Source organism: Balaenoptera acutorostrata, chromosome X, assembly GCF_949987535.1.
Source record: "Balaenoptera acutorostrata chromosome X, mBalAcu1.1, whole genome shotgun sequence".
Taxonomy (NCBI): domain Eukaryota; kingdom Metazoa; phylum Chordata; class Mammalia; order Artiodactyla; family Balaenopteridae; genus Balaenoptera; species Balaenoptera acutorostrata.
Window position 1 is genome coordinate 129,322,074 of NC_080085.1, and position 114,565 is coordinate 129,436,638.

The 114,565-nt window shown below is 43.6% G+C and overlaps 1 protein-coding gene across 4 annotated transcripts; it reads left to right on the forward strand.

The window, feature by feature from the left end:
• The first annotated feature begins 12,348 nt into the window (after positions 1 to 12,348).
• Positions 12,349 to 109,442, forward strand: MTM1 (myotubularin 1). 4 transcript variants are annotated; one of them, XM_057538816.1, is made up of 15 exons: positions 12,349 to 12,406; positions 35,013 to 35,085; positions 37,601 to 37,673; positions 39,360 to 39,454; positions 54,066 to 54,176; positions 58,393 to 58,494; positions 78,221 to 78,304; positions 80,616 to 80,765; positions 85,551 to 85,739; positions 89,508 to 89,693; positions 93,125 to 93,331; positions 94,445 to 94,537; positions 95,151 to 95,264; positions 99,935 to 100,111; positions 107,745 to 109,442. In XM_057538816.1, the coding sequence occupies exons 2-15, from the start codon at positions 35,023 to 35,025 to the stop codon at positions 107,910 to 107,912; spliced, it is 1,812 nt and encodes a 603-aa protein (XP_057394799.1). In that variant the 5' UTR covers positions 12,349 to 12,406; positions 35,013 to 35,022; the 3' UTR covers positions 107,913 to 109,442. The 4 variants fall into 4 exon arrangements, with proteins under 4 accessions (XP_057394799.1, XP_057394800.1, XP_057394798.1 ...); XM_057538815.1 differs by lacking the exon at positions 12,349 to 12,406 and adding an exon at positions 26,472 to 26,593 and having other exon boundaries at positions 107,748 to 109,442; XM_007178958.2 differs by lacking the exon at positions 12,349 to 12,406 and adding an exon at positions 26,475 to 26,593.
• Positions 109,443 to 114,565: the final 5,123 nt, after the last annotated feature.

A 114,565-nucleotide genomic window follows, 5' to 3' on the forward strand; every position in this document is an offset into this window, starting at 1 on the left:
AACTAGCTACATCTGCAAAGACCCTATTTCCAAATAAGGTCACATTCTGAGGTTCTGGCTGGACATGAATGGGGGGGCGGGCGGATACTATTCAACCCACTACACACTCCTAACTGAAATTTGTGCCAAAGTAAGCATTTCAGATTTAATCTTTATTAGCTATTATTTATGAGACTATTGTTAATTGACAAAAATGTGCTTCAAAGTGGTTTCCATCATCACCAAATTCCCCTCTAACGGTGTTACCTCAGAAACACACCCTGACCACTGCTGTATGCCGGTCCCCAGAACAGTACCAGGTATATAGTAGGTGCTCAATAAACATTTGCCAGATGAATAAATACAATGAAATCCATTTAATGGCCCAAAGGACTTGCCCTTCGGGTGAGAGAAGGCGGTCATGGGCACAAAGTCCCAGGTTTTCCCAGCTATTAACAAAAGAGTACAGGGCATTTTTTCAGACAGATCTGACAAGTGTAAAAGCAGTCCAAGCTGAGCCCTTCCGGTCTGCCCTGCCCACCCTCTGGGCAGTCCCCGGGGTACTTCCTGGGGCACCAGGAGCCATGTGGAAACCCTGGTTGTAAGTCAGGAATCAAAGGCAAATGAGATTTTCCAGTGCTGGTTGTACATCACACACAGCACCAAGGCATTGACAACCACCCCTAAAGTTCACCCCGTAAAATGACACAGCTTTTTATTCTACTCCCCCCAAAGCATTCACTGAGAGTCAGCCTACACGGTGTACTTTAACAGATTAACAATTGTTATCTTGCAAGGCAGGTGGTGAAAATGGTTTTCGAGTGAGGAACTACCCTTTCTATTAAAGGGATCCCATTGTTTTCAGGATGCATATTTTGCTTTCTTTGATTTCCCAAAGGGAAGTGCAATACGAAGAAAAGATATTTTTGTAAATGTGAGGAGGAAAAAAAAAGCCCCCGAAGCGCTGTCCATCTCTAATTGGACTAAATTGAAGGGCTGGGCTGCCAGGGTGACTGTTTTGAAACAGATCGTGCTACATGCCAGCCTACCAAATGGTAGTAATCCCCCATGACCTTCAGGATGGTCTAGACTCTTTAGCTTGTCATTCTTTCACAGCTGTCTCCATCTTCTGCCTCACTGTTAAGGACTGAATTGTGTCCCCCCCAAAGTATGCTGAAGTCCTAACCCTTAGTACCTGTGAATGTGACCGTCTTTGGAAATAGGGTCTTTACAAAGGTAACAAGTTAAGGTGAGGTCTTCAGAGTGGGCCCTCGTCCAATGACTGGTGTCCTCATAAAAAAGGGACATCTGAACAGAAAGGCCAGCTTGATCTCAGGCTTCTGGCCTCCAGAACCGAGAGGATACATTTCTGTTGCTTAAGCAGCTCGGTTTGTTGTACTTTGTTCCCAAAGCCCTAATGCACTCACCTTCCGCGGATCCCTCCCCCACCCTCAAAGCTCACACTCCAACTGCTCTGTTCCCTACACGCTCCCAGCAGCCTCGCCACTTCCATCGTGTGCTTTGGCTCGGAGGAATCACGCATCCGGGTTTCCAGGAACAGTCCCGGCTTATGGCCGTCGTCGCAGCATAATGGTGAACAGTGCCCCTTTTCAAAGGCATCCTGATTTGGACGCTGTACCTGTGGTCCCACTAACGTTTGTCTGTGCTAACTCCAGCTTGAGTGATCCTCCTCTCCTTTTCTACCTGGTAAACTTCTACTCGTTGGTCAAAGCCCATTTTGAATATCACTGCTTCTGTGAAACATACCCAGCCTCAGCCAGGTTCTCATCAATCTGTCCTCTGGGTCCCCAGGGCAGTTGATACAGTTCCAGCTCACAACGCTTGTCACTACGTCATGTCAGCTCAAATCAGCTCTTCTCAGGATGACTCCCTAATGTCCTGACTGGCCCAGAGCCCTGGCCATTGCTTTCATGGTACCATGGGCTCCACTCCCTTCGTGGTCTGTAGCTCGGGCTGTAATGAGCTATTTGGTGAGTCTTATCGTGATGGTAATCCAGTACTTGCTCCCGCCCACTGGTGGCAGGCACCAGGTCTGTGTCCTGGCACACAATTTGAATGAAGAAACATCACAAGCGATTGTTTAAGTTCTTGTCCTCCCTGTAAAGCTGTCACCTCTTGCCGATCTTGGCTGTGTCTTCATCCTCTCTCTCCCCTTTAGCACCTGCTACTGTGTCTAGAACATCCAAGGGCTCGATGCCTGTTTACTGAGATTGTGTTTTATTTAAGAACGTAACTCAGTGGCTGAACAATACTAAGAGTCAAAAGGGATATTGTATGTTCTTCCCTCCCTGCGGGAATACCATGTGATGTTGGGGCCTTCCTGGACAATAAATGCAACTGGGGCAATCGTGGGTCTCGGAGTGACTGTTCTACTGGGATGGAGAAGTGATACAGTGACAGTAAGTAGTCTGCTGTCCAGCAATAGTTGCAGGGCGGGGGAAGGTGTGCGAAATGGCCCATTTCAGCCCCTGATCCAGATGATTTCAGGCAAGAGCCATTGTAGAAACACAGGACTAGTGACTCCTCATGTGTATTTTAGTCCTTGAGAGTTTATAAAACGTTTTCACTTAAATGAACTACGTTGAATCTCACACCTCTATAAACTAACGAGGGCAGGGAAAGGAGAAGCGGAAGCGGCCTTTATTTCAAAGGGTCAAATAGCATGTCTTCAGAGTCTTGCCGTTTAAAGAGAGCTGGGCTGTCCAGGAGGGAGCTTGAGTTTATAGTTGAAAACTGGGGTTTTGGTCCCAGCTCTGCCACCTATCTACACAGTTACCTTGAGCTACCTGTAGCCTCTCTGAGCCTTGGTTTCTTCATCTGTAAAAGAGGTATGATCACCTTATTAATTTGTCCTTGAGTGCTGTTGTGTGGACCAGAGAAGAAGAGGGGTTGAGAGGGCCTGGGGAACTTGAAAGTACTGGGTATATTAAGAGCCATCCAAGGTGGCCTTCCTAATGAACCCAGAGAGAAAAGAGAAAGAAAGAAGTATGGTACTGGCATTAGGCTAGACATATGGATCAATGGACTAGAATTAAGGGTCTAGAAAGAAACACATACACATATGGTCATTGATTTTCAACAAGGGTGCCAAGACCATTCAGTGGGAAAGAATAATCTTTTCAACCAGTGGTGCTGAAACCACTGGATATCCACATGCACAAGTGTGAACTTGGACCCCTACCTCACATCAAACACAAAAATTAACTCAGAGTGGCTCATAGACCTACACGTGAGAACTAAAACTAAAACTCTTCTAAGAAAACAGTGGTAAATCTTCATGACATTGGATTTGACAATGATTTCTTAGATATGGAACCAAAAGCATAAGTGACAAAAGAAAAAAAAAAAAGACAAATTAGACTTCATCAAAATGAAAATCATTTGTGTTTCAACAGAAACCATCCAGAAAGTGAAAATACAACTCACAGAATGGGAGAAAATTTTGCAAATCATATATCTGATAACAGACTTGTACCCAGAATATATAAAGAATTCTTGCAACTCAACAATAGAAAAGTAAGTAACTCCATTTTTTTAAATGGGCAAAAGATCTAAATAGACATTTCTCCATAAATGATGTTCAAATGGCCAGTGAGCTAATGAAAATACGGTAAATATCATTAGTCACCAGGAAATGCAAATCAAAACCACCATGTGGTACCATTTCATACCCACTAGGATGTCTAGAATAAAAAAGATGGACAATGACAAGCATTGGTGAGGATGTGGAGGCACTGGAACGCAGATGCATTGCTGGTGAGGATGTAAAATGGTGCAGCCACTTTGGGAACCAGTCTGGGAGTTCTTCTAAATGTTAAACATGAGAGTCACCATATGACCCAGCAATTCCAATCCTAGGTGTATATCCAAGAGAAATGAAAACGTAGGTCCACACAAAAAATTGTGCCCGAGTATTTATAGCAGCGTTATTCATAAGAGACAAAAAGTGGAAACAACCCAGATGTTCACCGATGGATGAATGGATAAGCAAAATGTGGTAGGTATAGACATACATTGGAATATTATTTAGCCATAAAAAGAAATGAAGGGACTTCCCTGGTGGCACAGTGGTTAAGAATCCGCCTGCCAGTGCAGGGGACACGGGTTTGAACCCTGGTCTGGGAAGATCCCACATGCCGTGGAACAACGAAGCCCGTGCGCCACAACTACTGAAGCCCGTGTGCCTAGAGCCTGTGCTCTGCAACAAGAGAAGCCACCGTAATGAGAAGCCCACGCACCACAACGAAGAGTAGCCCCCGCTCGCCGCTACTAGAGAAAGCCCATGCACAGCAACGAAGACCCAACGCAACCTAAATAAATAAATAAATAAATAAAATTTAAAAAAAGGAATGAAGTACATACCTGAAACTAATATAATATTGTAAATCAACTATACTTCAATTAAAAAAAGAACTGAAATACTGATTTATGTTACAACATGGATGAACCTTAAAAACATTATACTAGGCCAAAGAAGCCAGACACAAAGGGTCACACATTGTATGATTTCATTTCTATGAAATGTCCAGAACAGGCAGATCCATAGAGAAAGAAAATTCATTGGTGGTTTCCAGGGGGTAGTGGGGAGGGAGAAATGCGGAGTGACTGCTCACGGATATGGGGATTCTTTTGGGGGTGATGAAATATTCTGGACTTAGTGGTGGTGGTTAGAGAGCTCCGTGACTATACTAAAAACCATTGGATTGTACCTTTTATGTGGGTGAATTTTATCGTGTAGAAATTATATCTCGATAAAACTGTTAACAGAGTGCATGCGCCACGTTCTGTGTTGGGGGCAGGGGCAAGGATTTAGGTGGGGGAGCTTAGCCCAAGCAGGTTCCCACTGTAGCACTGAGGCCTGGGCTCTGCCGGTGCTCCCTTGGCAGTCTGAAAAGTTGCCAGCGCTCTCATTCCCCAGCATTTCGGCTTTGTTCCCACAAGCCCCATGGTGTGAGGAAGGGCAGGTGGGTGGTCTGCAGCTGTCACTAGAAACACTGGTATTTTACTCCCTAGAGGCCCCACAGGGGCAGCGGTAGGGCTGAGATGGCTGAGGCTCTGTCCTGCTCACAAATAGCTGCCCCTGGAGGCCCCCACTTGAGGACTCATAGGGTTAACAAGCTCCTTTGGGGGGTGCACATGCCCCCCCCATTGGTTGAGGACTTCTTTGAAGTGATCCCTGGAAGCTCTAACTGGGAATGAAGCACCTCGCTCAGACTCTCTCTGGGGCACTTTCCCAAAGAACTCCCCCCAGCTCCCCACCCCTGATAGGTGTGACCCTTAGGAGGCCGCTTCTAGGGCAATTCCATTGCATCCTGCTCCTCTGCACACCCCAGCCTTCTCCCTGGTGTTTTTCCTCCGGAGTGGAGAGGAAGGGTCTAGAAGACATTCTGGGAAAGGATCTCCCTCCACAACTCCCATGAGTTTTTGGCAGTGACACAAAGAAGAGGTGGTAGTATTTATTTTGGAAAGAACCTGTGTTCTTGCTTCCCTCATCCTTCTAGTTGCCTGGGACTGGGGCTCTTGGTTAATTCTGGCTCCCTGTGGGAGGCTTTGTTTCTGAAGCAGGACACGGGACCTCCAGTCCTGGGTGGAAGCTGACCTTGGCAGTGTACAATCACATCTGAAATGGACCATGAAGGACCTTGTCAACGAGTCTAGGTTTTTGGTCCCCTTAGCTCAGACTACTGTGGAGGCTTAATTAATCTTTTTAAAAAATAGTGGTGTAATACTTACAAGCATCAAATTTACCATTCAACCATTTTTAAGTGTACAGTTCAGTAATGTTAAGTACATTCACATTGCTGTGCAATTGTGAAGGGTTCTAACTTCATCCTGAAAAACTGAAACCCTGTACCCATTAAGCAATAACTCCCCGTCCCTCTCCCCCCAGCTCCTGGTAATCACCATTTAACTCTCTGTTGCTATGAACTGGATTACTCTAGGTATCTCACATAACTGTAACTGGAATCATACAATACTTGTCCTTTCGGGCCTGACTTATTTCACTTAGCATAATGTTTTCAAGGTCCATCCGTGTTGTAGCAAGTGTCAGAATTTCCTCCCTTTTTAAGGTTGAATAATATTCCATTGTGTGGGTAGCCCACATTTTGCTTGTCCATTCATCCATGGATGGGCACTTGAGTTGCTTCCACCTTCTGGCTATTGTGAATATTGTTGCTATGAACATGGGTATACAAAAATCTCTTTGTAACTCAGCTTTCAATTCTTTTGGGTAGATACCCAGAATGGAATTGCTGCATCATATAGCAATTCTATGTTTAACTTTTCAAGGAGCCACCGTACACTTTTCCATAGTGGCTGCACCACTTTACATTCCTACTGACAGTGCCCAAGGTTTCCATCCCTCCACATCCTCGCCAACACTGGTTACTGTCTGGGGTTTTGTTTGTTTGTTTGTTTTTGATAGTAGCCTAATGGGTGTGATGTGGTATCCCATTGTGGTTTTGATTTGCATTTCCCTAATGATTAGCAATGTCAAGCATGTTTTCCCTTGCCTTTGGCCTTTTGTATATCTTCTTTGGAGAAATGTCAATTCAAGTCCTTTGCCCATTTTTTAAGTGGGTTATTTGATTTTTTCTTGTTGAGTTGTAGGAGTCCTTTATGCATTCAGGATATTAATCCTTCACCAGATATGCAATTTGCAAAACTTTCTCCCATACCATAGGTTACCTTTTCACTCTGTTGATTGTGTCCTTTGATGCACAGAAGTTTTCAATTTTGATATAGTCTAATTTATCTATTTTTACTTTTGTTGCCTGTGCTTTTGGTGTCATATCTAAGAAATCCATGTCAAGATTTCCCTCTGTTTTCTTCTAAGAGTTTTATAGTTTTAACTCTAACATTTAAGCCTTTGATCCATTTTGAGTTAATTTTTGTGTATGGTGTAAGATAAGGGTCCAACTTCATTATTTTGCCTGTGGATATCCAGTTTTCCCTGCACCATTTATTGAAAAGGTTGTCCTTTCCCCACTGAATGGTCTTGGCAACCTTGTTAATAATAATTTAACCCTATATGTGAGGATTTGTTTCTGGGCTTTCTGTTCTATCCCTTGGTCTGTATGTCTCTCTTTATGCCAGTACTACACTGTTTTGATTACTGTAGCTTTGTAGTATGCTTTAAAATCAGGAACTGTGAGCCCTCCAACTTTGTTCTACTTTTTCAAGATTGTTTTGGCTATTCGGGGGTCCCTTGAAATTCCATATGAATTTTAGGATGGATTTTTCTACTTCTGCAAAAATAAAATGTCATTGGGATTTCAACAGAGATTGCATTAAATCTGTATATCACTTTGGGTACTACTGATATCTTAATAATATTAGATCTTTGAATCCATGAACACAGATGTCTTTCCATTTATTTGCCTTTAATTTTTTCAGCAATGTTTTGTAGTTTTCCGTGTACAAGTCTCTCACCTCCTTGTTTAAGTTTATTCCTAAGTATTTTATTCTTTTTGATTAATTAATCTTAAATAACAAAATTTGATTCAGGTTCAGCAAATATTTGCTGAGATTCATGTTTTTCCCCTTTCATTTCTCCCTTTCTCATACATTCTTGTTCAGTTTCAATCTTGGGTCTCCAAATCTCTCAGTGTTTGAAAATAGCATACTATTTACCTCAACATGAATCAGGCCAGCCCCTTTAAATAAAAAGATAAAGCTCTTTTTAAAAATCTGTTCTGAATAAAACACACTCGAATGTATCATGAAATAGTTCCTCATGGGGCTTACTTCCTCAAAAAAATTTTAGTGTAAGAAACTGAGATTTTTAAATAAAACTCATAATTGGGGGCAGAGGGAGGGTATCTTGTGAGTTGGCCTTTCTTCTGAGTGGCTTCGTTTTGATGTGTGATCTGACTGGGGCCTGGGGCAATTTTCTCACCAGGCTGCTTGTGGATTAAACCTCAAAGCCGTCCCTGAACACCCTCTATTTGCCTAGTGGTGATGAGGGAGACAAATGGAGGTGGCCCTTGGAAATACTGTGTCATAACAATAATCCCTGCATGTCTGGTCCCTGTGTCTAAGAGGCCCTGAGACAAAAAAAATCTGGGTTTCTCTCAGTGTGTAAGTGTTTTCATGTCCCATTCCTTGGCTCAGACTTCCACCCAGCACCTGGGAAAATAGACCCTGCTGACCAGCGGGGCCCCTCCGAGGAGGCCCTGACTCAACACTGAGTTTCGCAGGGAACTGGAAGGGAAACGGCAGCAACAGCACCCTGGTCTACAGATGAACACAGGGTCCAGGTGGACCCCCACAGTATCCTGGAGTCCCTCCGTGTGCGCCACAGGTCACTGGCAATTCCCAGAGAGAAGGAGGGGGTAACTTCTTGTCCCTGGGGCCCACAAGTGTCATGCTCCATCCAGGTAAGCACTCCTCATCCCACCCCTACGGGGCTGGGCCACCATCTTCTCCTGGCGGTGGCTCTTCCCTAGCCCCACCCAAGCTTTTGCCTTACAGCACACCCTTGGTATGTGTAGGGCAAGCATCACCACCCTCTACCCTTCAAGGCCCTGGGCCTCTTAAAAACAACCAACCAACCAACCAACCAACCAACCAAACAGAAACATATGAACAATTGTGGGCAGCCTCAGGAACCTTCACTGAGGCTACTTCCTCCCGCCCTTTAAAACTCAACTTTACTGAAGTATAATTTCTCTACAACAAAATGCACCTATTTCATGTTTAGAGTTTAATGAGTTTGGGGCATTGGTATACAGTCATGTAATCACCATCACAATCAAAGCACAGAACGTTTCCATCACCCCCCAAACTCCCTTCTTTGTCCCTTGGCAGTCAATTACCTTCCCATACCTCTGGCCCCACAAATCTGCTTTCTGTCAGTATAGTTTTGCCTTTCCCCCAATGTAATATACGTGGAATCATACAGTATATAACATTTTGTATATTATGTATTCTCCTTAGCATAACATTTTTGAGATTCATTCCTGTTGTAGCACGTTTCAGTGGTTCTTTCTTTTTATTGCTGAGTAGTATTCCATTGTGTGGACCTATCCCCATTTAGCCATTCATCAGCTGATGGGAATCTGAGATGTTTACCTTTTTGACTATTATTTTTAAAAGGCTACTATGAATATTTGAATACAAGTCTTTTTAGGAACATAAGTTTCCTTGTGTCTTAGATAAGTACCTAGGAGTGGTATTGCTTGGTCGTGTGTACATTTAACTTTATAATTCACTGCCAAACTCTTTTCCAAAGTGGCTGCACCATTCTGCTGAGGCTACTTTTTAAATAAAGGGCGGGGTGGGGAGGAGGCAGCAGAAGGACTTTGCGGTTCTTTTAGAAGCAGAAGTTAGTCCTAGGCATTCATGTGTTTATTCTGCACAACAAGCTTATGAAGTAGATATTAATATCCCCATTTCACAGATGAGGAAATCCAGGTTCCGAGAGATGTACTTGCCCAAAGTCACACACCCAACAGATGGAAGAGCTAGCACGAGCCCAGGGGCCTTCGTGCCAATGCCCAGGGGCCTGTTCCCGCCCTCTCCCACCTCTCTTCCCATCAGCCACCTGGCAGCTTGGGCACACTGCTGCCTTGACACTCTACCGCACACTCACCCCTATCCCTGCTGTGCTAGGACACAGCAACCCTGGGAAGTGGCCTTCGACTCCTTTTTACAGAGGAAGCAGCTAATGATCAGAGAGGTGAAGGTTAACAGCTTGTCTATAGAATTGCTGGGACTAACAGGGGTTAGTCCCAAGGCTAACAGCTTGTCTATAGAATTGCTGGGACTGGCATCCAGGTTTCCTGATTCCAAGCACTTTCTGCCAGAGCCCAGTGGCCTGTAGCTACATCGAAAAGTTTTCATTTCTGACCACTTCCGTCTTCAGCTTTCTCCTTTATAAGGACGCCCTTCCCTTTCCTCCAACTTCCTCCACTTCAGGCCCAACGTAGGGAACCTGGTAGAACAAGGTGATCGCAGCCCCCAGCCTGCATCAAGCCGAGGCGGGGTGGGGACTGCGGGGGTCAGAGTATCATCACCAGGGCCCTTGGGGTGAGTATGCTGAGGGAGAGAAGTAGGAAACAGGCCATTTCCTCTCTCAGGCCTGCTTCTCTCCCAGGAGGCTGAGGGTGGGAGAAGGGGCATACCTAGCCAGGCCAATGGTTGTAGGCCCCTCCTGGTTCTGCCTGCTTTACTTCCCCCAATTTGGGGGAACAGGATGGAGCCCAGAACCTAGGAGGCACCTCTAGTCTGTGCCTTAGCAAAAGCAGGCGGCCATTGGTGGGGATGGGTGCAGGACGCCCTACCAGAAAGCTTATCGGAGAAGCAGCCTCTGTCAAGTCTACTGCTGTTCCCTCTCTGTTGTGCAGAAGTCCCTGACTGGGAGGCCTGCCATCTCTCCACAGGTCCCTGCATTTGAAGTGTGTGTGCACGTGTGAAACACAAGGAACCCTGAAGAACCCCCAACACACACACAGACACTCACACATATACTTTGAACTGTGAGCTGCAGCCCCAGCCTGAGGGAGAGCAGGACTTGGTCAAGACTACCGCCAGCTCGCCAAGGGCAAGGTGGGAACTCCTCTGCAGGGTTCAGCCTTTACAGTTTTCCAAGTGCTTTCATTTTTCTTCCCTACGTGATCCCGTGATCCCGCAACAACGCTGTGAGGCAGGCAGGCAGGGGTCTCGCCCTCCATTTCACAGGCCAGAAGACTGGTCTTCTCTCTCGGCCCTTTCTGCTTGGGCTGCCTCCTTCTGGAGCTGGGCTGGGCCGGGGCTGGACCCAGTTTGGAGGTGGTAGAGAAATCTTCTTCAGTAACCATCTCCTTAGGACGAGGAGTGTCCTTGCTCTGTGCCCTGCCCCTCACCCCCCACTCCCATTGAGCAAAGGGCTTCAGCCTCATCCTTGAACGCAGTGCCTACGGTAGGCAAGGCCTCCCACCCAGCGGCCGCCCTCCCTCCATCCAACCACAGGTCCCTCTCTCCCTCTGCTCCAAGACTCACAGGTTCGGGAATTCGGTTACTGACGCAATGCATGCAGTCAAGAAGCTTTTACTGAGCACTCTTTGAAATCAGGTACAAAAGTGAATGTGCTTCAAAGAAGTTCCCAGTCTGGGGAGGGGAGCTGACAGGGCAGAAGGGTAAGCACTTCTCATCAGTGCTATGAGAAGGGCTCTGGGGGAGGGGGGAGCTTCTAATTCTGCCTGGCCCAGAGCAAGTGCTATTCTGCTGCCTTTCTAGGAGTCTGGTCAATCCAGGAGAAAGGAAGAACAAGCGTAAGGGGCTGGAGGGAGGAAAGAACAGTGGTGCATCCAGAGAACAGAAAGAAGTTCCCTGTGATTAGACCAGAACTTAGAGTGAAGAGAGAGGGAAGAGGCACATTGGGAGAAGTGGCTGAAGAGTAGGTGGGGCTCGCGTCTGAAGGGCCTTGTTACTCAGATGAGAAATCTTGACTCTTCACTAGCGTTAATATGTGTGTGTATATATATAAAATGATATATGGTTATTTACACACACAGACACACATATAGTGGTATCGTGTTTTTAGATGCTGAAGTACTAAGAGTAGAAGAGGCAAAAAACGGCATGTTAAAGTAATCCTATTTACCGTCATTTACCTGAGCTGCTTATGTATAACTATAATGTAGCACAAGGACTATTACAGATATTCTATGAGTATTTTTTTCTAATTACACACTGAATTATCTTCCTGAAATTGTCTTTTTTTCCCCCTTTCTTTTTACTGGGTTAATGGTCGCCTGTCCCAAACCTCAAAAAAGTAGAAGGAACTTTGTCCTGAAATGTTTCCTTTCACTAAGTCTCAAGAGAGTTCTTGTAAAGGTGCTGACGCAGCATGAAGGACACCAGAGTCAGTGAAATTTTTTTCCCTTACAGTATCTCAACTTCACGCAGCCAACCCTATGAGCCCCCAAATAGCTCAATTTAGCGACAGCCGCTAAAGTTTTATCTAGAGAAGTTTTCCCTCTGGGTTTGCCCCTTATAGGAGAAAAACAGTGAGACGCAAAGAATAATTCTCGGACTACACTTCCCAGCGGCCTCCGCTCGGCGCCTAGTCCAACTTCTCTTAACAGGGGTGGCCCCTAGCATCTTGGTCCCGCCCATTCCCGGCACCGTATTTAGAACTACAACTCCTAGCTGTCTCCACGCGCCAGGCCCCTGAAACAGGGTTTCCCAGCAGCCTCCAGGGCGAAGAGCCCCGCCCCTCGGAGCTGCTCCCCAGGCTTGGCCGGCGCCCTCTACCCGCCCCGCCCCCGGCACGTGACGCACCGCCACCAACCGGCGCGCGGAGGAGGGCGGCGGGCGGTGGCCGAGGGCGGGGAGGCCGCAGGGGGCGGGCCCTGGAGGGGGCGGAGCGGGGCCCGGGAGCCGAGCAGCCTGGCAACGGCGGTGGCGCCGGGACCCCGAGGTGGGTGCGCGGTCGCGGCTGGCCTGGCTCCGAGCCGGGCGCTGCGGGGACCCGTGGTGGTGGGGGGGCCGGGAGGAGGAAGTTGGGACTCCCGGGGCCGGCAAGTCCCACGGGGCCTCGCAGCACCCGCGGGGGTGGGCGGGGGGAGGGGGGTTAGCCCGAGTGCCTTCGCTGTCCCGGCCGGCTAGGGCTGAGGCCGGGGAGCAGCAGGCAGGTGCCTCCGGCTTCCCTCGTTCTCCCCGCCCAAGGTCCCGGGCCGGTGGCGGGCGAAGGTAGGGACAGGAATCGGGCCGGGAGGCTGGGGGAGTGGGGGCGTCGCGGCCGCTGCCCGGACTTTCCTTTCCAGTCCCGGGGCGGCGAGCGGGCCGAGCGGCCGCCCTGCCTCCCCGGCGACGCGCCGCGGCTGGTCCTCACCCTGGCCCTCCGGGCGGGGCGGGTGCCTGCCGCATCCCCCGTGGGTCCTGCGGAGGGGCCGTAGCCCGGCACTGTCCGCGAAGACTCGATCGGCGCTCCCGGCCAGTGTTTTTGTGCCGTGCACGGGAGGTTTATCTGCTTTTGCAACAGTTGAGGGAAGATCTGAGGAGGGAACGCTTAGTTCCCTGATACGCAGTCGGAAGTATGCACAGGCACGAGCAAGCGCCCTTTGCCGGGTTGCCTCCCTTAACTGTCTTGCTGCGCTCAGGAAGTGAAAACTAATTTTAGTTTTTGCCTAAGCAAATATGAAATCAATCTGCTGCAAAAACTATATCACGGGCTTTATAGACTTATGCAAAGTATGAAGCGAAGTGGATTGAGACTGGTTTTTAAACAGACATAGTAGACCTTCACAAGAATGGAATCAGGCCGTATTAGAATTGACTGGGACCTTTACGTTTATATAGTTCACTTGTTTCCCCGATAGGGAAGCTAAGGCCCAGAGAGGTTAACTAATGTGACAACTTAATGGCAACTTAAAGGCAAAGCTAATATCACAAGTCAGGTTTCTGGGGGCATCTCAGCATCTGTGTAGCCTGGGTAGTTTTTATCACAGCTCAGTTTTGTTCCTTGTAAAGTATCCACCGTAGAGTCTAGAGACCGAGCCAGCGATTTTGTTGTAGTCCAAACCATGTTTGAATTACCTTCAAACCAGTTTACCAGCCAGATAAGACTCTTAGGCTTGTTCATTTATAGACAGCTTTCCGTTTCATCCAACATATATATTGGGCATGATCACTTGTTCACCAGATTTGACTCTGAATGACTTTTGGCTGTTTCACAAAACCCAGTATACCCTTGAGAGATTCCACAGCACGGAGGAGGTTCAAACCAGAGGTCCTGCCACTGCGTAGCAGCTTCCCGAGGTACTTGAAAGTGGAGAGCATCCGTAGGGGCTTTTAGAGTCTAGTATGGTTATTTAACGATTGGCCTCTTTACCTTAAAATTCTAACTTGTATTTATTAAGTTGTCAGTGGGGTCATTCATTAAACGCAGAATGCCCATGCTGTGCCCGCAGTGTCCTGAGTGCTGGGAAGACAGCAGACGGCACCACTGACGAGGTCCCTGCCTTACAGAGCTTCTGTGTGGGGAAGTGGACAATAAAAAAATAAACAGTGATAGATTTTCCGGCGGAGATGAGCTCTATGAGGAAGAATAGAGCTCTGAAACTCTGACATGACCATCCAGCAGGCCAGCATGATTGAGAGGGGGTTGGGTATCACTTAGCATCGCTAGTCTTAGATGGTCAGCGGCGGCTCCATTAAAGCAAATCGCCAAATCCAAAAGTAAATCTGTCTGAATCCGGGAGATCCTACGGGGTCATCATTTCTCCCGCCATTGCCTCTTGGATGATCAGTTTGTCACAGCCTCATTTTTACTTGCGTTTTCCCCTACCATGCGAACAGTAAGTGGTTTCAAACACCCAGGGAGGCGCTCTTCAAATCCCTCGCCATCTCAGTAGCTGCCTCACTCCAGCTACAGAAGGCCCTGCTGACTGAGGTCAGGGTTGGGTGTTGATCCCATGCCAGTGTCTGCTGGCTGTGAGCTACCTGACACGAGGATTTCTCTTCCCGCACACTGGTTTGTACTGGGAACCTGTCATGTGAAGGGATCCTCATTCCTTGTGTTGTGTGCTTTGTAAAGAAACTAGTTCAATTTGAAATTAGCTCTAGAGTCAAGAAGCACCCAACTTTCCCAGAAGAGTGCCAATGAAATGGCATTAGTGATAACTTACCATAGAATTTCATCTGCTTAGTACCTTTTCAGTTCTCTCCTGTTCTGTATGTTCAGTGGCTTCAAAGCAAATGTTTTCATTTTTATAGGTTCCAAAAAATCATTAAAGTTACTCAAAAAATACGCCAACATTCTTTGTTCCAAAATGAAAGGAGGATTAACAGAATGTAGTTACTTTAAAAACCACTGAAAGAACATGGGGTTCTTGCCCTTATTGGGGGCTCCAAAATAAGGAGAAAAGCGGAGCCTCTTCAAGGCTTAGGTCACATTTTGAACTGGTGGCCAACGATTTCAAAAGGCCAGAGTTTCTCTTATTTCCAAAGTTTTTTCAATTTTATCAAAGAATAAGTGGTTGTTTTCATTACTTGCTAGTAATTTCCCTTCCCTGTTTCTGACCTCTTTGAAGTTCTGCTTTCTTTATTTTCTAGTTTCTCTGTTCATTATTCCTTTTTGGCAGATGGGGGGACCGGGGCTGTCGTTCACCTTTAAGGTGTTTACTCAGGATTTGAATTCTATCTAACTTTGGGCGAGTTCCTTACTTCTGTGCCTCAGCTTCCTTATCTGTAAAATGAAGATACTAACAACAGTACCTTCCTCCCAGGGTTGTTGGCCAGCCTGCGTGATAAGGTATGTTAGGTGCTTACAATAGCATCTTACACATAGTAGGCACTCAAGAAATGTTAACTGTTACTGACTTGAGCTACATGGAACTCCTTTCTTTTAAAGAAAAAAAAATGATTCTAACCATGTTCCAATAAACTTTTGGAAATCCAGTAAGCATGATTTTCTAGACATTTCCTTGCATTTCATTGTTGACCCGAGCTTTGAGTTTCAGGTGACATTGGCAGCAGCTCACACAGTTCTTGCACGGCTAAGTTCTCTTTACTGTTTGGACTCAGAAATTACTCGAGCCCATATTTTGTTTGTTGCTACAGACAGGACTAGAGCAAGAGAGGCTTTCTTCCAGTTCCTCTCCCTCGAGAGCCAGAGAGGACCAGGAGATCCAGTTGCCATCCTGTAGTCAGAGGATGGTTTCTCATGTTAAACGTTTACAACAGATTTATCCACAGGACCACCAGGAGAGTTGCATCCTTTTCTTTTTAAGAATGTAGCAGGCATCTCTTCAGAAAATTGGCATCGTGCACTAGTGCTTTCTGTTTCTACCCGAGGAACAAAGAGTGGTAAAGGAGCCTTGTGTCTGTGGGAGGTGGTAGAAAGCCCCCTTCTTAACTCCGTGACACTGGACGAGTCATTTCGCCTCACTGCTGGTGGTTCCTGCATTTGTAAGACAGAGCTGAGACAGCCTGCACCACCAAGCTCCCAGAGCTCTTCAGAGGATCCAGTGTGCATCAGCGTCCTTTGCAGACTGTACGGCGTTATTATTATCGCATCTGTGCGTTATATAAGCCGTCGCTATTTGGAGAACTGGTGTGAGAGGGCAGCATCCTTCCTGTTCTTGGCCCATCTCCCCCCCCTCCCGGAGCTGTAGGTGTGGCCTCTCTGACCGCGCCCCCCCCAGCTGGTGTCAGCATTGAAATATGCAACTGTTTTGTTGCCTCTCTCAGACCTGAAGCCATTGGTACACCTTGTGAGCTTCCATTTTGTTTATTCCTAAAATGATAGTACTGTGTAGCCAACAATCCCAGGGCGATAACGAGGCGATCTCTGCACCAGGGAATATTGCCTGCCTTTCCTGTCTCAGAATGGAAGCCTTTCCTTTTTTAAATCAACACTTTACCTTAGCTCCACAACGCAGCTTGAGGCCCTGCCGAGTTCCTCCACTCCTGGGGTCGGAATGGGAAGAAATCCAGGGACTTGATTGCTCTCCAGGTCCACAGCACCTTCCCTGTTCGAACAGGATGGGTGCCGAGTACTCTTCTTGTTACTTGAATTTGTTTCTCAGGATCTTGAAATGACTCCATAAGTAGCTCTGAAATTTCATGTATGTTTAGTGTTGCTCTTCCTTGACTCTCTCGTGATACGTAGCACCTGCGTATTTCAGCAGTAATTTTTTTCATCTTCCAAGCTTGTAATAAAGAGGGCTGAGGTTGAAGACTTTTTTTCTGGGCAGGTGAAACCTAACATGGCCCTGTACACGCAGTGGACATTTACTAAATGTTCTTTGACTTGAACTGGACAAGGGGGCATAGCTTAGAATTGTTGGGATGTGTTCATTTCAACAAATTCTGTTATCTATCTAGAGATCAGAGTACCCGATGAGCACAAGATGAAAGGGAGCTCATGCTTAGTCTTTCTTTCCATGGTCAATTAGCAAATGAATAAGAAAGCGCTGAGTCCAGTGGGGCGAGAGGTCCCACACGTTGCTTTCCTACCTTTTTCTTCCCAGCTTCTGGATTTTTAGACTATTGTCACCAGTAGTTTGAGTTTAGGTTTGTTTTTTGCTTTGCTTGTTGGTATGTTTGGGGGTGGGAAGGGGTAAGGGAAGTTGAAGGTAATAATTGAAAGTAAAAATAGAAGTAACTTGTTTGTAACTCATTCAGCTCTTACTCCCTTGCCTACAGACCTCGGCAACACGGTGATGCCCTTTCTTTACCTTGTGATAATTGTTATAGGTGATGCCCTTTCTTTACCTTGTGATAATTGTTATATATTGCTATCTTGTCCTTGGGCATTTTGTGAGAAGCAGGCGCTGTGTGTTTCCTCTTCCAATGGAACGGGCTGCTCCGCCAGGGTGTCCTGCTTTCACCTTCACAGGAGCTCTTGAGGCGGAGGTGGGTCATAAAAGGGAGTCTTAGCATCAGGTGGTGTTGCTTGAAATGCCCTTGTATGACCCTCAAGTTCCTTTATGGCCCTGGGACGACTTAGGCGGGGACTGAGCCGTCAGGGTTCATTCCAGCGGGCCTGGAATCAGCCCGAGCTGTTTTACTGGAAGAGGAAATGTACCTGCGCAGCAGTGACGACCTGTCAGTACTATCCGTGCGTCACAGTGAGAAGGAAGATTGCACTCGGTTTCAGTGAGACCCCAGGAGGGTGCCGCCGTTGACACTGGTTGTGTGGCAGGCAGGATAGAAGAACCCCCAGTCAGGATTCCATTTTGAGCTTCCTGGTCCTGAGATGTTCTTGCACACGTCGGTGCTCCCGGATCTGTCAGAGAGAGTGGGAGTCCCTGCCGCCCTCCCAGCTGGAGGACAGTCGGAGCTGGCCCTCACCTCTCTGTAGCCCTTGCTGCGAGACATAATAACTGATTTTTTAAAGTTGAGGCTGAGTGTAACCCTGCTGCCATTTCCTTTCTTCACTATTATCAGCTCTGAAATGACATGATCCTTTCTCCAGAGCTTTCCATCATGTCTGTGCCACAAAACAGTTTTTCCTTGTTGATAAAATTGTTCTGATGCCCGTGCTCCTGGGAGCTTAGGAGAAATACAGAATCTTAGGCCCCCGTAGACCTACACAACCAGAATCTGCAGGCTAACAAGACCGCCAGGTGATCTGTATGTAAATTAAAGTTTGAGAAAGTTGGTCTAAGTAGCAGTTCACATCCCGGCTTCCAGATCCTTTGGGACCACGCTGTTCATTAGAAAAATAATTCAAGCCACGTGTGTAATCCCGTTTTCCTAGTAGCCGCATTAAAAAAGACAGATGAAATCAATTTTTATAATATATATTATTCAACCCAGTATGTCCAAAATATTATCATTTCAACATGTAATCAGTATGATAATTAGTGAGATGTTCCCCTCCCCTTATTTGCACTAAGTTGTCGAAATCCAGCAGGTATTTTACATCTACAGCACGCCTCAGTTTGGACTAGCCATATTTCAGGCTCCACATACTAGCAGCTCCAAGTGTTGGACATTATAGCTTTGAGAGATACATTTTGGCCTTGATTTGATGATGATGTCATGAGATTTGCTGTCAATGCTCGAAGAGCAGTTAGAGCCTCTGCTGCCTGGGTAATAACTTGAATTAACGTTCGGTGTAATCGGTGCGGAGCCCTTTGCCCGGTGCTACCGCGTACATCTCATTTGAATCCTCACAACTTTGTTTCAGAGAGTTCTTCTCTGGGTTTCAGCTTGGTAACCTGTATTGAGAAATCGCCATCGGTAGACGTGTGGAATGCAAGCTTCTTTCTCGGGGGCATCTTCAAAGGACTCAAGGGACGCCTCTCCTCTGGCTCAGGGCGGAAATGGAAGCTTCCTTGCGCGCTGCGGACCTGCAGACCCGTGGTTGGCCACGCTGGCTGCTCATTAGAATCACCTGGGGAGCCTTAACGACCTGCTGCCCCAGCCCCACCCAGACATTCAGATTTATTTGATGGGGTGGGAGGGAAGAGATCAGACATCTGCATTTTAAAGAAGTGCTCTGGGTGATTCTGGCGTGCCGCCCAGCTCGAGAGCAGCTGTCCGCAGCTTTGCTGCGCCGAGAACCACCCGGACTTGGGGTTGAAGTGCAGATCCTGACTCAGGGGGACGGGGACGGGCGGAGAGCCCTCCTCCCGCAGGCGACGCGGATGCTGGAGCCGCGGCCCGAGCTCTGACTCCGAGGAGCCTGCGCTCCAGAATCACCTGAGGGCGGTTCCCAAACTCCACGTTCCCTGGCAGCTAGCCTGGAGTTTCTGATTCAGGAGGTTTGGGGTGGGGCCCAGGATCTGTACTTGAGAAAGCACGATGTTTTCCATATTTCACCACAAAGTATTATGTTGACTTTAGGGTTTGCGTAGGCGCATTTCTAGTGCACTTTTTTGGGGGGCGGGGTGGTGCAAATGGATGTTGAGTTTTATCAACCCCCGTTTCTGCCTTTATGGAGATTTGTCCCTCACCCTTTAAACCTGTTAATGCGATGGGCTATTTTAAGGGATTTTCTGATATAACTTGGTAGCGTTAACCAGGTTTGCATTGCTGGCATGGACGCGTTTCTTACTGCTGGGTTTGTTTGGTAATATTTTCTTCAGGATCTTTACATCTGTATTTGTGAGTGAGATTGGGCTTTAATTTTACTTTCCTCTACTGTCTTTGTCTAGCTTAGTATCGTTTTGCTAGCCTTATACAGTGAGTGAGAGCATTCCCTTTTTCTGGTCTCTGGAAGATTGTATAAAACTGGAGTTATTTGTTCCTTGAATATTTAGTAGAACTTGCCCCAGAGCCAGCTGTGCCTGGTGCTTTTGGTGTGGGAAGGTTTTAAACTACCAGTTAATATCTGCCATATCTGTACTTACATCTGTCTTTTCATTCTTAAATCTTCATATTGTTTGTTTGTGCCTTCTCTCTTTTTTTCTTGATGAGTCTTACTGAAGGTTTGTCTAGTTGTGGTTATGCACTATGAGGTTTGTCACTATGTAGAAAGGAATGAGCAGAATTGTATTCTCCAGCGTCTTTTTGATTAACTTTAATGAAACGATATGATTTGAAAGTCAAATTTTTACCAAGGTATATTCTGAAAAGCTTTACTTTCACTCCTGTCTCCTGCTAGGCATGCGGTTTCTCCCAGTCACTCCAATCAATATTATTAGTTTTTAATTCATTCTTCTGTGTTTCTTCTTTTGCACATTTGAGCTAGTGCACACATGCGTGCACCACACACACACACTCTCACACTTACTGCATTTCCTCCCTTTTCTTACACCAAAAAAGCATACTACATACACTATTCAGCCTCTTGCTTTCTTTTTTTAAAATAAATTTATTTATTTTATTTTATTTATTTATTTTTGGCTGCATTGGATCTTCATTGCTGCGCACGGGCTTTCTCAAGTTGCAGGGAGCAGGGGGCCCCTCTTCGTTGCGGTGCGCAGGCTTCTCATTGAGGTGGCTTCTCTTGTTGTGGAGCATGGGCTCTAGGCGTGCGGGCTTCAGTAGTTGTGGCCCGTGGGCTCAGTAGTTGTGGCCCATGGGCTCAGTAGTTGTGGCCTGCGGGCTCTAGGGCGCAGGCTCAGTAGTTATGGCGCACGGGCTTAGTTGCTCTGTGGCATGTGGGAGCTTCCCGGACCAGGGCTCGAACCTGTGTCCCCTGCCTTGGCAGGTGGATTCTTAACCACTGTACCGCCAGGGAAGTCCCAGCCTCTTGCTTTCTTCACTTAAAATATACCCTTGAAATCTTTTTCTCTTCATTCTCTCTTCTTTCTTTGGATTTATTTTGCTGCTTGGATGTTTCAAAACACAGTATTTTTATTATTATTTAGTTCTAATATATTCTGATTTCCATTGTGATTATTTCATTCACAGTGGAGTTGTTTAGAAGTTTATTTTTAAATTTACAAATATGTTTTCTAGGTATTTTAAAAACTGATTTCTAAGTTAACTGCATGATGGTCAGAGAATGTAGTCTGAATACTAGTAGTTCTTTGAAGTGATTTGACAGTAGGTTTATATAGATAGTATTCTGTGGTTGGCTTCTTTCATTTAGTGTAAAGCTTTTTATATTCATCCATGTTTTGTCATTCATCGTGTATCAGCAGTTGGTGACTTTCTTTTGCTAAGTACTGTTCCATAGTTTGGCTGTAACAATATGTCCATGCACTAGCTGATGAACTTTTGAGTTAATTCAGTTTTTTGGCCATTATGAATAAAGCTGCTATGAACATTTGCTTACAAGTCTTTGTGTGGACTCATATTTTCATTTGTCTTGTGTGAATACTTAGGTGTGGCATTGCTGGGCCATATGCTTAGTGTATGTTTAACTTTACAAGAAACTGTCACGCTATTCTCCAGTGTCTGTGCCATTTTGCGTTCCCATCCCACTGGCAAAATAAAGTATGAGAGTTCTGTTTGGGCCACATTCTCACTAACACTTGTTATTGGTTGTCCTGTTAAATTGTAGCCATTCCAGTGGGTGTGTAATAGTAGTTCATTGTGGTTTGAATTTGCATGTTCCTAATGACTAATGATGGTGAGTATGTCTTCTTGTGCTTATTGAGCATTTGTATATCTTCTTTGATAAAGTGTCCGCTCAGATCTTTTGCCTGTTTCTTATTGGATTGTCTGTCAGTTCTTTATATATTGATATTTTGGATACAGGCCTTTATTAGATAGGTAATTTGCAAGTACTTTCTCCTGAACTGTGATTTACTGTTTCATTTTCTAAACTGTGCCTTTGAAAGAGCAAAGGTTTTTAATTTTGATGAAGTCCAGTTTATTGGTGTTTTTCTCTTATGGTTTATGCTTTTTGTGCTCTAAAAAAAACTTTGCCTAAGGTCACAAAGATTTCCCCGTGTGTCTCCCTCTAGACTTTTGCAGTTTTAGCTCTTTGTTTAGACCTATTTTGGCAGATAGACCCTAGGGTGGCACCCCTGATTTCTGCCCCCCACCCCCATGTTCATACCCTGTGTAATCCCTTCCCTTGAGTATACAGCTTTCTGAGACCTTGAGCAGAGGATCCCGGTAAGGCATGCCCAGACTCCTGACCCACGACCCACACAAACTGTGAGATAATTAACATGTGTTGTTTACAGCTACTAAGTTTGTTATACAACAGTATAAAACTAATACTTATGTGCTTCATTTCAAGTTAATTTTGCATATTGTGTGAAATAAGGGTCAAGATTCACTTATTTCCATATGGACATCAAATTGTTCCAGCATCATTTGTGGAGAAGACTGTTCTTTTCCCACTGTAACCGTGTTACCTTTGTTGGAAGTCAATTAACCATTGCTAGGACCTCCAAAAGATGGGCCTAGTTCTGCACTCTGTTCTGTTCCATTGATCTATATGTCTAATCTTATGATGCCAGAACCACACAGTCTTGATTACTGAGGCATTATAGTAAGTTTGGAAATTAGGTAGTGGAAGTACTCCAACTTTGTTCTTTTTTATTCCCCCCCCCCCACCCCTGCAAGATTATTTTGGCTATTCTTGGTCCTTTGCTTTTCCATATAAATTTCAGAATCATCTTGTCAATTTCTATGACAAAGCCTATTGGGATTTGATAGAGATTGCATTGAATCTGTGGATCAATATTGACATCATAACAATGTTGAGTGTTCTGATCCTTGAGCATGATATATTTCTCCATGTATTTAGGTCTTCTTTAATTTTTCTCTGCAGTGTTTTACAGTTTTCAGTGTATGGATCTTGTACACATTTTTGTTAAATGTATCCCTAAATATTTCATTTTTAAATTATGCAGATGATATTTTTATACTTCAGTGTTCCTTTGTCCATTTCTAATGATACAAATACAATTTTTTATGTTGATATTGTATATCATGCTGACTTTCTAAATTTATTTACTAGTTCTAGTAGTTTTTCTCCAGTATTCTTACGATTTTTTACACAAGTGACCATGTTGTCTGCAAATACAATTTTAAGTCTTCCTTTCAATATGTTATGTCTTTTATTTCTTTTTCTTGTCTTGTTAAAGTTGCTAGGCTCTCTAAAATATATCAAATGCAAACAATAAGCATTTATTAATTAATAATAATCCTTGCCTTATTCCCACACTTGGTGGGAAAGCATTGCATCTTTCACCATTAAGTAGATGTTATAGGTTTTCCATAGGTTACCTTATCTATTCCTAGTTTGCTGAGATTTTTTTTAAAAATCATTATTAGATGTTGAATTATGTTTGTAGAATCTATGTCTCAGATATAATCTTCAGGAAGATAATATACCTCATGAATAGCCCTGTTGACTCTACATATCACCACATTCGTACTATTATCAACCACCACTACCCAGCTTTTCCTCCTAGTGTCGATAACAGAATTTCCATCTGGAGCTTGGGAATTCTTTTATTTTTCTATGGAGAGCATATACAGTCATCCCTCAGTATCCATGGGGGATTGGTTCCAGGACCCGTTGTGGATACCAAAATCCATGGATGCTCAAGTGCCATAGTCAGCCCTCTGTATCTGTGAGTTCTGCATCCGTAGATACGGAGGGCCGACTGTATTGCTCCTTCAAAAGCCATGGCAATTCTGTGTCGGATTCATGTGTCATTGTTATGGTACTGGAATTTCTTCATCTTCTTTCTTTGCCATTCTTTTGACACTGGTTTTGGTTCCTCTTCATGTCCTTGCCTTTTTTTCTTAGATTATTTCTTCCACATCTATGAAAACTTCCTCCCTGCTAATATTGCCAAGTTCTTGAAGTGTGTGCGTGTGTGTGTGTGTCCGTAGCAGGGATGGGTGGCCACTTGTATTTGTGGCTGGAATAATAGGTAACTGCGCCAAGTAGGAAGATAACCGTTGTCCATACTCTGGGTCACTGCAAGTCTCTCTTTCTGAAACTCCAAGGCTTCTAGTGAAGCCAGTCTTTGGAGATTCCCTTTAGACACTCCTTTAACTACTATGGCGAAGTGCCCATTGCACAGACTACGAGTCCTACTGCTGATCTCTGTTAACCTTCAAGGTCAACCTGCTCTTGTAAATTAGGACTAATTAAGAAGTATCAAGCCCAGCATTTTTAACAATTGGGAGATCTTAGGCAACATTCAAAAACCTCACCTGCTGCTTTTTCTTCTAGCCCATGTAGAGAAGGGACAGGTAGATCCAAATCAAAATTTTCCAGCCCAGTTTTTGGAACTCTTCTTTGGAATTGCCTTCAGAGACCATGACCATGACAACTTTTACAAAATATCCTCAATGGAGTCAAATCTCTGAGTAAAGACTTGGCATTTGGCTTCAGCCCCAAATCATTTTGAGGCCCATCTATTAAATAAAGAGAGTGGGCACTCATGGGAAGCATTCTTTTTTGTTTAAAAATTGAGATATGGTAAAAGTCATGAGATGGTGTCTTATCTAGCTTTAAGCTCTAAAAGCATTTTCCAAAGAATTGGAAGAATACTTTGCATGGTGACAGTGTCCCTGGAATAAGTACACACCATCAAAAGGGATGACTTTGTAGAATAACTCATCTAGCTACGTGTGCTCTGATAGACATTTTTAACCCTCATTAAATTTTGTCCTTCTTTTTAATACAGTTTGACAAGACTCTTCCACAATACAAAGTACTACTGCAGTCAAACAAGAAGGAATATACTGGCTCAGGGCCTCACAGACATGGATTTGGAGGGGAAAGTCACTATTTGGTTAATCATATTTAAAATGAAGTCTAGTGTTCTTTTTTGTGACCAGATTTTATTACATAGAGATGGAATTCCAAAAAAAATTTTTTTATTCAGCTGTGTAAGCAGGAGGCATAACGTTTTCATTTTTTAATTTGATCATCAATTAGAGAATTCAGAGCAACAGACATCTGTTAGTGGGTATAGTGGGTAAGAGAACCAGACTGCCTGGGTTTGAATTACAGTTTCGAAAGTTCTTAGCAGACATGTTTAACCTTCCTATTCTCAGGGTTGTGTGTTTTCATATGAAGGAGTATTAGTAGTTGCCTTATGAGGTTGTTGGCAGTATTGAAGGAGTTCATCTGTGCTTAGAACAATGCCTAGCACGTAGCAGAAAATCAGTAAATGGAAGCCAATTTGCTTTAATTGTCTATTTAACTTACACCTGTTCGTTGTCTTTATTGCTGTTTAACTTGTCTTATATTTATTCAGCTCCCCAACTCCGTTGCTAGCTCCTTGAAGACCTATCTCAATTTTTTTTAGAATTTCTCACCATGCTCCAGAGTAGTTGCCTAGTATGCATTTGTTGACTGATATTGGACCTCTTTGGAAACAGGATTAAATAATTGTATATGCCGAGTAAGGAGTATCTCAGAAATGATTAGCCTGGTGTCATTTCATTATTTCTTCTAGGAAGCTATATTAATATTTCAGTGCTGGTTAACTTAATAGGTGTTCAGTGAACGTTTATATATGGATTGACAAGCTAAATTGTTCTGGTAACCGTATGTCGACCATTTTGTAGATTGTTAATTTCTGAAGCTAACCTCTTGCTTGCTCTGCTTTGGTTTGTGTCCCCATAGAAGATATGTTGGTAGGCGTAGCCCCCCGTAACTCAGAATGTCACCTTATTTGGAAATGGGGTCACTGCAGATATAACTAGTTGAGGTCATACTGGAGTAGGGTGGATCCTTAATCCAGTATGGCTGGTGTCCTTATAAGAAAGGAGAGCACCACGTGAAGACACAGAGACACACAGGGACAACACCATGTGACAACAGAGGCAGAGGTTTGGAGTGATGCAGCTGCAAGCCAAGGAATGCCAGCAACCAGCAGAAGCTAGGGGGAGGCAAGGAAGTTTCCTCCCCGAGAGCCTTCACACTAGCATGGCCCTGCCAACGTCCTGATTGCAAACTTGTAGGCTCCAGAACTGTGAGGGAAGAAATTTCTGTTGTAAGCCATCCAGTTTGTGGTACTTTGTTTCAGCAGCCCCAAGAAACTCAGACTCCCATCCATTATTTTGCCCTTTTCCCCTTTGCTGCTTGAATTAGAGTGTTGACAACCCTGGGATTTCATTTCCTCTCAAATGGTTGATTTGCCTCCATTTTCATCCATTATCCATCTTCTCCATATATTTTGAAATTAAAAAAAAAATGTTTCCTGCAAGGTCAGACAAAGGTGTTGGAAAACCTGGCACACAGATGCCATCGCAGTTCTGACACGTGTGCCAGAAGCTGTTCGGAACGTAATAGCGGAGCCTGGAGCCAGTTCACGTGACCGCTGAGAAGAGAGTGGAAAGCAGCGTGTGGAACGGTGGACCGCTCTGCAGCAGGGAAGAGGAGCAGAGCCCAGCGCCTCACATCCACATCCGTGGCTCTCACAACAGTGTCGTGTGAGAAGAGCAAGGGCCTGCAGAACATGTAACCATTCCACCTACGTATAAAAGTTCAAAACCACGCACACTCAACGTATTATTTGGGGATATATCCATATGTAGAAAATGATACAGGTATGCAAGGGAGTTATCAACGCAAAGATCAGCTGTAGGGAGGGAGGCTGGAGCACCTTTAATGCCCAAGGACTGTCTCCAAGATCATGCAGGTTTCTGAGGGTGGAAGTGTATTCACTGACTCATCAACTGAGGGCCCGGGCCGCTCCGCACGGCATCGCAGTGGGAACCAGCCCTTGGCCTTAGGAAGCTCTGATCCAACAGAGAGACGTAAAATGTCAATGGAGAGGTAAGTGCAGTACAGCATGAGAAGTGAAATGTTAGAAATTTCTGCAACATACAGAGAAATGAAGCATGTGCGTTGTGTGTGCGCGTGTGTACATGGGCAGAAGCCTCCTGTGTCTTGAAGCAGTTACCTAAGGACCGAGTGCCAACACAGCTCCTGCTTCTCCTCCCAGTGAATGTGTCTGGAGGAATTGGGCTGAATGGCAGGTTGTCATCTCCAGCCTTCTCTCCTCTCTTTGTTTTTCTAGAAACTGCGCATCTGCTCTTCAGTTTCTTTCCAATCCTTCCCCTCCAGCGCTAATTCCAGTTGGAGGTTTCATTGTTAATAATGCCCAGTCTGGGAAGGTCTGTGGGAAGTTCGATGTTCTGAACCAGCACCTTCGTCACTATTATAGCTGTGGCTCTTATGTGTTTACTCTTACCTTCAACAATTACCGTTTTCACTTCTGTGTAAGAAGGTACTTTTCACTTGTAAATTGAAAATACACTTTTGGGGAATAGTTTCTCCCCGGGGGAAAATAGTTGTGTCATGGAGCAGATCAGCTGGGTTCATGAGTTTGGGAATTGGCAGGTGGATGGGGAACTTGATCTTGTTCCTATTTTAAAACTTTGTTTACCGGCAGGTATTTGGCGGTTACAAAATCCATTGGTGAATTTAATGATCTGTTTAAGTGTATATAAAATTACTAGGTAGCCTTTTTACATTAAAAAAAGTTAACCTGATGGTAGCTGGCTTTTCTAATAGTTGCTTTAGCATACCAATTTTAAGTTATGAAGCATTTCTAAAGTTACCCTGTTCCATGGCCACAGCGCATGCCGCTGGAGCCAATCAGCTGTCTTGAAGATGTGGCATTTGTCATGAGGAGACCAAGGACTAGGCTGGATGGATCAGCTCAAATCCATCACTAACCACTGGAAAAAGTGATTCAAAATGCATTCTTCACTGAATCTGAATTATAGTGTTTTTAGCCAAAAGGTCTTGGCAACATTTAAAGAAGTGGAAGTAAGTGTATTGTGATCTTTAAAATGAATAGTAAATATCAAAATGATACAAAGAGTGAGTTTCTAAATGAAATACTGTTTAACATTTTATAATTTCCAAAGAAGAGTCATCAAAACAATGTCCCTTGAGCCCTGAGATTTGATTTGGCTGAGTTAAATCAAGAGGCTCTAACACATGTGTTGGAGGTATCTTTTTGGACGATAAGCCACTTACATTGACAGGGACTACTCTTTTGGAATAACTACAGTTAGATCTACTCTGAGACCTCTAGTGTATTTCTATATCCTTGAGTCAGAATAGAAGGCAAAGAGGCACGATCTCCATGTTAGGGATCCCATGGAAAGTTTCCCTGGGCTAGGAGTTGAGTGTTGTCTTTTTTTTTTTTTTTTTTAATGGAAGTAGGCATGCTTTGAGAATAACCTGCTTTAAGGCTGTCCAGAGCTTTGCCAAGATTAGGTGGATTATCTTAGAAAATGTGTGCAGAATGGTTAGGCAGTGTTAGATATTGTATATTTTATGGAAAATCCGGCCTAGTGTGTCAGCGCCACTTTGAGGAATGACTTCAAAGCATCTCTTGTAAGAGGAAGGGACCTGGTATTTGAGTGCCTCTGTTTTGCCCTCTGCCGTGCCAGCATTTTACACGTTACTTATCACCGCCCCATGAAGTAGGTAGTATCATGCCCATTTCACAGACAAAACTGCAGTCTGTCCAAGGTCGAATGACTGTTATTAACCAAGTGACAAAATTGGGATTTGAAAGCCAAACTGGTCCGAATACAGATTCCCTTCCTCTTTTCAGCTGTGTCACACAATTTTGCAGCTGGTCATAGTGCATTTTTACAAGGTATAAGCTACGAATGGTGGGGTTAATGGCTTACATATTAGTTTAAAAGTCTGTCATACAGAGTGAAGTAAGTCAGAAAGAGAAAAACAAATACCGTATGCTAACACATATATGTGGAATCTAAAAAAAAAAATGGTTCTGAAGAACCTAGGGGCAGGAAAGGAATAAAGACGCAGACGTAGAGAATGGACTTGAGGACACAGGGAGGGGGAAGGGTAAGCTGGGACAAAGTGAGAGAGTGGCATGGACATATATACACTACCAAATGTAAAATAGATAGCTAGTGGGAAGCAGCCGCATAGCACAGGGAGACCAGCTCGGTGCCTTGTGACCACCTAGAGGGGTGGGATAGGGAGGGTGGGAGGGAGGGAGACGCAAGAGGGAAGAGATATGGGGATATATGTATACGTATAGCTGATTCACTTTATTATACAGCAGAAACTAACAACAATGTAAAGCAATTATACTCCAATAAAGATGTTAAAAAAAAAGTGCACACAGACTGCTGGTAGAAGTACTAATAAAACAATATAAAAGATTTTAAAAAAGGACATTATTATTTACTTTGGCTGAAGAAATTTCACTTGGAAATAACTTTATTTTCATAGTTTAAGGCAGAGGGTGGCAGCCCGTTTTTGTAAATAAAGTCGTGCTGGAATACAGCCACACCCCTGTATTTCCGTATTGCCTGTAGCTGCCACAAGGCCTAAAATAGTTACTCTCTGGCCCTTCACAGAAAAAGTTTGCAACCCTTGTTCAAAGCAAAATGTATAAAGATGAAATAAACTCCTACTTTTGCAGTTCATTGTTTGTCTTCATGTGGGATGAGCAAGTATAGAGGTTGAATTGATTGTTCCTGGTCTCTAAATGGCTGGGGCGTGAACATTTCTCTTTGGTGCGGGGTGGTTTGGTTGAGCGCATCTTAACACATCTTTTTCATTTCTTGCCTCCGAGGTGGCCTACGGTCAGAGCAACTTTAATGCAAAAGTCAGCACAAGTTAGTCTTGTAAATCCTGTGTTTCTGGGCATTCAGGTGCAGAACAGAACTCTCTTTGCGAGTGGTTCTCACTGGGGGCGAAACTCCCCCTAGAGGCCAAATTGGAAACGGGGGTGTTTTTGTTTTTAGTGTAATTTGTATTGAAAAATACGTTATTATAAACCACTGTCCTTTTATTATATTTCTCCTTTATCCTGGAGCTCAGGCATTATATTGATGATTTTTAAAATTGTGGTTGGTTTGATAATATCCCTGACTTTCACTGCAGGCTAGCCAAAGGGGCTTTGCACAACTTTGTTTTATAACAAGGGGAGCATTGGGTCTGGGAGTACTGAGCAGCTCTGCCCTGAGTATTTGGCATTTTTTTCAAAACAGACTTCCAAATAAAGAAAGCTCCCTTCGAAAGACTTGGAATTCTGGACTCAGTTGCTGCTTGTGCAGGACTTCTTGCTCGCTGGCAGCCTTTTGAAGTTGGTTTGCAGACTGGGTAGGTTCCCACAGCTCTCAAGGGAGCCTCCAGAGAGAGAGCACCTGTAAACTTAATTTAAACAGCAACACAGAGTAAGAAAGCACAGCGCGTAAAATCCAAAGAGGAAGGCCTGTGTGCCTTTCGTCACTGTTTGTACACGGAAAGTGCGGGAAAACCCCTAATCAAGGGCCATCGATTGCAAATCGATGACCATGGCAACTGAGCTCCCCTTGGAGTTTAGATTTTGCTTGCAAAGGCCCAATGAGGTGGAGTTCAAATTTATTTTCTAATTCTACAGCTTTTAGATGTTTCCAGTAAGGGTAAAAATGGTCCTTATTTATTTGAGAGCGTTTATAGTTACGTCTGCCGCAGGTGTTTTGTGAAATCCTATTTTTCATATGCAGTGGAGAGGGGATCAGTTTCTTAGTCTGGAAGAAGGGCTTGGGGGAAGAGGTCTTTGTACCTTAATTTGAAATATCTATTCCATTGTAAAGTCTGTAGTGCAGGATGGTAGGTTCTTTTTGGTGCAAGTTCCTTATGGTGCTTCAAGGTGCCAGAAGTTAATGCCATCCTGCTGCGCAGAGCCATGGTGCTTTGAGCGTCTTGATTAGCCAGGGATTGGTTTTACCCTTTTTTTAAGCTTGCATAAATTTCTGGCTTAAGTGAAATACCGGGCAAACAACAGTTAAGTTTTTTGGCCGAGTCTTTATTAAAGCCCAGTTCATTCATTCATTTAATGAATACCTATTAAGTACCTACTGGGTGCCAGGCACTGTACCAGGTGCTGTAACTTGCAGCATTAAGTAAAACAGACCAGAATCCTCATCTGCTGGGGGCTCGTATTCTGGTAGGGGCTTGTATTCTGGTGGGAGCTTGTATTCTGGTGTGTGGGGTGGACAGTAGCAACAGGTTATCTGAAAGGTGGTAAGTGGTAGGGAAAGGAGACAGAGGGAGAGAGAGGGGCAGAGAGAGAAAGAGAGGAGGGAGACAGAAGACAGAGGGAGAGGGGGAAGAGAGGTGAAGGGACAGAGAGGGAGGGACAGAGAGGGAGATACCGTGAGACCATTGAGGTTAGTTGGCTTGAATTTAAAGAGAGACACAATTGAGGCCATGTTGTGACTTTAAAATTTGATTTTTTAAATAATGCCACCTTTATGTAGCTTTATTTGAAGGGGTTGGGGGGGTGTCTCAGAGATTGCTTGCCTAGATGAGTTTTCCTAACTATGTTTCTTACTCTAAAACTCCTTCTCTACTGAGACTGGGACCAGTCTCATCCAACCTGGTTTCTTGAAAAATAGAGGTCACTTGGACGCACTTTTCCCTGGGTGGAAAGGATACTGCCGTGTTAGGAGACGTCAGCTAGAGCTGGTCCTGCCACTGACTCACGCTGGGGTCTTGTCCTACCCTCTCTAGGCTTTCCTGTCATCTTCTCTGTAATAGGAGAAGACTGGGCTTAAATCATCACAAAAGTTTTTTTCAGGATCAAAAAAGGTAGAAGTCTACCTTTGGTTAGATTCCTGAAATTAGCATATATATAGGGAATTAAGTTTCAATTTTCACTTTAAAGCCAAGGTAGCCCAAATTCAATGTTTTTTAAAATTAGAAGGATTGAAGCTTGATCTTTAGGGGTTTGGGGCAAAATACACTATAACCAAAAGGGTAGCTGACTTTTGTAAACTTTACTATAGCTTCTAATTATTATTGAACCCCATTTAGACCAACAGAGATATTTTATAGATGAAGATATGGATATTAGAGACAGCTCAGGGCCTGCACTCACCCGTCTAGTACATTTTCCACAGCTCTGCACTGCTTCCCAGGGTCCAAATGAGACGTATTTCCATGTACTTTTTTTTTTAATATAAATTTATTTACTTATTTATTTATTTATTTATTTATTTATTTATGGCTGCGTTGGGTCTTTGTTGCTGCGCGCGGGCTTTCTCTAGTTGTGGCGAGCGGGGGCTACTCTATTGTGGTGTGCAGATTTCTCATTGCGGTGGCTTCTCTTGTTGCAGAGCATGGGCTCTAGGTGTGTGGGCTTCAGTAGTTGTGGCACACGGGCTCAGTAGTTGTGGCTCGTGGGCTCTTGAAGCACAGACGTCAGTAGCTGTGGCGCACGGGCTTAGTTGCTCCGCAGTATGTGGGATCTTCCCGGACCAGGGATCGAACCCCTGTCCCCTTGCATTGGCAGGCGGATTCTTAACCACTGTGCCACCAAGGAAGTCCCTCCATGTACTTTTTCAAGAGAAGCTTTATAGCTAGATCACCACTGGCCACGCACTATCCCTGTGGTAGTTAACTTTCTTCCTAGTATTTCTAGGGTCAGACCTAATTTGTAGAAGAATTGGTTGTGGCGTCAGCATTCAGTTATTATCCTTTCATTGTTGAAAAGGACGCTAATAATTTGTTAGCAAATATATCATGTACTGTTCTAAGCCCTTCATGTGTATTACTTCATTTTGCCCAACTGTGCTGTAGTAAGATAGAGATAATAGCAACTGAAGCCCAGAGAAGTGAAATAATCTACCCAAGGTCAAATAGTGAATTGCACAGTCGGGATTTGAATGGAGTCGGCTCAGTACCTGTGCTGTTCAGTGTCAGGCTGCTCCAGCTCCTGTACATTTCAAGGGTCTGTTGCAACCTTTCAACAAAGAGAGGCTCACTGATGACATTTGAAAGCAAACCTCATCATGGAACTAACCCATGTTACCCAGACCCTTGGATTTCTCAGCTTTGTACTCAATCCAGCTTTTAATAGTAGCGTTTTCTAGGGTAACTCTAAAAATGAGGGCTTTAGACATAAAGACTGCATATTATTTGATTCTGTTTATATGAAATGTCCAGAATGGTCAAATCTATAGAGATAGAAAGCAAATATGTGATAGGGGCTGGGGGAATGGGGAGTGATAAGTGACTACTAATGGGTATGGGGTTTTTCGGGGGAAGTGATGAAAATGTTCTAAAACCGATTGTGGTGATGGTTGTGCAATTCTGCATATACTTAAAACTGTTCAATTGTTCACTTGAAAGGGGTGTGTTATATAGTATATAGCTCAATCAGATAGTTAAAAATAAGGGGAAAAGGAGGACTTCCTCTGTTATATTTAGTTCATGTTATTTATTTTTTAAAAATATTTATTTATTTGGCCGTGCCAGGTCTTAGTTGCAGTGTGCGGGATCTTTAATTGCAGCATGTGAACTCTTAGTTGTGGCATGCGGGCTCTAGTTCCCTGACCAGGGATTGAACCCAGGCCGCCTGTATTGGGAGCACGGAGTCCTAGCCACTGGACCACCAGGGAAGTCCCTATTTAGTTCATTTTAAATTGAAGTTTTTAAATGAGGATTGATGAAAACAGGAAGACTCATCTTTCTTTTATGGTTTATAAACAGGACCGTGAAGACCGAGTTGATTACGTAACCCAGCATTTGAAATGTCTTACGTTGACCTGACAGTAATAATTTAACATGTGTTTGAAGACATTGACTTATATGATAAAAACATTTTAAATATTATAGCATCTGATTACTAAAAGTAATTTTATATCCGTTCCTGATGAAAATCCCCCAAATATGTAATATTGTTTAGTCAGTAGAATAATTTCAGGACAGAAACATCTGACTTGCTCTATCCAGTCCATCTCATCCGTTCTGCTGTCTCAGAGAATAATGGGTTATTTTGACTGGATTTGAATTTATGATTAGAGAGGTTTTGCAAGGCTATATTGTCTGAACTATTTTGTCTGCATTTAATTCATTCTAGAGTTATTCATTAATCTTTTTTAAAAAGTTATTTCTAGTTTTAGGTCGTGCTACCTCTTAATAGTTACAGGTCTTTTAAGTTTAGTATTCCTTTCTATAAAGAAGTATTTTATTTTGCCCTAAGTGTTCATGTTGAAGCGTCTGCAGTAGTTTCCTAGTGCCGGTGTTCTGGGATTTGGTGAACTGATACACAAGCTCAGAGCATCATCATGTTTCACAGTAGTGTGTGTTTTGCACATAATCAGTCATTCGTTCATCAAGTAGTTATGAGTGTCATCGTGTGCCAGGAGATTGCCGTGACCCAAATGGACCCCCAGCCTTGCCCTTGGAGAGCTGAGCTCTGGTGGAGGAAGCCTGGCGGTGCTAATCTTGTAAGATTGTTCTCACCTGGCCATCTTGCTGCCTCTTTGTCCTGATGGGTACCCTCATCTGCATCTTTTGTCACCTCTCAGGCCTTACTTAAGGACATTGAGCAGCAGTGCACAGCTATCAAATCACTAGGTTTTGTGCCAAGGGGTGGTAATGTTCTCCATGCCAGATTTTGTTAGTGAGTGGTTGGTCTTTTAATGAGCCTGGCAAAAAAGATCCTATAAATATCCACAATCACCTTGCTGAATTGGATATGGTTTAACCACCAGTGACTTCATATGTATCTCTCTGTGTCATTAACTTTGATAAATAAACTAACCAAAGCACTACTTAGTTTCCTGTTGTTGCTATCATCTTCAAAAGTCTAAATAAACCCCTGGGTTACCAAGGTATTGTATGTATTCTGAATATGCTGGTTTCATTTATGTCTGAATTGTGATGAATATGCCTTATTTAAATGAAGTATATACTTTCCCTAGAAAATGCTGATTAAATCAAATCTTACTAATTTGATTTCCATCAAATCCATGCCACTTTAACTTGCCTTAATTTAGAGAAAACAGAATTATTAAAGGGGAAAGAAGTGTGAGTTCAGCAGTCTCCCCTTTTTATCACTCTGCCTGGCTGCCTCTTAACTGTCTTTAAAAATTAAGAAATGTGGAAATTTGAAGCGTGTTGCACAATTAGTAAACATTAAGTTTTCTCCCATGACAGTCTGAAGGCTAGGAATAAAAATTCCGGGAACATGTGTGGTGTCTTCTGCTGAGCTCCCCCTTCTCTGTTCCTCCACGGTTCCCTGCACCTTCATCGGAGCTCTTTCCCATGAGCTGTGTTGTGGTTGATCCTTCGTGTGTCTCATTCCCACCGGAGACTACGAGGGAAATAGGGCCTGTCAAGCGTACTCCTGTTTGTTCTCAATTGCAATATGTTTGAAATTGCATACAATTCCGTTGATATTGAATGTTGTCTTTCTTGGTAGAGTTTCCAGTATGGCCTCTGCACCGACTTCTAAATATAATTCACACTCCTTGGAGAATGAGTCTATTAAGAGGGTAAGTTGAGTTTTCAGATTTATCTGTACCTCTTTCTCTCATTTCTTCTTTCGTATTTGAATATTAGGTGCTCATTCTGGGTTTCTTGAATTATTAATTTCATTATTTATTCACATAATGTAAATTCTGTGATACATGTGGTTTTATTAACCCACCTTGTTCAGTAAAAGACTGATTACCTTATGTGTGTTCAGTGAGGTTTGTTTGTAAATCCTTTCACATAACTTCATTTTTGAGAACCTCTGACTTGTGAACTACTTCCAGTGTTTCATTTAAGATACTAGGCAATCTCTTGCCCCTGAAAGCTTTCTGAAGGAGAGATTGGAAGCCAGGGCCCGCTGAACAGGCTGTTAACACCTTCCTAAATATTGGTGTTATTTTCTAATTATGAGGATAAAAGAGTTATAGGACCAAAACAAATACAACATTAACAGAAAATGGTTCCAGGTGTCAAGGAGAAATTGCGTAATTAGAGGGAGATATTGGAACAACTATTGGAAAGAAGGAATTTTAAATAAGCTTTGTTCATGGCCCTTTAAGCCTTTTGATACAGATTACCGACTATCCACCAGAGAGGTTCATTTACACATCCACAAGCAGTGTAGAGAGATACCCAAGCAATCAGAAGGGAGCCAACTAGTGTCTTTTAATTTGTATTTCCTTGAGTACTAACAAGGGTACCTTTTTTTTGTTTGTTTTTTTTTTAAAGGTGTGTTTCTTGTCCATTTGTAATTCTTTTGTGAAGTGGCTGTCTGTGTCCTTTGCCTATTTGTGTTTGGGGGTGTTTGGGGGATCCTTTTCTGTTGATTTATAAGCGTTCTTTATAAATTATGACGATCAACTCTTTATAATATATATTATTCTTTATAATACATATAATAACATATAAGACTTTTTCCTAGTTAGCCTTTTATTTATGGTGTTTGGATTTTGAAATACACATCATCAGTCTTTTCTTACATTTTCTGCTTTTGGTGTCGTGTTTGTAAGGACCTTTTCATCCCCAAATTATAAAAGTCTTATTGTATTTTAGTATTATTATGGTACAAGGATCAGTTCTAAACACAAGAGTAACTTCAAGAAGGTAATTGTAAGTCCTTGTGTAACGTTACTCTACTGTGAAAGTACATCTTCTGTTAATCCCATGTTTTCCTGTGTTAATCAGACATTTGTTTCCCTTATGTTGTGGCTGAATTACGCTTTCTTCTCCTGACCCAGAGCTGTGGTATTTAAAGGCTGTATGAATATTAAATTTGCTCGTTATACTTGTTTTTAGTTTGAGGCAGTGTTAAAGGAGGATGATAATTTCTTTCCAGTCTTATCGTTTATATAAAACGTGTGGTTTTTGCTCCTCATTGAAGAAGCCATTCCTGGCTGGGAACAGTTTGCCTTACCCTCCGATTTATGAAATGCTTAGCTTACAAGCACTAAAACATATTGAAAATTAGCTAGGAATTTTCATTTTGTACCTGAATAAAAAGACTAAAACCATTAAAAATCCAGCAGAGCCCCCCCTCTTTGACAGCTTATCCCTCACCTAAATACACAAGCCGCATTTCTCTTGTTTCAGAATACTTTACATTTGCATAGCCCTTGGTAATTCTCAGAAGTGTGCTTGTGCAGTTTGTTTCACTTAATATTCACGAAACTCCTTTGAGGCAAGGATTACTAGCTTCGTACATGAAATAATTGCAGCGTGACTTTGGAAAACAACTAGAAAAAAATGAATGAAAAACAGCAGTGAAAAAACCTTTTGCCCAAACAGACATCCAAGTCACGTGGCAAATGAGCCTCTCAGAGCTCACCTTCACTTCTAGTGGCTAATACTTTGCCTGCCTGGCAGAGCGGCTGCGGTGATTGAATGAGGACCATGCATGGGGATACCTGTAAAGCCAGGAGGCCTAGAGACGTAGTAAAGTCACATGAAGAATTTGTGTGTAGATAGTTCCCAAGGCCCCTGTTGGCTCAAAAGTTCAATGACAGGCCACCCCGTCCTCTTATCTTGTCACCTACATGAAGAAAGATCTTAATAAAATAGGAAACCCAGTGTGTAGTGACTGTTATTTCCTGGTGTCGTGAGAAGATGCTGTAATTACTGTTGCTCAGTTAAGGCCCCATTGAAATCAAGTTTTCATTCCTTCTCTCAACAAAATAGGACTAAATATTTAATATGAAAAAAAAAAGCTGCCACAGTATATGTGTATCTATAGAATACACTTAATATTTACTTTTTATCACTTTCCTGAACACTGTTAACTGTAAAGTGCTTGAAGGGGTGTTTAATTAATATCATTGAAAAGCGTGCTAATGTTATTTACAGACTGAAAGTTAACACAGCTAATGAATGTTGAATGCTAAGTTGTATTTTTTAGTCGTTTTGATTTTCTGTGCCAATTTTCTATAATGGTCACTATTTCTCTAATTTTTTTCTTTGAAAACGATATTTCTGTTTGGTTGCTTAAAATCCTGTGCAAACGTAATGTCATTACTCCTGATGGCGCCATTTTGTTTCCAGACTTCTAGGGATGGAGTTAATCGGGATATCGGTGAGGCTCTTCCTCGACTTCCAGGAGAAACCCGCATCACTGGTAAGGAGCCTGTGAAGTTAGGATTTTTGTACATTGATGAGAGGTCCGGCAGGACCAAGTGGCTTCAATCCCACTGACTCTTTAGAAGTTACATTTCTTGATCAAAGAGTTCTCTCAAGAGCTTCATGCTCTCCAGGATAGTGATATTTTTCTTCTCTGTACCAAAGACAGAATTATTTTGGAAAAAAAATGTGGATTATCTCTCGAAAGTCTCTTATTGGAGCTATAAGCTCTCATGGTTTGAGGTGATAAGAACAAAATGGTATTAAGGTTTTCCAGTCTATGATGTATGCTTTAAAATGCCTCAACTTGGAGGCTTAAAGTCCAAGTATTCTCTTCTTTGAAATATAGGAGACCACAGTGGTTTAAAATACCTTTCATTTGCCAGATAGCCGAAGTTAGTTATGTTGATGTAACATTCTGATTGTTGACTTACTTTCTTCATTATAAATTCATATTACGAGGAAGGTATCTACTTTGGAAAGACTAGATCGTTCTGGCTTAAGAATCCAGAAGCACCTGACAGCTTCTAAGCGAAGTGCTCATGTTGTGGGCATTCACATTTTTTATTAGAGTCGACGCCCCCCTCTCAGATTCCCATTTGGTGATGATACAGTTACCATTGTTTCAGAGAACCTTTCGTTTTATTGACTAAGATCTCGGTTGTTTAGCTTAAATGGCCGAAAGCATGGTGCTAATCAGATTAAGGTCATAGACGTGGTACCTGTGTGAATGAGTTAGCCATGCACCATGAGAAACTATTCCATGTCCACGGACTTGCACACGTGATCCTAGTCTTGAAAAGGAAACTGATGGCGTGTGTCCATCCCAATTTCTGGATAAGAACAAAGAGGATAGCTTACTTTTGATGGTCTTCATATATAAAGTTTTGGTGCTCTGTATCAGTGCCAGAACCTTCACTGAGGTAGTAACTGACTGAATGAGCATGAAGTAGCCTTACTGGGTATTCTTCATTTAGCACCTGAGGAGAAAGGGATTTCAAAATTACTATGAATAAATAAATAGATAAATAAACAAATAAACAAATGCCATTAACACATTCAAGGACATCCTTGAAAGATAAGACAAAGATATATTTTATTATAACAACTCAACTCTCCTGATTTAGTTTCTCCTTTTGTTTGATTCTACCAAAGATGTACTAATTTCTTGGCCATCTGTTTCATCTTACTTAATATGTGAAATGAATCTAGCTCCACTCTTCTCTGGCCTATTAAAAGAGAAAGAATAGACTATCTAAACATTTCTACTGCTGACGTTCATTTATTAAAAACATCATGATGTTTTGTGTGATTAGAGGTTTGGCAGACCTCAAAGCCGATCTGGTGGTGAGTCCGTGAGACTGTCCTACATGAATTGCCATCCTCTGGTTGAAGTCTGCAGTTCACGAGTTACCTTGACAACCACCTGAGGGTAGCAGCGTCAGTACCCTCTTTCACTTCTGCTCTCCAGCTGTTATCACCTTGTCCCTAGGTAGTGGCAGCCCCATTCGACCTAGCATGGTAATGTAGAAGCATTGCCAGTGCTTGCTTTAGGCCTTTTCAGTGACCTTTTTTCCAAATTGTAGTTATTCTTAGCCAAATAGTTTATATTAAATTAGTGCCATTTGTTGTGTATCTTGGTATATATTTCCATTATTTTAGGGTACTTTTTTTATCTTAATAGACAAAGAAGTTATTTACATATGTCCTTTCAATGGCCCCATTAAGGGAAGAGTTTACATCACAAATTATCGTCTTTATTTAAGAAGTTTGGAAATGGTAAGTAGAATCTAAGACCATAAAGATGACCCTAACTGTTAAAGATAATGCTAAACTGTTTCTCTTCTACCTTGCAAGATTGACTGTGGATCAGATTAACATGGGGGTATATTTGCTTCTCAACTCTTAATTTTTGGCTTATGCAAAGCTCATTTCACACTAACACCTGTATATGTAGGAATAGAGTGAATTAAAATAAGTTTTGTCCTTGATGATCTGGGGAGGGGAGTTTTGTAACTGTACCCATTTGCTAGTTTGGAGAAGTTAGTTAGGTGTAGAACAGTGGTTCTTTACCAGAAGCACCGATGAGAACCACTTGCGGCGCTTAGCAGCCACTACAGATGCCATGATGTACTGCATCCGAATGTTCAGGCTTGTGGTCCAGGCACAGCGGTCATTTTTTAAAACACCACAGATGAGGATGCTGATCTGTGTGAATCTGATGTGAATCCCTTGTTAAGGCCCACTGCTCTAGAACTTTCCAAGTGTTCAATTACAGAACACCAGGTAGCAGTTTAGAACTAGGATGACTATGGTGTGGCTTAGTGCTACTCTACCTTTTCATTCCACGGCCATAAGATGTTTGCCATGGTATTTCAAGGAATGTTCCATTGATGGAACAATGTGATGGAGACGAGATGCTCCAGAAGGGAAAGAATGAATGAACAGCTGCTGAGGCTGTCCCAGAAGGGCCTGTGGTGGATGTGGTGGGTTGCTGTTGCCCAGGCCAGCCTGAAGGGGCAGCTGTATTTTGATGGGCTGGACCGAGGAGGGATAAATAGGTCCGGGGCACGTGGAAGAGGAGCCCAACATCAGCTTAAACGCAGGAGATGTTGAGAGTGTTGGGGGAATCTAGCTTTTGTTTTACTGCTTTTGCCTCAGAATTTCTTCAGGACAGTTCTAATCTAGATTAGTTTGCACCTTTTGATTTTTAAAAAATTATGTTCATCTTTGTGTCCAAATTCTGAAAAATGCTGTTTATTACTTTTATTGCCTTAGCTGTGGGAGCCCACTTCTGTAGTGTTCCTAGACCCCCATGGTCCTGAGATGGGGCATTTTATTTATGTGACTCTCTTCAGGCTTCTAAGCAAGACTGGAGCTGAACAAATGTTTTAGTTTTCCAGAATGTGAAAGAAGATTCTGGAAATTAACAGAACAGTGAGCTGGATGTCAACCATTGGCAACAGTTGGCAACAATTGTAGAATTTATCATTTGAACAGATGATTACGTACCCAGGAAAGAAAGAAACCCGTTGGGAGTATTATTGACAGACTGTGTAACTGGTATCAAGCCTTTAACTTGGAAGGGGGTTAAAGGGAAGGGGAAGGGGTTTGAAGTAGTCTTAATCGGCTAAGATACTGGAGTGAAACTGCTAATGTAAAATTTAGTGTAGATAACATTTACTTCATAAAAACCAGTTGTATTGGTGAAGGATGGAAGAGGTCTGTCTTTACAGGGGCTCAAGCTTATTTGATCCAGTAGTTGGATGGGATTGGTTAAAAAGTTAACATACCTGTAGGCTGAACTAACAAAAGTATAATATAACATTATATAATATTATATTATACTATACTGTACTGTACAATATAATATGGCCAGCCAAAGTGAGACTCATTCTGTACAGCTTCCAAGTGTCAAATTGGGACACACTGAGAGATTTTATGCTAATATATGCGAGAATCGTCAAAAATCGAATTAGAGCAAGTTGTTGACCAGCCACACATGCCCGGTTCCATTTCGTGCTGTCACTGGTGATGAACTGGGGAAATTATTTAAACTGCGGTGCCGTGACAAGATTGTGTCTGTTCTGTGATCTCAACTGTGGAAACCAAACAAAAACTATCTGTTGAAAAGAGACCAGAAAGAAGTACACCAAAAGGTTTAGTACTTGCGATAGTTGGACGGTGGAATTATGTATGCTTTTGTTTTCCTCCTCCCACTTGGCGTGAGCATACATTACTTTTGTAATTGGGCGAGCACTTGGCCAGCTTTATTTATTTCGTTTTCATACGGCACTCCAGAGGCCAGGGATTAGCGCGGAGTGGGTGAATAAAATGCCCATTTGACACTGACTGCTAATCTTTTTCTTCTTCCACCAAGTGTTACATAAATATTTTGACCGAGTGGCCACATCGTTTAGTCCAAGTTTAAAAACAAGCAGCTAATGGCAGAAAACATCATATAAAGCAAGCCCTTTGGGTGGTTATGCAGAAGCCTCAAAACATAGTCACTATAGTGTATCTCAAAGTCCTAAATAAGAACATTAATTGTGGATTCTGCTGCAAAATGTGAATGTCTCTCATGTGTTTGACAAAGAGCCGCCATCTCACTGGCCTTTTGAAGCGGACACCTGTGTGGTTCAGGTATGTAAACACTGCAGTGGGAGCACGGCCTGCCTCGGGAGTCAGCTGTCCTGTTTCGTCAGGTGTCAAGGGCAGGTTGCCTGCCCCCGATGTCCCGGGCAGTAGACGCACCGTGGTCTTTGGACTGTCACGTGGCCTTCTTCCCCTGGGCGTCCTTTGGGGTCTCCCCCCTCCACTCTGAGCAGCATACTTCGCAGTCTGAAAACTCTTGTTGGATCCGCATTGCCCGCAGCGTAAAATCCACTTTCCTTCGTGTGGCAGAAAAATCCTTCTGACTTCCCTTGCCTCGACTCACACCGCTTCTCCCTGTGCTGTTGTCCAGCTGCACAAAGCCCCGGCCCTCTTCCCAGAACCTGAGGCCCTTCTGGGCTGTTTTCACTGTGCCTGGATGCCCTCTCGTCCCTCAGAACCCACCTCAAAAATCACGTCCTCCCTGGAGGCTTCGCCAGCTTCCGCCGAAGGCCTCACTCCTTCTCTGTGTTCGTGTCCCCATGTTCACACTTACCGCTGGGAAACCTCCCCTGCCCACGGGCTCTAAAGGTCCCAAACCCCTCCCCCTCCTCCTCTCCCCCTTTCATGTTTATTTGTTTCTCCTGAGCACTTGCCACTGCCTCCTATTTTGTATATTTCACTGCTTTGCCTCGTTCCCGTCTGTCCGAGGCCGGGGATGCTTTGTGTCTGGTCGCCGCCAAGCCGTGAGGCCGAGGATGGAGCGTGGCGCCTGGCAGGGAAGGAATTCAGCCGTATTTATTTGTCACGCTCTCTGGCCTTCACTAGTGGCGAGACCTGGTGGTCCCGAACACCACCGTTGCGTTTGGCGTTGAGAAATCCCATAGCCGCCTTTTGACCTTGAGGGGTTTGGCTTGCGTTCGATCTCGTGACTCCAGTGGGGCTATTTAGGCCTTTAATACTCTGTCATCTGTGGACTCCCCGGTGGCAAGACCGCTTCCAGTTTCCCTCGCAGGAATACTTCGGGCTCAGGCGCTGTGGTGGGTGAGGAAGACAGATTAACCCTTTTGTTCATTCACGCGGCCGTATCCTTATCCCAGAGACACTCACTGAGCACCCGGGTGAGTCTGCCACGGTGCCGGGTGCGTGACACGGAGACGAGCAGGTGTGGTGTCGTGTGGCAGAGCCCACAGCGGGTGCATCGTGCCATGAGGTTACAAGGGAGAGGCGGGTTAGCTATATGCTGAGTCACAGAATGCCTTGTAGACGAGGTGATGTTCGAACCAAGTCTCGAAGAAGGGGGACCATTTCCCGGACAGGAGGGAGAGAGGGAGGAGGCTCTATAGGGCGCTTTTGCACGTTGCGGGTCCGGTGCTATGGAGGGGCCTGTGTACTGCGGCAGGGGCGGAGGCATGTGCTGGAACGGGAGTGTGGAGGGGAAGCGAGCAGACGAAGCTGGAAGCCTAGCCAGCCTCTAGCATGTCATCAGTCACCATTCAGCAGTGTGCGTGTCACGTGGGGAACGACACATGCGTTTCAGGAAGGGAAGTCGGGTCGCAGCGTGTGTGACAGATTGGGGGAGGGGGAGACTGGAGGCGGGGAGACCATCCAGGAAGTTATCTCTGTTTTCCAGGCGAGCAGGTCCTAATCAAGCCCACGTTGCAGTAGAAAGGAGGGAACAGCCGTGAGCCAGGCAGGAGGATCTGGGTGGCATTTGGACTTGGGAGTCGGCAGTGATCACCCCTGTGGTTCTGGGCTTGAGTGGTTGCAGCCGCTCCCATTCGTGGGAATAGACATCACAGGAGAAGGAGTGGGTTGGAGCTGAGCCCCCGGGGGACAAGTCTGAATGTGCAGACTTACAGCTGCGTGAGTGCGAAGTGGAAATGGCTCAGGAGCCATTGGAAACACGAGTCTGAAGCTGCTGAAGTGATGAGCGTACGGGTGTCCGTAACAGCCGGGTCTAGCCACAGGGTTACCTGGGGGGACCAAACGGCCAACAGAGATGCGGCTGCGGAGGGAGCCTCGGGGGGCCCGGCTCTCTGGGGCGGGGAGGGGAAGAAGCCGCAGTCAGAGCAGAGGGCAGGCTTGTAAGACAAGGCTTTGGTGGAAGTGGGGAGAAGAGCGAAATCTCTAGAAGGAAGGCAGTGGACAAGGGAGTGAAATGTTGCAAGGGTCAGTGAGATAAAGAAGGAACAGAGGCCCCGGAGGGTGGCTATGGGGAGGTCGCTGGGAGCCCCGGCGAGAACAGAGGCTGTGGAGACGGTCCCTCTCTTGCTCCTGCTTCCACTCCCCCTTCCACTCCCTGGTGGAAGCTTCTCCAGCTCCCGGGCCCTCAGCACACTTCTCTCTATTCATTCTCCCCACGGCTTCCTCCACTTCCCGGCTGCACTCGCTTCTCTCCAGTTAGCGTTGTGTGTCAGCAAAGCTCCTTAGAGCCTGCCGAGCTCTTGCCCACGCACTCAGCCCATCTGACGGCAGCTGCCGGGCAAAGCAGCCGCCGCCCGGCCCCTTCCCTAGTCCCCCCAGCCCGGTCCTGGTTTTCTAGCACCGACCTTTCTTCGGGCCCCAGCTTCTCCTTTCTCACTACCGGCTGGGGATCCCTTGACTTTCCACCTGGCATCCCAGGTGCACGGCCGAGCCAAAACTCTCCTGCTTTTTCTCCCTGCCACTTCCTTCTTTGGGTGTTCTTGCTTCTCTAGATGGTGCTACTCTTCTTCTAGTCACCGTGGAGTCACCTCCTCCCCCCTCCTCCGTTCTCCTCTGCAGTCTTCATTGTCCCATCCCTGCCGGCGTCTTCTCCCCACTGCGTTCTCTCTGGCTCCCACAGACATTCTTACAGACATTCTCCCTGCCCCCCACTTGGAAACTCTCAGTGGCTCCTTTCCTCCCTCATTTCAGATTCCTCAGTGTTCTTGGTCCTCTGCAGCTCAGCCCTGAGTCGCCTCCCCACCTCTCTCCTCTATGCACCCCGCATGCTGGCACAGGTGGCCTACTCACTGTTCCCTACACCGGCCCTCCGCTTCTCTGCCCTGGCTGTTTTCTCCACTAGAACTCATACATATTCATCCCCACCCATCTCTGCCATTCACACCCCCACTTTTTTAAAAATTATTTTGAAATATTTAACATTGATAGTTTGTAAAGAATAACATAAACACCTGTGGATCTACCCCCCAAGCTGAAGAAATCCTTTCCCCCCTCCCCATCAGTGGTAGATACCATCTGAAAGTTCCTAGGTCTCACTCCCGGTCATTCCACAAACCCCTCTTTAAAAATAGGCTGGAGTTCCGGAGATGCACATATGAGCAGATGATAACCCTTAGCACTGCCGGTGGAATGAGCAGCGTGTCGTGTGTACACTTTTCATTATCTGACAGTCGGAAACAGTACGTTCTTCCTGGATTAAATTCAAGGAGAAATTTGTCATTAGGGTTTCCTCTAAGAGATAGGACCGTAGTGCTTTCATTCTTTAGGCAGAGTATTACCTAAAGATTCTTGAATACCATTCAAGACCCTCTTTAAGGACAGAACACATGTTAACTTTTACTGGGTAAAGGTATTTCTGGGAGTGACTAGCATGATGGGGTCTGTTGACTTTGCTTTTTGATGATTTACCAGCGCGGAGACAGGACTTGGAGAATCAAGGTGGATGGATGGCCCTCGTTTCTGCCTCTCAAATATCTGGTTCCGAAATGAGCATTGGGCAGGTGCGAGGTACTGTACCACCCAAGAGCTGGCATCTGACACGAGTGGCAGACCTGTATTGCCTTCCACTTTATCACAAGCATGAACAAAAAGGGTTCCTATAGTATTTTTCTTTTCAAAAAAATACGTTGGAAACTTTTCAACATTGTCCTTTTTTAGTTCCTTCCGTCTAATGGAGTTAGCACCTTTTTTCATTTTAAAAGAGGTGAAATAATGCTAAAAAGACTATAATAATAAAACATCCTAGAGTGTCTGTAAGTAGGAGTGTCAGTGGGAACGTAGGATCCGTACTCTAGGTTTTCTTTTAAATTTCAGTCTTAAATCGTCTCTTTATTTTGCTGCTGCAAAATGACTGAGATCTTCAGGTTAAAACAGTCCCTGCTGATACCCCAGGTCCCCTTGCCCCTTGTTGCCATCCATTCCCAATTTGCCAGTCACCAAGCTCGAGAGGCTGTGCGCTACTGAGCCCTCCTGTTGAAAGTCACACAGTGGATTTAAGTGATGATTTAGCTCCACTACAAGTTCGGGCTTTCAGACCTCAGAAAGGGGCTCGTGGCTGCTTTGGCAATTCTCTCCATCTCAGATCGACTTCTCATCACATTCCCCACCACGCCAGTGACAGACCCCTCTGAGCTCCTTTGCAGACCTCATCTCTTGCTTTGTTGCAAAGTTAAAAGTCATCCTCGCTGAGCTCCCATAAATTCCTTTCCTCCTCCTCTGCCATCTCAGAGGAAGGAACTAGATGTCTTCTTTTACAAAGTGAGCCTTTCTGCTTCGAGTCCCTCTGGAGCCCTAGTGCCCCACCGGTTACTCTGTGTCTTACGTGTGTCGTTTTCATTGGCTCCCCAGCCCGCAGACCTGCTCAAGTCTCTTTAAAACACCTTCTTGCATCCCTGCTACCCTGATACTACAATACCATCCTCTTTCTTCCCCTTCCTTGCTAGACTTTTTTTTTTTTTAATTTATTTATTATTTACGTTTTGTCTGTGTTGGGACTTTGTTGCTGCGCGCGGGCTTTCTCTAGTTGCGGCGAGCGGGGGCTACTCTTCGTTGCGGTGCGCAGGCTTCTCATTGTGGTAGCTTGTCTTGTTGCGGAGCACGAGCTCTAGGTGCGCGGGCTTCACTGGCTGTGGCACGTGGGCTCAGTAGTTGTGGCTCACGGGCTCTAGAGCGCAGGCTCGGTAGTTGTGGTGCACGGGCTTAGTTGCTCCGCAGCATATGGGATCTTCCCGTACCAGGGCTGTCACCCGTGTCCCCTGCACTGGCAGGCGGTTCTTAACCACTGCGCCACCAGGGAAGCCCTCAGCCTCTTTTTTTTTTTTCCTCTAAGAGTGGAATGTGATGTTGTGGAAAAAAAGCGTGAGTTTTGATATATATATTACCTATGTGGTCTTTCACAAGTTACTTATTCTCTCTCAGACTCAGTTCCTCATCTATAAAACAGACATACAGTATCTACTTTTTCGGATTGCTTTAAGGCTAAGAGGAGCTGAATATAAAATGCCAAGTTTACATAAATGTTGTATTATTATTCAACCAAAAATCTACCATTCATTAGGTATACATATATACAAGCTAAATATGGAATGGAAATAACATTAAATTATGTTCACAAAAAAATAGAAGAAGGCCTGAAACAAAATGGGAGAAAAACAGATAAGGAAAAAAGTGGGAAAGAAAATATTATTCAAAAAAAAAGTGAGGCACTGGAAGGGCAGTGGTGCCTCTGAGAGAAGAAATGGAGATACTAAGGGGCTCATGGAAAGAGGTGGGAAAGAGACAAAGAATATGAAGGTTATCCTCTCCCTATTCCATCTCCATTTCCCCCAGACCACTACATTACACTTCTGAGGACACAAAGGTTTCATGCTTTGAGCAAAAAAAAATTTTTTTAACTAAAAATACTCTAAAACACTGTATTCACAGATTGATTTTCATGAGTCTTTCTGTAAACTATGAGCTTCAGAAATCTGACCTATCACACATGGTAACATTAAAAAATGAGTCCACACACGCTGCTTCTGCTTCCGGACTGTTAACTCCGTCACCTCTCATGGCCTGGCTCATGCGCCCTGTTAAAGCTCCTCTCTGGCTGCTCAGTTCTGTAGACCTTGGTAGACTCTCAGCTCTTTTACCTTCTCTGCAGTGATCAGTCGGTATTGCTGCTTACTGCCACTTTCTTTGTCCTTTTCTCCATGCGTCCTTTTGCCTTTATTGCAGTTCATTTCTCCTTCCCACCCCCTAAATGTCTATCTCCCCTGTCCTTACCCTCTTCTTTCTCACTTGTCAGTTGCTTTCCAACTCTATAGCGCCAGACCCGACCTTTCATTCTTTATTCACTATTTGAGAGCCTGCTGTGTGCCAAGCACCATGCCAGGCACTGGGATAGAGTGGCACGCACAACAGACACGGTGTCGCCCTCATGAAGCTTTAGGTTCCGGTGGGACTGACAGACATGAATCAGATAATCACACCAGGGTGTAACAACAGGCTATGCTAAGTGTTGCCTGGGAGCGGCACAGGAGGGCAGTCGTTTGAGGAGCCTGGGAAATTGTCCTGAGAAAATGATGCTTGACTCATGGTCTGAAGAATGAATAGCAGTTCCCTAGATGCTTGGCGTGGACTGGGTCGGAGACAGTAAGCTGAGAGAGCAGCACAGGAGAGGAGCTGGGACCAGAGGGAGCATGAAAAAGTGATGGTGTGGCTGGGTTGGGGGTTGGGAGAACAGCAAGGGCTGAGCAGGAGAGTTGGGTAGTGGCCAGATGACCTAGGCCTTGTAGACCCCGTTAAGGATTTAGGTTTTTAGAGTTGAGCAATGAAAAGCTTTGGAAATGGTTTAAGCAGAGGGATGGTAGCATCAGATTTACTTCTGTAGAAGATGACCTGGGCTGCTGTGCGGTGGGCAGATTGTAAGGGAGCAGAAGTAGATGCAAAGAGACCCCTGTGTCTATTCCAGTGGCCCAGAGAAGTTGCTGGTAGAATTGGAGAGAGGCGGACAGATTCAAGATGGATTTAAGAAGTAAACATGGAGATTGGATTAAGCCTAGTGGAAAAGGGAATGTCAAGGATGACTTGTAGGTTTCCAGCTTTTGTCACTGGACGGATGGAGTGCTAGCCACTGAGATAGGAAGATACAGTTTGGAGAGAGAAACATCATGTGCTTAGTTCTGGGCATTTTGAGTTTGAGGGGCCTTTGGGATCTTCCACTTCTGCATTTCCAGCTGCCTCCTGGATATCTGTACTTGATTATCAGTCAAACGCAGGGTGTTTATTTTAATTTTTTTTCACTTTATTATTTTTTTTTTCTATTTTTTTAAAACATCTTTATTGGAGTATAATTGCTTTACCATGGTGTGTTAGTTTCTGCTTTATAACAAAGTGAATCAGTTATACATATACATATGTTCCCATATCTCTTCCCTCTTGCGTCTCCCTCCCACCCTCCCCATCCCACCACTCTAGGTCATCACAAAGCACCGAGCTGATCTCCCTGTGCTATGCGGCTGCGTCCCACTAGCTACCTATTTTACGTTTGGTAGTGTATATATGTCCATGCCACTCTCTCACTTCGTCCCAGCTTACCCTTCCCCCTCCCCGTGTCCTCAAGTCTGTTCTCTAGTAGGTCTGTGTCTTTATTCCCGTCCTGCCCCTACATTCTTCATGACCATTTTTTTTTTAATTCGGGTCCCACCCCTTTCTATTTATTTATTTATTTATTTTGGCTGTGTTGGGTCTTCGTTTCTGTGCGAGGGCTTTCTCCAGTTGCGGCAAGCGGAGGCCACTCTTCATCGTGGTGCGCGGGCCTCTCACTATCGCGGCCTCTCTTGTTGCGGAGCACAGGCTCCAGACGCGCAGGCTCAGTAGTTGTGGCTCACGGGTCTAGTTGCTCCGCGGCATGTGGGATCCTCCCAGACCAGGGCTCGAACCCGTGTCCCCTGCATTGGCAGGCAGATTCTCAACCACTGCGCCACCAGGGAAGCCTCTTTTTTTTTTTTTTTTTTTTTTTTTTTAGATTCCAAACCCAGTGTGTCTAAAATTCACAATGTTAATCTTTCTCCAAAACCCCCTCCTATGCCCTTCATGTCTCTTGGTGGGACCACCGTTGTCCCAGACACTTGGGTCTGCCTCTGTGATTCTTCCCTATGGCTCACCTCCTTCTTTTGCTTTCCACCGCGGACACTCTCCACTTTCAGATCCTCCTGGTGATCCTCTCACTTGCACTGAAACATTAGCTTCCAGGACTGCAGGGAATGGGTGGACCCTCCCTGTGCTGGTGCGGAGCGCTCAGCGCTGCCGGATGCATGTGCATACGGCAGCATTACGTCATTGCAGTCCTCTGCCCAGGACACGTTTCCCAGATCCCAGTCACCCTGATTCAAGCCCTGGGGTACTCCCCAGGGGATTCCCTTGCCACCTGATCTTAAACCTGGCCCATTTGGTTTTGTTTTTGTTTTTTTAAAATAAAATTCCCATGCTTTCCCACACGTGTAGCCACTGTCACTGTTACCTGTTTTTGGAAGGCCAGTCTCCAGCTGCTGTTATTCCACCCTTTAAGGATCATCTTTAACATTGCCATCACAGCAGAACCATCCTGTGACCCCATCAGTAAGAAATCGTCCTGCCCTCTGACCTCCCGTTCCACTTCATCTGGAGTTTTTTAAATGGCTCTTGGCACTTACAACCTAGCATTGTGGCTATTTGGGTACATGTGTCTCATTTCCCAGACTGGGCCTTGAGCTCTGTGAGGGCAGCACCTACATCTTATTTCTCTCCGTGGTCCCTAGCATCCAGTAGTTTCTGTTACTCAGTATGCACTCGAGAGAGAAGGCAAATGATTGCATCTTTTAAGCTGTTACATTTATTTCTCAGCTATTTTAGATACGTACAGGTACAGAGGAATAGATTTTGAGTTAGAATGGACCTTTGGGAATCCTTAAATATTTAATGATACTTAGATAGTGATGACTCAGGTTTCTAGAGAGTAAAGCTAATTTTCCTATTCCTGGATCTTCCAGTTGGGCTTGCTGGGTTATCTGATCTTGAACCTGTCATTCGGGGAGAACGTGGCAGGTTAGCCTCATTAGACTCTGGGTGCCTTTGGTCAGGAGCCGGCTGGTTCTCCTCGGTGTCCCATTTTCTGGTATGTGTTGGGTCAGGGTAATCAGAGCTATAGGAATTTTCTCGCTGCAGGGACGAAGAACAGTAAGGTCTCACTCACTTCTAATCCTTCTGCTTTTTAAATTTGCATTCTTGCTTCCATCTTGATATTAGGATATCAGACTTTCATTTATTGTCTACTCTGTATTTTTAGGTACAAGTTTGATATTTAGGAGTACAGTTGAATTGACACTCGTAAATTTCAATATAATCTAAGCATAGTAGCAGACTGCTTGATAGTATTTTATTATTATTATTATTTTTATTTATTTTTGGCTGCATTGGGTCTTCGTTGCTGCACGCGGGCTTTCTCTAGCTGTGGCGAGCGGGGGCTGCTCTTCGTTGCAGTATGCGGGCTTCTTATTGTGGTGGCTTCTCTTGTTGCAGAGCGCGGGCTCTAGGTGTGCGGGCCTCAGTAGTTGCGGCATGCAGGCTCAGCAGTTGTGGCTCGTGGGCTCTAGAGCGCAGGCTCAGTAGTTGTGGTGCACGGGCTTAGTTGCTCCGCGGCATGTGGGATCCTCCTGGACCAGGACTCGAACCCGTGTCCCCTGCATTGGCAGGCAGATTCTTAACCACTGTGCCACCAGGGAAGCCTGATAGTATTTTTTTTAATATCTTTTTTTTTTTTTTAATTTTGTCTGCACTGGGTCTTGATTGTGGCCTGCGGGCTTCTCTAGTTGTGGCACGTGGGCTCTAGAGCACGCGAGCTCAGTAGTTGCAGCACGCAGGCTTAGTTGCCCTGCAGCATGTGGGATCTTACCCAGGGATCGAACCAGGGATCAAACCTGCATCTCCTGCGTTGGAAGGTGGATTCTTAACCATTGGACCACCAGGGAAGTCCCTTGATAGTATGTTTTTAATAACTAGATTATATTGAGAAGTAAATACATTATAATATTCAGCTACATATGTAGATGGTTACTGAGTAGTGTCTTTAATCTCTAAGCATTTGGAATTCAGTCATGGAGTGAGGGGTCTCACCGCACGGCGCCAGCTAAAAGATGCCTCCTCATAGGTACAAACAGAAAGCCCTGCAACTACTTGCTACAGCGTACTGATCCACTATACTTGCAGAGCACAGTTATGTCTTTCACATACTAAGATAGTCTTTGCTATAATAATAATAATAATAATAACTTGCATTGTTATCTAGCTACCATGTACTGGGCACCATGCCAGTTACTTTAAGTCCATTATCTCTAATCATGCCTATTTTACAGGTAAATGTGGCTGAGAGGTACAGTAGCTTGCCAAAGTCATCCAGTTAATAAATGTCAGAACTCAGATTGGAAGCAATTTTGTCCAACTTTAGAGTTTGTGCTCTTTTCTCTTCACCACGATAGCCATACTCTCACACTTTTTAAACTTTATTTTGAAATAATTATGTACTCTCAAGAACTTGGAAAAATAGTTCAGAGAGTTCCTGGGTACCCATCACCCCGCTTCTCTAATAACTGCACTGCTTTGTCAAAACCAGGACATCGAATGGCACAGTATAGTTAACTAAGACTCTGTACTTGACTTTCACCAGTTTTTGCATGCACTCATTTTTGGCGTGTTTTTGCATACAGTTCAGTGACATCTGCTGCCATGTGTGAATTCATGTCACCACCACCACCAGTCAAAATATGTGACTCTTCTCTTGCTACAGAACTCCCTTTGTAGCCTTTATGCCCCCTTTATAGCCACGCCCTCCTTCCGTTCAGCCCCGGCAGCCACTTCTGTGTTCTCCAGCTCTAAAACTTTGTCATTTCAAGAATGATATAAACGGAACCATACAGCACCTTTTGAGATTGGCTTTATCCGCTCAGCATGATGCCCTTAAGATTCTTCCGGGTCGTTGCGGGTATCCATAGTTCATTCATTTTTGTGGCTGAGCAGTATCCCATGGCATGGATACACCACAGTCTTATACTTTTTAAATTTCTAGAACACCCATGAGCTATATTTATATTTTGTGAAGAGATGCTTAGTTTGTTGTATTGTGTTTTAAAGAGAAGCATTTAAACTAAAAGAATAAATTAACTTTATTTGTATTCCCCCCAGAGGACATCTTTTAAAGAACAAAAACTCAGTAAGCAGCTTTTAAAATATTTGTTAGCAAAGTCATCTAACAGAGCATTAAAGAAGATATTGGCTTAAAAAATGTGTGTAGCCCTTTCTATCTCTGTCCATATGAATATATATTTTACATTATTGTCGTCACAGTGTATTTTGTATGCTGCTTTTTTGCACTTAAACTTATTTTTCCATGTACCATAATTATTTTAGTAGCTGCGTGCTTATTGCATCAAGTTGACTGACTAATTTTCTTCGCCCCAATGACCACCTCTGGCTCTATCGAGCATCTTCACGCATGTAGCTTTTCCTCCTGTTGCTCCACAGCTGTAAGATAAGGTCTTAGGAGTGCAATTATGGAGTCAAAGGGTAGGACCATTTTTATGGTTCTTTTGATATGTGTTCCCAGACCTTGGCTTGAATCTCAACCCTTCCCTGTAGTTACTAAGCCAGTTACCGAAGCTTTTTAAAGCTTTGGTTGCAACATCAGGAAATGGGAATACTTCACCTGTGTCCAGAATGGTTGTGAGGACGATACACGCAAAGGCCTTTTGTGGTACCCAGCACAGATGATGTATTCCGAACACAGCAGCCGCTGTTATCTTGGTGTGACGATCTCGGTACGACTTTACTGACGTTATTCCGTCCTTCGTGCCAGCAGCCCTCTGGACCCCTTGCGTCCAGCGTGGGGTAAGGAGCTATGGAGAAGCATTGTATGCCCTCAGGCCTTCTCCTTTGGGAAGAGCACCCATGCCTAAGATAGGCACCGCTTCCCGATGTTTGGCTTCCAGTGGGGGAATACAGATGTGGAAGTTCACGGCAGTGAGACTTGAAGCAGGTGGTGTAACACCAGTCCGAACTGAGTGCTGCAGAACTGCAGAGGAGGGAGTGGTCAACTCTGTCTGATCTAATGGGAAGCGGGGCGTCGTTGGAGAATGTTAGTAGTTGGGAAAGTCAGATCATCCTAGGCAAAGGGAACACCGTGCACAGAGCCCCTAGGCCTGAGTGTAGACAAAATGTTTGGAGAATGGTGAAGGCATCTACTTAGTTGTAGCATAGAACGTTGTGGGACAGCAGCCCACAGAGACAGGTTGGGAGCAGCGTCCCGGGGCCTTCGAGTTGTGTACCTAGGAGTTCAGGCTTTATTCTGCAGGCAGTGCAGAATGGCACACGTTTGGGGATGGATTTTGGTTGCATAACTGACTGTTATCATGCTTGATTTTTCATGTGTGATCGCTGTCATGTTTTTACTCATAAAAGGTGGTAAAAGGGCCAAGGTAAAAATGCCCCGAAAGCACATGGGTTTTTAAAAAATATGTGTTTGATGTTTTAATTGTACTGACAGAAATATTGACTTGTGTCTTTTTGTCCATTACAGGATTCTGCTCTAATACTTGATGTTCCTCTGGGTGTGATCTCAAGAATTGAAAAAATGGGAGGCGCCACAAGTAGAGGAGAGAATTCCTATGGGCTAGATATTACTTGTAAAGTAAGAGATTCAGTACTTTCTTACGGGAAAATAGGCACGTTAGCGTTGAATGATAAGTAAAAAGTGAATGTGGGTTTAAAAGAAAAATCAAAGACCCTTGTTTATCTGAGGCCCTGGTGTGGTTCTCCCTTCATGATCAAGCGTTCCAGAACCTCCTGGGGAAAGAGTTCCTATGAAAGGGACCTGCTGTCGTCCTTAAGTGTGAGAACCCGAGCCAGTCGATTGGTTTGCTTGACTGACTAGGAAGAAAAGTTCATAAATCACATTTCACACTTTTTTGTTTTTGCACAAGTCTGCTCCTGGTGTTCCTTCGTGTGATGTGTTTCCAGCCAGACACCTTCACATCGTAACAGGAAGGAGAAATACAGGAGATTTTTCCCTCTGTGAAGAGTCTGTGTTCTTACCTCTCACAGCCCCTCCCACTTTTGCTTAGATGGTGTTCAGAGATGGTGGCCTCCTGTTATGTTTCAGCATGGGAAACAGCAGAGATTTAGTGATAGTAACGTTCAGCCAGTTATAATAGTAATTGTTCACTGAGCATCTCTGTTGGTCCAAACAGGTACTAGGGGCTTTGCATTAAATCCTCAGGGCAGTCCTCTGAGACGGACAGTGGTGTCCCCATTGTATAGATGGGGAGCCTGAGGCTAAGAAGAGTTCGGTAACTTAGCTAAGATTACCCAACAGATGGCAAAGTTGGAATCCAAATCCGGTGAGATAATCATTTTGCAAACGACAGAATAAACCTTCTTGCAAGAAAACTTCCTTCTCAGATATTCTGTATCGGAAGATTACAGTGCCCAGTCCTAGAAAGAGCTAGAAGGGGTTTGGAGGTCATCTGTCCCAGTGGTTCCCACAGCTAAATATGCATGAAGGGAACCTGGGAAGCCCTCTTTGGGTTGACAAAGGTAAAGCTTTGGGTTCTACCCCAAATCCCCAGATAATCTCTGAAGGCTGGGTCCCAGAGGCTGGGACTCTTTCAAGTATCTGACCATCAATCTAGTGCAGGGGTCAGCAGACTTTTCCTGCCAAGGGCCAGAAAGCAAATATTTTAGGCTTTGTGGGCCAGCAAGATCTCTGTCATATGTTCTTCTTTGCGTTTTGTTTTTTCTCAACCCTTTTAAAATATAAAAAACAATCTTAGCTTGAAGACCACACCAAGACTGACCTGGGCTGAAACTTGCTGACCCCTGGCCAATCCGAGTCCTTCATTCTGTGGATGGGAAATGAGGCATTTGCTCAACGGGCTTCCTTGCCTATGGGTCCCCGAGGAGCTGATGCAGGAGTCAGAATCCCACCCCAAGTCTCCTTTTCCTGGTCTTGTGCACTGTAATTTCTTAAAGCCCATCTCCTGTACTTTTGTTTGGATTATGAAGATGATACTTTTTTTGTCTCCAGTTTGTACAAGGTCAAGACTAGTACACTCTATCAGAAAGCAAAGGATTTTGTCACGATGAGACTTGAAATTCTCCTTCACTCCCCATCTTGGCTTGTTTTTGTTGTTTTTGGTTGAATCCAAGCTCCCTTAATGCCTTATCTATAATCCCAGCTACTGTCTACCCTTTTGGGCCTAGAAATGTGGGGATTTACTTTTAAGGAAGGTTTTGCATTTTGCATAAAAGAACCCATGGGAGGAGAGTGTTATATTACAGCACTCCAGGGAAAAGGAGGTTCTGATGATTTCAAAGTGACTTTCATTCTAAGCAAGTGGAAAAAAATCCTATTTGTTGCCTTATCAATGGGAAAAACTTGTATTTAAATGTTAATCCCCCCAAATTAATAACACAAAGCACACTCTTACCCTTTGACTGTTTACTCTAAGAACAAAGGTCTTGGGAACAGCTGGGCAGGCATAATTCTCAAATGTTGCATATGTATGTTTCTTGGAATTAATGTCAAGCCCAAAGACAACGAATGGCCTAGAACAGTGTTATAGCACAACCTTTTAACTCAGTTATCTCCCTGGAAACACGGATGTTGAGAGTCGAATTCCGTTTTCTCAGGAACAGACCTGAAGGTGACAGAAAGGGAATCTGCTGCAGTGGGACGGAGACTCGCCTCCTGTCTCCCGTAGGTCCCCTTTCATCTGCAGGCAGTAACCGCAGTACAACTGTGCTGCTCCACCGAAACAAGAACGTAGAACCCCTACAAATTTGACTCCACCAGGTCCGTACATGGGGATTTCTGCTTGCCAGTGGCAACTTGCACATGATGGATAGAAGTCCCAGTGGTTGTCATCTAGCAACCGAGGAGAAGGTAGCTCCGAATATATGAATTCTTACCCGCCAGGCCCCATGCCATCCCCTGCTGACAACTCAGAGCTTAAAAAAAAAAGGCAGAGCCAAACCATCCCACCCGGGCTGTTGCAACAGGGGTGTGTTTACTCATTTGTTATCACGAGGCTTGGCTCAGCGCCCAGTGCCCCAATTGCTAAACGCCAGGGGTCTGACTGCAAGATTCTTCTACCAAGAGGCTCTTTCCCAGGTGTCCTTCCCTGATGGGTCAGGCTCTAGGAGACCAGGTGCAACTTACGGCTCCGTATATGCTCATATTTCTGTTACAGATTTGGTGATCTGCCACCTGTGAGTCATTTGCCTTTTCCACTGCGTTTTTCTTGTTGGCAAGACAAGGTAGTGATTCTTTCTGTCCTTTGATTACATCTGAATCAGATGGCCACACGAAGTCGCTTCAGTCACTTGTACTTTGGCACATCGAAAATAGTGGTTTGAATCACTGATGGACCAGGATAAATATTTATCTAGAAATGGTCTAGTTTCTGGTTGAGTGGTTAAGAGCATGATGTTACAGAGTTATCATCGGAACCAAGGCTGGTCGGAAGAAAATCCTTCGTACGTCTGTGAGCCTTGGGGATACTCAGCTAGCTGGTGCTGTACTCGGGGTTCGTTGCAAACCCCTTGAAAGCACGTCATCTGATTGAAATGATTTTTTTTCCTTCTACTTGACTAGTGCTTTGCATCATGAGACAACAACTGGTATCCCAGTGTTCTTGGAATATGTCGTGAATCAGTTTTTGGATGTTATTAAGTTACGTGCTTTTAAAAAAGAAAGCATGGAATCCTGGCGCTGGCGAGGCCCAGTAGATGCCATCTGTATGCAGAGAGACCGGTTTTGGGTCGTTGATGAGGGGTCTGAGAGCCTGTTGCCTTACACTCCCTTCACTCCCCTTTGCATTTTGGGATGTGTATGGCAAGGCCTTTGCTGCTCCTACATGTTGAAGACTTAGGAAGCTTCAAGAATGCTGTTGAGATAACAAATGAAAAAGCACTTGGAAAAATATGAAGATGGTGACATCCGAGAGGGCAGGGGCTGGATCTGTCTCACTCCTGAGGTGTTGAAAGTGCAATGCAGAAGGTAACAGCCATCACTCAGCCACAGCACCATGAGTGATTTAAGAGACAACCTCAAAAACTGCCAGCTTTGAAAATAAGTTAGAATGTTATATCTTTTGTTGTGTAATACAAATTGATATTTAAGGGAGATTATTTTATTTGAATTCAGTTTAAAAGAAGGTTTTCCTGCTTCTTAAAGAGATATGTATTGGAAACTATCCTTAAAATTTGGTTTTGAGCATTAATTCTTAGTTCCTAGAAGCATAGTCACTCCTCCTATGGGGCACCTTAATGTGGTCTTTATAGAAGTCTGTGAAAGTAAAATTGTTTAGTAAAAAATGTATTATATTACTTGTATTAGAGCTTAAAATGCCAGTCATTTCCTAACTTTTAAAAGGGAGACTTTAAAGTTAAAAGCATGAGGGGAGAGGGAGGGAGAGAGCTTCTGTATTTTAATGACATGTTTGACAATTTTGAAATGATATTTTATGGCAGATACACATTTGAAAAGTCCTAAGAATAAAATACCGTTTTATAATTAAAATACCTCGGAAACCAGTCAGAGTAGACAGACACAGACGTGATGCTCAAGGCAAGGTTTGATTTTCTTTTTATCAAGTGAACTTTAGCTCTGTCTTCTCTTTAACACGAGTTGTCTTGTCTTGACAATCATGACTACGATGGGAATATTTTCAGGTGTTCTTAAACCGGATGTTTCAAAATATTGTACAAAACAAAGTAATTTTCTTAGTAGTCTAGATTTATTGCCCATTCAGGTAAGTCGATCTTCTACCTGAATAGAAGGTTTTTTGCTAACAAATGTGACTCGATTTGCAGACTGAACTGGCACGTTTCTCCTCTGCCCCCAGGACATGAGAAACCTGAGGTTCGCGCTGAAACAGGAGGGCCACAGCAGAAGAGATATGTTTGAGATCCTCACGAGATATGCCTTCCCCCTGGCCCACAGTCTGGTAAATTCCAGGGTTCTCCTCGGTGGCATCAGAGGGTTTCTGGGTGTCCCCTCCTTCCTCTCTGTGCTGCACTCGCCAGTGTGATGTGTGTACGAGGCTGTTTATTACAGAAGGTTGACCCGTTCCCCGAGGGAGCGGGCCTCTCCTCTGCCAGTCTGTGTGGGGCGGCTCAGCCCAGGTGACTCCTGCCAGCCCCGAGCCTGCCCTCCACCTGGGCCAGCCCTCTTCCAAAGGCAGAAGATGGCGAGGTGACCACAAGCATGTCAGTGTAGCACTGTGACGTCACATCCCAGAGCTCGTCGCCCCCTACTTGGGAACCAAGAGTGAGCCTAAGTGCCATTTAAGCCAATGTGCTTCTCAAATGCAGATTCGTGGCTTAGGTGCTGCAGGCCATCACTGGACAGGGGAGGTTTATTTATTTATTTTTAAGGGATGACACTTTAAATGTCATTTGATAGCATTTACTATATATTTGGCAGGACAGACTTATTATGCATTTAATTACTTACAACCTATGACTTAGTCCATAGCAAGTTTTGGGCTGTGTATACCTAGAACTTTTCCTTCCTATTTAGTAGACTGAGTAATCTCACTTTGTTTTACCATGGGGCTGAAATAAAGCTTTCCACGTGTCTTGCTCTTCAAACCATCTTTCTTCATATTCTGCCTTGATCTTGCCGCCTTTTTTTCTGTCCTCTTACCCGTCCTTCTCCTCTGCTTGACTTTGTTTTTTTGGTTTTTTTTGAAATGTAAATTTCAAAAGATTTATTGATTTTACTTTTGATAGTGTTCTTAGCATTTTCCCCAAATTGTTGTTTTAAAATTTTATTGAAGTATAGTTGGTTCATAGTGCTGTGTTAATTTCTGCCGTACAACGAAGTGACTCAACTATACATATATATATATTCTTTTTCGTATTCTTTTCCATTATGGTTTATCACAGACTCTCTGCTTGACTTTAAACAAATGTGGAAGCAGACATCTGCTAAGGGGAGAGCAGGGGAATAATTCTTTAAAGATAATTCTTTAAATAAATAAATAAATAAACGTATGCCGTTATTTTAAGTATGGAGTAAATATGCCTCCAGCTAGACTGAAGGTGATGAAAGAGATCATTAAATAGAAGAGCTGCTTTGTAATGGAGCTCTTCTTCCTATGCCTGTCTTTTATTTATCTATCTATCTATCTATCTGTTTATTTATTTATTTATTTTGGGGCAATGAGGGCCTGAATTTTTTTCTAGCAAGACAAGGCTTCTCTCTTCCCAAATTTCATCAGCAGTTGTTTCCGTCAAAGGAAATTCATGGTTGATGGAAAGGACGATTACACAAAGACCGTGGTGGTCTAGAAGGATCTGGAGTACTAGTCATGGGTCATGTGTTGATTGTAGATTCAAATGTGATGCTTCCAGGAAATGCAATGATATCATAGAGTTGAATACATTCTTAGCCTTTTCTCAGTTTTTGATTAAATATGTGATTTAAAAGATATTTCAATATTAAAAATTTTAAACTATTAGGATAAAAAGAGTTTAATGGGAACACATCCTCAGAGTTACCATGAAAGTGAGAATGTGCATCTAATCCACGAAAATTCAATGAGGGAATGGGTTATGTCTTGGGTTTTGCATATCTGGCCTTAAATGATCAGAGATTTAAAGATGATTCACAGATCAGGGTTTGTTTATTTATTTATTTATTTTTGGCTGCGTTGGGTCTTCGTTGCTGTGCGTGGGCTTTCTGTAGTTGCAGCGAGCGGGGGCTACTCTTCGTTGCAGTGCACGGGCTTCTCATTGCGGTGGCTTCTCTTGTTGTGGAGCACGGGCTCTAGGCCTGTAGGCTTCAGTAGTTGTGGCTCGCGGGCTCTAGAGCACAGGCTCAGTAGTTGCGGTGCACGGGCTTAGGTACTCCATGGCATGTGGGATCCTCCCGGACCAGGGCTCGAACCCGTGTCCCCTGCATTGGCAGGCAGATTCTTTTTTTATTTTATTTATTTATTTATTTATGGCTGTGTTGGGTCTTCGTTTCTGTGCGAGGGCTTTCTCTAGTTGTGGCAAGTGGGGGCCACTCTTCATCGCGGTGCGCGGGCCTCTCATTATCGCGGCCCCTCTTGTTGCGGAGCACAGGCTCCAGACGCGCAGGTTGCTTCGCGGCATGTGGGATCTTCCCAGACCAGGGCTCGAACCCGTGTCCCCTGCATTGGCAGGCAGATTCTCAACCACTGCGCCACCAGGGAAACCCCGGCAGGCAGATTCTTAACCACTGCGCACCAACGAAGCCCCACGTAGCAGGTTTCTTCAAACCTCCTTTGAGCTGAGGCCCCAGTCTGTCTCCTACACAATCTTGCTCCATCAGTCATCCCCTTTCTCTGGTATCTTCTGTCTCCTTGAGAGTTTACTCCCCTAAAAAGAGGTCAAGTGTTGGACCAGCTTTCCTCTAAACTACTGTCCCATCTCTCACTTCAATCCAAACTTCTGGAAAGAATATTCTAGGCTGTCCACATCTCCGGTTCACTCATTCCTCCAGCCCATTCTAGTATCCAGTTTTATCGCAAGTACCTTCTTGGAACTCAGACCTCTTACTGGCCAAATCTAGTGACTCACTTCAGTCTTCATTCGGTTTGATCTCCCCCCAGCATTCAATAATTTTGACCACCCTCTTCTTGAAAGTCTTGGTTTCTGTGTTTCTGTACCATTTTGACTGTTCCTTCCCAGTCTCCACTGCCTCTGTCTTTTCCTTAAAGGTAGACATCTTGGTGGTGGTTCCCTGTCAGCCCTCTTCTCATGTTACTCACTTTGACTTGATGATTTCATTTAATCCATAGCTTAAGCTGTCATTGCTGTATGGGTGATCTCTAAATCTAGCCCTGACATTTGGATGATCCTCAGTTGCTCAGATTCGAGAACTTGAAGTCGATTCCCCACCCCAATGAGGCATAAAATTTATTTATTTTATTGAAGTATAGTTGATTTACAATGTTATATTAGTTTCAGGTGTACAACATAGTGATTCAGTATTTTTACAGATTATACTCCATTTAAAGTTATTATTATAAAATATTGGTTATATTCCCTGTGCTGTACATTACAACCTTGTGTCTTATGTACGAAGTCAACTTTCTCATTCCCCTGCCTTACTTCTCCTATAGCCGCATCAGTTCCAAATCCCATAGGTTTTGCTTATTAGTAACTCTCAAATATTTCTTCCCATTTCTACCTGTGCTTCCCAACTCACTTCCCTTCATTCAGTTTCCTTCCCTTCCAACTTATGCTACACAATGCTGTTGTCTTTTTTTTTTTTTTTTTTTTTTAGGTATGATCATATCACTCTATGTCCCACTCTCCACACACAAAAAATTCTCAGTGACTTCCCATGGCTTATACCCTAGACTCCAACCACACAGGCCCACCCTGTGCTTCTCTGGTATGCATAGAACTTTCTCAACTCAGGGAAACTTTGGTTTCCCTGTCCCCTTTACCTGCGGTCCCCTCATCTCTTTAGAGCCTATCCTCCACCATCTTGCTCAGTCCTAGGTCCTTTCCCATGCCATGTGCGTTCCCTGGTGGGAGTTCATCTTACCTCTCAACCTGTTAGACTTTGCAGGTCCCTCTACTAGAGCACTTATCTCCCTCAGTCTGCCTTATGTCATAATTATGTAGTAATTACCCATCCCCCTCCTATACTGTAAGCTTATCAAGGCAGGGATCAGGCTTTATCTCTCTAACCTCAGCATAATGACTTCTGCATGGCAGTTGTATAATGACGGCTTTTTTATTGAACACAGGTTTAGTAGAAAGTGAAGAAAAAATCCATTCTATGGAAACAGATGGGCTGGATTTCTGGATATTGTGGATCTAGTACCAGAGCATAGGATTCTGGGTTGCTGTCATTGGAGTGGTCCACAGAGGGTTTGATTTCTCAAGTCTATGGTGCTTTGCCTTATTTTTCGTGTCTGTGCTAGGAATCCCTACTTTTTTCTTTAGGAAGTCAGTAAAGTGAAAAACTGGAGAAAAAAATGGGAACTGAATTGCTCATACAAAGTTTTGGAAAATTACATTCTCAAAGTTTTAACCAGTAAAAGTCATCTTAAAAAAAAAAACAAAACTAGTCACCAAAACAATACAAGATAGAGATAAAAACAGATCAGCTATTGACATGGCTCTTGGAATATTAGCCCCTGTTATTCCATTCAATGTATGCAGCTATTTCATCAGTTAGGTTCATTTCAGAGTAGTGTGTTGGGTGGTGTTGGGGAGCCATGAAGGCAGATGAGAAGTCGTAGTAGGATGAATGATACCTGCTCCCATTTGGGGATGTGACAGAAGTGATATGACAGATGTGTATGGTTCCGATATAGGGCGGTTGATATTCAGTGCTGTAAGAGAAAGGCCGAGGAAGCCTTCTGGGGAGTCCCAGGGGGAAGGGAACAGGTCCAGCCTAGATCGGAAGAGCTTGCATGGAATCGATAATATTTGTGTTGGGCCTTGGAAGGATGGTCATCGTTGCCAGTGGGCAAGGATGGCGGAGGAGGTGGCATTTCAGGCAGAGATAAGACCCTGACCCTCAGCATAAGGGAGAGACAGCTGGAAGTGTTGAGAGCTTACGAGGGTCGCCAGGGATGTTTGGCTGGAGTGTGGCGGGGAGGAGGAAAGCTGGGCGCATCTGGTGGACAGCCCTGCCGGAGTCAGGCGCTTGTACCCTGGGAAGTAGCAGAGACTTACTGAAGGTTTTGAAGTAAGTGATGGGACTGAATACAACGTCACGAAGAACAGATAGGAGAGGAGAGCTCATGAAGCTGGGAGGGGAGTCAGAGGGAGGGCCAGGCGAGATGGTGGTGGTGATGCGGGCGGAGACCACACGCTTGGGCGGTAGTTTGATCCCGGAGAACAGGGAGAAGGCTGAATCATCCTTCCTTCTGAGGTCTGCGGCCCGAGTGATGACAGAGCAGGGAAGTGAGAAAAGGATTTCGTTTGGGGAAGCAGGTGGAAGAGGGGGCGAGGAGGGAGGAATGGGGAGTTCTGTTTTGTTTTCAGGGCAGTTGGCATCTTTTGACAGAATTTCCGGCAGCAATTGCGGGCCTGCCCCTCAGAAGAGAGTTCAGAGGTGTAGATCTAGAATCGTGGTTCTCAATCTGTTTGGAGTCATGGATTCCTTTGGTGATACGGTGTAAATTAGGGTGTCTCATCCCCTGAAAGATGTGCTATGTACAAAACTTGACATACAATTTGAGGGGACTCGCAGCCCCTCGGAAGCTCACCTGTGGGTCCCAGGTGAGGAGCCCTGGTGTGTAACAGAGGAGCCAGCAAGGTGAATGAGGATGGTTAGAGAGGTGAGGGGAGAGCCTGCAGGGTGGGATCTGCAGAGGCCGAAGGCAGACAGAGGCCTGAGAAGGTAGTGATGGGTGTGTGAGGCTGCGGGGACAGAGAAGAGGCTCAGGAAGAGTCCTTTACATTCGATGATTACGAGTTCCTTGGGGGCTGGACGCGCTAGCTGTGGACTGCTTGAAGCTGGGACCTTCTTTCCTCATCTTGTTCCCCAGCGCCGAGTTCAGTGCCTGGCATACACTTATTGAGCTTTTTTGAATCACAGAGGATGGTCTGGGTAGAGGGGACCAGAGCCAGTTGGTAGAGGTTTAAAGAGAGAGTAGGTGGTATTTAAAAACAAAAATAGTGGTAGCGGCCAGGTTGAGGGAAGACGTGTTTCCCTGAGAATCGGAAAAAGGTGAATGAAGATTTGTGGGCAAGAGAGAGAAGGGTTCCTTTCCTGAGAGGGATCCTGGGGAAGGCAGAGGGGGATGGGATTAAGGCCAATTTGTAGGGCAGTTTGGGAAAGGAGAAGGGACAATTATTCCTCTGAGACAGGAGGGGAAGAAAAGTTTCCAAACTGCCACTGTGGGGAATGCGAGAGTGCGCCAGAAAGGGATTTCCTGGAAGCGTAATCTAAGCCTGATTGCATTCAACGATACAGAGGGCCCCTGCTTGAAAAATATCACTTCGTTAGTATTATTGAAACTGTTAGAGCAGCTGCAGATTATCTCAGTGATTGTTACTGGCATTGGAAGCCAGAAGTAAACTTGCTGTTGCCTCCTGAAATGGTGTCTGGAGACCAAGAGAGCTGGGTTCTAAATCCAGCCATGGGGTGAGCGGTGTGTGAGTGAGCTTTTTTCTTTCGCACCAGCCCCGGCTCTCTTGTCTCCTTCCCCATTAGTATTTTCACCACTCAGTGTGTTCAGTTGGAGACTTAAACTTTGAACTGAACTTGAATTAAACTTAGCCACACACAGTGGACCCCAAACCATTACCTTGATTGTTTCTATATTATGTCAATCCATTAAGACTTGAAAATTATTTAGATTACATTTTCTATTTCCACCAAAGCATTTATTTTCTTGTTTTATTTTTGCTTTGCTTTTCAAACAGTAGAAATTGTATGCCATTTTCTCAACTGCATTGTAACTCAATACTAAGTAAATGCTACATTTTTATGATAAGAAATGTGGCAATGCCTCTGATATGATGGTAATTTTTTTTTAAAAGCAGGAACAAAAATTGTGTACATATGAACAGAGCCTGATAGTGCTACAGAAAAATAAAGAGTTTAATTGTTGGAGTGGTATGTTCAATGCCAAAGTTCCTCTTTCATTGATTTCCTTTACTGTTTTTGCTCAGTTTTTACTCAGATGGGATAGTCAGAGATAATTCAAATTTTAGATGGGAGTTTTTTTTTTAAACTCTGAATCCCATTGTATTATTGAGTCATGAAATCAGTTGACTAGGTTGTAACCAGCATTTTTTAATGAAATAGAAAACATTAAGAGCATAACACATAATATAGGTAAGTATGGTTTCATGAAAGATTTCTTTCGGTTATCCGTGTGTGTGTGTGTGTGTGTCTGGGTCATGGTGTAAAGTGTATGGCGTTCTGTTAATCATAGTCTAGAAAGTTTGATGAACAGTCTTTTAGATAATGGTAGAATATGTAGAATAAAATACATTTTAAGTTAATTTAGGCACCAATACAGTCACTTAAATCTATCTTTACAGCTATAGGCCTGCGTGGATTTTCTTGACTTTTGTTTAAGTGAAGGGCTTGAGTGTATGACTAAACTCATGGCCTGTAGACTCACATAAGGGAAACGTAGCGCTTGAAGAAACGGAGCTGGAGACCTGGCTGCCAGGCTCCCGGCGGCCCAGACCCTGCTCGGCGACTTTGAAAATCATGTAATATTTCTGTGCTTCAGCATTCTCATTTGTAATGGGGATAATAACACTCTCTGCTTCACAGGGGTTTTGTGAGGATTAAACGGAAGGTGCTCACAAAAGTGCGTGGCACGCAGTAAGTGCCCAATAAATGTCAGCGCTTCTGTTCTTAGCGCCCCATTTTTCCCAGCAGGTGCAGAGAGTAAGGATGATTACCACAACCCAGTCTTCCCAAGAATGTGAGTAAAGTAATTGTGATCATATGTGGGACACTTTGAGCCCTTTAAAAGAAAGATGCTCTACAGATAATGGTCCGTATTCTTATTAACAAACCATTGCCTGTAGGTTGCTAAAGGATTAGTCGAAAGTCTTCAGTTTCAGAGCATTAAACCCAGAAAGCATCTTAAGTAGAAATGGGGAATACGGGCAGCGATGCTATGTAACACACAGAATTCTTCAGGAATTGTTTTCCCTTTCTTTTCTTTCCACCGGTGACTCTGCGTGCGGGGTAACGTAGCTCTCTCGGGAGTCAGCTCTTCCGCATTGCAGTGTTTCCTACTTTTTGTTATTCTGTGAGCTAATCGGCAGTCATAGAATTTCAAAGTTTTCTGGTATTTGTTTGTTTTGATAAATTTGACCATCCTATGGGCGGTGGAGATGGACACAGGAGAGAAGACCCGCTGGCTCTAATCTCGAGAGAAGCCACAGGCTCGCAAGGCCTTTCTGTGGCGACCGGCGAGCAGGGCCCTTCCCTTCTTCCCGGGCTTCACTGAACCCCGTCACGCCCTGCCGTGCTGCATAAGCAGTGCCGTTTCCCCTTGTGCCCTCTCTGGCTCTACTCCCATGGCGCTTGCCTACAGAAATAATTCCATAAAGGTTACTACACTGGGCTATGGGGCTGTACATCTTTTCTGACCATTTGAATGAGGCGTATAAATGACCCTACGAAGAGAAAATGAACAGCATAGGGTACTTTTTCCTGTGCCTTCGTTTTTCAGTTCAGAAGGCGGGGACATTTTTATAAATTGCTTTGAGATTGTAAACCAGACTGAAATGGAGCAGACTCTTATCTTCTAGGCCGATTACAGAATTAATAGCTAAAAGCAAAAAGCTCATTTTCAGCTGGGAATTGAACGAGAAGCCACACTTCTCTGCCTGGACGCGGCCTGAGACTGAAGTGTGGTTTCGTTCTCCATTTCCTTTTTTTTTCTTGAATAAACGGTAAACTTGGCTAATTGAGGGTCTAATCATGCTTTTAAATCTCCTCCCTTCGTGCCTCCTCCAAGACTTGGCCCTCGGTTCTTTTTGTGTGGCTCTCTCTCCGCTGCCCTCTCCGCGCGGCCTCGGGATGTGCCCGACCGTCCTCCCCGCACCCATCTCCAGGGACCGTGGTCCCGGCTGGACCACCCCTCGCGCTGCCTTCCATGCCCACAAGCACAGCGCTCACGGCCTGCCCGCACGTCCTACCTTATTGCCCCACTGCCCGCCCTGCTACTTGGGAGGACTTGGCCTCTTCCACTGCACCAGCATTCAAAGGTTTTTAAAAAATATTGAGTAGCTGCAAGAGAATGTTTATAAAACGCCCATCAAACGCCCAGAGTCAGGGTCTTCAGAGCAGCCCTTTGTCTCGGGGCTGCTATGTCTTCTACTTCCTTTACCCCCTCTCTCTTCAGCCGGGCCTGGCCTGCTGCCGTCTTATCTGCTGGCTCGCGGGGCCTAGTTTCTTGGGCTATTTTGTGATGATTTTGCATGTGGACTCATTCCTTGGACCTTTATCTATGTATGGGAAGACTCCGAGGCTGGGATTGAAGGCAGTTTTACGTTTTCTTCTGCCAGGCATTTGGGGGGTACTCCCAACCTGGGACAGTCACAGATTAACTTCTCTGCTTGATGTTTTTCGGACCATCCAAGCTTTATGAGTTTTGGCTGCCTTGTGCTGCAGGCTCCGTTACTCAGCACGGATCGTCTAGACAGGTAAGTTCCCTCGGAGTCTCAGGTGCTTGTTTCCTGTTCGTCCTCACCCTGAGGGCGCAGTGTTATTGAAGGAAGTTTCTAGTTTGACACCCATCTTGGCATCTTGGGGCAGGCCCGGGGTGTTACGTCCTCTCTCCTAGAGCCCAAGAGGCCACGAAAACTGGTCCTGCCCTGGGGGGAAAGCCGGCGTGCTCCTCTTGCTCTCTGCTCTGTTCGCAGTTTGGCTTGGGCTTCTGAGTATTTCTTCTTCCCTAGTTGACTCATAAATGCATTTTTAAAAAGGGTTTCTGTTTTATCCAGAAGTTTTAGATGTTGTCGGCAGAAGTCTCAATTAGAGGAACTAGACCATCATCCTGCCGGCCACCTACCTGTCCTGTTGCTTCTGAGGTCTTGATCTCCTGGGCTTCCTTTTCTTTTCTAGTTCCTCGGCTTCTTTCTGTCATCTAAATATGGGTTTTCTAGAGAAGTCCATCCTCCTCCTCCTCCTTGCTCCGTGCCATCCCCTCAGCTGTATTTCTCTCACTTTGACCAGCATTGCCTTCTTAGTAGCTTCATGTTTCCCATTAGCTGCTCCATAACTTCAACTGATGCCTAAACCTTTGTTTAAAATTAATCTCTCATCTTTCCCTCAAGCCTCCTTTGAGCTCCCAGTTTCTCTAGTGCTGTCAGTTCTTTCTCCACCTCTTCCTCCTCCTCCAAAATCAAGGTCATTGTGAGATTTCCCTTTTCCATAACATTTACTGAATCCAGGGGATTCTTCCTCGCTAGCCCAACTTAGTTCAGGTTTCCATCTCTTCTTTTCTGAACTGTGGGGATGGTGCTTTTGCTGGTTTTCCTACTTCTGTTCTGTTTCCGATCCAACCCACTTCTACACGTGCCTCCTGTCAGGTCGCTGTCCCTGGGATGCAGCTCAGCTTATCCCATCCCTTCGCCTCTGAAACTTCAGCCATTCCTCCCTCCCTGTCAGTGTAAATGGAGACCTCTGTCTCCTCCACTGTGGGGCTGCATCTCTCCATGGTCTCCTGGTTTTCTACCTGTCTATGCTCTGGCTGCCAGACCGAGGTGTTTGCTGATGGCCACGTGTTTTCTGAGTTTGGCTCCCATTTGTGACTTTTTTGCCATCGTCGTCGTTACCCTGTCCAAAGTTGTCTTACCCTTCCAAGGGAGCTCACATGCCATCACCACTCCTCCAGGCCCATCTGTCCAGAAGTAACCCTGGCATCCCCTGGCGCCCCATGGCACTTTATCTGTACCTCTCATGGCACTTACCGTTCTCCTCTTTACATGAGCAGTAGTTGCGCTCTCCTCATCTCTTTCCTTCGGAGGATTTCTAACTCCTTAAAGACAGTGGTGGTGTCCTATCTTTTTCTCTACTTAATACCTTGTTCGTAAGTGGGCCCTCAGTAAATGTTTGTTAAGTGAATCTACTAATGGCAGTAGAGTGAATGAATAGGAGCTAGCAGCAACCAAGTGACCAGTAAGAATATTCTGCTGTTTAGAAACTAGGGCAGTTATGCAGCAAGCATTTATTGGGTTGGCCAAAAAGTTCATCCGGTTTTTTCCAAAAAGCCTTTCCATCTTACGGAAAAAGCTGGACGAACTTTTTGGCCAACCCAATACTTTAAACTTTTCAAAAATGGCTAATGTATGCCCGTGATTGAAAAGTCAGGAAGGGTAAAAGGACTGAATGTTTGTGTCCCCCCCAAAATCATGTGCTGAAGCTCTAACCCTCAGTGCAATGGTATTTGGAGGTGGGGCCTTTGGGAGGTGATTAGCTTTAGATGTGGTCATGGGGGTGGAGCCCCACGATGGGATTAGTGCCCTTAAAAGAAGAGGAAGGCACCAGAAATCGCACTCTCCACCACGTGAGGTACAGCACGAAGGCCGTCTAGGAAGCGGATCTCACCAGAACCAGACCATGCTGGCTCCTTGACCTCAGACTTCTCAGCCTCCAGAACTGTGAGAAATAGTTTATTGTTCTAAGCCACACAGTCTGTGGTATCTTGTTATATTGTAGTAGGCCCAACAGTAAAAATAGTAAAAATAACTCCCTCCCAGCACCCTTCAGCCATGCCATTCCCCTCCTCACAGGCAACTAGTGATATTTAGGCATATGCAGGCAAGTTGTTATTTATATTCCTTCCTCCTTGGACCCTAATGGAGCATGCTACATATGCTCTTCCATACCTTGCTTTTTAAATTTACCAACACATATTGCCTACCAAATGGGCTTCTTCACTCTGTGAATGACTGCACAATATTCTGTTGACTGTATCATACTTTATTTAATCCTCTGTTGATGGATATTGACATCATTTCCAATCATTTGCTATTACACAAACTACTGCAATGGATAACCTAGCATAAACATCATTTTGTACGTGTTCATGTATGTTGTACGATAAATTCTTAGAAGTGGAATTACTGATATTGCCAAGTTCCCCTTTACGGAAGAGGTACTGGCTTTCACTCCCACATGCAGTGTGTCAGAGTGCCTGTTTCCAGACATCCTCTCCAACTGTCTCAGTTTCCTATAGCTGCTGTAACAAATTATCACAAACGTAGTGACTTCTAAAAACATGAGTCTGTCATCTTACAGTTCTGGAGTTCAGAAATCCAAAATGGGTCTCACGGGCTAAAATCAGGGTCTCAGCGTGGCTGTGTTCCTTCTGGAGGCTCTTGATTTTGGCCCATGAGACCCATTTTTCAGCTTTTAGAAGCCACCGCGTTCCTTGGCTCATGACCTCTCCCTCCGTCTTCAGAGCCTATCTTAAAGTCAGCCGATTAGAAATCTTAATTCCACCTGCAACCTAATTCCTCTTTGCTGTGTAGGATAACATAACACAGGTCCCAGGGATTAGGACATGGACATCTTTGGGGGACCGTTATTCTGCCTACCACACCAATCCAGTATACTTTCTAATTTTTTGATCTTTGCTAATCTAATAGGTGAAAATGTAGATTCCTAGTTTTATTTTGTATTTATCCTATTTGAGTGAAATTGATTATCTTTTGGTTTGAGCTATTTGTATTTCTGTTTCTTCATTCTCTTTGTCTTCTGCCCATTTTCTTTTGGGATTTTGGTCTTTTTTGTTGTTGTTAGTTGTAGGAACTCTTTATGAGTTGTAAATATTTTTCCCATTTATCTTTTGACTTTTCTTATGGTGGCTTTTGCTGTGGAGAATTTTAAAAATACTTATTTGGTAGAATTTATCGATTTTGTGTGTGTGTGTGTGTGTGCGTGCGTGTGTGTGTGTGAGAGAGAGATGGGGGTCCCTAAGCCCACTCCCAAGTTCAGATTCCTTAGGAGAATTCACAGGCTCAACATATAGTCATACTCACAAGTATGATTTAATACAGCAAAGGGATACAGAGCAAAAGCAGCAAAAGGAAAAGGTGCGTGGGGCGATGTCGGGGGGAAACCAGGACACACTTAAATCCTATAGTAGCAAGTTGTGACAACCCATGGGAAATGTTACCAACCAGGGGGCTGGTCACGTGGACACCCTCTGCCTAGCACATACCAAACTTCCAGAGTCCCAGAAGGAAGGCAGGGGTTCGACTTAAAGCACGTTGTTGGTATAAACATTTTAGGTGCCGTAAACTTAAACTCTTATCAGTTAAGGAGTGGTGGGCACTCTCCCAAAATCCAGGTTCCCCGATGCCAGCCAGGGGCCAACCATGCCACAGGCCTCTGTAAGGACAGCAGTCTCAGACCTGCTAGGTTAACTCTTTTCTGCACACTTCTCTTTTATAGCTTCTGGGTTTTACATCCCAGGTAGGAAGGTCTTCCCCACTCAGAGTTATAAAAAAATTATCCCATGTTCCTCTAATACTTTAATTTCCTTTTAAACATGTAAATGTTTGAGCAGTTTGGAGTTTATCTGGGGTTGCCTTGTAAGATAAGGATCCAACCCTTTCTCCCCCTTTTATTGCAACATCATTTGAAGACCAATCCACTGGTTTGAAATACCACCTTTACCACACACCAAATTCCTCTCTGTATTTGGTTTTATTTCTGAATGTTTCATTTCACGCATCAATCACTCTTCATGCACCAGTAACAGTCTTGTGACTATCAAGGCTTTGTAAGATGTAATGTCTGGTAGGGCAAGCCCCTTTTTGTTCCTTCTCTTTTTCATTCCTTTCATCCCTAGTCTTGGTCAGCAGACATTTAGATGATGCCTACATTACAGCCGCGCCCTGGGGCTGGAGCTGATACCACTCCCTGTCCCCAGGGAGCACAGTTTTCCTGGGTGATGTGGACGAACAAATGCATACGATACAGATACAGATACACAGGGTGTCAGGAGAGGGGAAAGTCAGGGGGTTGGTGTCGAGGAGGGCTTCCTAGAGGGGGCCAATCCTGAAAGATGAGCGTGCTGGGACAGTATGTGCAGGTGTCCAGGGGCTGGACACAGGCTGACCCCACATGCGGATTAGAGTCCGGGAGTCGGTGTCCGTGTGAGGGTGGCAGGGAGAGATGGCACTGGAGGGCAAGGCGGGGCCAAAGCTTGCAGAGCCTAACGTGCCCCACCAAGAAGCTTCGTTTTTTATTTGAAGGTGAGGGGAGCTGTTAAAGGGGTTTAGGCAGGAAAGTGACATGATTAGATTTCTGTTTCAAAAAGATTCCTTTGTTGATTGACTGGTTATAGTTATGAGGGGGGATGGGATGATAAAGAGGGAAGAACCCAGCCTGGATAAACAGGTCGATGGTGGGACCAGTGGTCAAGATGGGGAACATAGGAGGGGAGTGAGGCAGAGAGGGCAAGTTCCATTTTGGCTATGCGGAGTTGCAGGTGTCTGTGGGACAACCAGGTATGGGTATCTGGGGGGCCGGTGGCTACGAAGACCTGGAGCTCTGGCCTGGGGAGAGGTTTATTTGGTAGACTGGCTGTGATCATTGGCATTTTCATCGATGCGACCAAAATTGCCGGGAGAGAGAATTACAGTGAGAATCGGGGTGCAGTGGATGAACCCTGAGAAATGTCAGCCTTAAATGATTATGATTGTGGCCAAGTAGTAAAGAATGTCCTTTTTCTAAAATGCTTTCAAATGACATTTCAAATGTCCTTTTGTAGTCCTTTCCTGAAAAAATGAATATGTACATTTATATATGAAGGTAAGGGTGACTCAAGAATATTAAAGCCATTTTCTCCAGGGAAAGTGGTAGAAATAGGACTAGGAGAATTCTTTATGCAAACAAAAATAGCAATGGTAATTCATGTGCAAGTTGCTTTTTGACCTATGAGACTTTTGTCAGATTTTTGGATGAAATTACTTTTGATGCAGTTGTATGAATTAACTATGTCAAGTCGTGTGAAAAGAGGCTGAAATCCCTATCTAGCGTGAAGCTGTTACTTAGAATTATAAACTCTGCCAAGTTTCAGCACCTCCTATGGTTCTTCCTTAAAATTTTAGACTTTTTCTCCTAACCTGAATGAAAGAGTTATTTTTCTTAGAGGAAGGGGTCTTGTTTCTTAAGTGTAATCTAAAAGATGAAAATGAGATAATTTTACATTGCTGCTTCCTTCAGTGGTAGATGGAAGCTTTGAAAAAGGCGAATGTCTTCAATTTCAGGAATCAAATTAGAAAAAAATGCTCACTTAGATTCCTGTTCAAACATTCCAAAATTCTATCAGGAAAGAGTTAGTGACCAGTTTCCTGCATTTTTAAGGCTAGGTCTTCAGAGATGTAGTAAATCGTGTCCACTGATGACCATGCCTTTGTGTGGTGGCAGCATCATTTGAAAGCACTATTGCATCTACATAGCTTATCAATTTATTTTCCTCAATACTGTGAAAATTGTTTTCTTCTGTAACTGTCTCCCTATTGAATGATCTTTAATTTCTATAAATCTGACTCTCAAACATCCATTTCTGACACGTGACACTTTTGACAAGCCTTTGGGAGAAGAGGCTGTCCACGAGGGGCCGTCGTGAGATCAGGGAATCCTAATTCGGTGACAGACAGTTCTCCCTCCTCAAAGAAGGAAACTCATGAATCACTCATTATTTATAGATTCTACTCAGTAAGAATAAATCCAATCTAGATGTTTAAAGCAAGTCAGTGCATCTTTATATAAGTGCCATTTAAAAATAAGGGCTAATTAAGTGAAAGCTAAAATTTGCTGTCATTTCAGATGTTTGCTCCCACAAGACATAACAGTGATAAATGTAGCTAAGTTAAAAAGACAAGTTACATTCTCTTTGTCAGAGCTGTTTTTATCCCTAGTGTGAAATTGGAGATTTTCATCTCAACTTTGTCCTTTAACATTTTTCAAATGTTACATTGTGCTATTTTTAATCCTGGAAAAAATGCACACGATTGCTTTTTTTTTTTTTTTTTCCTCTCAAGTCTCCATGCACTCCATGCATGGTATCTCTTGACTAGTAGGAATCTGAATTGGTGAAATGCCCAAATATTCATACAGAGCCAAATAAAGGAAGACCTGCTCACTTGAAGCCAGGGGTGAGCACTTGAGTGTGTCTGTTTCCTGATGTCGGTTTCCCAGCTTTGATGCTGGGCTCCGGTTATGCAAGATGCTCACATTGGGGAGGCTGGGTGAAGGGTGCTTGGGCCTTCCCTGTACCTTTCTCTGCAACTTCTCGTATATCTATAATTATTGCAAAATCACTTTAAAAAAGTAAAGCAGCCCCCCAAAGCTTGGCCACACAGAACCCTCAGGCAAGATTCCCACGTGTTCTGGAGTATTCCATGGCCCTTGAGGATCAGGGCATCACCCCCTGGAGGTTCTGGTTCAGCGGGGTGAGCTGGGGCACAGGCAGTGCCTGGCACGTTGGGGAAGTGCCCCCCACCCCAGGGTCCCGAGGCAGAGGCGAGGCAGGGCCCAGGCCCCCGGAGAAAGCCAGGAGGGCTTCTGGAAGTGCCCGCTGAACGCTGACCTTCGGCAAACCGTCCTCTGCCCCGAGGCTTTGCTGAGCTGGGACTGAATCCTTCTCGGGTTCTGCACAGGCCGTGAAGCAAAATGGGTGCGGGGACGGGGTCACTGAGGGCACGTCATCACCCACTTGGCGAACCTGGCTCCCTGCGTGCCCTCAGGAGGGAGAGTCTCTAGAAGCAGTTCCCTCTGTGGGACTTGTGTTTCCCAACCAGGGTCCCAACGGACCCAGGGGTGTTGTTAGGAACAACTGGAAAACATCAACCCGCGGATCAAGTTCTAAAAGACTCAAAGCCTTAAAAACTGCGAGTCTATAAGAAAATAAAGGACAGCCAAAAACCTCAAGACACGTAACCCGCTAACTTTAGGTTTTAACAATTTCCAGGCAAGAGCTGTAATTAGCCTTGTAACAAGTAACCACTTGTAGGGAATTTTGTACTTTTTAATAATGAGGTACAGATGAATGGGTTCTGTTGTCCTTGCTTTAATGCTTAGTAGTTTTAATTTTTTTGTAATAATCCACCTTTATGTTAGTCTATTGAGAGCTTGTGTTTTAAAAGTCTTGCTTTGTTCTCTTATCTGAATCTTTAAGGGAAATAAGGTAAAAAATTGAAATATCTGGGAAGTAAGTCCTGTACATTCAACTTTAGAAACTGTCAGTGTTGGTTCTGGTAGAACGCTTGCTTCAATAGAGCCAAGGAGTTAATGACAACTTAGTGTTTACATTGTGTTTTCCTTTAAAAACTAACAAGTAATGCTTTTTTAAAAAAATGTTTTCTTGTAACTGTAAGCTGATTTATTTGGATGATTAAAATATTGGTTTGAGCACCTGGTCTTTTCCACCTTAAGCTCCAGTTCAATGTTAGATGTGTTGGTATGTATTTCATGGCAAGAAATATCTGGCTGTTATTTGATTCATAAACTTGCCTGAAATATTTGAGGTCCAAGTCTGGCTCTTAGCATCAAGAGTCTCCTGGAAGCTCTGTCCATCATAGAGTTCCCATAGGCGCGTTTCCCAGGTAAAGGATGCCAGTCATGCACTCGTCCTGTATATCTGGACATCACTCAGTGTCACTGCAGACTGATTTCATGAGAAAGGCCACCTGGTAGGTCGCTACCTTGAGGACACTATCATTCCCATATTAATGACAATTCTTTTATATGACTTGTTTTCAGACATTAAAGAAATTATGGGGATAATTTTGGTTTGGGCTATAGAACTTTATCTTCTGATGATAACAGTTTTGTATACTTAGATTACACTTACTGGTAATTTTAATGTAAGACGCAAGAGGATAGATATATGAAGCAAAGAAGGAGTTGCTTTATTAGTGATTGAGAAATAGAAAGTTACATTGAAAATGCTGCTGGCAAGTCAGAGGACACTCTGGGCATTAATACACATGATGGTTTTTCTGGAGAGAAAGCTTTATCTGGCCTCTGAGTGAACAATTTTATTCTTTCTTCTTAAAAGGCCACCATATTTGCTTGAGTTTCATGGGAAAGATGCAAATAGCTAAAAACCGAAAAATGAACAAAACTCACGTTGAGATCAGGAACTTATTTCAAGAAAGCAGATTCTAGGTTTTCTTCTAAAGTGAGTGACAGTACAGCCTTACGTCATCTACAAGTATGTCACCAGCACAAGGTTCAGCAGTATTGAGTATTTCCCCGGGCCAGGTACTGACCAGGGCAGTATCCCGTGCTCAGATGTCACCAGGAGGGTGCTTGGACATGTTCTGTAGATTCCGTGCTCTTTGCACCAGCAGTCCCTCTGTCTCTGAGTTGAACTTCAGTTAACAGAAATCACTTGTTTTCCCCGGGAGTACTGAATAATTAAGTATTCCTGTGGATTCACTGTCAGCCTAAAGCCTCAATTGCATAGCTAGGTCAGCGTCATTGCTAATGTGCGGTCACAGAATACACAGCACTTGGGCCTAGTGCTGCCAGAGTTGAGACCTGCTGAGGGTGCCACATGCTTTGGAAAGTTCAGGAAGACAGTCCGGAGAGCACGATCTTGATCAGTTTTCACCTTAAACCTCTTTGCCACTTAAGTACAGAAAACCGTTGCCGCTAACTGATGCTTTACCAGAAATTCTCTGTAACGTTGGGGTCGGGGGGACACTAGCATTGGAGGCCACAGGCTGATAACAGGAAAATGGGTGGAAGGAAGATACTTAGAGGAAAAGTGCCTCCAGAGAAAGCGCTTGAGCAGGGGCTGTATAAGGCTTCCCGTCCTCATTCGGTCAACAAATATGTATTCCACCTACACGGGCCAGACACCGTTCCGGTTACTGGGGATCCAGGGTGGGAAAAAAAGCAAGTGTCTGCCTTCATGGAGCCCATGGTCTAGGAGGGAGGACGGTAGGGGTCCAACAGTAACAAATAAGTAAATATAGGTCAAATGGTCAGAAGTGATGGAAATGAGAAGGAGAATGGGTGGTCCTGTTGTGGGGGAACATGTGTCAGAGAAAGGCTCACTGATTAAGGTTACATTTGAGCAGAGGAGATGTGAAAGAAGTAAGGGAGGAAACCATGAGGGCAAAGGATTCCAGACAAGTGGAACAGCAGGTGCAAAGGCCCTGAGATTGGTGCACGCTTGTTGCTTTCCGGGAGCGGCACTGAAAGCCAGCGTGGCTGGAGTGGATTGAGCAAGAGGACGAGCAGAGACGTGGTGGGGGACGTGGCCAGGTGGCAAGTACTTCCACTTTTACCCGAAGTGAGATGGAAAGCCACAGGAGGATTTGGGGCAAGGGAAGGATTTGACCTGACCTAGGTTGTGACACAATTACTCTGACTTCAGAGGTAAAGATGAAAGCAGAGGACCAGTTAGGAGGTGTTATTATAATCCAAGTGGAGGTGGCAGAGCCTTACACCAGGGTGGTAGCAGTGAGGTGACGAGGGTAATGCCAAGGTTTTGGGTTCAGTCAGTGTGGAGGATGGCGCTGTCATCTACTGAAATGGGGAGACTGGGAGGGGCCGGCTGCAGTGGCCAAGTCTGCAGGTCACAGTGGGGCTGGAGGGCGATAGATGTTTAGGAGTCGCCAGGGTATGGATGGTATTCAAAGCCATGAAATTCATCAGTATCACCTTGAGAGTGAGCATAGAGGAGAGGTGAGAGGCCTGAGGCCTGTTGTTTCAGAGATCAGGGCATTGATTCCGAATTCACAGAGGACAGTTAATTAAGAATTTTCTTAACGTTCTGTCACTTTCTTAATAGATTAACACACCACTGGTCCCTTTTGAGACAGTTGCACTATTTAATAATCATTGCTGAATTTTCTTTTTCTTTTATATTTTAGTGTCTTTTACCCGTCGATTGCTAATACTGCTTAAAACTGATAGGCATTTTTGGGTCTGGAAATCTGAGTTCTGTGCAACAGCATTAAAAAAAAACACCAAAAGAGATGTTTGTAGCCATAGAAAATTGCGGTCTCAAAAATATACAATTGTTAATCAAGATAGAAGGTAGTGTAAGTCTAGTCTAAATTTTTCACTGTTATTTCTTGCTTAAAAGTCTCAGTTGGGGTTGTGATTTCGTGGTAGGCAAATCTGGTAAAAAAAAAAAATCAAAGGATGTAGTATTAATAGAGTATTAGTTCCTTTACACTGAACTTGAAATTCTTTCTTTTTTTTTTTTTTGCCTTTTCTAGCCAATATTTGCATTTTTAAATGAAGAAAAGTTTGACGTGGATGGATGGATGGTTTATAATCCAGTTGAAGAATACAGAAGGCAGGTAAGTCAGTAGATACTGTAGATGTGGGGAATCTCAAACCTGCCTGGTGATGATATGCCATCAGTCATGCTCTTTGAGTATCAGTAACACCCTTGCTAAATACATTTTTCCTGGCAGTGGTATAATCTGGCTCATTCTGTCTGTCTAGTACTGTGGAACCTACGGGCTCATCCCAGGGCCATGTTCAAGCTGCACTGAAGGCTGCATGGCTAAGTTCTCTTTCCTTCCGCTACGCGAAGAACGTCCGTTATATGTTGTCCATGAAATGAATCAAATACTCAGAGTCTAGAAAAGCCAGACTTCTGTACCTTACTACTCAGGAGTTGATGTCATGATGTATGTATGTATTTGGGAGCTTAACTATTACTGGCAGTTAGATTTCTGTTATATTCATTTCAGTTTAAAGATTCAAATGACTTAGAACTGTTTTCCTGTAATGACTTTTCCAAGAATGCTTTGATGAATGTGTATGAGAATTGCCTTTACTGCCCTCTTAGTAAACTTCACCCACATGCATGTTTATTTGCAATAATAAAGCGGGAGGCTTCGTGTATTGTTGCTGTTCGCGGCAAAGGTCTCTCTGCATTTTAAAGAAGATTCCCATGCCTGTTACGGAACAAGAGCTACACTTTGACCTCTGCTGTAACCAAATCATAGGACAGTTAGGAGTTTTGTGATGAGGCTTTTCATAATTCTCCTTCTACAAAGCTCATAAAGTAATTGGGAAGTTTTGTTGAATGAGGTTTGAGAATCAAATCAAGCCCAGTGAATGTAAAGTAAAATCGCAGAACCCTAGACTTGAGAAGAACCTTCTAGCCACCACTTCCACTACCGGGCACCTGGGTTGACTTCCCGGTTTAGTCTTTTTTTTTTTTTAATTAATTTTTATTGGAGTATAGTTATTTTACAATGTTGTGTTAGTTTCTGCTGTACAGCAAAGTAAATCAGCTATAGCACAGGGAACTCTACTCAGTGCTCTGTGGTGACCCGTTTAGTCTTGATCAGTGGTTTGCCTCTGTTCATAAGAAGATTCGATGCTCAGGGATGTGGGTGTGGGAATTTATCTCTAGAGCACATGTGTGCGGTAGTATGTCCTGTTGCTTCCAGAAATCAGCTTTAGTTTGTTGAGTTTTCGAAGGCTGTGTGTACCTCTCATTTTAATAACCTCTATTCTAGGTCAGTTGTGGAGGCAGAAGAAGGACCATTAAAACATCTTGCATGTTTTGGAGACCTCTGTAGCGTTACGTATTAAGATATTTGCACCTTAGGTTTTGAGTGTTATTGACAATATTAAGACTTACTTTTTAGGGCTTCTAGCTTCAAACAAAACAGTTCCTGTTTTTAAGCTTGTATGCATATACGAACTCTTGAAGGTATTTAGTTCTAGAATGCCATTATATTCCATCTTTTTTTCTTATACCTTTCTGATGGGACTTGTAACTCTCTAATTGGACTCGACATCAGACTCATCTGTCTGGTCCGAGCTCTATAGGGCCAGACCTAAAGACGAGGTACAATTTGCGTCCCCAGAGCAAGCACCCACACGGCTCAGTTTTGTGTGTGTACTTGTGTGTTTGTGAGCGTGGGGAGAGAGTTATTCCACCACCTCTGGACCTTGTCCACAGTACCTACAATTTTGTGGGTGGGCGATAGGATGGGAGGTGTCTTCCGTGTCACACTAGCAGTCTGCTTAGAATGCAGATGAGTGTATTTCTCACACAGCCCATAGAGCAGTCACCCATCCCAAACCACTTGATTGAAGAAACTCTTCGGAGGTGGCGAAATGAGCCTCCCCAGAGGGGTTTTCCTTACTTCCCTTCTGTGAATTTCTTCACAAGCTTAGCCTCTTTCTACTTTGGAGCAGGTTGAAGCATTCCCTCTGTTTTGAGTGGGGAGTGGAAGTTGCCTGATTTCTTTTTTACCCTCAATCAGACACAGATGAAGATTACACAGTGTACTTTTCTTTAGGGCGTGGGGTGGTTTGCACAGGTCGGGGAGGAGCTTGGGTTTCTCTTTATTGTACAAGTAGTAGAGAAAAGTTTGACATGAAATCAAGGAAGATCTCAAGTTCAAGAGAATTTGTATTTACCAACGATAGTTTAGAATTCTGGAACCCGCCAGTGTTTTGTCTTGTGTTCTTACATTGTCTGGATTATCGATCTGGCTCCCTTACTATAAATCAGTACGCCGTTACTACCCTGCTGTCAGAGGCACGTGCACATTCTGCTCGAGAGAAGAAAGGAGAGCCATCCAAGGCCAGATCCAGAGATGAAATCATCAGTGCTGACGTGGACTTCCTTTCTTCCTGCAGGGCTTGCCCAATCACCATTGGAGAATCACGTTTATTAATAAGTGCTACGAGCTGTGCGACACTTACCCGGCTCTCTTGGTGGTTCCATATCGCGCCTCAGATGACGATCTCAGGAGGGTTGCGACGTTTAGATCCCGAAATCGACTTCCAGTGAGTACTGCAATTAATAGTTTCTGTAAGGAGTGCCTTTTCTTCCATGAGAGCAGTAGTCAGGTAATTCAGAGAAACACTCTTTTGGAATTTCAGTCACACAAATAATTATGAAGTGTCCTCTGAGCGCAAAGCAGCAGGTCAAATGGGGAAAGAAGTAAGACGTCACCTACCTTCCAGGAGCTCGTGATCAAGGACAGAGAATGAACTCAAGTAATTCTTATACAGGAGAGGGTACAGGTAACGCCAGGTGGAAAGGAAGAAGGAAGGACAAGGTCTCTGTGGCTTGTGTCTTTGTAGCACAATAAGTGACAGGCGTTAGGCTCTGGGTAATGTCGGTTGAGTTATGCTGGAAACCATGCACTAGCCTATGTTATGGAGCCTATGAGTATAGGCTTTTACGTACCACCTTTATTAGGATTCGTCTCTCCTCATCACGTTTGTAAGCTGCCTTCATACCATTAGCAACCTGGGGTCAGGTGCAGACTATCCCAAACTATATTTATGGTATCACTGGACCTAGTTCATAAATTAGTCTTGCGTTCTTAAATATTTATATACGAGTCACCCTGTCTACTCTGTGCCCATAAATCTTGTTGGCTAAAAATTTAGAGAATTTTTCCCCTCTGTTAATTTCCAGGGCATGTCATAATAAGTACATTGTCTTATTTTGTTTTGGTTTGATTTTGAAAAACAAGGGTTGAAAAATTAAGATTTAATGTCACGTTGCCTTTAACTTCCAAGTCTAGACATTTTTGTCCCTAAAAGGATATTTGTGTGAAACTTTTGTTATGCTATCAACATAATATGAATTGTAACTTTTTTAACGCACTTGCTTCGCTAAGCACGAGTGTCCGTTCATATCTTCAGGATGTATATTATACTTGAAAGTATGTTCTTTAGCTCATTTTGCTAGAACACTGTGCTAATGAAGCTAGAATTACCATTTCGCTCCTCTTGTGCTCCACCCCTGCCCTGGCTAGCTGTCTTGCTAATCCATGCCTCACCCACAGGAGAACTGGGCTAGGATAGTGTGGATTGATTTTGTTCACTCCTTCCTTCAATTAATATTTATTGAACATCTACTGTGTGTGCGTGCGTGTGTGTGTGTGTGAATTTCACGGGATCGGGGGTAGGAGAGGAAATGGAACAACTGAACCCAGTCCACTGTGCTCAGGCTGCCATCTTGATCCAGTGGTTCCCCCGGTTCTGAGTGAATGGGAGCCCACCGTAGAGCAAATAGAATGCTTAGCCTTTTACTTAGCCATTTTATTGATCCTTCTTACTTTGTGATGGCCACCAATTTGCATTTATTTTTCCTAAAAAAAAACTAAGGTTGGGCTTCCCTGGTGGCGCAGTGGTTAAGAATCTGCCTGCCAATGCAGGGGACACGGGTTCGAGCCCTGGTCTGGGAAGATCCCACGTGCCGCCGAGCAACTAAGCCCGTGAGGCACAACTACTGAGCCTGCGCGTCTAGAGCCTGTGCTCCGCAACAAGAGAAGCCACGACAATGAGAAGCCCGCGCACCGCAATGAAGAGTAGCCCGTGCTCACCGCAACTAGAGAAAGCCCGTGCACAGAAACGAAGACCCAACACAGCCAAAAATAAATAAATAAATAAATAATAAATAAATTTATTTAAAAAACAAAAAAACAAAAAAACTAAGGTTAAGCTGTCCATCACCTCTCTATCTTTATAGATTACCATGCTTAATAATATCTAGTAATAGATAATGTACTCTTTCTGATATACCTTCTAACCACCTGACTCTTGACTATAACCCAGGAAATATATTTGCTTTTGATATGAAATCATTAATATTTGATATTCAGTTTTTTTTTTTTGAAAAAGAAAAGCCATGTAAAGATACAAAAAGCATTGATGAGAAAGCAGTCTTGTTATGTTGTCCATAAATAAGATGCAGAGTATTATAAAATATCACTGAATAACAAAATAATCCACATGCATTACTGTTCCCATTAATGGATACATACTCCTTTGTTCTCAAACAGGTTGGTCTTAATGTTATCGAATTCTTTAACATATAAGTAATACATATTTATTTTAGACATTTACAAAAATACTGGTAAGCCTAAAGGAGACTGCCACCTAGTGAGATCCACAGTTATGTGCTTCCAGACTTCCTTCTATGCATACATATTTTTATTTGAAAAAAAGGAAATTATTCTGTGGTTTATGTCTCAATCTGCTTTTTCTACACCGATGACTCTCTGTTCATGTGCCAGTGTGTGGATGTACTGTGTAGATTGACAGAAAACTGTCAATCAGTTTTCTATTCCTATTATAAACAGTGCTGTGATAAACATCTTTTGGTGGCTAAATATTTGTGTACATCCTTAATTATTTATGGCTTGTACATATTAACTTCAAAAAGAATAGCCTAATATAGTAGCACATACTTTAAAAGCACTCACGGTAGTTGATGTTGTGAAATTTGCATTACTTGTACCTGGTCAGCTATATGGCAAGCATCCTTTTTATAAAGGTAGTTGAGATCCCAAAAGAAAAAGCAGGTAAGAGGTGAAACAACTCGTAAGAATAGCATTTCTTAACATGGCCTGGTGATTCCAGTCTTAAATCTCCCAAGCAGAGAGAAGAAGGGCAGAAGAACGGAGGGCGTGGGGGGAACAGGGCAGTTTCTTGCATATGACCTGATTTAAATTTAAAACTTGATGAGGGTCTTTATCAAATAATAACTGTCTTGTATGTGCAGCGATTTGCTCTTTTAAAAGTGATCTCATATCGGGAATTCCCTGGTGGTCAAGTGGTTATGACTCCACGCTTTCACTGCCGAGGGCCCAGGTTCCAGCCCTATGTTGGGGAACTAAGATCCCACAAGCTGCCCAGTGCGGCCCCCCCAAAAAAGAGTGGGGACTTCCCTGGTGGCGCAGTGGTTAAGAATCCGCCTGCCAATGCAGGGGACACGGGTTCGATCCCTGGTCTGGGAAGATCCCACATGCCGCGGAGCAACTAAGCTTGTGCGCCACAACTACTGAGCCAGCGCTCTAGAGCCTGCAAGCCACAACTACTGAGCCCGAGTGCCACAACTACTGAAGCATGCACGCCACAACTACTGAAGCCCACATGCCCAGAGCCCGTGCTCCACAACAAGAGAAACCACTGCAGTGAAAAGCCTGTGCACCGCAAAGAAGAGTAGCCCCCACTCGCCACAACTAGAGAAAGCCCGTGTGCGGCAACGAAGACCCAGCGCAGCCAAAAATAAATAAATAAATAAATAAATAAATAAAAATTTTTTAAAAAAGAGTGATCTTATATCAAATCAACATGTTGTAGACCTTAAATTTACATAGTGTTATAGGTCAAGTATATGTCAATAAACCTGAAAAAATTAAATTAAAAATACATAGATACTTAAAAGCGATCTCACGTCTTTTCCCTCTTGGAGGCAAAGCCATAGGAGGTGGGCAGGGCAGGTCTCACCTCCACGTTGTAGATTAGAAAATGGAGGTTGAGGGAGGCCAGCGCTTGTGCCCAGGCCTCCCAGGCCTGAGCCTTTGGACTCTTAGTTGGGGGCCACAGTGGTATTTTGACTGGGCCCTGGCAGGCACAGAGACTCAACTGAATGAGTATTCATTCGTATTATCATATAATCTTTTCTCACTAACGTGTTGTCATTATTATACACAGTGATTTTTATGAACATCAGTGCTCGTCATTTGCCATAGTGGCGAGGTGACTTCAGAGACCACAGCGTACTTGGCCTTGTATTAAGTGAGCTCGAACACTTGTGCTTCTGGGGTTCTTGTGTCTGCTTTTCATGGGTTTTCGTACCCTGTGCTGGGTACACGCATTCTCCATTCATCCGCCCAGCAGCGTCATGCCGTCACGTGGTTCCGCATTTGATGAAAGAGGGAAAGGACGCTACAGAGGCTGCGAACTCAGTGCCCAGGTCAGAGCCACCTCAGAGGTGCGCCTGCCCCGGAGCACATGCTGCCACCCACCACACTTACCTTCCCGCTTCTGCTTATTTTATTTTATTTTTCTCTTCTAACAGCTTTATTGAGATAGAATTCATCTATGAAGCAATTCATTCATTGAAAGTGGACAGTTCTGTAGCTTTTGCTCTATTACATTTTTAGCTTCCTTTTACAGGTCTTGTTTCTCAGGTGCTATGAACTGAGAGACCAGGTAGCAAGTGTGCTGGGCTTGTGTGTAAAATTGGAGAAGGTTGATTCTGAGTAAAGGCTCAGAGCTCTCCCAGGAGGCGGGTGTCCAAGCTTCATTGTGGAGACTCTGGCAGCTCTTTGGCTGTCCTGAGATCCTGTTTGCTTCCTTTGGGTTTTCAAGCCCCCGTGTTAGATTCTAGAATTGAGACTGTTGGGAAAATGACCTGCAGATGTGAGGTACCGGGGTGGTTTTCTTTACCTCTCACCTTTTGCTAAAGCTGTTTCTGGGTGATGACAAATCCAGTGCAAGCTACAGGACTGAAATAAAATATCTGAAGCTTTCTGTTCCCTTTAAGTGATATAACTATTTTTAGGTAAGCATTTAATGTTTTTAGATGTGGTGCGAATTAAGAAAAGACCAGTAAAGCAATTGGTTATTCTCATTGGCTCTGAATAGTCATCATCGTTAAATGTGTGTTTCTGGGCACACATGGAAATGGCAGGTGAACAAGCATCCCGTTTCAGCAAAATGAGATTGACTTCATCATGATTGTTAGTGCTCTCTTTTTTTTATAGTTTTAATTGTTTTGACATTTGGTTCTTTCTCGATAGCTTAAAATTTCTGAACCAACCGTAGGTGCTGTCATGGATTCATCCAGAAAACAAGACGGTCATCGTGCGTTGTAGTCAGCCTCTTGTTGGTATGAGTGGTAAACGAAATAAAGATGATGAGAAATATCTCGACGTCATCAGGGAGACGAATAGACAAATTAACAAACTCACAATCTACGATGCTAGACCCAATGTAAATGCAGTGGCCAACAAGGTAAGTATATTTAATGACATGGTAGAAACTTGCCTTACATACAGTGTGCAGTGTTCTACATGAAGGTTGTTGCCATGGCGTATCAACATGTGGGTTTAAATTAAACTTCGCTTAAAGAGGAAAACGAGTTCACTGAACGTAGAAAGTAGTTTTAATCACATAACATATCTTAAAAGTTGAATACATTAAAACCAAATGAAAATAAGCTTTAGGTAAACTAGAAGTCTAGAGCTGTAGTGAACTTGGGAAAGAGTTAGAATCTCTTTGGAGCCCTTTAGGCTGTTGACAGTCATTCTCAGTGTATGCACTAGTGAGGCATCTGTGAGGATTGTGGGAAGCTGTAATTGTTAAAATCCTAAATTTGTAGCTTTGTCTAAGCATTCTCTTCACTATACTCAGAAATGTGTGTTCTCATTTATATGAGACAATCCAAGAAATGAGTAGATCCATGTAAGTGAATTTTACAGTTACACACATAATGGTAATATTTTCAAAGAAATCTGTCTCAAGGGTCTTCTTGGCCTTCTTAAGTAGAGTATGCAGACTGCGCCTAAAGTTGAATGACAAGGCGGTGTTGCCTGCAGGACCCCTCAGCAGATGCTCAAGGTGGAAGGCTGTTTGCCCCTGCACTACAGGGCCCAAGATTCAGAAATACCTTTGACATTCAGTTTCACCTTTTTGTTTTTTTGTTTTTTTTCCTTTCCTTCTCCCATTGCCAGCTGTCACTTATAAGTATTCACAGTGGGCCTGCCCCATTCCACCTTTCAGATGTATGGCTTCTTGTCAGATGTAGGCTTAAATTTCATCATCTTGAATATTTTGCTTATCCCAAGGTCATTTATCTGGCATCTTCAATTATTCAGAGCACAAGACAAGAACCTGAAAGCAAAACAAGTCCTCAAGCAGCTCAGATAGATGCAGTAGCTTCCTAAATGGATCCTGTGATGTCTGTCTACACAGGCGCATGTGTGGGGCTCCACTCATAATTATTTGCACACAGATTGTGCACCTTACACATTTACTTTTGGACCCGGTATTTGTTACTGCAGTTGGTTTTGTTTTACATAACAAAACTGATATTGAAATTATTTGTAAAGCAATCAGGTAGTGAAATCAATAAATAGGTTAGGAAATATAAGACAACATTTAGGAAATTAAGTCTAAATATGAATATCTTGTTGTATTATCCTTACCTTTATATTTCTGTTCCTGCTATCCTTCAGGTATAATTCAGAGTTGAATACATGTATAAAATGAAGTATTTCCATGTATACATTTAGCCTGAAACAGATATCATATAACATTACAATGGGGTATTTAGAAAGCATATTTTAAAATATATAAAATGAATAACTTTATTGTATTAACTCTAAAGCTCATTGTTGTAGCAGTAGAATTCTTGAATGCCTTTTTAACACTCAGGAAATACGGCTGTGTTTCTAGTCCATTTAGGAATGAAGGGAAGGAAAAAATTAAGGAAAAAAACCTAGACTTGAAAGATCTGTGCATCATTCTCTAAAAAAACACACTCAGGTTCCCCTCCTCCCTCGGCTGTGTCTTCCTAGTCATCTGTATCCATAGCAACAGGCTGTGTACGTGTTTGTACTAGGTAACGTGGGTTGTTCTTTTTTGTTGAAGAGAACTGAAAAGAAAACTCCAAAACTAATCAGAGATGTGGAATTTGAACTTTTGGGAACTCAGTCTATGCTTGACTAATTGATTTTTACCCTTCTGAATTCTCTCCTCTTTGGACCTAATTGTTCTGCCCTTGTGGATATTTAGAAATTTACAACCCCATAATGTAACAAGCAACATTGCACCATTTTAAATGAAACAAAAAAACAAACAAAGGAAACCTAGAGGCAGATAAGATCCAGCAGCCTGTGATGAATTAAAGTGGGACTGTGTCAATGTCTGTTTTTGGCAGAAACTTTGGCAATGAATTATTACTTTTTCCTCCTATCATCTTCAGTGATCTATGAAAGAAACTCCAGAGTTAGGAATGTCTTTGAAAATCACTAACTGTTTACAAACCACATGTACAGAGAAACAGGTCATGTGTCCGTGGGAGGGTAACGTGTGTCGTCGTTGTGTGAGAGGCTTGCAGATCCAGTTCGCAACAGTGACTGCCAGGGGGATAGGTGCACCTCTGTTGTGACCTCTGATGGCAGCTGCAAGGTGTTATTCCCTGAGGTAGGGGTAACCAAGGAGAGGGGAATATGACCCATTTGTATATGGATTCATTAGCTGATAACTATTTAAAAACAACAAAGTGAACGTTTATTGTCTACTTACTACTGATGCCATTTGCAGCAAGCTTTAAAAAACATTTCTGTCTAAATAAAATACAATTTCTTACCTAGAGTCTGTGGAGATCAAGGCTTCTGGCTTGTACATAGGTCTCCAGGTTTGAAGTTCAAGTGGTAGCCTTACTTCTATTGCAGGAAACCTTCTCTGTGACTAACCCCGGAAAAAACCATAGGATGTGTTGGCCCTTCTGTCCCAAGCTACAAGTTTATATTCCTTCTATTGTAAATGAAAAGAGAAGAGGTATTCCGTGGCAATGGCAGGCATGTCGCTTGTCTGTCCGTTCCCTGCAGGCACGGCCAAGATAGTACAACTTGGCTTTGACTATTTACTTACCTTTACTGGTGAGTTTACATATTCATATGTTTTTATGATGTTAATTAGCATCCTTCCATTTCAGCTTGCTTTCTTCAAAGGTCCCTGAATAATTCAACTTTTTCTTAAAAGGCCAGAGGCCACATGTTCCATGGCATTTTAAAGCATTAAGCAGAATGCAGCCAGGTTCCTAAACAAAGCTGGAGCGTTTCTTTTTGTCTTCGTGGAAAATGGGCATCTTCACGACCCTGTGAAAGGGAAGTGATGCCCATCCTAGCGGGTGGATGCTGGTAGGCGCCGTGGCAGGTGGTAGCCATCTCGTCCCCGCTTGAAACCTTTTGTCCGTCGAGGGCCCACCACGTGCAGCGCTGTCCCTGGCTGTGAAGTCAGATGACTTAAATTCTGCTGCTTACCTCTGACTTTGGGGGTAGTTAAATAGCATCTCTTCTCATTTTCAAAATGGAGATAGTAATACCTGTCTTGCAGCATTGCTGTAAGAGTTAGATAAAATTATGCAAAGCAAGAATCACAGTATCTGGGATGTCAGAGGGGCTCATTAAATGGTGGCTGGTGTTAGCTGTTATAGAGCCTGGCTCCTTTTAATCTTATGAGACCTAGGTAGTAGTATCCCCTGTTCTACAGGAGACAACATTGAGGCGCAGAGAGGTTAAGTGCCTTGCCCCAGATCACACAGCAAAGAGGGGCTGAAACTGAGCTATCGACCTGGGTCTGTCTGTCTCCAAAGCCTGTCGTTTTCCTCTAGCCCATCCAGTCCCGTGGGAGCCTGCCCCTGAAGAGCACTGTTCAAATCCGATGGAAGACAGCGACCATTCACACCCTGCTCTTGCCTTTCCAGATCCGGAAGAAGAGCTAGTAATTATAGAACATTTTGAAAATGACTTTTTCTCGCAAATACAGATCCTCAGGAAATTGCCAGCTCGCCATCTTTTTTCCCTAGCTCAAAGTGTGACTAATGTTGTTGAGGCCTAGTGTCAGATAGGAAGTCAGGTCACATCAATGATTGTATCTAAGTTGCAAGTTTTTAGGTTGAGATTTGGAGGACCAATAACCTTTGAAATATTTGTGTAAGTTACTGAAGAAATAGAAAACCCAACTTACTGTTTTGTGTATCTTATTGTTTCTTAGGCAACAGGAGGAGGATATGAAAGTGATGATGCATATCATAACGCCGAACTTTTCTTCTTAGACATTCATAACATTCATGTCATGCGAGAATCTTTGAAAAAAGTCAAAGACATTGTTTATCCTAATGTGGAAGAATCTCACTGGTTGTCCAGTTTAGAATCTACTCACTGGTTGGAACATATCAAGGCAAGTATATTTTTTTGAAAAAAGATACACATATATAAAAAAGAAAGTAATGGTTTAGTGGATCAGGAAATTTTTTTGATTCCTTAAATTAAAAAAAAAACTGAACAGTGAGAGAGAGAATATTTGTTGTATATGGCTCTACATTTGACAATTTTGTGTTTCTTTATAATTTGCTTACTTAAATTAAAGATTTCACAGTATTATCTCCAGAATATTTTTTAGAGTTTGTAGAGATGTCACTTTCCAACTCGTCAATAGCAAGTAGTTGAGCCTTTCACCCAGGTTTATTTAGGAGTAGATAATTTATTATTGAACCATTACTGGGTATGACCCTCAAGAACCTAGAGCAATTGTTTTTATTGAAACTTATCTCAAATTGACTTTGTTTAAAGAATGAGTTTTGTGTTTTTATTATATTCAATCCTTCATCTTGATAGAGGCATCAAAAACCTCCATTCTTTTAAAAGTACTTGAAGTTGGGACTTCCCTGGTGGCGCAGTGGTTAAGAATCTGCCTGCCAATGCAGGGGACACAGGTTCGATCCCTGGCCTGGGAAGATCCCACATGCCGCGGAGCAACTAAGCCCGTGCGCCACAACTACTGAGCCTGTGCTCTAGCGCCCACGAGCCGCAACTACTGAGCCCACGAGCCACAACTACTGAAGCCTGCACGCCCAGAGCCCATGCTCCACAACAAGAGAAGCCACCGCAATGAGAAACCCACACACCGCAACGAAGAGTAGCCCCCGCTCACTGCAACTAGAGAAAGCCCGTGCGCAGCAACAAAGACCCAACGCAGCCAAAAATAAATAGATAAAATAAATAATAATTAAAAATAAAAAGTACTTGAAGTTATGTGAGGGCACTAACAATTTTAGAAGTCACCATTTAGTTCTATAAACAAACAAAAAGCCAACCTTAAATAGGTGAATTATTAAGATAGAGTGTTTTCTAGTCAAAATTTATTTTCCAACTTGATAGGAGTTATAATTTTAGTTAGTCTCTCGAACTTTCGGGTTTTTTTTCATAATTTATCATCCTCAAAACTGAATTGCAAAAAATCTAATTGTGACAACTAAATGTAATATGGTATCCTGGGTAGGATTCTGGACTAGAATAAGAGAACATTAGGTAAAAACTAAGGAAATAAGAATAAAGCATGGCCTTCATTAAAATTAAGTTTATTAATAATTTAATAATATATCTATATTGGTTCATAGTTGTGACAGATGTACCATACTATTTTAAGATGTCAATAATAGGGGAAATTGGGTCGAGTATATGGGAACCTTCTGTAGTACCTTTATAACTTTTCTGTAGATTTTGAGAATGGCTCTTCAAGGGCTTTTATAGACAAAGCAAAAAGATACAGTTTAGGTGGGTTTAAATTTTTTTTTAAATTTTATTTATTTATTTATTTATTTATGGCTGTGTTGGGTCTCCGTTTCTGTGCGAGGGCTTTCTCTAGTTGCGGCAAGTGGGGGCCACTCTTCATCGCGGTGTGTGGGCCTCTCACTATCGCGGCCTCTCTTGTTGCGGGGCACAGGCTCCAGACGCGCAGGCTCAGTAATTGTGGCTCACGGGCCTAGTTGCTCCGCAGCATGTGGGATCTTCCCAGACCAGGGCTCAAACCCGTGTCCCCTGCATTGGCAGGCAGATTCTCAACCACTGTGCCACCAGGGAAGCCCTAAATTTTTTTTTTTAATTAATTTATTTTTTGGCTGCGTTGGGTCTGTAGAGCTTCACTAGTTGCAGCGTGTGGGCTCAGTAGTTGTGGCTCGAGGGCTCTAGAGCGCAGGCTCAGTAGTCGTGGCTTCACTAGTTGCAGCGTGTGGGCTCAGTAGTTGTGGCTCGAGGGCTCTAGAGCACAAGCTCAGTAGTTGTGGCTCACAGGCTTAGTTGCTCCGTGGCATGTGGGATTTTCCCAGACCAGGGCTCAAACCCATGTCCCCTGCATTGGCAGGTGGATTCTTAACCACTGCGTAGTGTTTTAATTTTTTAAAGGAAATAACCACACAGGTCTGAAAAGGTAAATATACTGGTTGGGGGTACCATTCACTCCTCACTTGAGCAAGAAAAGAACCACAGTTACGTGACTGGCTCAAGGTGAGACATGTTGAAAATGGAATGAGGTTTCAAACCCAGGCCTGTGGTCATGGAGCCTAACCAGTACAGGCTACAACATGGATGAACCTCGAAAACATTCTGTGAGTGAAAGAAGCCAGACATAAAAGACCACCTAATGTAGAACTCCATTTCTATGAAATTTCTAGTAAAGGCAAAACTGTAGAGACAGAAAGCAAATCAGTGGTTGTCTGGGGCTGAGGGTGGGAACAGAGATTGGCACCCGGAACTATTTTGGGTAATAGAACTGCTCTGCCACTGGATGGTGGTGATGGTCGCAAAACTGTATAAATTTATTAAACCTTATCAAAGTGTACACTTACAGGTAAATTCTACTGTTTGTAAAGTATACTTCTGTAAATACTTAAATCATCAAAAAATGACATCAGAGCAGTAGCTCTTTGTATGCATACATTTAGTCACTGGTAGGTCTCAAATTTCTACCAGGGGCTGTCAGTTTATCTTTAAGTAAGGATTCTGCTATTTATGAGCCACATAAGAGTTCATATCTTGTCAATTTAAAGGCCAGAAGGTGATTTCCATTGTATCATGCCTTTAAGGTCTAGACTGGACCTCTTGGGCCAGTGATTTTTCTAATGTGATCACTGTGATGGGTTGCACTGTGTCCTCGCAAAATTTATATGTTGATGTCCTGACCCCCAGTACCTTAGGGTGTGACCTTATTTGCAAATAGGGTCACTGCAGATGTGATTGGTTAAGATGAGGTCTGACTGGAGTAGGGTGGGCCCTTCATTCGATAAGGCTGGTGTCCTTATGAAAAGGGGAAATTTGGACACAGATACATGCTCAGGGAAAATACCATCTGAAGATTGGAGTTATGCTGCCAGAAGGCAAGGAACTAGCAGAAGCTTTGAGACAGGCCTGGAACAGGTCCTTCCCGAGAGCCTTCAGAGGGCGCATGACCCTGCCCACACCTTGATCTTGGACTTCCAGCCTCCAGAAATGGGAGATAATACATTTCTGTCATTTAAGCCACCCAGTCTGTGTGACTTTGTTACGACAGTCCTAGTGAACTCGTACAATCACATATGTGAAAGAAAGCTTGAAATGCAGTTTGGCTTTTCGTGTATTTGTCTTGTTTTTTAATACCTACTTGCATTCGAAGGCAGTTTCTGTAGAGGAAAAGCAACAGACCCTGCAGCTTCTGGCCTTCTGTTTTCAGAACTCTTTCTGTTCTAGATGTTAATAGTATTTTAAAACGGACTTTAACTAGGGCTAAAAGCTGTAAGTTCAAATTTAAGCAGTCCCTCCCAGCTAGCTACTGACTCGCATATTTTTCTTTGGCAGCTCGTTTTGACGGGAGCCATCCAGGTCGCAGACAGGGTTTCTTCAGGGAAGAGCTCAGTGGTGGTGCACTGCAGCGATGGATGGGACAGGACTGCCCAGCTGACGTCCCTGGCCATGCTGATGTTGGACAGTTATTACCGGAGCATCGAGGGCTTTGAAATATTGGTCCAAAAAGAATGGATCAGTTTTGGACATAAATTCGCATCTGTAAGTAAACAATAAAGCTAGTTTTTTAAATGTCTGATCACCACCGTCTGGGATTAAAAAAACTATTTGTGAAACCAGTGATTTCCTTTTAAAAAGAAAATCTGAGGAGTGTAATAAAAAACACTCTGCAGGTTTGAAAATGTGTGACGCCTTGGGTTTAGCCAGTCTTTTTAGGAGACATGTTTGTCCATCTGCGCTATTTACAGTTTCGCTTGAAAGTAATACAAAAAGTGTTTAAATTGAAATTGTGCAAAAGAAGGAAGATACTCCTTTCTCAACTAATATTATAACTATTAGACCCAAATATTTTGTAGAAATGCTAGACTTTCTGTTGAGGCTTTTACTATTCTCTGATAGACATTTTGAAAACCAAAAGAACCTATTAAAATTCCTATTTCTTTTGAAAACCAAAAGAACCTATTAAAATTCCTATTTCCTATTTTCCTAAAGAACCTATTAAAATTAAATTTCCTATTAAAAGGGTGTCTTGTTTCCAGACACCCTTTGAATAAGCATTTTGAACAAGTTCCGCACATGGTTCTCATGAAGAGAATCCATAGACAGTTTCAGAAACACTGCTGTGTAGCCTTGTAGCCTTCATCTCAATTTCACAAGTTGTGTGAATGGCATCGTCAAGTAGAAAGAGTCATTGTTTAGTAAATGAATAAAATGGTGAGGTTTTTGTCTTGTTTTTGAGAAAGAACCTTTTTTTAAAGAACTTTTAATTATAATAATCACACCCTTTTGGACATGGTTTCAAGACTTGAAACTTTGGGATTGGTCCCTTAGCAACTGGTAACTTAACTCTACCTGCAGCTGCCCACGACTTGTACAAAATTCCAATCGGATAAAATAGTTGTCATGTTCACATAGCATCATGATGCTTTCTCAGTTTGTATTGATATATTATAGAAGTTTATATACTTAATTTCCGTTATTTTGAAACCATACGTTGTTTTCTGTATTGCCATGGGAAAAAAAAATACTGTTCACTCTCTGAGAAGCTTGGCGTTTGGAACGCAGATTGCTGAGTTGTGATTGTCACATTTTGTGAGTTATATGCTTCCTCAGTTTTGTACGCAGAGATTAAAACAAATCATCACTTCCTTTCAGAGAATAGGTCATGGCGACAAAAACCACGCCGACGCTGACCGATCTCCTATTTTTCTCCAGTTTATTGATTGTGTATGGCAGATGTCAAAACAGGTAAGGGATATTAGGATGAAAATACATCTGACTTAATGTTTAAATATTTTGATATAATATCTGGGATTTGCCTCAGAGTAACACAGGGTAGAGATAGAGATGCCACAAGTTTGGCCACGTGCAAATAATTGTTGAAGCCGGGTGATGGGTACACGGGGTTCACTTTTTTTATTCTCACTACTATTTATATTGACTGGGAGTTTTCATAATAAAGTTTTAAAATTTTAATATTTAACTGTACTCTCTCTGCTAATGGAGGAGCAGCATAATTGACAATAGCAAGTCGTCTTTTTCAATTCATCCTACGCTGGCATTTGTGTATAGGCGTGTCTGCTACCTTAGACTACCATAAATAATTAAACCATCCTGTGTGTCCTTTACGCTCAGGAGAGCCCAGAAAATGGGCTTATTTTTCCCTTTTTCCCTCTTTATTCCTTTACTTGACGCTCAATTAAGCTCTTCAGCCCTGTGCAAAGCACCAACAGGTGAGCTGTAGCGCACCACAGACCACAGCCTCAGCTGTCCTCCTGGAACATTTATGCACCTCTTCTCAGCTCTATGCGAGATCAGCCCCAAGTTTTCATGCATTGTTTGCTTGTTTGTTTTTGTCTAGTTCCCTACAGCTTTTGAATTCAATGAACGGTTTTTGATTGTAATTTTGGATCATCTGTATAGTTGCCGCTTTGGTACTTTCTTATACAACTGTGAATCCGCTCGAGAGAAACAGGTGAGTGTTTAACATCTTTAACATCTTTTTAGTTAAAGACTCACCAAAATGTGTTTAGTCTGCTGTGAAATAACAAAGAATTTGATAGCTTGGTTTGTGGTTAATGCAAAGTTTCTCATTCTGTACCCCAAGCTTGGGCGTTTTCACTTCAACCAGGGGTTATTGAGTGTGTGGTGTTTATTTCAGGGGTAAGACATTGACTTTGCCTTCAGGGAGTAGGAATGACTTTTTTGTTGAGGTATAGATGATTTACAATATTGTATAAGTTTCAGGTGTACAACACAGTGATTCAATAGTTTTATAGATTATACTCCATTTAAAGTTATTACAAAATAACAGCTATATTTCCCTGTGCTACATATCCTTATAGCTTATTTATTTTATACCTAATAGTTTGTACGTCTTAATCCCCTACCCCTATCTTGCCCCTCCCACCTTCCCTCTCCCCGCTAGTAACCACTAGTTCGTTCTCTATATTGGTGAGTTTGTTTCTGTTTTGTTACATTTGCTCACTTTTGTTTTATAGATTCCTCATATAAGTGGACACATACAGTATTTGTCGTTCTCTGTCTGACTTATTTCACTTAGCATAATACCCTGCAGGTCCATCCGTGTTGCTGCAAATGGCATTATTTCATTCTTTAATGGCTGAGTAATATTCCATTGTATATACATAGCACATCTTCTTTATCCAGTCATCTGTTGATGGACAGTTAGGTTGCTTCCATATCTTGGCTATTGGAGTAGGAATGGCTGTTAAAGGCATGCAAGGTCACCCTCCCAAAATGCCATAAAAATGTCAGTAAGGGAAATTTTTTTTTTAAAGGCATAAACCCACAAGAACAGGGGGAAATAAGGAAGGAGACACAGCAACAAACTTGGAAGCTGGAAACTTAGTAGATAAGTGGGAAATAACTGTACTTGAGAAAAGTGACTTGCAAACCAGCAGTGGGGAAGCCAAGAACCAGGCCACTTTGCATCGCAGCAACCCCATATGACTCAGGGGTTCTGGGGCAAAGGTGTACCAGCATATGGGGCAAAGAGGGAAGGGTAAGATAACCTGAAGGTCTGTTTAGAATAAGCAGGTAGCTTCCCCAGATCACCTCCACTTGTCTCTGGAGTTAAGGACAGAGGTTTCTTCTCGAGAGAGGGTGAGAGTAGGCATCCGGGCTGGGGACCTGAGTGTCCTCAGGGGATGAGGTGAATGGGAAGAGCTGGTCTGTGAGAGACCATGTCCCCTGCTCACTCCCAGCATTCTGGCAGCAGGTCCTTATCTTTCAGGTGAGAGGCTGTTGGCAAGAATGGGGAGAAAATGGAACCCTTGGATGTTGCTAGTGGTATGTACCCAAGAGGAATGAAAACGGGTTGAAACAAAAACTTAGACACAGATGTTCATGGCAGCCCTACTCAGAATAGCTAAAAGACGTCAACAACCCCACTGTCCATCAGCTGATGAATAGATGAACTAAATGTGGTCTATCCATTCAGTGGAATATTATTCAGCCATCAAAAGGAATGACGTTCTGATCCATGACACAAATGGAGGAACCTTGAAAACATGCTAAGTGAAAGGAGCCAGACACAAAAGGCACATATTGTATGATTCCATTTATATGAAACGTCCAGAAAAACAAGTCCATAGAGACAGAAAGCAGATTTGTGGTTGACAGGGGCTGGAGGGAGGGGAGAATGGGGAGTGACTTCTTAATGTGTACAGGGTTTCCTTTGGGGATGATGAAAATGTCTTAGAACTTCATAGAGGTGGCAGTTGCACAACATTGGGAAAGTACAAAAAGCCAGTGAATTGTAGACTTTAAAATGGTGAATTTTATGGTACGTGAACTACACTTCAATTTGGGAAAAAAAGAAGGAATCATCTCTAGAGAAACTGACTAGCCCAAGAAGAAGGACCTAAAGATTACCAACAGCTAGGGTTCCCCATGGTGAAGCTCAGGTTGACAAGCCTTATGACTTCAGAGCTTACATAATAGCAACAAGCAGGAGGGAAATAAAACAGCTTGGAGAAAATAGTTACCATGTAGGGTGGGGAGAAACCTAGACAGGAAGCTATCAGTTAATATCCCAAGAAAGATAGGAAAATATTGGTACCATGAAATAATAACAGGATATTATTTAGAAGGAATATTTAGAGATAAGAAAACTTGAAATTAAAAACGTGCTATCAGGGACTGCCCTGGTGGTGCAGTGGTTAAGAATCCGCCTGCCAATGCGGGGGACACGGGTTCAAGCCCTGCTTGGGGAAGATCTCATATGCTGCGGAGCAACTAAGCCCGTGCGCCACAACTACTGAGCCCGCGAGCCACAACTACTGAAGCCCTTGTGCCTAGAGCCCGTGCTCCGCAACAAGAGAAGCCACCGCAATGAGAAGCTGGTGCGTCGCAACAAAGAGTAGTCCCCACTCACCACAACTAGAGAAAGCCCACATGCAGCAACAAAGACTCAACGTAGCCAAAAATAAATAAATTAATTAATTAAAAAAATTGTGCTATCAATAGAAATTTAAAATTCAGCAGAAGAGTTGTAAGATTAGGTTGAAGTCTCCCAAAAAGTAGGGCATAGAGACAGGTAGAAAATGGAGATAAGAACACTAGAAGATCAGTTCTGGAGTCCAATATCCAAATCATAGGAGTTCTAGAAAGAGAAAATAGGGAAAGAAGAGCAGGAAATCACCGGAATAATGTGAGAATATTTCCCAGAATTGAGGTGTGTGAGTTTCCACATTGAAAGGCCTACCGAGTGCCCAGGCACAGTGGACAAGAAGAGACCCACAGTAAAGCACATCTTTGTGAAGTCTCAGAACACCAGGGAGAAATGAAAGACCCTTCAGGCTTCCAAAGAGAAGAAGAGTGGGTTATTTGCAAAGAAACAGAAGTCAGGAAGACTTTGAATTCTTCAGCAGCAATATTGGAAAGTAGAAGTCAGTGGAGCATTGCCTTCCGAATTTTAAAGGAAAATGGTTTCAACCTAGAATCCTCTCACCACCCAGCTGTCAACCAGATGTGAAGTAGACCAAACATATCCTCAGACATACATGGCATCAAGAAAGAAGACTGCATGGAGTTCAGGAAGCCAGGAGCTCCAGTACAGAAAGGCCAGAGGGAAGCCTCAGAGGGCGAAACAGAAGAGACTTCCTGAATGAGAGCTGGGTGCATGGCGTGGGGGTGGCCGGGGCAGCTCCCTGCTCCCAGGATGCACCTGGGGACTCCAGATGTGCTGAGTGTCCTGATCAAAGTTTTAAAGACATTGGAGGAAGAGTTTGGGGTTGAATGAGTGATAGATGCCAGGAGAAGTAAGCAAGCAGAATAGACAGCTGTTAAATTAAAGGAAAACAAAACCAAAAATTGGACAGGGAAAGAAATCAGAGTAGAAAAGACATGACTTACCTGGGAATAGCATTTGCTGAGTCATAGCAATCTAAACCCTAAACATGGATCTAACCAAAGCAGCGCTGTTAACTGGGGGTCTGAGGCAGGGTAGAAGGTGTGAGCGCAGCAGGATGGGGAGGAGCCATTCTCACTGTGGCAGTGTCAGGAGTTAATGCCTGTAACTTTATAGTCAACAAGTAGCAAGAAAAGGGTGTTTCTCACAGGTGCGGAGGTAAGTACCAAATAACGAAATCAATTTTAAAAATCAAACACAGTTGCTTGGGGGAGAAAGGTGAGAGACTACTTTTTTCATAACAAACCTTGTCAAGCTGTTTGACTTTAAATCAACTGTGTGTATGTAAAAAATAAAAACAAGCATGCAAATAAACACAAGGCAGTGTAGACTGTGGCATCAGAAAGGGACAAATGAAGTTTTAGGTGGATCCCAAGGAAGGCAAAATTATGCTGCTATTATTACCGTTCACATTCACGAAATGTGTATGTTCAAAAAATTTCTTCAGTCACTTATTTCAAGCTGTTCTTTTCAGCTTCCAGTTTTAGCTTACTGGTCCTTTCTCCTTGACGTCATTACTAGGAAGAGTTTCCAATTTTGCCTTCAGTAATTTTAATATTTGTATTTTTATTTCCCAAGTTTTGATTTTCCTCTACTTATGATCAAAATGGGTAAAAATCTATAGTTAACAAACAATGAAGATGTGAATATCTGTATGAGATGATGGACACCAGACTGAAAATTGAAGATTCAGTGAAGTCAGTTATCCACATGTTTCAAATATCTGGATACTGGCATGATGCATTAAACATCTGGATGTTTGATTAACATAACGCTTTGTCTAGGTGCCTACTGTCAAGTAGACACAGGTTGAGATTTTGTAGTTCTAACAAACACAAAAATGGAAAAAGTCAGCGAGATCTTATGATAATTTTTCTTGCTGCTGAATTCAAAAGAGCGTACTGCCCATCTGTTCATAAATGTTTTCCCTAGCCAGGAATAGTCTTCTTAGGTCAGTGAGCTGCATTTAATGTTAGAGCATCCTTCCCCTCTCTCTTCAGGCAGAAACAGTGGCTCTCAAGCCATTATCTATGCAAATACTGGGAAGTGGTGCTCAGCACTCCCAGGCGCAGAAGGCTTTTTGAGCTGTTATGGGGATAATGTACGTGTGTGATTCAAGTTGATGCTCAGCTGTATCGCCGCAGCCTGCAAAATGGTTTGTGTACCGGGGTGTGTTTTTACTTAGGCTTTCCACTTTCTCTTTCCTCTAGAAAGTTACAGAAAGAACTGTTTCTTTATGGTCGCTGATAAACAGTAATAAAGACAAATTCAAAAATCCCTTCTACACTAAAGAAATCAATCGAGTTTTATATCCAGTTGCCAGTATGCGTCACTTGGAACTTTGGGTGAATTACTACATTAGATGGAACCCCAGAATCAAGCAACAAGTAAGTGAAGTAGCATTGTGAATTACAGTGATGTCGACTGAGTACTACTTCTGGACTTAAATAATGTTATGTAGTACATTTAAAAAAATTTTTATTTTATTTTAAATTTTTATTGGGGTATAGTTGATCTGCAATGTGGTGTTAGTTTCAGGTGTACAGCAAAGTGAATCTGTTATGCATATATCTATATCCACTCTTTTTTAGGTTCTTTTCCCATATAGGCCATTACAGAGTATTGAGTAGAGATCCCTGTGCTATACAGTAGGTCCTTATTAGTTATCTACTTTATATATAGTTCTGTGTATATGTCACTCCCAGTCTCCCAATTTATCCCTTCCACCACCTTTCCCCTTTGGTAACCATAAGTTTATTTTCTACATCTGTGACTCTACTTCTGTTTTGTAACTAAGTTCGTTTATACCCTTTTTTAAGATTCCACTTACAAGCGATATCATATGATATTTGTCTTTCTGTGTCTTACTTCACTCAGTATGGACAATCTCTAGGTCCATCCATGTTGCTGCAAATGGCATTATTTTGTTCTTTTTTATGGCTTTTCAAAAATATTATGAAAGGAAAAATAGCAGACTAAAAAAATGACACTTGCTTTTATTTTTTTTATTTTTTATTTTTTGAGTTCACTTGGCTCAACTATTTTATTGACTTAAGCATCTGTTTTTAATGGGTTTTTTTTTAACATCTTTATTGGAGTATAATTGCTTTACATTGTTGTGTTAGTGTCTGCTGTATAACAAAGTGAATCAGCTATACATATACATATATCCCCATATCTCCTCCCTCTTGCATCTCCCTCCCATCCTCCCTATCCCAGCCCTCTAGGTGGTCACAAAGCACGGAGCTGATCTCCCTGTGCTATGCGGCTGCTTCCCACTAGCCATCTATTTTACATTTGGTAATGTATATACGTCCGTGCCACTCTCTCACTTTGTCCCAACTTACCCTTAGCCCTCCCCGTGTCCTCAAGTCCATTCTCTAGTAGGTCTGCGTCTTTATTCCCGTCTTGCCCCTAGGTTCTTCATGACCTTTTTTTTTTTTTAGATTCCATATATATGTGTTAGCATATGGTATTTACTTTTCTCTTTCTGACTTACTTCACTCTGTATGACAGACTCTAGGTCCATCCACGTCACTACAAATAACTCAATTTCGTTTCTTTTTATGGCTGAGTAATATTCCATTGTATATATGTGCCACATCTTCTTTATCCATCCATCTATGACACTTGCTTTTAAACACAACTTTAGTTAAAAATTGTTTTTAATTACTAAACCATTTATTTTTAAAAATTTATTTATTTATTTATTTATTTATTATTTTTGGCTGTGTTGGGTCTTTGTTGCTGCATGCGGGCTTTCTCTAGTTGCAGCGAGTGGGGGCTACTCTTTTGTTGCGGTGTGCAGGCTTCTCATTGCAGTGGTTTCTCTTGTTGTGGAGCATGGGCTCTAGGAGCGTGGGCTTCAGTAGTTGTGGCTCGTGGGCTCAGTAGTTGTGGCTCACGGGCTCTAGAGCACAGGCTCAGTAGTTGTGGCGCATGGGCATAGTTACTCCACGGTGTGTGGGATCTTCCTGGACCAGGGCTCGAACCCATGTCCCCTGCATAAGCAGGCAGATTCTTAACCACTGTGCCACCAGGGAAGCCCCACTAAACCATTTATTTTGATTGGTGTTAAACTTACATTTTTCCTGACAACATGAATAATACAATTTTTTTTTTACTAAGATGTAAACTAATTTAAAGCTCTGGAAAATTTCTGAGTTTTGATTGTCAAGGATTTTCTTTAATCATTATAAATTGTTAGACATCATAAGAAGGTTCTTTCCAGCGACTAGACTGAGATGATCCTTTAAGGAAAAGGAACACTTTCTACTCTCTGTTCAGGTGTATGTACTTGTCAGCTAATATCAGAGTGCTCTTTACTGAAGGTCTTTACTTCTAAAGTAAAGATAATTGATCTGTCAAAGGATAGTACAGTCATTTGGCCATTTCTCGGTCCAACATGGCAATGGTGATTTTTGAAGCGAAAGACTGCACATTTTATTAAAGGCACAGTCAGGCTTTCCCTTCTCCCAGCCTCACTGCATCCAATATCAGAAGGAAAGTCCAGCCTGTTTGTGAGGGCTCAGAAGTATGTCCACTGAGCCATTTGTTCTAAGTGCTCTAAATAGTCAATATTTGCGATTGCTCACTGTAAAGGTTTGCACGTTTTCCTGCAGTCCCAGGCCAGTCTTGCGTAAGCAGCAGCTTAATCCCGCTACAAATAGTCGGGCAACAGCAGGGCCTGGTGCTCAGTCTGTCCCTCGGTTTGTTTATTCCACTCTGGCAGCTGGCCACACTCCAGTGTATGTGTGCTCTCTCTTCCCACTGGGGAAATGCACGTTTAAGCTGGCCCTCTTGTTTCAAGGTCTCTGCTTGCTTGCATGAAAGCCTTTTGCAATTTCGTAATGGTTGAAATGTGTAGTCTTTTGGAAAGTGACAGATTCCAGGGCTTGAGAACATTCACTTGTTTAGTTTGGGATTTGAGAAGCACACAGAGGGAATGCCTTTAGCGTAGCTCCAGCATTTGGAATATCAAGTAAAGAGGAAATGGGAATTTTTACAGGGTTCTAAGCAGTGTTACATGGGGCGTGTTCCTTTTCTGATTAAAAAATATAGATGAGCACTGTTTGTCCTATAAATTTCACCTTTTCTGTATTTATCATGGCTTTTTAAAAAACTATTGTTTTTTAGAAAATGTTGACAATTTCTATACAGGTTCTGTAATCTCCCATCACCCATTTGAACTTGGAGAAATTCTTGAAATTGCAGGCATTTAGAGCAATTCATTTATGATATACAAAGGTAATGACAATTGTGTGACAAGTCAAGTTTGCAGGGACATCATTGGCAGAACTTACTGTGATGTGTTTCTCCCCCTTATTCTCCCAGAGCTTAGCAAAATGGAACTGGGCCAGGTAGGAATGCATATTTGTTTGATTGAGGTTTTTATTTTGAGACACTGATTGGTGTGTTTTAGGATCTGTGACATTTACCCCAAGAAAATAACTTACCCTTTCTATATAGATTTTCTGAACGTCAAGGGTCCTACACGTGTCTTTATTGTCGCTCGGCACCTTGTGTTTTCATTTACGAAATACTGAGCGTTCCCATGCGTCAGGCACTGGGGGGACCCAGAGATTAAGAAGAGGTGGTCTCTGCCCACAAGGAGCTCCCAGACTGGCAGGGGCGCCCAGGAACATAAGCCGATGATGATTAAACACTCGAGGAGAAATGTGGAAACGGAAGTGTGAATGAAGTGCATCAGGTTTCCCGAAAGATCTTATGCAGGACATTATTTCATACAGAAATAGATTACAATCCAATCACATAGGACTTTGCAAATTATATAACGTAGACCTAAAAGAATATACTTAACCACTGAAATCGTTACTCAGTTGTGTGGCCCAGTTGGTATACAGGCAGTTACTGTGGTAAACTATCAGACCGATGCTTACATTTGACAAGCTATGAATAAGCAAACTTTGTACTTTTATGTAATATGAGGAAGTTGCTCATGCCGAAAGCCAAAGGATAATTTAGTCACGTAAACCTGAGTGGGACCCTAGGCTGCTGGTGAGTCGCGTATTGTCCTCTGGGGACCTCTGCACTCCACGTGGCTGTGAACCAGAGTTGCCCCGGGCAGTTCCCATTTTGCTTAGGATGACAACGAGGACAGACATTCACAGGCTTACCTGGGTGAGGTTTAAGTCATTTCTGATAGAAAAGTTAGAACTTCATGCTTCATTCCCCAAGGGAGATGTTGAGGTGTGGGGTTTATAGCCACTTGACTACGAATTTCACTTCTCATCATTGTGTCCTTTGATACACTGTCACAAATGCACTCTTTCCTTCTATTACATCCTCTAAATTGGTTTTGTTTGTTTATAGACTAATGACTTCTACATATTTTGTACCCATTACTAGATCGAATTGTCTTTTTATTTCTAATAGTTTTCTAACTCTATAGCCTCGTCATCGGCAAAAATGATTGTTTTACCTCTCATTTCTTTGTCTTGTCTTAATTGTACTTGCTGGTACAATAACAAACAGATTCTAACAGTCATATGGGAAAGAGAGGTTTTCAAAATAGCCAAGACCAGAAACAGAGCATGGAGGTTCGGAGACTGGGGAGGGCGAGAAGGTGGCAGAGGGGAAGGAATGGACTGTTGATGGTAAATGTTTACTGTTGAGTGGTGCTGGCGCAGCAGATGTCACACGTCCGCACAGACCTCCCGTTCCCCAAACCTGCTCCCCCCGCCGGCTTCCTCATCGCAGCGCTCGGCAGCTCCATCCTACACGGCCCGCCCAGAAACCTTACAGTCAACCTCCCGCCCGCCCACTTGGAAAAACAGCTTCATTGAGGTGTAACTGACATACAGTGATCTGTACACGTTCAAAGTGTGCAGTGCGGTCGGTTTTCACATGTGTCGATACCTGTGACACTGTGACCGCAGTCGAGATTGTGAACATACCAGTCCCCAGCAAACGCTCTTGTCACTACAGGTGAGCTTCCGTTTTCCAGACAGTCACCCTTGTCTCCCTGCTCTCTCATCCCAGGCTGTCAGGAGAGCCTGCTGGGCTCGGCCTTCAGAAACCCGTCCAGCCTCCGAGCCTGGGGCTGTGCGTTGCTGCAGAGCCTTCCAGCTGGACCCTCTGATTCTCAGCTTGCTTCCTTCTAGTCTGTTCTCAACACGGCAGCCGAAGTGCTCCTTGTGAAATATACCCCCCAGATGCCAGCACTCCTCTCCTCAGCACCGTCCTGGCAGCCGCTCGCCTCCCCCGGGGTCAAAGCCCAAGGCCCAAGCCCAAGGCCCAAAGCCTCAGACCTCTGAGGCCTTGTGTGGCCCCCGCCCCACGCCTGACCTCTCTGACCTCCCGGCCTCCTCACCGGCGACTCCTTCTCACACACCCTGATCTGGCCACACTGGGCTCCTTGCTCAGCCTCAAGACACTCAAGCATCTGCTTGGTCGCCTCTCTCAAGCGCTCCCCCAAGAGTCACCTCCTCAGGCGGGCCACCCCGACCACCCTGTTGAGAGTGTAGCCAGCGTGTCCCCGTCCCTCTCACCCTGCTCTCCTTTTCCGTAGTCCTCATCACCTTCCACGTCCCATGTACCTCACGGGGTTGTCTTCGTTGTTTGTCTCCCCCTGCTGGAAGAGAAACACCATAAAAGTGGGCATTTGGGCCTCCTTTGTCCACTGACGGATCCTGAGCACCTAGAGCGGCGTCCGGCCACTGACGGATCCTGAGCACCTAGAGCGGCGTCGGGCCCTCGGTGGGGCACGTTCAGAGAAGAATGGGCGAAGGGTGCTAATGGGCAGTGCACAGCACTTACCAGGTGTCAGGTGCTCTACCAGGCTTTCCTGTTCTAATGCCAATATGCATTTTGGAAAAACCTTATATTCTGCAAAGTCATGCAGTAAAAAGAACAGGGACTTACAGGAGGGATGGGGCTAGGAGGTAGGAGGAGACCCCTCCAAACCCGTGCACCTCTGTAACCAGAGCACTGATGAAAGCAGCAATCAGGCCTTGGCAGCCCGTAGTGGGTTGAATGGTGGCCTCCAAAAGACACATCCACTTGGAACCTGTCAGTGTGACCTTATTTGGAAAAAGGGTCTTTACAGATATAATTAAGTTCAGGATCTCAAAATGAGATCCTCCTGGATTTAGTCAGGCCCTAAGTCCAATGATATGTGTCCTCATAAGAGAAGAGAGGAAGATCTGAAAGACAGACAGGATGAGGCCATGTAAAAACAGAGAATGATTGGAGTGACGTGGTCACAAGCCAAGGAAACCTAGAGCTGCCAGAAGCTAGAAGAGGCCAGGAAGGCGCCTCCCCTAGAGCCTGCAAAGGGAGTGTGGCCCTGTTGGGTTCCTGCCCCCTTCTCTGAGATGCAGGTCCTGGAGAGCATCTGCTTCTGATACAGACCATTCTCCTGACCAGTACAAGTCAGATCCAGGGTATAGCCTTCTTCGTCAGCGTAGCGCCTTCGCAGCTTCCTTGTTGGTACTCGCAGCTTCAGCAGATAGCTTAATGCAGTGGAAAGCAGGACAGTTCTAGAAGCCACTAGCCATAAAGGAAGGCACTTCTGTAGACTTTCAGCTTTTTTCTTAATGTCTTCATATATCGCTCAAGCTTTCTAGAAGCTTGCCCTTGATCACTTCAGAACCTTAACATGTTGGCAAGGGAGTCGAGGGTCTGTTCTGTTGTATATTTTGGCCTGGGTGGTGATTATAGTAGTGTATATGTATGCAAAGATTCATTGAGCTGAACATTTTTTAAAGATTTGTGTGCATTACTGTATGTAATTTCTATCTCAGTACAAAAGTTCAAACAATTAACATCCCAGGGATGTTAAATAAAAGTACCACGTATTAAATTGGTACTTAAATTGGTACCAGGGAGAATCTCATTGTGTTCTGGTGTAACTTCTACCTTTGTACTGCCATCAGTCGCCTATTTATCAATCAAAGACATCAGTGTTGTACCAGAACAGACTGTATTGACTAACTTCAGTCTCACAACAACCCTGTGGTGTGGGCTGGTTTTATTCCCATTTGACAGATAGGGAAATGGAGGCACCCAGAGAGTTGTTACACAGCTGTTAAGAGGCAGGCTGGAGATTCACACTAGGCTGCCCGTCAGAGTCACTGCTTTCAGCCATGCACGTGAAAAGATGTGCTAAGGCAGAGTGATGCAAACTGAAGCTACCATGAGATACCATGTTACACTCATCAAATTGGCAAAAACTCTTTCTCTTACGTTGCTAAGTTCTAATGAGGATGTAGAGCTACAGGAATCACCAGATGCCACTAGTGTGAGCATAAGGTCATCTCCCCACCTCAGAGGACAATTGGGCAGCATCTAGTAAAGTTGAAAAGACCATACTGTCCTCTCCAGCAATTCCTTCCCCACCCACCAGGAAAATTCCTTCGAGAAACATTCACATACAAGTCTGAGGAGATGTGTCCAAAGATGGCCCAGCGTCGCTTATAATAGTGGGGAATATCCCACTATTGGGAATGGATAGATCAGCTGTGGTTTATTCATTCAACGAATTCAACTGGGATCCGCTTGAGAAAAATATTGTCGGATCACAATGTCGGTTGATAAGTACAGAATACCACCATTGATGTAAATTTTCACCAAATAGAGAAGAATGGTGTATTTTGTTTCTGGATATTCATTGAGAGGAAAAGTGTCACAGGTCTGCTCGGGAAGGAAGGCTGCATGCCAACCTGAGAAGAGTTGTTGCCTCTGGGAGTGAAAGCGGGCAGCAGGGACAGGTGACACAGGAGCCCAGAGCTGTGCCTGGGTTGACGCATTTTAAAAAGATGCTGGTGCATGTGTGTGGATATGTGTACGTGAGTTATCTCTTGGTGGCAAATAGCTGGGTGTTTTTTTTATTAATCTTTGTGCTTTTCTGTACTTGTAAATGACGCAGTACTGAAGGAAGTGATGTGTGTTAACCCACAACGAGCGGGTTTGTTCAGAAAGCGGCAGCCGCAGCAGATGTGGGGCACAGGCGTGTCGTGGTGGCGGAAAGCGGGAACTCACATCTGTGCTTCTTTCCAGCAGCCCAATCCGGTGGAGCAGCGTTACATGGAGCTCTTGGCCTTGCGCGACGAGTACATAAAGCGACTTGAGGAGCTGCAGCTCGCCAACTCTCCCAAGCTTTCCGATCCCTCGACCTCCCCTTCGAGTCCTTCGCAAATGATGCCCCACGTGCAGACTCACTTCTAATAGAGGAAATAGCTGACTTTCATTCGGGGCCTCTGTACAGAGTAGGTTAAAATATTTGCCTCCATGTAGAACTTGAACTAACATAATCTTAAACTCTTGAACATGTGCCTTCTAGAATACATATTGCAAGAAAACTACAGTGTCTACACGGCAATTGGAAGAAAGGAGCCCAGATGGGGTTTTGGAAAATCCTGATACCTTCCAAAAGCAGTTTTTGAAAGATAATATTTAAATTATATTTACCTCTTCAGAAATACTATGTGTACAATATGTATTTTGTGGGCCTCATTGGAACAACAACATTTTTAACTAAAGGGGAAAAAAGTATATGTTTGTGAAATGGATTTACCTCGAACTGCTTATAGTAGTTGCTTAGGGTGATCTAAAAGGAACCCAAATGTGAAAGATGTGTGTTCCTGCCAAAACCAAATTGAGCTCAGCTTCCGAGGCATAATCCACAAGCAAGGTGTTTAAATAATTGCCAAATTTCATACCATCGTAAGTGTGATGACTTAAGGACAAATAGCTGTGTAGATGAGCTTTCCATTATTTTGAAATTTTGGAATATGAAGTATTTTCCCCAAGAGAAGCATATTTTTATATTTAAAGAAACCTGATAGGGCCCAGTTAAATATGATTTGATTATTTTTAACATTGCCAGTTCTGTTTCCTAAGTTCTTTCATGAGCTTGCCTAGAATTCTGACCTATTTTCAGGTGGTGGAAACCCCTTCTATAGCACTGTTTGAAGATGTCGGATGCATTATGCTGCTTACGTGAATGTTTTCGCAAACGTTGCTCTAGTCAAACTAGCTGATCTGCCAAAGTGTCGGGTTGACCATCTTGGATGTGTGAGCTGTCGCTAGAGCAGCATCCTTTGAAATAAAAGCCGCAGATGTACATTTGTTGAGCGTATTCTTGAAAGTATGGTGTTTATGCATTTCAATTTCAATGGTGTTCGACACCCCTCCCCACCCAGGCGTGCATAAAAACTGGTTCTACAAATTTTTACTTGAAGTACCCAGCGGTTTGCTTCTTCAGGTCTTTTTTTTTTTTTTGTAGTATTAAATGCAATTTCAAATGCAGTTCTATTTGATATCTGAACTAATTCATTTAGTCAGTATATTTATAAAAGTTAAGGCTACAGTTAAAAAACAATTAATGTGTTCTACAATGATTTGTAAAGGACTATTTATAGCTAATATGGTTTTGTTTTCAGTGAATTAAGAGAGATTAAATATATCTTTGTAAATTATTTTATGTCATAGCTTAATGGTCTACCAAATAAGACATCTCAAATGCAGTAGTATAAATGTATAAATTTTGTATGTATAAGAAATTTTTTAGACAGTCTCTTGCTTTTTGTAAACGCTGTAAATATTTCATAAATTAACAAAGTGTCACTCCATGAAAAGAAAAAAAGCTAATACTAATAGCTGAAAGGATTTTGTGAAATTTCATGACAGATGTTTCATGGCAATAATGACTAAAGACCTGCTGTAATAAATATATTAACTAAACATTGCACTCTATTCCCAGGGCTGTAACTGTGTATGTGTCTTAAATGTGCATGTTGCCCATCTTACTTGCTTTTCCTGGATCTACTTCACATGCCCTTTATCTTACTAGCAACCTTGTATAGGGCTCTCTCCAAATCCCAACAATATTGGAAATTTAAGTACATTAACAATGCAGATTTTAAGCCACAGCTACCTTTATTTTATTTTTTTAAATGTATTTTATTGAAGTATAGTTGATTTACGATGTTGTGTTAACTTCTGCTGTACAGCAAAGTGATTCAGTTATAAATATATATATATATATTCTTTTTCATATTCTTTTCCATTATGGTTTATCATAGGATATTGAATATAGTTCCCTGTGCTATACAGTAGGACCTTGTTGTTTATCCATTCTATATGTAATAGTTTGAATCTGCTAATCCCAAACTCCCAATCCATCCCTCCCCCACCCCCTCTCCCCCTTGGCAACCACAAGCCTGTTCTCTATGTCAAGCCACAGCTGTCTTTATTAAAGTAGGGATAGCTTTCACAAAAGTGCTGGGCTGCAGAGACGCAAGACTTTCAGACTCCGGATGGAGAACACAGCAGTTGACATTAAGGGAGATTAAGAGACTGGTTGAAACAAGTCATACTCGATGTCTCTTTAGGTAAGAATTATTAAAATTCTTCAAATGCGGCCAACTGGAAATTATCTACGTGTGTCCTAAGAATGCTAAATAGTTATACTAGTAAACTTACCATTTTAAAAAAATCCAAATAGGACTCTTAAAAGAGTAAGTATCTCTTTTAAAACTATGAGTATTTGAAATGCTCTCCAAGGTTCTTCAGACACGGCTGTGTTTCACCCTCACTGCGCCCTCGTGGCCACGTGGTGTTCTATTATCCCTGTTTTTCAACCGTGGAGAGCATTGTTGCTGCAGGGGTTCATTGACTTGCCCAAAGTCCCAGAGCACTGAAACAAATGTATGCAGGCATCGAACTGAATTCTGCCTCTCTTGCATTCCCACTGAATAGCCTTAGCTTTGCCTTCTGGAATGAAATAGAATAATCTCTTCCTGGGACAGCCCTTCAAGTAAATTGGAATCGTATCTATTTTTGATAATATAACAGGTTTTTCGTAACTATAGTCCTAGTACTTTCTGATCTATTTTTGATAATGCAGCAAAGCTCCTCCTCACAGTTTTGGGGAAGGAATCATACTCAAAAGTTTGAAAATCTGTTGGCCAGTATCTCATCACCTGCAGCCCTCTCTACAGAATGCAGCTGTCAGTCATGTGGACAGCTCATGTGGCATTTGGGAGCATTAGGCAAAGGCAGGACTATATAAAGGGAATGCTCTTAAAATACAGGAATTTATTACAGAGTATATACACCTCTGACTGGAGGACGTAGCCATTGGTGGCCATTAAAGTAAAATCTGGGGACACCCAAAGGAAATAAGTATATGCAGCATGCAGCACAAACAAGAACGAGGATTAGCACATCTGCAGGAAAACCTAGTGGTTGAAATAGATTGCAGTCGAATTCTTTTAGGTTCACAGAATCACTAAAGCATGCTGCCGGAATACCAATTTTTGAAATGAGTCTAATACTCTGGCATCTATTATAACTTAGTTAAGGAATTATTAGTAAAGTCTTTTGTATTAAACATATCTGGAAGATGAAAGATCAACAAAACAAAGTATTCTCATTTCCTTATGAGGCTCAGATTCAGATGTGGTTTATTCCTTATTTGCAATAATTCGTCATTTAAAAGCAAAGGCGATAATATATTTAAACCATGTAGGGTAGCTAAATGCTTAGTATTTAAACCATGTAAGGTAGCTAAAATGTTTAGACATGACCATTAAGATTTAGTTTGTTTTTCTAGTAGTTACAGAGAACACGGCTTATTCATTTATAGTGGTTAATACGTATGTGCTTCTGAAATGGACTGTTCCACAGTGCAGTCCACATAAATTACAAAAGAAAGTTGTTCATCTCATTTCGGGAGCTTTATGTCACAAACCTGTATTAGAAATAACCCTGGTCGGGACGTGTGGGGACCTGGGTTCCCGTCTGGGCTCTGGACCTGCTTCTTGGATGGAAGATGTGAGGTCCTCCCAGCACCCCCTCGGGAGGCCCGGGAGGAGGCCTTAGTGTCCACCTGCTCAGTGAGGGTATGGACTGCACGTTCTCGAAGATTCCTAACAAGTCAAACAGCCCTTGTCAGAAACACATTTTCATCACTTATGCTCATACAATATTTACGGCAGAAGATGGCGTTGGCCCTGTGTATTAGTTTCCTGTTTCTGCTGTAAAATCACCACAAACTTAGTGGTGATTTATTATCTTCCCCACACATTTATTCCCTTACAGTCCTGGAGGTCAGAAGTCTGAAATTAGCCTCCCTGGCCTAAAGTCAAGGTGTCAGCAGGGCTGCATTCCTTCTGGCAGCTCTAGGGGAGAATCCTTTCCTTGCCTTTTCCAGCCTCTAGTGGCCGCCTGCTTTCCCGGAGTCGTGGCCGCTTCCTCTGTGTCTGAAGCCAGCAGCACAGCACCTTCAAATCTCTCAACTCTGACTCTTCCGCCTCCCTTGTTGACATTTAAAGGACCTTAGTGGACTCCCCTGGCGGTCCAGTGGTTATGACTCCGCGCTTCCACTGCAGGGGGCACAGGTTTGACCCCTGGTCGGGGAACTAAGATTCCCCGCGTGGCCGAAAACAGAAAAAGGAAAAAAGGACCTTGGTGATTATATTGGGCCCCTCTGGATAACCTAGGCTGCTCTCCCCACCTCAGAGTCAGAGAATCAGCAACCTTAATGCCCCCTTGCTGTGTAAGGTAACACAGAACAGGTTCCAGGCATTAGGATGTGGACGTCTGGGGAGGCTATGATGTTACCACACGTCAGTCCGTGTTGGCAGATGATGGTGGGCCTGCAAGCTGAGAGGCCAGACACACTCTCCTGTTACCAGCTCTACAGTGACTCACAATTAGGGAAACAACTAGCTCAACTCATTTTGTTACATCTCAGGCGATATTTAGACTTAGAGTTGCCTCTGACTTTATTCCCTGTTTCTATCCTCGCATCTATCTAAAGCCAGACCATGTACTTTCAACCCCCTTGGTCCCTGAATGGAAGAAAGGGAGATATTTATTGGGGGCATATGTGCCAAACTCTGTACTATTTAGCCTCCCCACAACCTTATAACATTGATAGGCTTGGTTTTTTAGGGTTTTTTTGTTTGTTTTGGGTTTTTTGGGGGGGGCATCATTTTATAGATGAGACTAAGAACCAGAAGTGGTTTTTTTTTTTTTTTTAATCAGGCAATATCATTATTTATTTATTTATTTATTTATTTATTTATTTATTTATGACTGTATTGGGTCTTCGTTTCTGTGCGAGGGCTTTCTCTAGTTGTGGCAAGTGGGGACCACTCTTCATCGCGGTGCGCGGGCCTCTCACCATCGCGGCCTCTCTTGTTCCGGAGCACAGGCTCCAGACGCGCAGGCTCAGTAATTGTGGCTCACGGGCCCAGTTGCTCCGTGGCATGTGGGATCTTCCCAGACCAGGGCTCGAACCCGTGTGCCCTGCACTGGCAGGCAGATTCTCAACCACTGCGCCACCAGGGAAGCCCAGAAGTGGTTTTTTTTAAGACAATATTTTCAATAGTATTTTTTTAGACAGTATTTATCAACAAATACTGTCTAATATGACCCAGACCTGTGTCAGCTGATCTTTGTTGGGAAACAAAACTGAGTAAAACAGTGGCCTCCTTTGAGTGTCTGGCCTAGTAGGAAGACAGTTCAGTTAACTGGTAATTCCCATGCAGGGTGTACCCTGCTCTAATAGAGGCAGATTGGGGGGCTTTGGGGCCAAGATAGGGGGTCAAGGAGGAACTTCTTGGGAATGCAGTCAGAACTGAGTCTTCTTAGTTAAATAGGAGCTCGGTGATATCTCATCAGTGGAATGTACATTCGAACCACAGTGGGATACCACCCCACACCCACATATTGGCAAACCTTTTAAAAGTCTGGCAGGACTTCCCTGGTGGTGCAGTGGTTAAGAATCCGCCTGCCAAGGCAGGGGACACGGGTTCAAGCCCTGGTCGGGGAAGATCCCACCTGCCACGGAGCAACTAAGCCCGTGCACCACAACTACTGAGCCTGCGCTCTAGAGCCCGTGAGCCACAACTACTGAGCCCATGTGCCACAACTACTTAAGTCTGCATGCCTAGAGCCTGTGCTCTGCAACAAGAGAAGCCACCGCAATGAAGAGTAGACCTGGCTCGCCGCAACTAGAGAAAGCCCACGTGCAATAATGAAGACCCAACGCAGACCAAAAAAAAAAAAAAAAAAAAAGGCACTATTCCCATCATTTCAGGGCCCTAGCCTTATGACCTTATGACCTAATCACCTCCCAAAGGCCTCATCTCCAAATACCTCAATACCAATTTGAGGGTTAGGGCTTCAATATAAATGGTGGAGGTTGGGCGAGAGACACAAACATTCAGTCTATAATAGTGGGTTAAACATTTGATTTAGTAATTTTGGAAAACCCGAAGCCTGCAAGAGGTGGGTCTCCAGTGTATCTGGAGATCTTCCCTTCCTTCCTCCCAGCGCTCCGCACCCTGTCACCCTTTCACCCCAGGCTCATCCCCTCGTGGGTGTTAGGATGGCTGCTGGGGTTTCAGGCATCACATGCTCACAGTTCAGCTGGAAGTTATTAAGCTGGGAGGGCAGGATGGGTTTGGGATGGGAACTAGTAACTCCTTGTCTACAGGTCTGCCTTTTTTCAGGATGGGAAGTATTCCCTTTATATTTCACTGGCCAGACTTGGGTCATAGGTCATACCCAGGGCAATCACAGGCAAAGCGGCTTAGCCATGATTCCCATCCCCATCCCCAACTAAATGAGGGGTGGGTTGAGAGGGGATGAGCCCGTTGGATATGCAAACCCTAACAAAATGAGCAGGGAAATAAATATTGAACAGGAATCAAATGTCCTAAATGCCTTTATCATCAGATACTGCCCTGATTTTCACAAGCGGTGATTTAGCTGACAGAAGTTAAATGTTACTGTTAATATAAAGCAAGGGCGGAAGTTCCGAGGGCGGTATCAGAACACTTGGTTGCTCTACAGACGGCTGGGTA

Coding starts and splice junctions, on each gene's coding strand:
- MTM1 (XM_007178958.2), top strand. Junction 54,177..58,392: donor GGCTAGATATTACTTGTAAA/GTAAGAGATTCA, acceptor CTCTGCCCCCAG/GACATGAGAAACCTGAGGTT. Junction 93,332..94,444: donor TTGGACATAAATTCGCATCT/GTAAGTAAACAA, acceptor ACTTCCTTTCAG/AGAATAGGTCATGGCGACAA.